General features: G+C 38.5%; 9 protein-coding genes, 1 long non-coding RNA gene and 1 pseudogene across 13 annotated transcripts; 3 read left to right on the forward strand and 8 right to left on the reverse strand.

Annotated features, from left to right (window-relative positions):
• LOC120294403 overlaps window positions 1–12,141 on the forward strand; it is a 12,273-nt pseudogene extending 132 nt beyond the window's left edge.
• A 31-nt stretch (window positions 12,142–12,172) lies between these two features.
• On the reverse strand, window positions 12,173–14,660 carry LOC104451767 (probable amino acid permease 7). Its single transcript, XM_010066360.3, is given in 8 exon segments — window positions 12,173–12,896; window positions 13,009–13,236; window positions 13,364–13,497; window positions 13,761–13,975; window positions 14,073–14,166; window positions 14,260–14,298; window positions 14,301–14,492; window positions 14,591–14,660. Coding segments are annotated over 8 exon segments (1,380 nt in total). The 3' UTR covers window positions 12,173–12,488.
• Window positions 14,661–33,217: 18,557 nt separating this feature from the next.
• Window positions 33,218–37,300, reverse strand: LOC104449082 (probable amino acid permease 7). Of its 2 annotated transcripts, none has more exons than XM_039314845.1 (7): window positions 37,028–37,300; window positions 36,072–36,308; window positions 35,494–35,587; window positions 34,754–34,968; window positions 34,510–34,643; window positions 34,188–34,415; window positions 33,218–33,723 (listed from the first exon to the last, which is right to left on the reverse strand). In XM_039314845.1, the coding sequence occupies exons 1-7, from the start codon at window positions 37,113–37,115 to the stop codon at window positions 33,544–33,546; spliced, it is 1,176 nt and encodes a 391-aa protein (XP_039170779.1). In that variant the 5' UTR covers window positions 37,116–37,300; the 3' UTR covers window positions 33,218–33,543. The 2 variants fall into 2 exon arrangements, with proteins under 2 accessions (XP_039170779.1, XP_039170778.1); XM_039314844.1 differs by having other exon boundaries at window positions 33,218–33,830; window positions 37,028–37,296.
• Window positions 37,301–38,285: 985 nt separating this feature from the next.
• Window positions 38,286–42,438, reverse strand: LOC104449083 (probable amino acid permease 7). The gene is made up of 7 exons (XM_010063102.3): window positions 42,100–42,438; window positions 41,040–41,276; window positions 40,743–40,836; window positions 39,506–39,720; window positions 39,280–39,413; window positions 38,954–39,181; window positions 38,286–38,842 (listed from the first exon to the last, which is right to left on the reverse strand). Exons 1-7 carry the CDS (start codon window positions 42,185–42,187, stop codon window positions 38,441–38,443), a joined length of 1,398 nt encoding a protein of 465 aa, XP_010061404.1. The 5' UTR covers window positions 42,188–42,438; the 3' UTR covers window positions 38,286–38,440.
• Window positions 42,439–47,277: 4,839 nt separating this feature from the next.
• LOC104449084 (vacuolar cation/proton exchanger 5-like) lies at window positions 47,278–54,076 on the reverse strand. 3 transcript variants are annotated; one of them, XM_039315479.1, is made up of 13 exons: window positions 53,896–54,076; window positions 52,738–52,890; window positions 52,289–52,546; window positions 52,137–52,204; window positions 52,024–52,052; window positions 51,263–51,459; window positions 50,957–51,169; window positions 50,268–50,405; window positions 49,639–49,755; window positions 49,510–49,563; window positions 48,333–48,449; window positions 48,055–48,148; window positions 47,278–47,932 (listed from the first exon to the last, which is right to left on the reverse strand). In XM_039315479.1, exons 2-13 carry the CDS (start codon window positions 52,777–52,779, stop codon window positions 47,919–47,921), a joined length of 1,341 nt encoding a protein of 446 aa, XP_039171413.1. In that variant the 5' UTR covers window positions 52,780–52,890; window positions 53,896–54,076; the 3' UTR covers window positions 47,278–47,918. The 3 variants fall into 3 exon arrangements, with proteins under 3 accessions (XP_039171413.1, XP_010061405.2, XP_010061406.2); XM_010063103.3 differs by lacking the exon at window positions 53,896–54,076 and adding an exon at window positions 53,501–53,878; XM_010063104.3 differs by lacking the exon at window positions 53,896–54,076 and adding an exon at window positions 53,501–53,878 and having other exon boundaries at window positions 52,289–52,562.
• Window positions 54,077–55,365: 1,289 nt separating this feature from the next.
• On the reverse strand, window positions 55,366–58,892 carry LOC104449086 (cytochrome c oxidase assembly protein COX15). Its single transcript, XM_010063105.3, has 7 exons — window positions 58,610–58,892; window positions 57,713–58,011; window positions 57,117–57,342; window positions 56,795–57,040; window positions 56,566–56,676; window positions 55,935–56,066; window positions 55,366–55,785 (listed from the first exon to the last, which is right to left on the reverse strand). Exons 1-7 carry the CDS (start codon window positions 58,787–58,789, stop codon window positions 55,609–55,611), a joined length of 1,371 nt encoding a protein of 456 aa, XP_010061407.2. The 5' UTR covers window positions 58,790–58,892; the 3' UTR covers window positions 55,366–55,608.
• Window positions 58,893–81,191: 22,299 nt separating this feature from the next.
• LOC104449087 (chaperone protein dnaJ 11, chloroplastic) lies at window positions 81,192–81,868 on the forward strand. The gene has a single exon (XM_010063106.3). It carries the CDS (start codon window positions 81,249–81,251, stop codon window positions 81,720–81,722), a length of 474 nt encoding a protein of 157 aa, XP_010061408.2. The 5' UTR covers window positions 81,192–81,248; the 3' UTR covers window positions 81,723–81,868.
• Window positions 81,869–84,292: 2,424 nt separating this feature from the next.
• LOC104449088 (enhancer of mRNA-decapping protein 4) lies at window positions 84,293–95,832 on the reverse strand. Its single transcript, XM_010063108.3, has 12 exons — window positions 94,772–95,832; window positions 94,076–94,125; window positions 93,850–94,003; window positions 93,490–93,708; window positions 91,397–91,525; window positions 89,456–91,081; window positions 88,181–88,540; window positions 87,972–88,091; window positions 87,352–87,522; window positions 85,735–85,896; window positions 85,085–85,210; window positions 84,293–84,807 (listed from the first exon to the last, which is right to left on the reverse strand). The coding sequence occupies exons 1-12, from the start codon at window positions 95,135–95,137 to the stop codon at window positions 84,499–84,501; spliced, it is 3,792 nt and encodes a 1,263-aa protein (XP_010061410.2). The 5' UTR covers window positions 95,138–95,832; the 3' UTR covers window positions 84,293–84,498.
• A 20,243-nt stretch (window positions 95,833–116,075) lies between these two features.
• LOC104449089 lies at window positions 116,076–116,675 on the forward strand. Its single transcript, XR_726484.2, has 2 exons — window positions 116,076–116,199; window positions 116,301–116,675. It is a non-coding gene; the product is annotated as an uncharacterized LOC104449089 (long non-coding RNA).
• Window positions 116,676–117,104: 429 nt separating this feature from the next.
• On the reverse strand, window positions 117,105–119,970 carry LOC104449090 (BTB/POZ domain-containing protein At1g55760). Its single transcript, XM_010063109.3, has 4 exons — window positions 119,361–119,970; window positions 118,783–118,931; window positions 118,096–118,214; window positions 117,105–117,980 (listed from the first exon to the last, which is right to left on the reverse strand). Exons 1-4 carry the CDS (start codon window positions 119,477–119,479, stop codon window positions 117,378–117,380), a joined length of 990 nt encoding a protein of 329 aa, XP_010061411.2. The 5' UTR covers window positions 119,480–119,970; the 3' UTR covers window positions 117,105–117,377.
• An 8,898-nt stretch (window positions 119,971–128,868) lies between these two features.
• On the reverse strand, window positions 128,869–129,318 carry LOC104451768 (uncharacterized protein At4g26485). Its single transcript, XM_039314467.1, has 2 exons — window positions 129,158–129,318; window positions 128,869–129,088 (listed from the first exon to the last, which is right to left on the reverse strand). Exons 1-2 carry the CDS (start codon window positions 129,316–129,318, stop codon window positions 128,869–128,871), a joined length of 381 nt encoding a protein of 126 aa, XP_039170401.1.
• Between the last annotated feature and the right edge of the window lie 14,861 nt (window positions 129,319–144,179).

The following is a 144,179-nucleotide window of genomic DNA, read 5'->3' on the forward strand; positions in this document are numbered from 1 at the left end:
TACAAGGTTTTTATTCCCAAACAAGACGACTACACCTGCAAGGGCTATTGCAAAGGCAATTGTAAGTTAGTATTCCCTGCAATGCATGATTTTCCTCGAGTTCGTATACGCATGTCCAGTTTTTAATGCATTGACTGTTACTGCCATTACAGGTCTATTCATTAAAACCAGGAAGTTCTGCCCAAGAGCACTTAGAGAAATTGATCAACCTCTTAGAACAGTTGGTCTTCTGGGGCTTATACTCCTCTATTGTTCTTTCTGTGTGTGGTAAAATTTATTTGAAATTCTTCTCATTTTAAATATACAGGTATTACCATCCATCTAATGGGGGTCGTTGGACTTATTCACTGGAACGCTTCTTGTTCTATATGGTTATTACATTCCAGAAGCGCTTGCATTGTGAACAACAGTAAGGTTTCAAATTTCAATGCTTAAACTTAGAGTGTGTTTTCCTCCTCTGCAAGGTCTGTATAGTTCTACGTGATCATGGTACAGGAACTTGGACGATAAGGAGCAGCTGAACTGGCCCTAGGGAAGGCAGAGAGGAAGTCTTTTTGTCAGTGCAATGCTGAGATTAGTTGATCGTGGCCAATACAGCAAGAGTGAGCACCTATCTGAGACAGTTGCTGCAGCGACTTCCATCTTGTCTTATGTGGAACCTTCTCTGGTCCTTCCATTTTTAGCTTCTCATATGGCATTGGAGACGGTTAGTATTTTTCTTTTGGTGGTCCAATGTTTACATTAGACTTGATGGTGTTCTTTGACAGAATTTTGGTTGGTGGCTGGGATCTTTTGGTACATCTTTGCTTATTTATTTTTTGCTGTTTCATCCCATTAACTTCGCTTTATCCTCTTTTGTCTAGTTAGATGACTGCAACACACCAGCTGAAATCTGCTGTGACATCAATTGCATATGCTGGACGGGTTCTGTTTCTCACTTCTATCGTCCTCTACTGTAAACATGGATGACAATAGCAGTGAGGAGTTCTTTATTGATCTTTTGGTGGAGTCATTGTCTAATGCATTACTTGGTATGGATGCAAATGATCCTCCCAAAACTTTGGCAAGCATGCAATTGATCGGTTCCATTTTTTCCAATGTAAGCTCCAAGTTCTAATTACTATAATCAAGTTTAGCTTATATCACCTACAGTCTAACCAGAACTTGACATCTTTCTGTATTAATAGATGGCTACTCTGGAAGATAATAATGATGGGTTTTCATTTACGCCAAGGATCGGCATTTCAGAGTGGCTAGATGAATTTTTAATTCGCCTTTTCTCATTACTTCTACACTTGGAGCCAAGTAGTGTTTGTAAGTAGTGGTTCTTTTGTGGTGTCCTTTTTGTTATCTAGCCTTATATTCAGTTTGTTAGGCACATAGTCGGTACCTTCTGATTTGACATTACTACTTTGTTATTGGCTTCCCAGAAATGAAGGACTTCATTCTTCAGCAACGTCAGGTACTTTTCTGGGTTGAGGATGGTCCTACCTACTATTGCATGCTCGAAGTATTGATGGGGAGATTGTCGAAATCACTGTATAACCAGGTTCAGTCATCAGATTTATGCTTAATTTGTTTACAAGTGATCAGAAATTTAGAGATATCACCTTGAACTTGTCCTCCATTGTTTGACAGGCTTTAAAAAGATCTCCAAGTTTGTCAAAACAAATATACTTCCTGGGGCAATTGCAGAGGTTGGAATGCTTTGTTGTGCATTTGTCCATGCTAACCCAGAAGAGGCAGCTGTTCACCTTGTGGAACCAATTTTATCGTCTCTCATATCCTCCTTGGAAGGAGCTCCCAACACAGGTTATGGAGGAACTAGAACTTTTCATGCTTCTGCAAAGAAGGTTGTTGACCCCTTCTAACTGCTACCTTTGAATTCCTGATCAAGCTTTGTCCAAATTTCATCTTGAGTGCACCTTGTCCTTTCTCCAGGAAAAGCCTACTTCTTTCTCCAGCGCTTGAAGCAGCAATTGATTATCAGCTAAAGATATTGTCCGTTGCCATAAATTATGGGGGATCTTCACTCTCCGTTACAAGGATCAATTCAAAGAAGCTATACTTTCTGCATTTGATTCACCATCTTGGAAGGTCCTATTCCTGAGTTATATGTAATGTAGAGATATGTCTTGCCATTGTAATAGTCAAGTGTTTAAGGCATATACTAGCTTTTCCTATGCAAGCAGTACTTGTGTCTGACTTTCAGTGAAATGATAGGTTAATGGAGCGGGTGATCATGTACTACGATCTCTCTTCTGGAAGCCTGATTTCATACTATCCGGTTGATCAGTACAAGTATGGTATCTTGATCCTGTGGGATATAGGCTTGATTTATTCCTTCTACTTATTCTTATCTGTCTAGGTAATTTCTGTTAAATCTGAAGTGTATTCTGGTTTCTAGGTGTACTTTGCTCCATCCTGATTCTACTGTCTTAGAGAAATGGATCAGCACAAAGGATTATCCTGGTGATGAAACATTAATCGCTCCAAAGTGGCATATTCCATCTGATGAAGAAGTTCAATTTGCAAATGAACTTTGAACATTCATTTTCAATCAGCTTTAGACGATCTTTTGAAGATATGCCAAACTAAGATACATTCTGACCCAGGTAATAGTTCTTTTGGTTTTCTGTGGAAATCTTATCCTTCTATAGGAGTAGAGAATTCCCAGCTTGGAAGAACTTCACTTGATTATAATGACGTTGAAATTAGAGAATATGACTTGAGGTCAACTTATCTTGATTTTGCCAAATCATTTGTCAATTTGTTGGCTAATGCTAATCGAAAAAGCAAAAGTGAATCCCTGCATATTTAACTGGGATATATACATATTGTTATATACTTTCATTGTGTCTAATGCACTTTCACTTTTCTGCCAGGGGACGAGAAAGAGCACTTAAAAGTGACTCTGTTGCGTATAGATTCGTCATTGCAAGGTGTTGCGTCATGTTTGCCTGATTTCAGCCCATCCTCCAGGAATGGGATGATCAAAGATCCAGGTCATGTGCCATTCTTGATAGCTGGAGCAACTGGTTCGACTGTTGGCAGCAGGGTACTTCCCGTGAGAAAGCTGCAGGGGGTCATGCATACTGTGTGCAAGTAATGTTTTAATTGCGGTTGGAAATAGGGAGTCTATGCCAATATTAACTATGCATAACTTGCTCATAGTTTCTAAACTTCTGCAGATACTTACTGGAGAAAAAATCAGACGACAGTATTCTTCTGGTACTCGTGATACGTATAATGGATGCTTTAGAAACTATGGTAAGAGAAGCTGAAAATAGAATTCTAAATCATACTGAGGCAGGATAGCTGCTCATAGATTCCCTCTGTTTGGTTCTCTTCCCAATGCTATTGCTTTTGAGTGTGTTCTATCCAGGGAGTATGGAGTATGAGGAGTGGTCAAATCACCGACAGGCTTGGAAATTGGAAACTGCTGGCATAATTGAACCTTCAGTGAATTTTATTGTGTCATCTCATTCTCAAGGGAAGAGAAGGTGAAATTTTTTTCTTCCTATCCCAAATTATCGTTATGATTTTTTGATACAGGGAATTTAGAAGCCTTTCCTTTTTTATTTTCTCCTTTTGCTCCGAATGCTGATTCTATTTGTTTAATTCAGGCCAAGGTGGGCACATATTGACAAAGCATATCTGCACAGTACATGGAGAACATCCCAGTCGTCTTACCATCTCTTTCGTACAAGTGGAAGTTTCTCCCATCAGATCATTTGCTCATTTTGAGTGATGATCTTCTGGATCTTTCTCTGCATAGTTATGAAACTGTTCGAGCGTGAGTTGGCATTGCTTTTCAGTCTTTTTTATAAGATTGTGCTACGTCCATTCTGTGGTTATAATTAAGCTATTTCAACTTACTTTTGATAGACTGATGCACAAACATACTAGTCATTCCTCACGAAGTTTTATTTGATTCATTTTGATGGAATGGATCACCATCATTGCCCTTCATCGGCAAACCACTTCCATCCCCTTTTGCTGAGGTCATCTGTATGAGTGGGCAAAAGGTGGTGTCATGACATAACTCATAAGCAAAGGCATATATTTCTCCAAAATAGTTCTACTGAAGTTGTTTTGGGAGTGGCAATGCAACAAATAAGCAAAACTATGCCGTAACTATGGTGGTATCTGTTATGTATCTATCAATAGATCTTCTGCATGAGCTTGTCAGATATTTGGATGTACACGGATGCCAATTAAGCCTGAAATACCCGAATCAGTCTCTGCTTGTGTCGAGCATGGAGGAAAATTTTGGGCCAAAATATAAAACTAGTTGAAAATTCTGAATTATTCAATTACTCATCCATGTATGCATTTCAATTAGTTTAGAAACCTGATGTTTGGGGAACTGAGGACAGCGGGCATGGGGAGGTTAGACATTGGTGGTACTCTGCATAGATGTTAGGGAAACCACAGGATGACATGCTTATTTTATTATTTGGCATCCTCCGTGGACACGTTATTGTTCTTATCTTTTCTTTTTATGATTTAGATCAATGTCTAATCTATTTAATTTAAACTGTGGTCTTCATCAGACTTGCTGGAAGGTCGTTATTAAAGATGATAAAGAAATGGCCATCTTTGATCTCAAAGTGCGTTCTTTCTCTAGCTGAGAACTTACAGAACCCCAGTGCACCAGAATATGCAGTTTTGGGTTCTTGTGCAATTCTTGCTTCACAAACTGTTCTCAAGCACTTGACCATGGTAAGGAATTTCTCAAAAAGAATTTAGAGCAGATTAGGAAAGGTCAAACTGATGGCTCTATAACTACCATATTTCAGGACCCCAAGTCATGTTCTGTGTTTCTATTGGAGTTCTTTCAAGGTGAGCATTTATCTTAATTTGTGGGAAAATTAACTTAATTTAAGTGCTCAATTTAAGTGCTCTTTGTTTGAAGATAGTATTGTAACATCACTACTTGATAGTCATCACTTATGTTCCTGTTTCCTCTTGAAGCTCCCATCATGAATCTCTAAAAGCTCAAAAGCGATCAATGAGGTAATTTGTTTCCCTTATCTTGTCTCCATCTAGTATTGGAGGAAATCTAAGTCCAGATTTTGACTTCTGCCAGCTTTTTGTCAAATACAATATCCACTTTGGGGGCTTGTCTAGAAACTTCTTCAAAACATCAGATGATCATGCAGATACGCCAGACTTCTTTTGCACTTGGTTTCTCAGATTAGTTCAATGGGTTTTGATTCAATGGGCATGCATTGGCGGTAAATGATTTCTGCTCTCTGATGTTAGAGTTAGGCTTTCTCAGACTTTGCATCTGTTTGTCTAGCCGTCAACTATTGGCAACTTTTTTGGCTGGCTCTTTATCATGAATTTAGATGTTGAATTAAGCATGATTATGTTTATTAAAGTCATTTCATACTGGAGTTGGATGAGATTGCTGGGGAATGAGGCGAATACTCTTCATGTACTTTATGCAGGTACAATTTAATGGCTAATCGAGTTCTCTTGCTGTTGGCTATGGCATCTAGAAATGACCCACGTTTTTCTTCCAAGATTCTGAGTGAAACTGCCGGTCAGTGTACATTCTTTTTGGTATTATCTTCCTGGCGTTCTTTGTTTTCTGTTGCAATTTCGTCTAGTTTGTTGTTTTGACTTAAAAGGAAACCTTTCAGTTTCCTACCAAAATATAGTATATTACTCAAATTCTAGAAAGATGTGAAGTTACATGTCAACATTTGTGCATTTTGAAAGATTGCGGTGCTTGAGATTAAAAAGAAAAAGTCAAGGAACGGGTGCTGCAGGATTTGAAAAGCAAACAGTAAAAAGTAATAGCTACTCTAGGCACAAGTTGAAATCTGAATTTCAGATTAGTCAATATCAGAGCTTTTGCACGTGCTGTTTAGTTGGCCGGAGCGCCATGGTTGTAAGAGAATTGGATCAGTCAGGTTGAACATTATTTGACATAAATGCCATTTCAGGTCACTTTTGAAGAACTTGAAAAGTCAGCTTCCTCAGACCAGAATTCTAGCAATCTCGGCTCTGAATATACTACTGAAAGAATCGCCTTATAAACTGTCAGTCGATGAAGGTACAGGAGTCCACAAGGAAATGCAAGGAAATACTAAATCATCTCTTGAAGAAGCGTTAACTCAAATATTCCAGGAAGAGGGTTTTTTTCATGAAACATTCAGCAGTCTTTCCAATGTTCACATCATAACTGACACAGAAAGCGCATCTTCTGGCGGAAAACAGGGAAATGCATCTTTGCAGAGCGTAGCAGACAAATCAATCACCCGTTTTTATTTTGACTTTTCATCTTCGTGGCCTCGGACCCCTAGTTGGATTTCCTTACTTGGAAGTGATACCTTTTACTCAAACTTTGCGAGGATATTTAAGCGACTGGTACAAGAATGTGGCTTGCCTGTTTTATTAGCACTGAGGAGTAGCTGGAGGAATTTGCAAATGCAAAAGAGAGGTCTAAGCAATGTGTTGCTGCAGAAGCATTAGCAGGGATCCTGCACTCTGATGTTGATGGCCTTGTTGAAGCATGGGACAGCTGGATGATGGTTCAGTTGCAGAGTGTCATCCTATCACAATCTGTTGAATCTGTACCTGAGTGGGCAGCTTGTATACGCTATGCAGTTACAGGAAAAGGAAAATATGGAACAAGACTTCCGTCCTCAGAGAAAGAATTCTAGATTGTTTGGTTAAACCTTTGCCTCTAAAACACGACAACTACAGTAGTTGCTAAGCGCTATGCATTCCGCTGCAGCTCTAATAGAGTTGTCCCCTCAGAAAATGCCAGTTTCCGAAGTGCATCTTCACAGTTGCCTGTTAAAAGAATTGCTGGATAATATGTGCCATTCCTCTGCACAGGTAAGAGTGCCTCTTGACTCCCAGTGGCATTTGCCTCTGTTGTCTTCAGTGTAAAATGGTGAAAATAATGACACTCAACCATAAGGATTCAACCTTATGGTGAATCGACGTAGAATGGTGGCAAGACTGAATAACCATGCTGAGCTGTGACACATTTCTGCGTTATTGTAGTTGTTTTATGCATGCTCCTTCCCAATGTGTAGATGCAGCTTCTTCTCTTCTTGCAGCTATTAATCTTGGTGTATTTAACATCAATATATGTGGATTCCAGCAAAGCTATCTCTGGACTTCATCATTGTATATGTTTCATTTGTCTTGTTTCTGAATGAGAAATTTAAAACCTTGCTGCTGTTAGGCGATCTTGTACTTTCCCACAGTATCTCCATCCTGCCATGAAGTTTGCAATGATTCTCTGGTCTGCTGCATTTTTTTGTGTGGCAGGTAAGGAATCTATAGGGGTCACTCTTCAGTGTTGTGCTCCAACTTTCAGCTGTACAGATCACTTTGTGAAGATCATTCACATGAAGGAGAAATCAGTGATGCACATGACCAAATTTGGGTTGAATCTCTCACTAGACAAGCATCTGAAATGGTCATACGGATTCAATCTTTCTGGCCAGTCTGACATCTTGGGGAGCTCTAGCACTACAAGTCAGGAAGATGGTTGTGGAAATAACTTGCAAGATGTCAAGTGGATGGAAACGGTACTCCTCAAAAATAATTATACTATTTTCTGCTCGACTGATTTTTTTTTATTTTTTAACATGGATTTTTTTTTTTGGTATGCAGTTATTCCACTTCATAATATCATCTTTTGAAGTCTGGAAGATCTTCTTATTTGCTTGATGTACTGGTGGGGTTTCTTCATCCTGTAATTTCCTTGCAGGTAAAGTCTATGGAAATATGAACTTAATGTCACAATTCATTCCATTCTGCTTTCTTATCTCTCTGGCCTGATTGTGAAGAAACTGCACTTTTCAATTAAGAGCTGGTTGGTTAATAGATGATCAGCTTTGGTACTCTGGCATTGTGTTTATTCCAATGCTTATTTGGGGCATCTGCTCATTTGATGCTTAGAGCTACGTTATATGACTTTTCTAGGAAACATCACATAAAGATCTGTCAACACTGGCAAAGGCAGCTTTTGAATTGTTGAAATGGAGGATTTTCTGGAAGCCCTATCTGCAGAAGGTGGTGGACGTAATTCTTCTTCAGTCAATGATCCTAACTGGCGGACAAGATCTGCTACTTTAACGTATCTTAGAACGCTCATGTACAGGTATTGCATTTTATGAAAGGCTCTTATGCGTTGGTGGCAATTGAAATAAATTATTCTAATGAGTCATCTATGTTTTAGTAAATTACATTGTTGAGCTGATTGTGTTCAACTTTTTGTTTGTTGTCGTATCTTTCTATGATGCCTTAGGAGGATACGTAATGCATTTGATAAGACACTGTTTTCTTAAACCGATGTTTGTACTCATGAATTGTTCTCGTGCTAGGCACACTTTTATTCTCTCTTTTACAGAGAAAAAGCAAATCTGGGAAACAGTGGGGCGACTTCTTGTAGACAATCAAGTTGAGGTGAGTTTCTTGATGATTTAGGTTTTGCTAGTTATTGATGTCTAGTAGCTTTTAGTCAGTAATAACGGAAAGCTCTCATCTAAGTTCGCTTTCTGTTGCAACATAGGACCAAATCCATTGGTAAGATTGATCTTGTGAATTGATTATAATTTTCCTGGCAATGAGTTTAATGCTGAGCAGTATTGTAGCAATTTTTTTTTTTGGCCACAAACTAGTACAGTGGCATTAAGTGGTGTCACGGTGATTGATCATAGTGTTTTTTCTTTGTTTTTTTGTGGACTGTCTTCTAAAATGACGTTATTATCCTAAAAATCCATGTGGTGCAGGTAAGAGAGCATGCCGCTGCAGTGTTAGCAGGCTTGATGAAGGGAGGGGATGAAGATTTAGCGAGTAACTTCCGCACTCGTGCTCTTGCAGGGGCAAATGATGTCTTGAAAAAGAAAAGGAGAAGGTTATTATTTTCTTAGCCATTGACTTTAAGTTAGCTGATTTCTATTGTGATACTTTTTGCGATCATTTCTTCATCTTTGTGCCAGTTAAATATTAACTCTCATAGGACACCCTAAATCTGTCTTTCTGCCAGTCATATGTTAACTTAATACGACACTCTTAAACTTGTACCAGAAAGAATATTTTCTCTTGCTGCGGGTAGCTTTGCATTTTTTGTCACCGTAGGCTCTATCACATAAGTTATATCTTGAGAAGTTTATAATTCTTATTGAAGTTAAGATATTTCTGAATCTCTTCATCAATATAACCTTGGCAGTCCTAACAGATAGATAACATGTTTTGCTGAATTATCAATCAGCAGAAGTGCACTATGCACTGGGCCCAACTATGCATTTTTTTTTCTGTGATCAATGCAGTGGGAGAAAGAATGCTTTCATATACCCTATAGAGGCATGTTTTCCTTTTCATTAGTCATTTTAAGCTCATCATCTGCGGTGAGGGACGGATCTAGAAATATTGGGATGAACAGTTTCTTAACTTAGGGTTTGTTTGTTTGTTTTTATGCAAATGATTTCCATGAAAAGGCTTTCCAAACTTTCATGAAAACGCTTCCAACTTTCATGTGTAAGGTTTTCCAATCAACGGAAAACACACTTTACGGTTTAGGAAAACAGCCGTAGATAAAATTGAGGAAAGTGATTTCTCCATCCTACAAAGATGAAATACTTTTCCCAAGCTCCTTTTTCTCACACACTCATACAGAATGGAGAACCATTCTCACGTGAAGTTTTATGAGCACCAAGAGATTAAAGCTTGTTATTTATTTGTATTTCCTATTATTTCGGCATCTTTTTTCAGGTTTCTTTATTTGGATAAAACGGATTACAATTGATACTTTACATAAGGGTAATATCTTAGACAGAGATTCGGATATCATCTTAGTGTCTTTTATTAGGAACAAAATATAATTATATAATTTTTGAATGTGAGATTTAAATATTGAAATTTTTTTCCTTTGCACCAACAAACTACTGAAGACTAATCGCATTCCTTGAAATAATGATCACCGAAAGAATTTTTCTCCATTAAGAATTTTTTTTGTGAAACAAGTACCCCGAAGAGTAAATCAAACTGGATCAAATTCCACCTTTTGTTTTGTTTATATTACTATGCTAAAATGTTAGATGAGAAGAGTACTAAAGTACATTCTGTTTGTGTGCTGCAACTGAATGTTTATAATTGTATGACTATCTAGCAAGTCCTCTTCTTAACTGCAATGAAAAGATGGACATCAATAAGGACTTTTTTTGGGTTGAAATCGGATAAGGACTTAGACAACATATTTTCTTTAAAGGAAAATATGGGTCATATTAAGACATCTCTGAAAAACGTGAAACTTTACGATCAGTTCCTTGAAGTTCAGTTGGGACTATTGTCCCCACTTTTTTATATGTTTATATATACAGTCACAAGGTTCTATAAACTTTAGATGTTGGACAAATCTTCACTTTTGTTGTTCAAGATATATTGTTTCTGTTTGTTTATGTTTTGCTTCTAATTGCTTTAGAAAAAAGATGAGATTAAAATAAAATCCTTTTCTAGTTTCAAATATATTGATTCTTCGGTTACATGTTCTGTGCATTTCCTATCTGATGAATTTCTTCTTCTCTTCTCCTAATCAGAAATATAAACTCTGGTCAATCTATTGCTTCGGTGCATGGCGCTGTACTTGCTCTAGCTGCTTCTGTGTTATCAGTCCCTTATGATATGCCAAGGTGGGTTTCCCTTAGATCAAGCGTCTCTTATTCTCTTTCTATTATTTTGTCCAAATCTGTTTTATTCACAGTCAGGACAATGATGAGATGGCCCAATGAGCCGTGAACGTATATCTAGGACTTGTTTGCATAGTGCCTAGATGACATATCCTTCATTGGCCAACTTCCACTTTCTTTCCAGGAGATGATTTAGTGTCAAATGAGGCAACACAGATTGCTGTTTTCCCTTGAAATGCTACCTTGAATTTCAAACATTTTCAGTTTGTCTAAGAGTACAGAAACGACTCAACTTTTTCCTATGCTCTCAAATTCTATTTCAGTAGTACAACTTTATGAGCCGCTACAGATCTTTTCGCAAGAATCTCTGTGGATCTGAGATGGAATAGTAATTTTTAGCCGGCTTGTAGTTTTGGGATATTTTCATTTGCTGTCTGTGACAGCTACATTTCCCATTTTCATGGCAAACAGAAGAAGAGTGGGTTTCCTGACAGAAACATCTGCGTTTGCTTGCACCTATTTGTAAATTGTGAGAGATGATTGAGCCTGATTTTGAAATTTTTATTTTCTGGACATTTCCATGTTGAGTTTTTTTTTTTTTAAATAACTCTGAATATTTGTAATAATGCCATTTCCCTTCTGTATTGGTGACTTTCACATTGCTCTCTTTAAGGGAAGGGACCATGTCGAACTAAGCTGGATATCTTGATTACCGTATGTTTCACTAGCATATTTCCTATGCGATGATTCTATCTCTTGACAACAATTTTGTTTTCTTTGGTTATTCTGTAGTTGGCTACCTGAGCATGTTACGTTACTGTCGCGATTCGCTGGGGAGCCATCTCCTGTGAAATCTACCGTGACAAAAGCTGTTGCCGAGTTTAGACGGACTCATGCAGACACATGGACTCTTCAGAAAGAGTCGTTCACAGAAGAGCAACTCGAGGTGGATATGCTATAAAATTTTATTTCTCTTCTTCTCAGACTCTTTCAAAATGAACTCGTGTGCTCAAATTTCTCGCATTTCACCTTCACTTGCAGGTCCTGGCCGACACCTCCTCCTCGTCATCCTATTTTGCTTGACCGACGTTACTTTCCCATTGGCATTAGACAGTACACAAAACAACAGGATGAAGAATAACAGCATAGGAGCTCAGCCTCATTTGTGTATAAGTTTGCTTTAGATGTCATGTAATGATCTGCAGACATGTACTCATTTTTTTCTTACTCCCTCTTGTAGTGCAGTAGTTCATTACTGCCGTTGAGTGTAGGTGGCTTTTCCCTTCCTGTCCTGTCTTCTTGTTTAAACTCTATACTACCATTGCATCCATTGGAGCATCAAATTCAGATTGTAAAATGCCAAATAGATGCATCTATCTTGATGCCCTTCCTGCTCCCTGCCTCTTCTGGCTTATGGGAGGGCTGCTCGTCCCGTCATGTTTGTATGAATGCTTCGGATGTGCCAATCAAATTACTACAACCGCTTGTTAAGCCGAGTTTCGATAGAAATTTCGAGGCAGATGGAGATTGCGGTTCGCATTGTGCTTTTGTGGGCAAAAGGATAAAGGATCTTGGTGCTTTCAGAAGAGCAGCTCTCCAAGGGCTGGGACAATCTTCTGAACACCGGCGACGAAGCAAAAGCCTTCGCTGGGAAATTGGCTTAAAGTATTTCACACACTTAAAAGCATTACGAGCGGAAAAATTTGAAAATTACGGAACTCGAAATTTTTTTGCGAACCGGCAGAAAAGGTGAGGTCAAAATGGATCAATCAACCTACAACAGGTGAACAAAATGCAGTCCTTCACTGGACGGAGGTAACATCATGTCTATTTATGCCCTAACTTTGCACTAACTAGATTTTGAACGGACCCTAATAATCCCACGACGGTCACCAGAAAACAGGTGGAGCTGAATATCCTGAGGACGATCCATTTCCGCGTCCAAGGCTCGATGTTCTTCTGCCGGGAGTACATTTCCACCGGAAAGTATATCGCCAGGGGCCAGAAGTTCAACGCCCCCAGCACTCCCAGGACTGAGTTGAAGTAAGGGAAGATGAGCGCGATCCCGACCGTGGATATCACGTATGCTGAACGGAAGCACAGCCTGAAGAGATTAACCTGAAGATCCGGCAACAGCGGGATGCTTATTCTGTAGAACCTGTTCACGAAGTCACTGGCCAGGAACTTCGTCCTGAACCATTTCTCCAGGGTCGCAAAGATCGGCTGGCTGTATAGCTGCAAAAATTATGTACACATCAAAAGAGAGGTAAGCAATGCCCAAATAACATAAACGAGGACAGTTTGCGATTTTCGTAAAGTCATTAGAAGTCGTGAGTTCAGTACATACCTGGAAGCCTCCCAAGAGATGGAGGATAATGCAAGCGTTGGCGAAATCAATGAGGGCGTGCGGGTGGAAGGACTCGAAACCCATCAAGAGGCTGCCCGGAGTGACGTCACCGAAGGCTGCATATCCGAAACAACCACAGCATAGGTAGAAGAAGGTGGTGATTATGATGGCTATCACGGAGGCCTTCTTCATCGTCTTGTTCTCTGCTGGGGGAGACTTCAGAGTGTCCTTTCATTCAGCAAAGGCAAAATTAGGTTTATTCACTCAAGCCTGTTATAGCACAAGCACAGCTGAGCTCCTCAACTAGTACTTCAATTGTGAAAATGGCACAATTGAGAAAAATGATGATGGGCACCTGTATCTCCAGAAGAACGAGCGAGTACGGGTACGCGAAAGCAATGTCGCCCATTGCTTGGAATGCAAGCCACGTCTTCTTGGCAGGATTGGCAGCTGGGACTCCGCCGATGCTTCCTAGGATTTTCCCATTTTCTGAAGCAGCGACGCGAGTTAGACAAGTAAAACAGCTCACGATCTAACAGTTCCTCCTTTGATCTGCTCAGTCTCCAGACAGAATAGAACCTCAAGAGTACAGAAATTTAATAGCTTTTCTTTCATATTGTCATCTTAACACTAGAATCTTCAAAACGGACCGAATGAAAAGGAAGTGAGGAACTGATATAGATTGCTTTGCGAGTAGAGGTTAAACTCTGCTGCAATTGAAGAATTATCAAAGTGAATTTCCCGGAGAGTACCTGCTACTTTCGCGACACCTAGTCCAAATCCTATGAAAGAGTAGCAGAAGGACATCATCGCAGCAAGAACCGAGAGCCAGACTATGTTATGAAAGTCACGGATCTGCGACATCATGATTTGAGTAACTCCAAATATCACCATATAAACCTCCTGGCCGTACTCGCATGATCCCTCTTGCCCGTCTTTGTGGTGACAGGCTGATTTATGAATGGATCTACAGATTACGACCGCACAGCATATTTTTTTCCAGTCAAAATAGGCCGACAACGCATTTAGTTACATCAAACCAATATTCTTGGATAAACGTTTACCTCATACTGGTAGCCGTAGTTATCACATAAGCAATACCTGTACCATACATGCTCAGATACTGAAGCAAACGACAACACCACATCTGCGTTCTACCTGAAATGGGAAAGCCACTTGTGGATATTTCACAATCTGCGGAAGGGAATTTCTGAGATCTTCTCAGGATAAGAATAGGTCCATTGTAGTTACCTAGATTCACTCTGACAGCGTCCCTGTAAGAGTATTTCAGGTGCCTGTTACAGGGTCTGGAGACCTGTAACAGTCGGACAGCAGAGAAGCGGAAACATAGGTGACGGCTGCTAAACAAAGCAAATAAACCGGGCCCGCTATCCATCCCAGTTGCGCGATACTCCACGCTAAGGACAGAACTCCCGATCCAATGACTGCGGTGAGGATATGAGCGATGCAGCTACTTACGGTACCTACATTTAAGCATTTTGGTACAAAGAAGTTAAAACTGAGGAAGAATCACTAAGGTTCACTCTGCTCGGCAAAATCAATATTCCTTGAAATATCTCACCTGTCCTCTTCGGTTGCTTGTCATCGTCAAACAGGCCCTCAGGAAGTGTGGAACTATCTTTGGCAACCATTGTTTCATCCAAATCGACGATAAAATTGATACTTGATCACCTGTATGCGCATGACAAGTTCAACTATGGTGTTACGTGTGGATCATATGCACCTAAGCCTACGTTTGTTTCAAAGGACTCAACACAAGCTGCAACACTCGATGCTCCTTCACATACAGCGAAATTCTATATGATCACTTCCAACATGATAAGATCTTAAGCTTTCAAAGAGTTAGCTCAGCTCCAAACTGTGGCAATTCCTGATGCGAAACTAGAACACGACACGGCACAAGTAATTCAAAACTGGCAGAAATCTAAACATTTTCACCATTGCTTAAAAAGAAAAGGATGCCGTGTCTTGGTAGTGACTTGATACGAATATGATGACATGATATGCATCCCCGTCACCATTATAATGTGTGTTAAACAACACGCCCTAAGTGACTCGGGAAGGTTATTCATCAGTCACCCCAGTGTCACCGAAGTAAAGAACGAACCGATCGTACCTTAATGATCTTGCTGATCGAAGAGCCTGAAGAAGGATGGACTGCTGGAAACGGAAATCTGCCATATACTAGGAAACCACCTGAACGAGGCCTCATAAATCCCCAGCGCCCGCAAAATTCCAGTATTTGCCTCCTCAAGAACAGTCGCAGACTCCGCAACAGATTGTACCCAAAACTTAACCGAATTCCACTGCTTTTCCCGCTTCAGGAAAAGTTGCTTTTAACGCAAGAAATCGCAGTGCAAGCACACCCAACTATCAGATCCGATGGATCTTGATGCTTTCAAGAGGAAAGAGGCTTCACCCTTTGAAATGTTCTTGAATATTTTCGGTGTTTGCGCTCCTGGAAGCAGATCAACTCTTCAGTGAAATTTGACAGGTAAAGAAAGACGCTGGGAGGTTTTTAAAGCCAAGAATGGCAACCCAATCAACCGCAGGAATTTATGGGCAGTTATTGTTTGTTTTGACAAATTTCATAAACCATAGGGACTTTCACGATCTTTTTTCGGGAACAAAAGATCCCGAATCATCTGTTCCTCGAGGCTTAAAAACAAAAAATCATAAATTTGATATGTGGCCTTTTTTTCCTCCAAGCACAAGGTTTGGATTATTCTAAACCTTGCATTACCGGTACGAGTGGCTTTCTTGCAGAAATGATGGTATTTTTTGGAATAATTACTTGCCAAATATATCTTTTAGTGCCAATAATACTAATTACTTTTGTAACGGCAATTGGAATCGTATTAACTCCTATTTATTTATTTGTGATCTATGTAACGTCAAATGCTCTATGGATACGTGTTATTTAATGTTCCAAACTCTTTTATTTATTTATTTATTTATTATGGGCTGCGAAAGTTATTTGTTTTTATCTCGCCACCTTCATTGAGATCAACCAAGTTGGCTCTCCTAAGCCATACCAACCATAACTTAATATTCAATTTAAATATGCAATTTGGCTTTTTTATTGAGCTGCCATTAACACGCGAGGGATGATTATCCAAATGCGCAAAAAAATAAAATAAAACTCAATAATCAGAGCAATTAATAAATTGCATAAAATTTAAAATAACCTAGATGCCCTAAGCCGAAGCAAAGCGTATTACTATCCATCGTCATGAGATTTCTACAATCTATGACTATTAGAAAATATGCAGACAAAATGCATAATGTCATGCATAATTGTGCATGAATGAATGATGAACTAATATGCAATCTACACTTCTTTTTTTTTTTTGTTATATTCCTCATGTAATCAACATGAATAATTTAAGAAACCATATGAATGAATGGTAAGATTCAATGTGACAGAAATTGGCCTACATGTGCCAATTAACTTATTAAATTAATTGCATGGCATGGCTACTCGACATTCATAATGAGTCCTAAACTAAATATCATGATGTCAGATATACGTGAATTCCAAATGTTATCTATATGATGTACTAATTAAAATTAATCCTAAATGTCATGTAATGTGCAGTTGGAAATTAATTCTACTAATTAATGCAAAATACCTGAGATTCTCTAATTCAATTCTTCAATAGCTAGTACTTCATGATCTTTCAAATTTGAGGAACATTACGGTGAATGACTCATTGTTTTGCTTTGAGAGAATTGATATAGTTTTATGTCCATCCTTGTTTAAACTTCCCTTTAGCAGGAAGAACGCTAGCAATTTAAGATCCATCCATAGCTAATAATCATAGTGATTTACATGAGTGTGGCAAGACAATGCCATCAAACAAAAGCATTTGAATATTTTGCAACGTCATGTAGTCTTTTCCTATAACTTTTACTTCTTATTCATCTTGTATGTTGTAATAGGAAATAAATACCAGAGGTTATGTACTAAGCTGGGCTTTCCCATATATTTCTTTGCCTGTAGAATCTATTTGATAGTTATTGGTCATTGTACGAGACTGTTGACATCGGATGTTTACCAATAATTTTAAAATACATTTTTTTTTTTTTTTTTTTTTTGGAAAATTAATGACTAGAGAATGTAGGAGGGCTAGTCCAAGTCTGGCCCTCTCACGCAACCTCACTCTCATTTCCCAGCTCGTTCTCTTTTCTCTCACAGCCCTTGCCCCTTTCCAGCCCATTCTCCTCTTTCTTGGCCCAGCCTTTTCTACCCTTCAGCCAACCATGCTCCTCACGCGCTCGCTCCAGCACGTGGGAAAATGGGCAAAGCGTGCGAGATCAACACGAGAGCTTCTGAATGGGGCTGACGAGGGCGGATTCCCTCTCCAATCAATTCCCCACTCGACGGATTTGTGCGTTGGAGTGAGCGAAGAGGGAGAGGAACGGATTTTGTCTGGACATAGACATTGCGTGAGGGGGTGACATATATTAGGGAGGGATCTAATTGTGGACTATATTAATTGATATTATAATTTACCGTTTAACGCTTATCGCTTTTTTTTACGAAGTTTGGTCTAAGGTGAGATGTGGTTTTAATTAGTCTAATACTAGCTGGAAATGGGGCCAAACAGTCCTGGTCCATAATGAGAGGGGACGGCTGAAACTCTATAAATACCAAGTCTCTCCTCTAACCTTAATTCTCACATGTATCCTCACCTAAGTGGCGTTTACCTAACGCTACATGTGAGAGGACCACCTCATTGAGCCAGTGATACGGAAGGCAATAGATGAGAATGACTTACGCGTGGAACATTGTGTTTCTACTTCCGCTTCAAGAACAATGGATTCCAAAATAGGTGCGTTAATCTTTCTACTCAATTATGCATGTTCTTGTTCTAGTTATGGAGATTTTGGGATTACGCAATTTGCGTTTAACATGTGGTATCAGACCTTCCATAACCCTAGAACAAAGGATTTTGCCCTAATTTGAGATTTTTGAGATTTTTTGTTCAATAAAAATTAAATTAAATTATATATTCGGATTGGGCTCGACGAGACGAAGAAATCCATAGGCGGCGCATCGCCGGAGGAGGCCGCATGCGCCCCCATGCGCGGCCACGCGTTGCCCACTCAGGCAACGCGTGCGGGCGCGTGGAGGCTCCAATTCGCGCATGGCCGACGGCGTTGGACTCGTATGATTATTCCCTACATCATGGTGTATTTATTTTGCACGTTTGATGATTTTATGATGTAAAAATACATGCAAAGCCCTAAATACGTGAATTTTTAGTATATTTTTGCGTATTTTTCTTGTATTCTCTGTGTTTTTGAAAATACATGTGTTAATAGTTACCGATATATTATCACATAAAAATTATAAAGTGTGATTCATTAATAAAAATTAAAATTTATTGTATTTTATTAATGAATAAGGTAGTGTAATTAGCATAGCATGTGATTTGAGTGATATGATGCTCCTATCACTAAAGTTAAATCACATGTATATGGTGTATGTGAGATGTAAAGATTATATCCCTAGTATGAGAGAATTTCAAGGATTCAATTGAGTTGCGACCGCCAAAGTGGTACACTTGATTGGGTTTGAGAAATTTCGATTTTGTATATTGATTGGGATGTCTCCTGGTCTAATGCATAGTTATACTCCCAAAGGAAGTGATTGTGTATTAGTTCATGGAGTGATACATGATAGTGTGGTGGAGGAGTGACCAATCCTAATGGTTCATATGCTCAAAGGTGATGAATTTACGAAAATTGGAATATATTCTCATAACACTTATCATGTGGGGAGTGTACAATTGCATGTCATGTATTCTGCCCAAAGGTGATTATGTGATTTTGCATGTAACTCTCTGGATGTGTACTTGTACGTCAAGTTACACAATGCTCACATGATGCTAATTATATATACTGCTTATTTTTCAGTCACCTTTTCTGTAAATGGTAACTCCGTCATCATTGAAGTTCTTGCTAGTTCGAATTTTAAGAGATAGAGAGAGGATTTTATGTTTGTTATGGAGATGGCAGATGTTCATATAGCTCTTACTACTGATCGGTCGGCAGATTTAACTACCGAGAGTACAGAGGCTCAAAAAGCAAATTTTGCTGCATGGGAAAAGAGCAATAGAATTTGCTTGCTGTCCATGAAGCGTTCCATTCAGGAACACTTGAAAAGTGGTTTGCCTACAGACTGCAATGCTAGGCAGATGATGGAAGCTTTGATGGCTAAAAATCATGTCTCACCTAATACTGAGATATGAACACACATGCAAATACTTTTTTACTATGACGTATGATGGTTCTAGTGGAGTTAGAGATTATGTTATGAGGATGGTTGATTTACAGACAAAGCTTCATGCTCTCAATGTTGAAATTCCTACTGCTTGCATTGTCCATCAAGCTCTAAATACTCTTCCTCCTGATTTTGGGATTATCAAGATCAATTATAGTTCCCAAGATGAAACCTGGTCTGTTAATGACCCGATTGCAAGGTTGGTGGCAAAGGAAGAGAAATTGAAGAAAGATAAAGAACATATTGCTCTTTATGCTTCTAGTTCTGCTAGTGACAAGGGTAAGAAGTTGAAGAACTATACCCACAAAGGCAATTCAGAAGTTGCCGGTCCTTCCAACAACAAAGGAAATTCTGAAGATGCAAGTCCTTCTAACACTCTGGGTCCTAAAAATGCATTCACCAAGAAGGATGGTGTTCTTTGTTACTTTTGTAGGGAGAGAGGACACGTGAAGAAACGTTAAGGCAAGTTTAAGGCTTGGTTGTCTAAGAGAAATAAGAGAGAGCCTAAAGGTAATGATTCTTTGGCATTTGTTTATGAATCCAATCTATCTCAAGTTCCGACCACCCCGGTGGCTAGATAGTAGTGCAACTAATCATGTTGCATTTACCATTTAGGGGTTCATAAACCGAAGGACGCCAAATCAGGATGAATCAAAGCTCACTGTTGGAAATAGCGTTGGAGTTGATGTTGAGTTCGTGGGAGATGTTATTTTGATTTTAGATTCTGGTTTTCGGGTGGTGTTAAGAAACACTTTTTACATACATTCTTTTAGGCAGAATTTAGTTTCTGTGTCTTGTTTGGACATGCGTGGATACTCTTTGAAATAAAGAGTAATATACTATTTCCATGTTTTATGATTCAAATAAGATTGTGTGTTGCAATTTATCCGATGGATTATATCGATTGAGCTTATCTCCCAACGACATATACGTTGCTTATTCCGCTGAAAATGTTGTTTCCAAAAGGCCTCTACTTAAGGAACAGTCTTATACATTACGTCATAAATGTCTTGGTCACATCTCTAAAGATAGAGTAGAAAGGCTTATAAAGGCTGATATCTTGCCTACTCTTAAAGATGATCAAGAGACTTGCGTAGACTGTTGTAGAGGTAAGATGACTAAGATAAAGAAGAAATCTGTTGTACGAAATTCAGACTTGTTAGAGGTTATTCACACTGATATTAGTTGATCATACACGGCTACTTTGTGCAGAAATTTTTATTTCATCACATTTATTGACGATTATTCCCAATATGGATACTTATACTTGATTAAAGAAAAGTCCGAGTCTCTTGATAAATTCAAGATTTTTCGGACTGAAGTGGAAATATAGTTGAGAAAAGTTATTAAGATTGTCAGATCTGATCGTGGTGGTGAGTATTTTGGTAAGCACGGTGATGCTGGCCAACTTAAAGGGCGGTTTGCTAAATACTTAGAGGATTCTGAGATAATAGGTCAGGGCTTACTATGCCCGAAGTCCCGAACAAAATGGTGTAGCTGAAAGGCGGAATCGTACTCTTATGGACATAATGAGAAGTATGATTAGTAGGACCAATTTACCTAATTTTCTGTGGGGAGAAGCTTTGAAAACAGCTCTTTATATTCTAAATCGCGTTCCTACTAAAGCGGTTCCATTGACTCTTTTTGAGTTGTGGACTGGACGTAAACCTAACTTGAATCATCTTAAAGTTTAGGGATGTCCAGCAAAAGTGAAGTTATATAATCCAACATTGAGTAAGCTGGATTCCAAAACTACTCGGTGTTACTTCGTGTCTTACCTGCATCATTCAAAGGGGGTATCGATTTTATAACCCTAATGGAGGAATAAGAATTGTGGAATCTCGTATCACAAAATTTCCGGAATTTGATGTAGCTAAAAAGGGTAATCAAGCCACAAGCTATCGAAGATGATAGTATGGTGGGGATTATCGGATCCCCTGTCTCATCCTATGCAGACAATTATGGAGCTTCTTACGCCACAAACTGAGCCTGTTGTGGCACATGATCCTATTGTTGAGATAGTCCCTAATGAAATTCCTCAAACCCCTCAAATTCAGAATGAGGCTAAAGTACCTCCACTCAGAAGATCAACTAGAGAAAGACGTTCAGCTATACCACCAAACTATCTAGTCTACCTGGGAGAGCATGATTATGATATAGGCTGTGTTGTTGATCCCGTGACTTATACTGATACCATCTCATGTCCTCAATTAGATTTGTGGTTAGATACGATGAAAGATGAGATGCAATCTATGAAACATAATGGTGTTTGGGAGCTTGTTGAATTGCCTGAAGGTTGTAAACCTATTGGTTGCAAATGGGTATTCAAGACTAAAAGGGATTCCAAATGAAAGATTGAAAAGTTTAAAGCCGATCGGTAGCTAAGGGTTTCACTCAAAGAGAAGGAATAGATTATGAAGCAACATTTTCTTCAGTTTCTTTTAAAGATTCCTTTAGAGTGATCTTGGCATTGGTAACTTATTACGATATGGAGTTACACCAGATGAATGTTAAGACTACTTTTCTAAATGGAGACCTTGATGATGAGGTTTATATGGTGCAGCCTGAAGGTTTTGTAGTAGATGACTCAAGTAAGCTTGTTTGTAGATTGAAAAAGTCTATTTATGGCCTTAAGCAAACTTCTAGACAGCGGTATTTCAAGTTTCATATTGTTGTTACTTCATTCGGATTTATTGAGAATAAAGTAGATCAGTGTATATACACCAAGGTCAGTGGGAGGAAATATATTTTTCTCATATTTTATGTAGATGATATCTTGCTTGCTAGTAGTGACATTGGTTTGCTACATGAGACAAACTGGATGTTATTGAAAATTTTTGATATGAAAGACCTTGGTGAGGCGTCTTTTGTCCTTGGCATTGAGATCCATAGGGATCGCTCACGCCGTTCATTGGGTTTATCTCAAATGGCATATATTGATCGCGTTTTAGAAAGATTCAATATGCAGGATTGCAAACCAAGAATTGCTCATGTTGTTAAGGGTGATAAATTGAGTCTTTCACAATGCCCTAATTTAGATTTTGAGAAAACTCAAATGAAGGATGTACCTTATGCTAGTGTGCTTGGAAGCATCATGTATGCTTAAGTTTGCACTAGGCCAGATATTGCTTTTGCAACAGGGTTTCTAGGCAGATATCAGTCAAATCCAGGACATAATCACTGGGTTGTTGCCACGAAGGTTTTAAGGTACTTAAAGAGAACAAAAGATTATATACTGATGTATAGACATGTTCCAAACTTGCAACTAGCAGGCTATTCAGATGCAGATTTTGCTGGTTGTCAAGATGATAAGAAGTCAACGACAGGATACATATTTATGTTGGCAGGAGGTGCAATATCATGGAAGAGCGAAAACAGAAATCCATATCTTCTTCTACCATGCAAGGAGTTTGTAGCATGTTTTTCAACCGCTACTCAAGCTATTTGGCTCCAAACCTCATTAGGGAGTTATCAATATTTTGATTTTGTGGATAGACCCATACAGCTATATTGTGACAATAAATCTGCAGTGTTGTTTATTAATAACAATATAAGTCTCAAGGGTCTAAACACATGGAGGTTAAGTTTTTGACTATAAAGGAATCAAAGCGTACGGTGACGCTTGCAGATTATATTCCTACAGATGATATGATTGCAGATCCACTAACTAAAGGCCTATGCCCATGTGTTTTTATCGACATGTCATTAGTATAGCCTAGAGCATCTTGGGATGCTGTTATTTAGTGAGCTGTGTTTTTATTTTTCCTTGAATAAAGTTTACATCTGTTTTGTTACAATTTAGTAACACTTTGATATATATATGTCAATTTTTGCATTCAATAAAATATTTTTGAATGGATTGTTATTATATTGAATATATATATATATATATATATATATATATATATATATATATATATATATATATTGTTGAAAGTCTCAAAGATATTGCTTAAACCTTGAGTGAAGGCTAGGGGCATCCGGGCATCCGATTATTAGCCTTGTGCATATGTTTTGTGATACATAAAGAAAGGTTAACCGTAAGGACAATACATATGTCGGTTCATTGGAACCATAAAGCATTCTCTAGTTGCACAAGTTTTTCTGACGTCTAAAGTTAAGAGAATGGTGACTGACAAATGGGATCTCTCTATGAGAGATGTTATTTATTTACCACACTACCATATTGAATCCATATCAATAAAGTTGAGAACATTCGTGACCATGGAAGGCTCTGTGTGTATACATGCAGTTACCGTCATGATTCAGTGTTTAAGATTTTATGGGATATGATTGACTATTAAGAATTATCTCTGGAATATGCGCACATACAAGTATTTATTTCAATTAATATGGTCCAAGTGGGAGAATGTAAGAGTTTTTCTAATTATGGACTACATTAATTGATATTGTAATTTACCGTTTAACGTTTACCGTTTTACGGGGTTTGGTCTAAGGTGAGATAGAACGTTTCTTAATTAGTCTAATATGAGCTGGCTAGTGTGGGCCGAGTTGAGCCTGGCCCGTAATGAGAGGGACTGGCTGGAAACTTTATAAATAGTACTTAAGTCTCTCCTCTAACCATAATTTTCACATGTATCCTCACCTAATGGGCATTTACCTAACGCTACACGTGAAGGGGCCGCCTCATTGAGCCAGTGATACAGAGGGTAATAGAGGAGAAGGACTTGCGCGTGGAACATTGTGTTTCCGCTTCCGCTTCAAGAATAATGGATTCCAAAACAGGTGCGTTAATCTTTTTACTCAATTATGCATGTTCTTATTCTAGTTATGGAGATCTTGGGGTTACGCAATTTGCGTCTAACATGGAACAAGTGATGCGAGAGCATCCAACATAGCTCCATCGACCAACTCAAAACATTGATACTTATCCAAGCCAAGAAAGAAATTAGGCATTATATGCTTCGATGGATCATTTTGAATAAATAATATCGATTACTTATTGTGGTATGTCGATAACTATCGATAGAAGACCATTTTCTGGTTAAGGGAGAAGCACAATTTTTGGAAGACTAAAGGTTCAAGAATGCGGAAGACTAAAGATTCAAGAATGCAAGTTCCCATGCTAATAAATGCATTTTTTTAAGTTCCTAAGTGTCTTTATTGTTATGTAGTTTTCAAGAGTCAAAGATTTAAGTTCCTAGGTCATTAAAGCCTTTTTTTTTTTAAATTTCTTAAGGCTAAAATCCTCCTATAAATAGGGGGAAACTATTCAATGTATGGACATACGAATTTGATGAATGGAAATTATGAGAATTCCTCTGTTTGAATGAACTTTTTCGGAGAGTGGATAACTTCTTTCGGTCTCTTTATTCTTAGAGTGTAGATCATTCCTTGGTGGTGAGCCAAGAAGCCATTTTATCCTTGGCTAATGGAATCATTAAGCCTTGGTAGTGAGCTTCTCCTATCCCGAAGTCTTTTATCATTGACTAGTGGAAGCTTTAGGCTTTGGTGGTGAACTTCGTAGATCTCGATCCTCTTCTTTAGTCGGTGACGTGGCCTTTATACCTTGGGAAGAGATTGTTCTATCTTTTCTTATTCCCCTTTGTTTCTTCCCCGTATACACTACTCCATACACTTAACCAGAAAAATCTCAACAGAAAAATTTCCGTTCTGGAATCACTCACCCCATCACGCATCAACAAGGAAGGAAATTCACAGGCGCTCAAGCCCACTCTCTCGACTCAACTACGCCTGACCACCATCGCCCAATGGCCATTGCCCAGCATCCTTAGGATCTCGCTCTCCTAGCGCCACATTTCCAGTGAGTTTTTTTCTATTTTTGGTTCAAGCCCTCTTTGCCTTGAGGATCCCGGCTAAGCAACATTAAGGCGACCGGCCATAGCATGATTTACTTTGGACTCGCCTTCTAGTTGTTCTGCGATAGAGGTCGTATAGACCAGTCGGTCTTCCAATCGAGGAGGGGAGAGATTTTTCGTCTCCGTGGTACGACGACTTTGGCTGCTAGTGAATGTCAAGCGTCGCCAAAGTTTTGAGCGTGTCGGGCCAAGGGTGATGACGCCAATCACCCTTAGTCGACACCGCCTGTGGTTTGGCTGGCTTGGCCCGGTTGGACAAATGTCTAGCCTCGATAGATTGGCTGTTTGAAGACATAGATTGGTCGGGCTTTTGAGTTAGGCTAGGTCTGGACAAAATAGGATTGAATTAGATAGTTTGGGCTTTAATAGATTGGGCTGGACGAATGAGGCTTTGGACTTGGGTCAGTTGAACTAGAATTATGGGCTTAGGTTTAGTTTTGGGATCAGCATGAATGGGCTTTGATTGGATTGGACTCACACATTAGCCCAGTCTGAGTTTAGGACCTGGTCGGTAAAACTCGGATCCGGTCCTCACTCGGAACGGGTTGAGGCCCAACCTGGGTCCTTTTATTTAAAAGAAATAAATATAATAGTTTTATAATAAAACATATATTTTATTAAAAATTATAAAAATATTTTTTTAAAATTCGAAAATAGAAAATAGAAATTGGGCTAGTAAAATTCCATTTCTTATCTTTTAGTGTAATAAGTGCCCTTGCTTGTTTGCACGTTGGTTGTTCGGTATATCTAAATTGCATGTTTAATTTGATTTTGCATGTGGATGATTAGACGCACATTAGAGCCCCGATGCATGTCTTTTGGCAGGTAATTTAGAAAGGTAGTTAGAGCTTAATTAGGGATCGGTAATGTTAGCCTTTGTAAATGCAAATTGGGGTTAATGATTGTTAACCATAATTAATTATTCCCTCGTTGATTACGAGGTGGCTTGGGAAAATCGGAAGGCATGTTTCACTTCAAAGCCAATCCAGAGGCAACTAGTGATCGAATGAACTTTGCTAATCGTTTGTTTTGATTGATGGCATGTTGATCGATGGCGAATGAATGATTGAGATTGAAGGCCATAGTCCCCGGTGTCTATGGCAGTTTAATTAGTTTATATTAGCTTAGACTAGCCTAGTATATCTTAGTTTAGAATAGTTAGACTAGCTTGTCATAACTTTAGGCCTTAATTATAATGGGTGCTAAACAATAAAATCAAATAGACTTATAATCGCTTCTAGCATAATCGTTGGTTAAGCTTACATTAGTCTAATTATGAATCAAAGTTAGTAGAATTAGGCTCCCCCTAGTCTAGCTCAAATGTTGAGATTAATTCTAAATGTCAAGCTCATAGGGATTGCTGTCCTGGGGCTTATAACATGGCCATGTGTATTTTTTGCCTAACTCGTATTGAGTTCTCACTCCATACTGTTACCTAGCTGCTTTTAATACTCGGGTGTTTACTCCTGGCACTATTTTTCAGTAAATTGAATGTTAATTGCTTTCCTAAAATAGGTTAAGGTTAGCTTAGCAAAAAATGAAAACCTACAAAAACGTTGCATGATCACCTAACGGCTTTGATACCTTAGGATCATTATTTGTAATGAGGATTAATGAAAACAATAGCATTGTCTTGCCACACTTAAGTAGACCACCATCATTCGTAAATATATCTTAGATTGATTGCTTTCTTCCTGCTAAAGGGAAGTTTAAACAAAGATTATGAAGCTATCTCAACTCTCTTTAGGAATCCGAGGTAACGTTCTTCAATTTGAGAAGATCATGAAATGCTGGCTATTTATAACTTTGAAATGTTCTCGAGTCCAAGCAAGGATACTTGAATACAATAATGATCTCCTCAATTTCGTAGCACTCTTCAACACTCAAACGCTATCTTCATTAGCTTAGGGCAATTGTACGTGGTTAACTAGTCATTTGACCTAAACTTCCACAAGCATAGGACCTTGTCATGTTTAGAGCTTTCTAATCATCTAAATTACTTAAGGTCAATCGCAGATATCGGACTTTTAGGAAGAAAATATCATGGCTATCCATTGGATAGAATTCTTGAAAATTCACTATTCATTTTTTTTTTTAAATTTGAACAGCATTTTGGAAACAACCGGTTTACAAGTTTCCCGTAGATACAAAAATCGAGTAAATAGGATGTAGGATAGAAAGCTATCCTTGTAAGATTCACAGCATTCAAATAATCTATATTATTTAGCTCAATTATGGTGATTAGATTTTCAATGAAGAAAATACACGGTTGTTCGTTTGGTCTGATTATTAGAAATTCGTGATCCAACGCTTTTTTTTGAAGATTGAATTGCATTTCATAACAATTGGGTAATGAGATTTTCATCGATGTAAAAATCGAGTCAATGGGAATATTGAACAAAAAAGATATGCCCGGCTAAAGTTTTCCCAAATTTAGGTAAGAAAAGATAATATGATTTTTCATAACTTTACCAAATTAGATGATGTAAAATAATTGATCTTGTAAGGTTTAGAGCTTTTTAATCATCTAGATTACCTTAGGTCCAATCATGGCATTCGGTTTTTTAACGAAGAAAAATCATGACCATTAATACGGTCCGATTCTTGGATATTTGCAATCTCGACCCTTTTTTTTTTCAACCGAATAGCTTTTTTTTAAATAATTGGGTCGGACTTTTCATAAATACAAAAGTTGAGTCATTTAGACGTTGGACGGAAAAGTTATGACCAATCAAAATTTTGACAAATTTAGGTAAAATACACAAATATCATTTTTTTTTTTTATATTTTTACCAATTAGATGATTTTCATCTCTTTACAACGAACAATAGCCATCTAGATTGTACATGCAAAGAAATAAAAGGGAAAGCTCAGCTTAAAATGTGACCTCTAGTATTTTTTTCAATCGCAGCAAATAAGATGAATAAGAAGCAAAGAGTTATAGTGAAAAACTAAGCGAAGTTGCAAAATATTATAAGCCATCGTTCGATGGCATTGACTTGCCTCACCAATGTAGACCATCATGATTATTCACCATCAATGGATTTTAGATTGATAGTGCTCTTCCTGCTAAAGGGAAGTTTCAACAAGGGTAAATATGAAGCTACCACAACTCTCCTCAAAGAAGAGCAAATCAACGAGTCATCCAACGTAATGTTCCTTAATTTCAAATGATCGTGAATTATTAGCTTTTTAAATCTTCAAAATGTTCTCAAGGATTTTCGGATAGGAACATGATCTTGATTTAGTGGTAATTTTCAACACTATAATGTCAAAATTAGAGTAGTTGCTCCATAAAATCATTGGAAAATATCTTCATTAACATAGGGCAATTGCACAAGGTAAATTAGTCATTTGACCTAAACTATCCACGGACATAGGATTTTGTCAAGTTTAAAGTACAGGTGACTGATTCTAGGTTTCATCTAAAACCTACCATGTTGAAACCAATTCCCTAGTTTTTGGAACGTGGAGCCTACCGTGGAACTTGAAACCTACCTTATCAATCAATTCCAAGGTCAATACGGGAATCGGCCTATTTCTTTTCTTTTTTCTCTTTTTTGGTTTCTTCTTCTTCTCCTCTTTCTCCTCCTTTCCTTCTCCTTCTCATTCCGCTTCTCCTTCTTCTTTTCATTTTTAGTTTAGCAAAATGAAAGTGAACGCAATAACAATTGCCAAAATTGACAAGTGAAAAATGTTTTTCATGAATTTGGTCATGCACTCAACACATATTAACCAAACAAGAAAAAGACCTTGTTGCTGGCATTAGAAGAGTAGAGACAGATGCTAGAGAACTAGCCTCTCAATTTATGGAGAATTGGCGTTATCATAGGCAAGTTTGTCTCAAACTCTCTCTAGTAGAGTTTTAGGACAAAATGATATGCCATCACAATTGGAAGTTTTCGCACTTCGCAAATATATAAAACAAGTTACGCATATAATGTGGACAACATTGCTTCATGGAACATTATAAGATGTTTGTGTTGTATTGCCTTTGTACTGTCTAGATGTAAAAATGTAGAAGTGCAAATGTTGCCGAATCTAGTAACAACGTGACACACCTATCCTGGGACATGTTTTGTTAGGTCCAATTCCCAGTTCAATAATTCGATTTTTGGTTCAGTTCTTACCAAGACTTGGGAAACAAACCATGTAAAATCAGTTCTACTTTTTTTTAGAACCGATACCATCGAAACGTGGAACCAAACTAGTTCCTATGACCAGTTTGGTTCAATTCCTAGTTCTACCCTAAACTATGCTCACCTTACATATCATGGAATTAGACATGCATCAATTCAAAATGTTATCTATATGGCATACTAATTAAAATTAATCCTAAATGACATGTGAATCACTAAACGACATGCGTTGTGTAGTTTAAAAGTAATTCTATTAATTAATGAAATGTATATGAGACTCTCTAATTAGATTTTTTTTTGTGTTCTTTTTCTTTGTTAATTAACAAAAGATCAAATTGACCCTAGGATTCTACATATTAAATGAACATGCATTCTAAATCCTATATGCAAAATGACATATACATATTTTATATTTTCTATCCCATCTTCAACTTCCTCAGTTCTATGTTGTGATAACCAATCCACTATGCATATCGCTTCAAAACCAATTTTTTATGAACACACGAAGCATATTAAAGTAGATTGCCATTTTGTGTGAGAAAGATTCAAAACAAGGACATAACACTTCAATACACATGGACCGAAGACCAACTTATTAATATTTTTACTAAGTCATTACGGAGTAGTAGAGTGACTACTTTATGTAACAAGTTGGGACTATTTAATATTTATGCCCCAACTTGAGGGGAAGTGTTTAAGAGTAATTTTGGGTACGTTTGGTAACCATTCTGTTTCGGAAATAATTTTTTATCAATAATGATTCTTTTGTATTTTATTTTCGAAACAATTTCTAAACATTTTAAGGTGTAACAATTTCTAAATAATTTTAAAATGTTTGGTAACTGTCCAAAATTTATATTCTCCAAATAGAATTGTGTTTGGTAACGTTTTCAAAATTTTAATCAAAACCATTTTTTTAATTTTTAAATAATTTTTTTCTTTTTTTTTCTTTTTTCTTCTTTTCTTTTTTTGGTTTCCTTCTCTTCTTCTTCAAGCTTTGGTCAACCGCCAACCTCGGGATGACCGGCAACCAGCCAAATGAGGGCCAACTACCTCTCCAGAGCATCATCGACCTCGTTGCCAAGCCTCATGGCATCTAGGCAAATCCAGCCAAGCCTCAGCCAGCCAGGCAAGGCTCGCTAGTGGCTAGGCGAGCCTCACCCGCTGCGAGGCTTGCCAATGGGCAAGGGAGGCTCATGCGAGGACCTCGGTGAGGCCGAGTCTCGCTGGTGACCAAGTGAGCCTCAACTGAGCGTCATCTTGGGGGAAGGCTACTTAGCCACTAGCCAAGCTTGACCTCGCCGGTGGCTAGGTGAGTCTTCGACAATCTCGATAGACCTCACCCAACCGACTGCCGGTGACCGATGGATGCTGGCGGCGGTGGTGGAAGAAGAAGTGAGAAGAAAGAAGAACTAGAAGAAAAGAAGAAGTGAAAAGAGAAAAATAATTTGGATTGGCTTGATTCTGAAATTATTCCCGATGACAAAGAATCAATTTTTTTTTACTTCTCGATTCTACTCCAAATCTATTCATAGGAACAAAAAATTTACCAAACAAATTTTTGTTCCAAATCTACTCTTGAAAATAAAAGAATAGAAATTTTTACTATTTGGCAAGTTACCTAATGTGCCCTTAGTCTTCTTCATTGTTAGTGAGCTCTAATGCTCACGGTATATATTGATATAATCTGTAATTTCTTCTCTCTCGTTCACAAGAATATAACATCTTACTCAAAGTTATTGCTATAAATATTATTTTGATCCGTACAAGATTTATTTAAGTTAATCACTTATAAAAACATACATATAATAAACCACGAATAACACAATGAGACGATACTAAGGACTTGACCTTTACACCAAAGGTTCGTCGCCCTAATATGCCTCGACTAATGCAAAAGGATAATTAAAGCATAATTAGATAATCTAAGGCTTCGTTATTACGCGTAATTAAAACCACATGTTAAAACGAATATATCAAATGAGACTGCACGGACCTTGACTCACTAAGGATATCAGGCAAACTAAAGCACGTGAAGGAGGAGCGGCCGCGACTTGCAGGGACTAGCGGTGACCGCGAAATGGACCACAAGAATTCAGCAACCTTAATGAGGGACCATGGCGAGAACTAGGAGGAATCTTCGACTTGTAAAAGCCAACGGCACGGGCTGTTGGCGTGTTGGAGGGTTGGTGAACATGGAGGAGCAGCGCCGGGGAATGGGCCTTGCTTGGTGAGGCTGCTTGTGGAGAAGCCTACATGATGAGATGACGATCGGAAAAGTGCTGAGGCTCACACCGAATGTCAGGTACGAGGGGCTGCAAGACTGTCACCGAATTGGACTGAGATTGTGGAAGCGGCAAAAGCTGAACGGCAACGGGCAAAGCATGACTGGAGAATGCAGGAAGTCTCCGGAGTTGTCGGAATGAAGTGCAGGAGCGGGCGTCGGTGTTGTCGAACCGGCGTACAGGGAAACCCCGAGATTGACCAGAAGTGACGCAACAGCAGCAGCGCATGGGCATGTCAGAAACTCACCAGAAACCTGGAAAGACACCAAAGGCACACAGAATACAACGGGGAAATTCGTCGAAGCTGGACTGCTTCGTGCTGCTGAGGAAGGGAATTGACGAAGGCAGGGAGGTGCGGACAATGGTTCCTGGGGTCGTCAGAGACGCACGAAGGAGGACGCGCAAGACAAGGAACGCGGCGAGGGCTGCTCTTCCTTCGTGAGCGTCTCTTTACGTGCGTTCTCTCCCCTTCCATCGCGGAAGTGTTTCTCTATTCATAGGCGTCTGGACTCTTGAAGATGAGATGATGATCGTCACTTCAAAAACCAACGAGATATGAGGTGAGAGGATTGAATTTGTTGAACGTGGATCATAGAAAATTGAAATCGATCCTCGTGTATACGACCAGACATCTAAGAGCCCCAGTCCTATGTGCGCTTATCCATGGTAACATCCTGGAGAAACCACGCAATCGGCAGGTGCGATTCAAATATGGATTATGCTAATGATACTTTTGTTTAGAGGTTGTGGTTGATTCCTAATTTTTATGCGATGAATAGCTTAATGGAATAATAAGAATTTAGGCATTGACACTCTAGAACAAACCCATGTCAATTGCAGAAACTCATGGATCTTATGCAGCCTTTTGCGAGAAGAAAAAAATAAAGATATCAGTATATTTGAAGCCCTAAAACTTGTCAAAAAAAATTGAGTCTTAAAATTTTCAAAAAGCCTAATCAAGTCATAAAATTTGTCATAAAAGTATAATCAAATACTAAAACTTCCAAAAAATACAATCAAATCTTAAAACTTCCAAAAGGTGTCATCAAAAAATTTGATTTGATCAATTTGATAAGTTTTAAGAATTGATTACTTTTTAAAAGTCTTAGAATTTAATTGTATATTCATAACAAGTTTTAAAACTTAATTATACTTTTTAAAATTTAATGACTTAATTGCATTTGGTAACAAATTTTAAGATTTTCCATACACTTATCTCAAAAATAAATTTCCAAAAACTTGGTAGCTCTTAGATTGTGTTTGACTACCAAATCAAGTTTGGATTTTGGTGTGGAGTTCGATCTTACAGCGATCGTTCCGCCGACCTCAGACGAGAAAGAGCAGATTTTTATTTTCTATATTCGAATTATTATCACTTGGATATGGGATTTTTCCTTCGGAACACAAAGAAACAGATGAAGTGATTTTGAAGAAAATTCCCTCACATGTCCCATTTCATCCGACGGTAGCGAGATACTGAATCCCAACCAGGAAAATTATCAAACCTATTCGAATCCCGGGAAGTAATTAAACCCTTTGAAGAGCATGATTATCTTTCCATAGTTCATATGTATTTTAGCAAAAATTATAATAGGAAAAACTTCCAATTACCTAAATAGAAAAAGGACTCAGAAGTATTAAAAAATTGTCTTCTTCCCACTCCACTTTTTTAATGAATAATGTACAATGAGTAACTTCCAGAACTTCATCACATGACATCACCAAAAAGGATAAAAATACAGGGAAAAAAAATTATTATAAGAGGAATCTCTCACTAGTAAGGAAGTGTTTCTTTAATGATGCTATGCCTGTCCATCATACGCAACCGCATTTACATTAATTTCTCATCTGAACTTCTGGCACTGGTCAGTTCTTCAAGCGACCCAATGAATCCCACAACCGTGACCAACAAACAAAGACCACTAAATGTCCTATAGCAAATCCATTCCCTTGACCATGCCCTAATCTTCTTTTGCTTCAAGTACATTTCCACTGGGAAATATACTGCCAGAGGCCAAAAGTTCAATGCCCCCAGCACTCCCAACACGGAATTGAAGTAAGGGAAGGACATTGCAAGTGCGGTCGTAGATACGACGTACATCGTCCGGAACACCACCCGGAAGGGATTCAACTGAAATGTGCTGAACAAGGGAATCTTGAATGAGATGTGATTGTTCAGAAATCCACTGTCGGTGAATCTATATGCGAACCATCTCTCTGCTGTCGCAAAAACGGGCTGACTAAAGATCTGACGAAGGAAAAAGAAGCTCCATGAAAACAATGTTATCGTAGGTGGTCTAACGTCTCATGACCCTTATCTAATTAAGGTATCAGAGCTGAAGCAACAAAACCAACTACAGCCTGAAATTATCTAATTAAGACAACTGGTATTTTGCTATAGCAAAGTGCGGAAGCTATCATTTACGACATGAATTTGTTCATAGAAAAGGCAGTGTGTCAACTCAGACATGCACGAAAATATTTGTGTTCTCGAGTAGTGAAAAGTTTTTCACAGCAGGACTAATTTAAACGCAATTGCACGATTCTTGCAGGTGAAGCAAAGCATTAGGAGATGAAAGAGTAGTTGTACATCCTTCAATAGTACCTGATACGCTCCCACCAAATGAAGCACAATGCAAGCATTAGCGAGGTCCACGAGCCAGTGTGGCTCATAGAATCCGAATCCAGTGAGTAGATTGCCTGGTGTACTATCACCAAACGCTGCATATCCAAAGCAACCGCAGCAGAGGTAAAAGAAGGTGGTGATGACAATCGCTTTCAAGGAGGCCGCCTTCATCGTCTGGTTTTCTGGGGGAGAGGACTTCAAGGTATCCTGCATTTGACCATTTCAGAAGTCTACACTAGTCTCGGAGCTGGTAAAACACCTTATTCAAAAGCCGATCCTGTACCATTTCAATAGAGTCTACCTGTATCTCAAGAACAATTAAGGTATAAGGATAGGCAAAAGCAACGTCTGCAAGTGCTTCAAAGGCTAACCATAACTTCTTGAGATTACTTGAAGCTGGGACTCCCGAGATAGATCCCTTAATGGTTCCATTTTCTGCAGCAATGAAAGTGAGTCAATCCAAACTTTTCGCACATTCTAGCAACAAGCTAAAAGCTTGAAGCCTTTCTAAATTTAAGACACATTGTATTCTCTTTTGATTATACCTATTACTTTTAGAAAGCCGAGACCAGACCCAATTAAAGCATAGGAGAAGGACATGACAGCCGCGAAAATTGAGAGCCACTCGATACTGCGGAAATCTGGAATCTGTGACAATAGTATCTCAACTAGACCAAATAGGAGCATATAGAAACTATCCCCGTACTGGCATGGAGCATTGTACCCTCCTTGATGATGACAATTTGATCTTAGGATTGCCCTACATCAATAAAAGATCCTCATCAACCTAGAACCAAACAGTTTCCAGAGTTATAGTAAATAGGTGATAGAAGACATGTTAACGCAGGAATTTGCAACTTATGGTGCTCTTGGACAATTGTCTGCGAGTTGAGTATACATGAAGGCCCATTAAAGACATATTAAATTATCTGTTATATGTCACCTTGGTGAAAATTTACTCTTCTAACAAGTCCATAAAGGTGAAGAAAAGGGCGACAACAAATTAACAACAGAGAGTTGTAGTTCCATGCTAACTCATCAGAGGACCATTTTAGTGTTTGACATAAGCTAGCCTACAAAAGTAGCAAAGAAATTCCATGAAGAATGGTATTGTCCCGTTTCTGTCTCCTCCTTTTTACCACCTGGTAAATCATGAAATTGCAAATAGAGCTTAATCTTTGAGTCTAAATTTACAGTTCCGAAATAAATGTTAGCACATATCAGAATAGGAAAGTCAGGAAAAGCATTGAAAAGTGTTTGAAAATTCATAGTATGAGCAGTTCACCTGACACTGGCTGTAGCTGTTATGGTATAAGCAATCCCGGTCCCAAATAAGCTTTCCTGTGCAAACACTCCGCAAATGCGTTGCTGCTTCTCTCCTGAAATATCACCGCCTCTGTCATAGTCATCCCTTGCTAAAGCAATGTAATGTTCCTTTTCCGATCATAATCAAGCATCAAAGTGTGAAAACTCGAGATGGCTTACCATTTTTTTTCCTTAACCCTGCCTCTTTTTTTCGTATGAATTATGAATATCTTGCATGTTTCATCATGTGCAAAACAGAGCCTGAAACTCCATTCCTAGGATACAATCGTCCTTATGCAAAGAGGCAAGAGCCTCGGGCCTTTTGTTGATGCTGCTGTCGTGATTTATTAGAGAAACATACTCCATGCATAGATTGTTCTTAAAGAGCAGCTCATTATAGACATATTCTATGTCCTCAAGGCTACATAAAATACAGCTAGAATTGTCTGCCTATATATGATGACTTACAGATTCTGTTAATATTCACAGTAGGGCAATGATTCACTGTTGCATCTTGTTATCTTATCAGTGACTCACTAGGGGAAATGGACAGTGTACCTAAGTAGAACTTGACAGCCTCCATGAAAGATCGGTTTCTGGTGGTTCCATATTCTGGATCAGGGTACCGGTAGCAGTCACAAAGAACAAATGTAGAGACACCAGAAATTCCTGCAAAGCATATTATGCACACAGGACCGAGAATCCATCCTAATTGAGCCACACTCCATGCAAGAGAAAGCACTCCTGCTCCGATCACTCCCGTTATAATATGCGCCACTGCGGTCCACTGTGTCCCTTCATAGGCAAATAACTTTTAGGCATTTAAGTAGTAACATCACAAAGCATAAACTAATTGCATTAGTAAAGCCCCTCCATTTGATTTCGTTGCAAGTTCTCTACAACCGCAACAAGTACTTGGAAACTCAAACGGTAAGCACTAAGCAGAATAATTATTTGTACTATTTGAATGAGCATTCAGCTAGCATTAAATCCTAGTGCCAGATACTCAGGACCGTACGATGAGAACCATGATTGGCGAATATCAGAAGTGTCCATATATAAATTGCATCTTTATGGCAATTAAACATACAGAATAATAAATTGGGGTCACGCCTCAAAAGGCCTGTTGTCCATAAGACTATAGTGTATAAGTTCCAACTCTGAAGTTTACCAACAGCAAGAGAAGTTGTTCTGGCTCTGAGGGAAAAGAAAAAAAAAACGTTCTCCCTTGATCAACCACAGAACAAGGATCATAACAAGAAACAGGTTCCAGAAACTTTTGCTTCTTCATTTTACTCTCTAATCACAAGAAATCCACAGTCTGAACAGACAGAAGACCTGCTTCATCTCGATGCATGCAAGCAATTCAAAAAAGACGACATAAAACAGGACATGATTATGGTCCAGGACAATCGCTCAAGTCTTCTCAAGACATGTTTCAAGTAATGGATTCAGATTTTCCAAGAAAGTCTCGACTAATAATGAGATGAAGATGGGGTGGTGTTAATTTTTACCAGTTCTTTTGGGAGGAGCCTGTTGTGATGCACCGGCTGAAGAAATGCTTTTGAGCAGTGGTGACTGTTGATCATCTTCTTCACCCATCTCTCCCTCCCTCACTCTCTCTCTCTCTCTCTCTCTCTCTCTCTCTCTCGCCTACCCAACTAGAAACATAAAAAACAGGAAAGAGAAAAGCACTTCTTTTGCGTTACAATCTATCCAAAGGATTTTTAAAACGGACAAGCAAAGCCTTCCCTTTGTTGCTTTCTTCTATTTTCAGACAGGAGGACTTGACTCTCAGTTCGCCTGCACATTCTTTACAGTTCAGCCCACGAGTGCTTTGTACTCCCACCAGAGATACCGCTGCATTCAAGGGACAAAAACAATAAAATCATAAAAATAACTTCTTCTTTTTTAATGAAAGTATTTGAAAGTTTTTTTTTTTTTTTTTAATATTATGATAGGATAGCTCTTTCTTCTTTTCTTTTGCAATGGAACGGAAAGTGAAGCATCAATAATGGTTATTAGTAGGAAACTCCAACTTTCGGCACAGCGAGAAAGGCTAAATTTCATCTAAGATTAATAAATTTATATATCATGAATGATCTTTTAATAAGGCATCCAAAAATAGAAAATAATAGATGCGTAAAAAATTCACTTTTTATCTATTTTGTCTTAAAATTGTGGATGTTTTGAGTTAAGTTATTCTAATATGTATCTATTTAGATTGATAATTTATATAGGAGTGCTGCTAATAACTCACTTTTTATGAAAAAAAATTGTTTGTTTGTATTATAAGTTTGGAAATACACATATGACTTTATAGATATTATGATTAATATAAGGCCAATTAACACACTTTTGGCAAGAGTACAATTACTATAGAATTGACTTTGTCAATTGAATTAAAAGTTTAGTAACGCGTGAATACAAGATGATATTAAATTAAAATTATCTTTCAAAGCCAAGTTATATTCTTATAAGATACATTGTAATTATTATCGTCTAGTTACCATCTTCTCGAAGGAACGAAAATTTTCATTCTTCCTCACAAAAGAACGACGTGACAATGGTAAAACATTTTTACTGGTTCACGTACTTAACCATGACCGCATGTCATGAAGTTAAATGTCAAATTAGGAAATTCACTTTTTTTTTACTTTTCTTCTTCGTACGACATTTTTCTCTTCTTTTGCGTGTGTTTGAATGTTAGGCCAAATGTCAAATCTCACGATGTGTTGGAGGTTTTCCCAACGACAAGCTAACAAAGAGTAATACCTCGGAAACTACGACAGAGAAGATTTCTTTCTGTTTATATATCAATATAGTATCAGCAACTTGCAAAAAGTCTCCTTCCATCTCCAAAAAAGAATTAAAAAAAGGGGGGGGGAGGATAAAATAGAAAGAAATGAGGCTGGAGTAGTAGGTTCTCAGCTGAGCTCGTCAATCACGAGCTCTCCAACCGACCCGATGAATCCCACTATGGTGATCAACAGACAAAACATGCTGAACGACCTGTAGAAAATCCACTCCCTCGACCATTTCCTGATCTTCTTCTGCTTGAAGTACATCTCCACGGGCAAGTATATCCCCAGGGGCCAGAAGTTGAGCGCCCCCAGCACCCCCAGGACCGAGTTGAAGTAAGGGAAGAGCACCGCGAGCGCGGTCGTAGACACCACGTACAACGTCCTGAAGACCAGCCTGAAGAGGTTCAGCTGGAGCTCTGGCAGTAGGGGGAGCTTGCACGAGTAGTAATTGTTCACGAACCCGCTGTTGGGGAATTTGTACGCGAACCATCTCTCCCCCATCGCGAAGACAGGCTGGCTGAAGATCTGATCAAGGAAAGTGCCCACGGAAATGGCGGGTTATTATAAATGCAAGAACGTGATGCTAATAGGTGAATTGGACATGGACAATAGTTACAACCCATCCTTCCAAGTTACCTGATATCCTCCAACCAGATGAAGCACAATGCAAGCATTGGCAAGGTCAACGAGCCAGTATGGCTCGTAGAACCCGAATCCAGTTAATAGATTGCCTGGGGTGCTGTCGCCGAATGCTGCATATCCAAAGCATCCGCAGCATAAGTAAAAGGCGGTGGTTATGACGATCGCATACATCGAGGCCTTCTTCATCGTCTGATTTTCTGGGGGAGGGGACTTCAAGGTGTCCTTCAAATACGAACCATCACGCATTCTACTTCAGTCATTAAGCTACTGCCTTATTAAACATTAACTCAATCCCGAGCGCTAGGAAGAGAAAGCTGTACCTGTATCTCGAAGACAATAATAGAATAAGGGTACGCAAAGGCAATGTCTCCGAGTGCTTCAAAGGCTAACAATAACTTGTCAAGAATGCTCGAAGCTGAGACTCCTGTGATCGTTCCCTTGATTGTTCCATTTTCTGTAGCCATGGAAGCAAGTTAGCAATTGTGAATCACAATCAAACGGTGTCTTGATTTCAAGTTCGATTCTTAAACAAAGCACCTTACCTACCTATTACTTTTGCCAAGCCAAGTCCAAGCCCGATCGAGGAGTAGGAGAAAGACATGACTGCTGCAACAACTGAAAGCCAAGCCATGTTGTGGAAATCTGGAATCTGTGACATTACTATCTGAACTAAACCAAATAGAAGCATGTAGACACTATCTCCGTAAACGCACGGAGCATCATGACCTTCCCGGTGATAACAGTTGGACTTCAGGATTGCCCTGCGCCATTTAAATGGAAGAAACAATTATCCTGAATCTGAACTCTGAAGTCAATTTACCAAAGTAAACAGTACTTAGAAACTAGACATGTTAAAAGCACGAAGATGTCACTCATGCTTCTCCCTGGAAGTGTCGTGGAAATTGAAAATGCATGAAGGACGATAAACACGTGATATGTGACTTCACGCTTCTGCCTAGCTCTGGAAATAGAGTACGCATGAGAACCGCATCCATTTTTACCCTAGCCATCCCCTGAAATATCATGATGGTACATGAAGTCCCCAACAAACACCAACTGCTAACTTAGCTTTATAACAAAAGAAAGCGTATAGGAGACTGGAAAGCTGCAAATGCTTTACTGATTTTGAATTCAAAAATTGTTAAGGAGTTCGCCAAGTCAAGTCCTCATGAGTTACCTAAGCTGTAGTTAGCTTTTGTCAGGGAACAAGATAATTGTCAAGCGGCTCAAACTTGGTCCTAGGAGAAGTTCATGAAACTAATTGAGTACACATCCTTATGTCACGTAGATTACAGATTCAGTACATGCTCAGGGTCGGTCCTATGGTTTATATTATCGAACTTGACATTAAACAGAGGAACTGATACTGGAAAACATTTCCATCTGCCTACTATATCGTAAGATTACTAGTACATGCAGCTTTCCAGGTGATTTTACAAGTATACGCCTCAATTTGCAATGACTATTGTACATCCTGTCAATAAAAAAAGTTTTGGACTTCTAATGTAAGTCAACAGTAGGTTGAGGGAAAGGTGATTATTACAGGACAACAGAGGCCAGTCTCCCCAACTTCATCTCAAGAATCACTGTGTGTGTATGACATAATTTGGTCCAGATAAAGTCCACGATTAGCTAAGAAACTCCGTGAGGATCCTGATTTTACTTTTCTTTTCTCTCCTTCTCTATTCCTAGTTCAAAGCAATAAATTTTTCAAAGAACACCAAGCTAGTGCACAAGGACAGGGAAATATCAAAAAACAAAAGTTCGAAGATAATATGAGCACCTTACACTGGCAGCAGCTGTTATTGTATAAGCGATCCCACATCCGTATAAGCTTTCCGTCGCAAACACTGTACATATCCACTGCTGCTTCTCTCCTGAAAAATCATCACCGGTGTTGTCATGTCCTTTTAAAATATCGTGAAATTCTCATACTTTCCTTCTTCTTCATTTTTCCTTCTCATATTTTGCCAGGAATTTTGATTAACGAGTTCAGTCGATATCCACCTTGAAACATCAACGCTTTCACATGACATCTTTTACAAGCAACTATCACTCAATGTTGGGATTCTGTACTCACCTAAATAAAGCTTCACAGCTTGCATGTAAGATCGATTTCTGATGGTTCCGTGTTCTGGGTCAGGGTACTTGTAGCAATCACACAGAAGAAATGTGGAAACCACAGTAATGGCTGCAAAGATTAATATGCAAATGGGACCAAGAACCCAACCAAGTTGAGCCGTGCTCCAAGCCAGAGAAAGCACTCCTGCCCCAATTACTCCGGTTATAATATGCGCCACCGCAGTCCATTGTGTCCCTTCAAAGAACAATAACCAAGAATTGTGCAGGCTTGTTAACAGTGTTGGGGCGTAAACTATCCATAATGGATCCCTCAATTATACAAAATTGAATCAGCAGACGGCCTCGTTATTTATATTTGAATCGGATTTTTGGTTAGCTTGATGTCCTCCTTTGCGACGTATCTCGTCAGGAAATCTTTGATAACCACTGACTAAGAAGATAGGAGGACGTAGTGAGGCTCTGCAAATCCTAGACTAAATCGGGGCATTAGAGCTATAACCATTGAAGCTCATATATTTCAAACTCTAAGATGGCACTTGCAACTTCAAAGGAAATTAGAGTACAACTTCAATTTCTCAACAGTTGACAATGCTCAACCACAGAACAAGATTAGAAAATGCAACTTGTACAAGCATTTGCTTCATTCTGTTCTCAGATCATTTAGCCACCATAAACATTGGAAAAGTCAGCATTCTCGAGAACAGTAATGTCCTACGCTAAGTGGGGTTTGGGGCGTTGGAGCAATAAACATTGAGGCCCAAATCTTGCAAAATCAAATGTTGGCAAAATTGCAACTTCACAGGATTCCAGATTTCAAGTGCAACTAGTACCCTTTTGTCAATCACAGACCCGGATTACAAAAAAAAGCAACTTGCACGAGCATTTGCTTCATTAAGTGCTCTGATCAATACGATAACCAAAAAACATGGAAACAGACAGCATTAGAACAGGACATGACATGGAATCCTCCCAAGAATCCTACAGACATCTTCTCTAGTTGACAGGTTCAGCTTTCACAAGAACAACGTGAAAACCAAGGAGCCAATGGGGGAACTCACCAGTCCTTTTGAGAGGCGCTTCTTCTGATGCACTGTGCGAGGAGACGCTCTCGAGAAGTGGCGACTGTGGATCGTCTCCTTCGCCCATCACTCTTTCCAACACCAGAAAAAGAAAAAAGACAAAGAAATACGAAATTTCCTCCTCCTTTTGTTTCTTAATGAGAGCCTGTTTAGCAAAGCATAATCAAAGCATGGGTTTATAGCTGTCCCTCTTTTCTGTGTCAGCGAATAAATCGACAAGCAATTTATACCCAGTTCTAGATTGTTGATCGTCCTTTCCACGCAACCAGAAAAACAGATGGCTACGCTAGAAGTGGAAGCATCGCTCACTAGCCCAAAGAGAAGCAAAACGGAAACTCCATTTGACGGGGACGGTTGAACGTTTGGTGCAGCACTCAAACGACGGTTGAAGCAGCGTCGTTTTTCTGGGTATACTAAATTTTAGGATAGAATAAGTTCTCCTTAATCTTGTGTAGATAGGCTTTTTCCCATAAATGGTCTCCAAATTTTGGTTTAAATACCCAATGTAATCCATGAACTTTTAATTTGTTCAATGTGATTATTGAATTTTAACCTGATGTATAATGTGATTCCTAAAATCTTAATTTGTTTAATGTGGACCTCAAATTGTTTGGTATATGTTCAATTTAATCCCTAAACTATATAAAAGTATTTAATGTTGTCTTTGTTCTTGAATTAATAAAAGGACAATATAGTTCAAAACTACATTGGACATATGCCAAAAATCAATTGACAAATTAAAAAATAAGGGACTACACCACATATTTAACTAAAGTTTAGGAACCATATTGAACAAATTAAAAATTCAAGAAGCATGCTATACATTCGGCCAAAATTCAAATACCATCCGTGTCATTATTCCTTTACTTAATCAAAATTTCACGACACACCTAATTGAACCTTTTTTTAAGGCTTGAAATGCTGCAAGAAACTTTCACAACTTGGTAAGTACCGATGCAAAGGTATGCAAATGACTTCTCCAATTCAAATGGTACCTAAATTTGTTTTCTTTTCCATGACCCTTATAAATATGGATGTTTGATTTTTCTTTCTGACGTGAAATTTGAAATGGGACATTAGTGGAGGGAAGAAAAGTCATCGAAAGTTAATTTGATTAATGAAAGGGACATGCTGCTGCTGCATCTTAGGTGGGATGCTAGAAGATTCTTTGAATAATTGAATCTCAGATCCACCAAATCCCGTAAGATCATCACCATCATCATCATCTTCTTTTATTAACAACAAACGATTTTTCATGGTCATCACGTCAAGGTCGTGAAAAGAAAAGAGTAGAAGCGGCGTTGTTTTCCAAAGAGTCCGTTTCTTACACGATTTGCTCTTCTTAGTTATTTCCTCTTCTTGTTTGAATATGGGGGTCACGTATATTGAATCGAGAGAGTCGTACGGATCCCTCTAAATCCAATGTGAAATTTTCTTATTTTCAGGTTCCATTTTATTTCGCGAAAAATGAACAATCTGAAAATAATTTTTCTTAAAAATAAATCATCCGTATTACTTGAAATGGTTAGTAATTCTTATTCATTCATGTTCATAAATGATACGAGTAATCACATTCTGAAAAAAAGAAAAAAAAAAGACTTTTCAAATTGTTAATTTTTCATAAAATGAATGGAATATTAATTGGTATTTTAAAAATTTTGACTTGATAATCGTGTCAAACATGTTTTGGAGGCGAGATCAGGTTAGTTAGAACCCTTTTTTCTCTTTTTCGCCAAGTGAATTTCAGTCCCATACCATTGCCAAAATTGAAATGACTATTGACAAACGAGGTTTTGCCGTGCGCCGACGAAAATAGTTCAGAAATCAGCAATTTCGGAGGCACAAGTTTCGTGTCCCCATCCAATCCAGAGACGCGCCGCCCGCGGTCCCCCTTGTATTTTTTGTCCAGATCTTCATGGCGCGCCCACCGCTTTCTTTTCCACTGTACGGAAATAGAAACTTGGTCCATCTTCACACCGCCTTGTTTTTTTAAGGAATTTTTTTAACTGTGTTTCTCAATCCTCACCATGAAGAATTGTCAAAAACCCACGATTGTAATTTTGCATTTTGTAACTATACACGAATTGTTTAACTTCAATCTTACAATCATATCAAAGTGAATCCGATTTAACATGCGATGTTACAATGTTAGATATGGATAGGACCATGTAGAAGATACATATAACATGCTAAATATATGAATGTTTGTAAAATATGTGATGAATTAGTGATATATGCACAATATGTAAAGGAAGTATCTTTTCGCACGCCCTACAACTTGAAGTTGGCAGTTTAGTTTAACTTGAGTTTGGAAACAAGTATCAAGTTATTGTCCAAATTTGCAAAGTTTGTGGCTATTGGCACCTGTTTAAAAGTTAGCATTGTCAACACTGACTTTTCCAATAGATAAAGTCGGTACGCAACAACACAATTTGAAAAGCAAGTATTGTCCCAATAAGCTTATCCGATAATATTCTTCGAAAGCCAACGCCGTTGAATCTTGCGTTGGAATAGAAGAAGCTGAAAGAATACTACGTTGTTTGAATTTGCTTAACTTCGATATTACAATTAATAATTATGGCCTATTTATAGGGTTCAAATCAAACCAAAGAAAGTCCAGTCTAATATACCACGCCATGAATCTAGACACAAATTCAACTACATGCAAGATACACATAACATTTTGCATTGTAATACCTCCATAATTTCTAAAAGATATTTTTAACAAAAAGCAACTTTGCTGATGACGCAAAATAAATTCTTCCATAAGCTAGCTAATTAATGAACAAATTCGAAAAAGTGAATATAGGATGGTCTTGACATACAACTCCTATTTTCCATGAGATATTTCAACATTTTTTCCCTATCATTTTCTAACAATTTTATAATCTAAATTTAAAGGTCTTTGCGATTCCTTTTTTTTTTCCCAGTTTAATTAGCTTGTTTATGAGGAAATTTGACCAAACTGGGTATTAAACAAGTAATTTTTTTTTTTTTATGTAAACGTGATTGAAAGTATAATATGATCTTAATACATTTTCTAGGGGATACCAAAAAAGTTCTAAATCTAGTGTGTTTGTACTAATTTAGTTTTAATTTTTTAAAAGTGCCAATTATATTCTAAATATTTTAACGATTTGCCAATTTAGTCCTCATTCTATTGACAATTTGCCAGTTCAATTATTTTTGCTACAAGTCACCGAAGTAATGGTCAATTTGATGCCGATTGTCCTAATGTCTAAAACTAACATGGGTGATTTTTATAATCTTTAAAAAACTTAAGAATTTTTTTCCCAACGGCAAGCAGAGGAAAATAAGGAAGGAAATTAGAAAATTTAAAAAAAAAATTGCAAAAAAAAAAAAAGCATATGTCAAAGCTAGGCACACCACCTAGACGATTGAAGTGAAGATTTCAGGTCAAAAATAGCCATAATGATTTTATTAATAAATTATCATGAGGATTTAGAACTCAATTAGAATAAGTAAAATGTTTGTAATTAATTGACATAAATGGAATAGGTTTAAGACTAAATTTGGTATAATTGATAGTTTTAAGACTCAATTAACACTAGTATAATAGATTTAGTACTTTTTGTATTATTTCTTCCATTTTTCTAGTATGCTGGCAAAAATTAGACAATACTTTTAAACCTTAGAAAAAACACAAACACGCGCGTTACATAAGACACACTCAGATCCTGACCTACCTATCAGTCAAATAAATGCGTCGACCCATTCGAATGCCGCCATACACTACACATGCATACCTACCAAAGTAGACAAAAAAGCAGATGAGTAATAAAAAGATGCAATTTCTCATGTGGCGTATATGCAAAGAGTCCACGAAAGTTTGATGCGGACCACCATGTAAGTCTGAATTAGATTTAACTAATAAAAATCATTCAAATTATTGTGTTTAGCGAATCAGAAAAATAAAAAAGTTGATCAAGAAAAGAAAAGGTATTAGTTCGCCATTTGGGTTATTTTAAAAGGTTTTAATAATTGAAGGAGGAAACAAAAATACTTTTTGTACGTTTATTTCACTGAAAACTTTAGCATAAAGGAAAATATTTTCTACAAAAATTATTTTCAAGAAAAACGGTTAATTTCATTTGTTCAATAATTTAGGAAAAGTGATTTCTTTGTTATCAAGGAAATTTGTTTTCACCCAATCTAAATTTTTTGTCAATGAGAAATGTATATCAAAAAGTCATAAAACAATTACCCATAGAAAGTTTTTATTCAAATGAATGACCATGGTATGTTTGTTTTAGGAAAAATTTCATGATAAAGGACAATTACCCAAGAAAATCATAAACATATTATACGATGGTCAATTTAGTTATAAACATTTTAATTGTACCAATTTAATCATCAATATTTGGATGATTTGTCGATAAAGTTTTTCTAGCCAAAATTGGTTGAAAATCACAAATGGTATACTAAACTTAGTGAGGGCAACAGTTGGCTAGACATCTTGCAAACTAATTATATTGACTTCTACAGCTCGTCTGACATCTAGGCGCGTCACCCATCGCTGGCAAGCGTGGCCTTGCCCATGGTCAACCGCCACAAGGAAAACAAAAAAGAAAGGAAAAGAAAAAAAATTAAAAATAACAATAATAAATTTAGGAAAACACATATATTAAAGATTATAAAACTATAATTTCTTGCATATATTAGCCAAAAGAACTTTATCGACAAATCGTCAAAAACTTAATGACTATATTGAAAAAACTAAAAGGCTTAAGATTAGGCATTGTGCGATAGATTAGGGGCTTGTTTGTAATTCCCTTGACTAAAATACTTCCGAAAAATCATTTTCAAGAATAATATTTTCCTCTTTTCAATTACAAAATTAATTTTTCCCATTTTAAGTACGCATTTTTTTTATCGTAAATGATTTTTTTAAACTGGTTAATTTCAGCAAACAAATGTGAGAAAGTCCAAACAACTAATTCATAAAAAATCTATATACATAAATTAGGTTATAGATCATTATATGCAACAGTATGATCACAAAAGATGCTATCCATTTAATACATGATAAAGAGATAAAATATATGGGATCTTCTGATTTTTTGGTACAACACATATATGGGAATTCATACATCCCACCCAAAAAGAGATTAGAGGATGGTAATTAAGGCAATGATATGGTACCAGCCCAGCAGAAAACACCCAAAGGTTCCAAACTGAGTGTTGCAAATAACATCTGAATTTCATTACAAAGGCAAAATTAAGTTAATGTAAATTACATCAAAATTGACTTATGTTTCTAAGCATTTAAGGCACTCTAATATAGCAACTCTGAGAATTTCTGGTGAACGTCTCAAACCATCACTCCACGGTTGGTATCTTTAAATTCTCTTTGTAACCAAAAGGAAAAGGAAAATAGGAACCTGTACAAAACCAAATCGTACGGAGCCATTCCCTGATTACAGAAACAATAAAAAGAATAGAGATAGAAAAAGAAAAGGAGACCTTTCATGAACTGATTCCATCATTTTGTGATGGGTCTCAACTGCTTTAGTTGCAATCGAGGTTGACTTGTGCATGTGATTGACATCAGACAAGAAGCGAAATAATTCTTGACTTCTTATCATACGATCCTTCTTGATTTTAGATATAAGATGATGGAAATGTGGAACAAAATCCAGCCAAGATGCTCGATCAAATGGACACTACCAAACACGCACCGGCAGGAGCTGGAGATGTGTAACGTCGAATGTGGTGTATGTACATTCAGATTAAAGCGTACGCTTCTGAACATCCAACCACGTAACTTCCCCATGTCTCTACATTTTATCATCTGTAGAAGATAGTAATTCAGGAATGGGAAAAATTTATGATAACAGTAATTTCAGAGCTATCGACTATGACTGTGATTTCAAGCAGGAAAACAAAGTTTTTCCTGGACAGTCAGGTACTAGCCTTTGGGTGGATCAACATGAACAAAGAAACTGGCAGCAACGATCATATAGGAAAGTATTAACATCAACCCTTTGAAGTAATTAGAAGTTCCTTCCTGCAGATTGAGAAAATTTAAGGAAGAAATGTTAAAATAATTAATGTTGAAAATGGAAACATGGCAGAGGAGATGATAAATCCTCAGTCATTTTTGCTGCCATCAGACAGCATGGAGGACAAGCCTTTGAATTATAGATTTATGCCACCATAAAATAAAGAAAGCGAGCTAACGACTCACAAACCTGAAGCAAGAAGGCCACAACTAATACGGTAATGAAAAGAACTGCCGTTTCAAAGAGTTGAAAATTCAAGTCCATAGAGCGCCCCATTATCCATGCAACAACCACACAAAAGGGTATCTGCATTGATGTAAGGTACGAAGATCAAGAGAATTTATGAGAAGGGGACACCACGAAAAGCGAACTAGACTTCAATTATACACAATATACAGAATATGAGCATTCGAGCAAGATTGCCAGTCTTCTTACTTTAATGTAAACTGGAATATACAAAGCTGGTGACACAGAACCTTTTAGTTCCATCTTTTTATGGAGATTGCACACATTAGCAAAGTGGAGCACAAGCATGATAACTAAAAACTTGATCAAAACACAGCTATCACTCTTTTCCCCCATTTCCCTCTACACAATCTTAATCATGGAGCTTCCACCTTGTTCCAACAGGACCCTACTCTGAGACTACGTCTTACTAGATAGAGGGACAAATTGAATAATACTTGAGGTACTCATGAAAGGAACTTTCTATGCAGATATTGTCACACACCATTACACCTCCAGTTCGAGCCCAAAAAAAAAATTGTATGTTTTTCTCTATAAGGAAGCTAAACCCCATGCTTGTCAGGGTTCTAATGGAACTATCATAGCCAAAAATCGGCATCAATGAAGTTAACAACGACAAATCATTCTAGTCATCTGAACATCAATGAAGAAGCCAGCATGCCCAAGACAAGAAATGCATGGTTGGAAAAAAATAAAAAGCCCAATGATGCTTGAAATCATCAGAGTCAATACAGCCCCAAATGAGTCTCTAATTAAAGTTCCCAGTGAAAGACAAGAATGGCAATGATTGACAAGACTATTTAACCAAGAACATATATAGAGAAGTACCATGCTAGAATACTTCTAAGGTATTTTCCATGAAAAGGACAGCAAACAAGACATTTACAACATCTACATAGATTAGGAAAGCATATATTAGCCATCCAAGAAATTTGTACATCTAATTAATTCGTGTATTCAATGTCCAACATTAAATAACTGTTCTTCCATCATCTTCACTAACAAAAAAAACGTGAATGGATTATCAGAAGGTAACATGTAGGTATACATATGACAGGAGGTTCACTTCAGAATCTACAAACTTCTAAGATCAATCAAGTTGCAATGACAAATGACCTACCCCAAACATAGAAATTTGAGTTGACGATCCTATTGCCACTCCCAAAGATATGTCCTGCCAATGAAATCATAAATATTGCAAGGGCAGATAATAATAGAACACCACAAAGTGAACGAGAAAAATGCTTACAAGTTTGTCTTTCATCGCAAACATTATGGCACTCGCATGCTCTGCTGCGTTACCTACAATGGGAAGTAATATCACACTAATAAATGCAATAGGTATGTTCCAGGCTGAGGATGCCCCCTGAAAAACAGTCAAACAACAACGGAACTTTTCAATGATGAACCAAAAATAAATGAGTGTTACCTCATAAACAACAAGAACTTTAACTACATAAGGTGAAGAAAAAGGAAGAGGAACAAGGACACTCGTACTTCAAGAAACACTATTTTAAAGGCCAATATGATTTGAATATAAGCACTTGAAGGATTGAACTGGCATAATAGAGATGAAAAGCGCATTGAATTGCCTTATGTGGAATATGGAATCCTCGTAAGAAAACTTGAACATTTTCTAAATTTTTTAATCTCCCTATACTATCTGACCCAAAACCAAGCCAACTGCCAAAAAGAGCTTTGGACCAGAAAATTACTATGACATCAAAGGTTTTATCAACCACGATTCGGTAATTAACAATTTGCAGTAAATTTTCCGGACATATAAGATAGGCTCTGCAAAAAATGAACATGAAAAACAGAATCCAATGCGAGCAATATCTAATCTGCCAAGAGTGAATAGGGGAAAAAAGTTAATACCTCTATTGCATCAACCAAATAGTCTGATAAAAATGAGATCCAAGCGGTCATTACTGCAAGCCAGATTACAGATTCCCACTTAGTGATCTCTGGTGACTCATCATCATCTTCTGCACTCTCTCCACTTGGACTCCCTTCCTAGTACATACAAACACAGACAAATTTAGCACAAAAGAGTAAATGCATCTAAAGGAAAATTTCAAGAACAACCTCTCAATCAGGTAGAAGGAATATGTTCACAAGCACCAACAAGAGTGGCTTACTAAGAAACCATAACTGAAACAATTTAAATTAAAAAAAATCCTGAACATTTTCGAATTACTCAGAGACCTTAGCTAATACTCAGAATTCTAGAGAGCTACACACAATGTTATTATCCATAAAATGTTAGCAATAGCAAGTGGCAAAAGCTCAGCATTACAAGTTTGATCTAGAAATCTCAGATCCACCATTAGTAAGCCTCCAACACCATAACTGAATAAGGATAGAGGTAGTCAAAGACAAGCACTCACAAGCTCCGATTAGCCAAGTCATATACAATTGGTATAGTCAGATCAAAGCCTTCAAAAGAGAAGTTGCTCTTTCTATGAATGAACCATGAAAACAAACAACAAATTCTACAGCTTGAGGAAGTAAGCTATAATTAAAACAATGAATACAGGTTAAAGAAAAAATTAAATCCAACCAACCTCATTGAGAGGGACATATTGATTTGATTGACTCCTCAACTGATAAAAGAGATAGGCAGCATATGCAATTAGCATGACGCAGCTGCTGAATCTCGAAAGAGCCAGTTCTGACTTCCCAGAGTGCACCTCACTGTGTGTGGAGTGGAGGACAGCAGGAAAAAGTAAACCCATGACAGTCATCAGTAACAGCCCCGAGTTTACAACAGCTGTTGACTGCACACCAAACTTTAACGTGTCAGGAAGAGATACATTGAACAGAGAGTGTATATCAATCGTAATTATGGTGGAAATTAGTAATGTGCTTACCTTGTTAAAAACCTGTTCCTTCTTCATATAAACAAGCCCACCTGAGAAGAATGCACAACCAAGGACAAGCAACATATTTGAGAGGATTGAACCCAACAATGACTGCTGAACCACCCTAATCATTCCGCCTCTCAGTGCATGTATTGATATAATCAATTCAGTTGCATTTCCAAAAGTTGCATTCAACAGACCACCAACTGCACATTTCAAATCAATATGTCAAGCTGTAATCCCCCAGAGAAATATTAAAATATGCATGACCATCTTTTTGCCACTGACCAATAAAGCATTTTACATTTTAAGATTGACAGAAGAAGTAAATTTAACATTGGGCAGTTCTTGAAAAGAGTAAAAGGCTGTCTATTAAAACTTGTGTAATATTTCATACAAATAATTTTACTCCAACAAAGAGATGAGGTTCTCCAGCAAACAACTTCCACGACTTATATTTGACAGGACAAAAACAGGAAACGGTGGAGAGAGCGACTCGGATTTTACAATTACATGCATACGGGTAAGGAGCTATTGTGTGCATTACACGTTTATGAAGTCCTATATAGGCCTACAGGTGTAACAAAATAAAATACCAAAAACCATCTCCTATCAGAAACAGAACGTATCCATGTGAAATTTTTATAAATTAACCCCATCAGCCCTCTAAGTTATAAATACCACATAATTCTTAGAGAAAAAAATGTGAAGGGAGAGAATACTGAATATGGTCGCATCTTATTTACACTTTAATTTTGATTGAATCTCACCTGTAGCACCAGTGTAGAAAGCCAGTTGCCTACATCAAACCAGATATAAACATGAGCCTCAATCAAACTACATGTCCAAAAGATAATCCAGCAGAAGAACTAAGAGGCCTTACTCTGTAGCATAACCTAAACGCTCAGCCAAAGGTGTAATACCCAGTAAACTGAGAAAGAAAACCCACCCCTGCAGTCCAGATACAGAAATTAACAGGGCATTCTCGAATGCACCATGAAATGACAAATATCAATGTAGATGATCATAACTCACATGATGGCCAGTCAAATTATGAACCAAGATGGCTACCGGACCAAATGGCATAAGCAAGTTGAGTTTATTTGAGAAGACAACTATCTTTATACTTCTACATGCACAACTGAACATGTTAACACTTCCAACTTGCGAAGTTCCTGAAAATGGCCCTTCTTCGGCTGCATGAAAAGGACTCATCTTCTGAAAAACTTTTGATGTGCTGGATGCGCTTGTATCCTCAAAATCATGGGTTGATCTCTCCTGAAGTGACCCCATCTGTTACATAAAATTCCTTTCATAGATATCATCAGCCATAGGAATCGGTTTTGAATCTATACACGACATAGACAGAACTAATAGAGAATAGAGAGATCTTAATAAAAGAGGAATTGCATGGAAAGGAAAGTATAGAGCATGACAAGGTCTTCTGATAGAGATGAGCTTGTCTGATATTCGGGAAAACATACTTCGATTTGAGGTCGATCACCGACTTGCAACTTGTGATCCATTTTCTTTTACCAAAGGCGCAACAAGAATCTCCTATCCATAACACTGCGGCAGTGCATTTATGTGCCCCACGCCTTTTGATCGCACTCGAAAGATAGTAAGGCCAACTGAATCTGATGCCACATGAACACCGAAACAAATTAGACGAGCGAGACACTTGCAGGCAGATTTGCTCCCAATTGTAAACAGACGTGTCAGGCATCAACCTCAAACATAATTTCCAAGAGTAACCCATCTCACATCTAATCCGGTTTATCTCAATCTACTCCCCCAAATCACTAATTCCCCATAAGTCGAAAGATGTTAACGTTATGCGCTACGATACAAACGAACCGTTACGAAGATCATAATAAGCCGACTTTCCGAGAACCAATTTGACCTCTTTGCACGACAGCACATCGACCAGGCTTCAATTCGCCATTCAAAATTGCCGACCCAAACAATTCTCGTCCCCGGCATCAAAATTCGACAACATTTCACATGCGAAAGCAATCCGGCGACCGCTCAACCGACGATCTAAACCGACAAAAAAAAAAAAAACACGACTCGCGCTACTGGCGCCACTCGACCCACGATTGATCGAGCCGAACGGATTATGCGCGCAGCAGATACGGAATCACATCCGGATCGCGCGAGAATTCTTCAAAAAACAGAAAAATGGAGAGAGAGAACAAAACGTAAGCCGGCGAGAATAAGACTCGGATCCAGAGAACAGCGCCTGACCTGGGCCCAAGAATCAGGGACGACGACGACGACGACGACGCCGGCGACAGTCGATCGGCTGACACGATCGGAGAAAGGAAGAACGAGACCCCGAGAGAGAGAGAGAGAGAGAGAGAATCCCTTGGGAGAAGGGGAAAACAGAGAGAAGCAGGGGAGGAGGACGAAATAGGGAAGCGAATGGAGCGGCACCCGATTCTCTGCGCTGCTCCTGGCGTCCGAAGAATCCTTTCCAAAAGGAGGCTATCCTATTCTTGGCAGGCGAGGAAAGCGATGAACGAAGACGCCGCAGACGACGAAGAAGAAGCAGAAGAAGAAGAAAATTAATATCATTAATTATTTATTCATTTAAAAAAATGAAGAGAGAAGAGAAAGCGAGCGGAGAAATAAATTACGACCGACGACATGTCGTGCCCTGCCTGTCACTGAAATCTCCTCGCAACTTCGCGCAAGAAATATATGCTCAAAAAAGAAGAACAAAATGGGAAAACATTGAAGGCAGTTTCATAATTAGCGGCAGTTCGCACGCAGATTTCACACGCATTCCATTTCTTCCTTCCTTCTTTTTACCAAATTTTTGCTTTCCCCGATTGATTTCTTAAGATCGGATTTTGTAATTAACTTTATGCAAAATATGCCTCATTATGGAGCTCGCATTAATTAATTAGGATTCCCATGCTTATGTGGCGGGATTTATTTCCCAAAACATGTCCACGGATAAGCATGACGTCGTCATTAGTAGTGGTGGGGGGTGAACATATGAGATGACTTGGTGGCTTACTGGATTTTTGTTGATTCGGCACCTTTTAGGTCATATTTGGGAGCAAGGTGGTTGGGAGGGATTGACAAGGATTTCCACAGGCATTTTCAATCGAATGTTTCTTCATCTCAAAGTATATTATGTAATGTCAATAACTTTTAAGAAAAGAAACAACTCAAACCCGCAACTCCATAACATATTTATTTCAATATTAATTTTTGCCTCACAAAAAAATTACCAAAATCGATACCTCTAGCATGTTTGTTCAAAATCTAATTTTTCGCCTCGATCTACAGATATTGGCATTCCATACATATCTCGTTAAATTGAATACGTGTGTTAATACACACGGCCAGCCACCGCATGACGAATCTACCGTAGGAAATGACGATCCAACATGAAAAAATATATTTTCATGTGTCAGCACATATGTATTTTAAAAGAGAGTCAACTGAGGCATGTGTATCGGTTTTGGATTTTTTTTTCCAAGATAATAGTTAGTTTAGGTTAAAATATATGATGAGACATTAATTTGGAATTTTATGTGAGATGAAATTACTTCGGGGGCAAATGTGTTATTGCATTGATGAGATGATTCAATAAAAGATGACACCACTTTTATTATAGCCTTTTCTTGTCTTTCCTCTTCTGCAATGCCCCTCCTCGCATAATTACCCCTTTCGTTTTTGTCTTTTCGTCATTGATAATCATTTTCATAATCTCTCTCTTCTTTTCTGTTCACTCAATAAAGCATCAACGCGGCAGTACCAAAAGGCGTGGCACATGGCTGGGGACGAGCACACCAAAATGGGCGGGGGTTCCATTTTAGGCCACTTTGAAACATTCTTCGGCTTATCAAATAAAATCAGAGTTCATGGATTAGATCTGAGTATGATATTTTATTGTGAGTAGTGGGGACCAGACATCATGCGCCCTACTTTCATTTTTTCCTTTCCATGGCCGAATTGAAAATTCAAATTTCAAAATCGAGCATCGCAGTCCGTCTTCCATCTTGCATTTCACGTTAACTTGACATAAACATCACCCCTATTTTCCACGCTAAGACTTACCTATCAATTTGGTGTTGAAACGTTAACTCAATTGACTCTTCCACAAATACCTCTCCACTATCGTAGAAATCTATGCAAATGTTAGTCAATCGATACTACGTCAATGAAACGTTCTTTTCTCACATTTCGACTTGTTAGGTTGCGAAGTCGAAAGCGACCCAACGGCGATGGCACTCCGAGGACTAGAACAAGATCATGTTGTTGGTGTAATAGTCGTAACACGATCAGTAAATAATCGCCGCTCTTGAATAAATAGCCTTACAAAAATTGCCAGACTGCGGTCATGTAGTTGTTGGCTTCACGATCTGAGGAAGAGATTTGAGAAGGGACAGCGACGGCTTACGCACCGTGTGATTTAGCAGGAGCATGAGGGTGAGAAGGGTCAGAGCGCCAGCTTGATGTGCAGTGCCTAGCGAGACAGGCACATACGATAGAAGCGTCGATACCCCTAAAGTAACCTGCAGAGAGAAGCAATACTCAGAATCTGCCTTCACAGGACGACGAAGGCCCGCTCTTTCTTGAGAACTTTAACACTAGAGCAAGGAAACATGAGCCGCGAACCGTTTATACCATTCAAAACTGAAATGAGAGAGAGCCAATAAGTCACCTGAAGAGCAGCCATGCCCATAGTACTTCCAATCAAAGATCGAACTGCTGGATGTATGTCTAGCTTTCTGGTTGACCACCAAAGAGCGCTGATTGCGACCAAAGTAGCGGTTGCAAGAATGCGGTGGTCAAGCTGTATGTCAAGGACGGGGGTCGCAGCAATTAAACAGCATGAGCTATAAGAAACTATTCTCAAGTACAAAACTTATGAAGAGAAGACCTCATCGAGCAGAGTTCTTGTGTAAAAATTTCAGCATTACAAATAGTGCATGTAAGCGACAATGGAACAATTATTACACATGGTGCAATACATATATGCCTGTACCGTAAGGCAATTGACACGGCCTTATCATGTGTTGGATAACCTAAGAAGTTTTCTGAAAACTGTTAACCTTTTCGAATGTCATTACTAATGACTTCATTAATTTTGAGATGACTCGGTCTTGCCCAATTTCTATCATGAGTTAAAACATGCCATCTTGGAGGGTTTGCATAGAACAACATAAACCAGTGGGAAAACCCAAATGTACTCCTGCTATTACTTAGAATAAAAATCCGAGAACATCCTATAAACTATTACATATATAAGGAACTTAACTCAAAAAGTGAAGCTGGTGAACAAAAAGAGATACCTGCACTAATGATGTGTTCTCAAAGAAATTGCGCATTAGTGGCTTCATTTCGAAAATATCATCAGGGATCCATGTATCCCCCATCTTTGGAAAAGTATTGAATGCATGTCCCTGATGGTTAAACACATAAGGATAATCTTAATCTTATTGATAGCAGAAAAAGAAACCATAAATCATCTATTTGCATGTTATGGAAGATACGTATTCAAGTAGACAGAAAATTACGTACAGCATCATTTCCTGCGACAAAGGCTCCTGAGATGGCTGTAACACCAACCAGCAAGCTTACAGGAAGGGCAAGTCTCTTAACTTTTGCTGCCCCACGAACCCAAGCTATAGATTCAGCAGGTGGCTCCGGCATAATGACGGAAAGAGCAGTCCAGAAAAGGCCACAGTATATGGCAAAGGCTGACGTCAGGTGAGCCGCAAGACGATATGGACTTACCCTTGGTTGAGCATATTCAGATGGTGGCTCCTAATTAAAATAAAGGAAACTTCTTAATAGGAATGGCATGCTGAGATACAAATAAACAGAGGAGAGTGTTACCTACTTCTAGACCACTTTTGACCATCCACCAGCCAATTAGACCCTGCCCAGCACCAAGAGCGAAAAGACCCGAGAGTTTCAGCCCAAGGCGTAGAGTGATGTATCCCTTTCGAAGGAAGTACGAAAATGGCAAAGCAAACATGATTCCCAGAGCCCTTCCCCACATCCGATGGGCATACTCCATCCAGTAGATAAATTTGAATTCTTCAATACTCATCCCTCTGTTTATACTGCAGGAGATTACATAGGCCGAGCAATGTCAGAAAGAATGGACCATATCTAAATTCAATTTAAACCGAAATACCGGCTCTGTTTTATTTATGCTAGAAATAGACAATGAAGTGTTCCAACAACCGAAGAAGAAATGGAAGTGTTACTTCATAGTATAATACAGCAGCCATTCTCTCCCCACATATACGTAAAACTTAAAAAAACAGCAGTTTACATAGTTAATGATCATAAACTGTGGGCATTAATAGGAAGAACATCATATAAATTAAGACAGCAAATTAGATGTCCTCTTAAGTAATCCATCCATGGTGATATCGTTATTTGCTTTTGAAACTATTAAATGCAATTCACTCCTATGCTTGACCATACCGTTTAAATTCAGGAGACTGCTTGTATTTCTCAAACTCCAGCAGCCAGTCCTCATCAGACAGAGGAGGAAGGCCACCAGTAAATTTCCAATCAGTCATGGATAGACCAGAACGAGTCAAGCGCGTGACACCACCTAGTACCACCATAGTGAACACCCATGCGGCCGACCCAAAAAGCCAGATCCCAACCCACTTTTGAGCTTGAGGCCCTCCAGTCACAAGCAGCTTCAGCCCCTCCTTGGTCTGCAACGGAACGGACGCAGTGGTGGACATGCTCCTCCATAGCGGCAAATGCCTCACCTGTAACAAGAATCAGGATCTTCCCTTTGTACAGATAGAGAGAATCACTCCCAAAACAAAGAAAAAAAACCATCGGATTCCATTCAAGCAAGAAATTTACAAGAATAGAATAGCTCTAATAAGAAATGCAAGTAAATTCTTATATCCCTTTCAATTCCCCTACGCTAGCAAGCATCTAGCTCAACACATGCTCATAGCTCCTTTATAAGCTCACGATTAGCACTGACAAAAGAGCTTCGGTGCAGAATTCAGACGCGCCATTCGCCGAAATATCACCTCCTCCACGTGACCAGGCGTCATATAGCACGACAAGATTTATCGGAATCACCATTTCTCTCGACAACAGAAACGATATGCAGAGCAACATCCGCACGATCGCATTCATCGCGAAACTTGCGAGCAACCATTGACGACGACGACGACGACAGTCGCATCCAAAAACCAGAACAAATTTCACGAACTACTCCGACCGGCGAAGCCCCACTCATCCAAAAGCGACGCCTTCCGGAGCGATAACTCCGACACTTCTCTTCTAATCGGGGAACGAAAGGGGGGAGGCAAAAAAATCGAATTCGAAATGCGGAGCGCTGATTCAAACCTTGGCCGGGAGCGAGCCGAACGGGCGGAGCGAGGTCCTCCCGGCGGTCGAGGCGAACGGCCTGTACGGAGGGCGCTCGGCCGGTGGCCTGGGCGGCGCCGCGGCGTCTCGGCAGAAGCCGCCGTTCGGGGCTCGGCTCCGCTTCAGGAACGACGAGATCGCTCGGCCGCTCCTGAACATGGCTCCTCTCTCCTCTTTCCCTCTCTCAGGCAGCCTCCTCGGTCGTGGCTATGGAGGGTTTAGGGAGGGGATTTCGCATCGGCCGACGAGTCAATCAGCGGCGACGTCGCCTGAGCCCACTGGTTTCTCAATCTCTTGTTACGTAAATGCCCCTGGGTTATCAGGAACGGGCCGGCCCAAAAAGCCCAAGAGGAGCAATTGGGCCGGTACAATTGGGCGCCGGCCAGACCCGGCAATAACGACGTTGTGATCCGATCCGGCAAGAGAGAAACGTATCTTTTCTTCCTTCAGTGTTAAGAAGGATTTTGAATTTGAACGAGTCGTGCATTGTTATCCTTAACAATTAGATTAGTTGGTTCGGTTCTTATACAACGAAGGATAAAAATGAAGCGCTTCAAGGAGGGGAGTCATCCTCATGCTCATCTGGTATGTGATCCTCTTGCTTATGTTTGATAGTTGGCTCTATGTTCTCAACTTTTATGGATCACATAAACGAGTGAAGAATCAGAGAACTAGCTTCACACTCAGAACAAAGCTCGATCAGAAATACTATTGGACAGCACCGGAATCTTAAGATGCGTTTGACAATATTCCTATTCCCAATAACGATTTCGTTGAGAAATAGTTTTTTTTTTTTTTTTAATTCCTATTTCTTGAATGAGTTTCAAAGCATTTGAACATGTGCATAAAATTTATATTCCCAAAATAGAAAAATAATAGAAATGCATTTAATATGAATCTCAATTTTTTTTTAGGCGTAGAGATTTTTTTATTTTTTAAATAATTTTAATAAGATTTTTCTTCTTTTTTTTTTTTGAATTTTTCTCTTTATCTTCTTCTTCCTCATCTTAGCTTGGCTGGTGACCTCGTCAAGGCCTAACAACCAACTAGAGACGAGGTCTGGCAACTGACTAGATAAGGAAGAAAAAAAAAAAGAAAAGAAAATGACATGTTTCAAAAATTGTTTCCAGAAATAAATAAATAAGTTTATTCTATTTCTTGATTATATTATAAACTTATTCCCTAGCCACTGATATATTCCGAGGAATTAGAAAAATTAGTTGTCGCTATCAAATAGATATTTATTTCGAAGAACTAAAGAACGGAAACATCACCAAATAGGACCATAATTGAAAAAGCAAGCTAACTCATGACTAGTGAAAAGTAATCGCGACATGATGATAAGTTGGAAGTGGTGGTGATTGGAGATGGAGCAGCCAAGGAATTAGAGAAATCTAGCAACTTGAAACTCGAAATTCAAGTTACAGAGGTAAGGGGGCTTACATTGGATCATTGGGTTTTGGCTACAGAGGTAATTTCACCAAAATAGAGGTTTTGCCAACCAACAAGTGTTGTTTGTGCCTGTTCTCCAGTGAGACAAGCTACCAAATTGCGCTTTATATTTTAACATGCTGATACCCGCACATCTTGCTCCCTTCAATTTGCATTTGTATATTTATCTTCCACAAAAAGAGGGAATACCATCTAGTTGCCTTACATCCAAAAGGTCTTGAGGTCTGAATGAAATCTGGATGAAGCCTTCTAAGAATTTGTTTGATCCAAAACTCAAACCATACAAGAGAAAAAATTAAGAACTCAAAAGCCTCACTCTTTGTTCTCATTCTTAAAAGCAACTGCCACATAGCTCCTTGAAAGCACTCAAGCCCGATTGAAGAATGTTGCGTCGTTTGACCAAGCGTGTAAGACTTGAGACACCGTAGGGAGAGCCCATGTGTAGGAAAACATGAGATTAAGGGTGTGTTTGGTAACTATTTAATTATCGGGAGTAATTTCTTATTAGAAATGATTTTTTTTATTGTAATTTCAATAACAATTTCAAGCATTTAAAGATGTTTAGTAACCACCCAAAATATATATTTTTGGAATAGAATTGCATTTGACATCATCCTTAAAAATTTTAATACAAATAATTTTTCCTTTAATTTTTAATAATTTTATTAGTTTTTCCGCTTTTTTTCTTTTTTCTTCTTTTCTTTTATTTCTCTTCTTCTTTAAACTTTGGCCAATCACCAACCTTGGGATGATCTATGACTAGCCAGGTAGGGTCAATGACCTCACCGAACATTGTCGACCCTCGGTGAGGCTTGATTGAGCCTTGGTTGGGTGAGCTCAATCTCACCAAATCCAGGCGAGGTCGAGCCTCCCCTAGCCAAGCAAGGTTCGATGTGGCTAGGTGAGCCTTTGACGAGCTCGTCGAACCTCGCTCTGGCCTGATGAGCCTCCAGCGAGTTTGTCGGGCATCGCCCAACCTATTGTCAGTGATCGGCAATGATGGATGATGGTGGCCGACGACGATGACAGTGGTGGTAGAAAAAGAGAGAAGGAAGAAAAGAAAAAAGAAAAATAAATTTGGGTTGGCTTGATTCTGGAATTGTTCTCAGGAATAAAGAATCAACTTTTTTTTACTCATTGATTCTATTTCAAATCTACTTCCAGAAACAAATTTGTTCCTAGGAATAAAAATTTACCAAATGGATTTTTATTCCAAATCTATTTCTAGGAACAAGATAATATAATAAGTTATTATTTGGCAAGTTACCAAACGCGCCCCAAATTTGCAATTTGGTCTACTCAATCTCTATGGACTTGGACCCAAGCCTTGAGGTTTCGGGCCCAACCTTGATAGACTAGGTCTCGAGTAGTTAGGGACCTTGGAACCGCACTTGTTTTCTCAGCTACCGATAAACAAGTCACTGAAGCCCCAAAAATGCATGTCTATTTTGGGGAAAAAAGGGCAAATTTTCCTTACCAAATGGTAGATTATACTTTCAAGGTCTTTCTTAGTTTTCAGTCAAACACTAAAAAGCATAGTCATTTTACTTGAAAAATGGCCGTGAAATAAACAAAACCTACAAATACCTGAAATTGTGAAAAAAACAAACAGTTTTTTGGGAAACCCTCATTAAAAATATAGTAGGAACCCCTTCTCCATAATAATATATTGTCCCTCATCTTTGTTTGGAATCAACCCCTTAGTTATAGTAACGGATTTAATTTAACATTTAGTTCGTGGATGTGGGCAGACACTCTGCAATTTTAACTTTATTAATTGAGTCGTTATTTTGATGAGGTTAGTCGATTTAGATTGTATTTATTTATCAAGTTTCTCATTTGGAAAAGAAAGAATTGCCCCTTCAATTGAGTTACAAAAGGGCAGATGAATATCACGTAAACAGCATTACAATTATATGTGGGCGTACGGGTACTCGATTTGAGTAATTGATGCTACCGAGAATACTTTTCCAATAACTAATGTGAATTATTAAAAAAAAAAATGCCCTAATTTTTCTTATCACCATTTGTTTTGTGGAAAATGTATCATTTTAAAAAATATTTTTAGCCATTTAAGAGAATAATGATATTTTCTGATATTTAGCTTCAACCTGAATTTTATTTTTATCATTTCATAAGGAAAATCTGATGAAAAAATTATTTAAAAAATAGTATTTTTAATTTTTTTAACTTTTATATATTATTTTTTTCATTTTCCTTTTCTCTTTCTCTTTCTCTCTCTCTCTCTCTCTTTTTCCCCTTTTTCTCTTCCCTTCCGCAATCCTTACCCAGATTTGGGAAACCCTCATTAAGTCATGGGCATATTTCAGCCACCCTTGCCGCCCCTACAGGGAAGAAGACGGAACACCCCAGCGAGCTCATTCCAAACCCGCCCAAGTATCTCTCGCAAAATCCTCTCTCAACTCGCCCTCTCTTTTTTTTAACCTTTCTCTAGTTACCTTTTTATCTTTACTTTTGATCTTCCTTTTATTCTTTTAGTCCACGTCAACAACTATTTGAGGCGACAGCACATATGTAACGCTGATACAATATACCATGCAAGCACTCGACAAGCACCGCTGCATCAGCATTTTCGTCCAGGCATCCAATGGAACCATTAACGTTGAACAAATCAACAAAATTCAAAGACCCAATTGCGCAAAAAATTAAAAGAAGTCTAAATAAGTAATATTACACAATTCGAAAATGTTCAAGGCTCCTTGTGCCGTTATTCCTTCTTTTTATTTATGCAATCTTGATCGCTAATGTGTCACACTTGTTACCCTAAGCATCTGGTACGAACACAGCAGCAAGACCAAACATCTATTGTTGGTGTCACAATTATATGTTGGTAAGCACTTGCTACGAACACAACAACAGGGCCAAACATCTATTTATTTTCACGACATCACACAAAACCAAGAATTTCTATTGAGCACGAAATTGCCCTAAACCCAATGGGCCCCAAATTCATAATTAGTCCTTTTCTTTTGCCATTCCCATTGTCCCTAGTGTCTCATTGCCATCACATCCATTAATCTTGAAAGCTCATTCTTTTATTAAAAATAATCGCTTGTATCGTTTACAAAGATAAACAAATGAAAAACGTCATTATCTTCTAAAAAATATTTAGATATAAATTATTGTTGATATTATAATATAAAAAAATTAGTTTAATTAATTATTTTAAGCAATATAAGTGATTTTTTTTTTTTTCAGTTCAAATCATTCATTTTGAAAATATATTTGCCCAACTAGGTAAGAGCTAACTCGCTTGCGTGGAATTGAGTAAAATTATTGAAGAAGATGAATAGAACTTAGACACAAAGGGATTGGCAGTGCAAAGACCTAGACCAACTGTTTGATTTGATTGATTTGTGTGTTTCATCGGACAATAAACTGTGGGTGATATAAGCAAACCAACGGATTCTACCACCCACAGCATGTCCCTCTCCCTAATTTTCAATGATCTGTTTTAATTACGTGTGAAAATCCAATTTCTAATGACATTCCACGATGGACCTACTTAAGCACCTTTCGCTCTACTTCATACTAAATTAGCAAACTCATTTTAAGAAAATATATGAAATTTTCGGATCTAACTTCTTCCACACATCTAAGTTGACAAGACACATCTAATTGAATTTCTATTAGGTGCTTTGCATTTGATCTCAATACGTCTCTGCTTTTAAATCTTAAGATGTCTTGCATATAGTCCTATCTTAACTTCAAACTATCAACGGCTGAGATATATTGAGAGGAGCAAGTGACTATTTTCTTTCTAAAGTGGTACCAGATTAAGCATGCCTTTGACGGAATTAATGATTAAACAAGGGTTAAGATTTCAAAGATCCAAGACTCAGGACCTCAATTGCGAATAAAAACGTTTTTATTTTTCTTTGCATATCCCAAAAATGGTTGCTTTAGATTTTGCTTTTCCAAGTTCTCAATTCATCTTGATACAATTTGGTGGGCTCCCCAGAAGTTGGGTGGAGAGCAAACAAAAATTGATCATTGACATCGACTGTACCCATTTGAGGACAGTCCATGTACATATACGTGGATTGCACTCTACCCAATTATGCATTTTTTGTGTCTATTTAATTTATAATATCAAGAAAGTTATTCCATCGCATGGACCCATGAGTACCCATCGGATAAATTATTTTACACTGCAAAAGAAAAAGGAAAAAAAAAACAAGAAGATGGGTCCAACAGTCTTCTGCTGGTCTCTCCCTTAGAAAATACCTCCTGTATTCAAGGCAGTTGATTGGGGATAATACTATATTTCCCCCTATAACATAATAAATTTAACATAAGTAAGTGGGCACTTAAGTTATTAGACAGATAAGCAATCATTGTCATTCCATGCAACTACATTGGCTCCTAAAATATAATATACATTTCACCGTTTGTTGCGTCCTAATTTTCAGATAAATGGTTATGCATTTGATTTCAAATAGATATCATATTTAAGATACCTCGAGTTCGATTTATTACATTTATTTCACCATTTTTACTAAGTTTTCTCTCATTGGGTGGGATCTATTTTCATAATTTATTTACTAACACACATTGAATTCCCATGTGTACATAAAGTTAACATTCTCATAAAAGTCGCATTGAGGCATAAGATTTATTATGCGCTGCCCTTTAATTGCTTAAATTTTTATAACAAAATTCACTCAACTCTCCATATACTCTGGAGCAAGAATTTTCTCATACAAGAGAGGAAACCTTGAAAAGAAAAATCTCATTGAGGAAAAAAATTGAAAAAGAGCAATAGGGAATAATGCATTCATTTTAACTAATGAAGTTAGCCATTGAAGCTGATAATTACTATGTTGGAATATTCATCCGAACGCGACTTACAAATGAAAAGGAGTCAATCGCCATGATTACTCTAGCTAATTTAATAGTCACTATGCTCATCATGATTATTCAATATAACCATGGACAACTTTGTGGGGCAGCAAATCTCCCATTTCCTAGTCAAATAAAAAAAAATGGTGTAGGGGAAAAAAGCAGTCTCATAATGATATAATAATAGAAAACAATTTTACTTCTTTGTTATTACATGATGAAAAAGAACTCAAAAGTGTCACTCGCTCAACATTGAAATTGGGGATAATTATCCAAAAAATCTTAAACCTATTATATGGAAGTCAATTCAATCCTAAACACTTCGATTGTAGTAATTTAGTCCTAAGTTTTTTCACATAAATCTTTTTTTGTGGCGATTTAATCATAAACCTCTTGAATTTGTCAATCTAATTCTAAACCTATTATTTGAATTTTTGGTCGTCGAAAGATTTAAGACTAAATTGATGCAATGAAAATATTTAAGAATAAATCAGTAAATCATCAAAAAGTTTAGTTTTAAATTGATACAATTAAAAAGTTTAAAATTGAATTAATATCAATACAATAAATATATGATTTTTATTAATAATTTTCTAGCCAAATGGGACTTTGCTCAAGCATAAGTCTTCTAGAAGCCATCCCACGTGGCGATCCTCCTCCACACATGAAGCTCATCAACTTCATCCTGAGAAAAAGACATAAAAGACAGCACTAATTCCGAACAGCCTTGGGGGCTTCTAGATGCCTTGGAGACATGGATAGAGCGCCTAGTGTACGATTTGAGCGGATTGAATGTCCAAACCCGTTCACAGTATTTCACATGGTGTCTCTTGTTGTGTCGATGCGCTCGACGTATACACATCATTTATAATAAAAATTTTGATATAAAATAATATTAATTAATATTATAATTATTGTTTTATAGGATTGATTTAATAAAGTGAGATATAAAATTTCTTAATGATATAATACGAGATTGACTAATACTAAACGAATTGAGTCTGGCCCATAATGCGATGACTTGATTGGAAATTTTACTAATAGTACTAAAATCTCTCATTTAACCCAACGCATAAATAACCTCACATAAGAAACGTTTACTAAACACTAAGAGTGAGAAACAATTTCATTAAGCCAATAATACATAAGGTAATAGAGGAGAAGTTGTTGAGTTTAGATTATCGTTATTCCGCATTAAGAATGATAGATTCCAAATCAAGTACATAAATCTCTCTACTTGATTATATGTGTTCTTGTTTCTAGCTATAAAGATCTTAGGATGCGCTTTCGCTACTTAAATCATTGCATTATAAACACTCTCATTGATCTTCCATTGACTACAATGATTTTAATAACATTAGGTTTACATGAGCTAGCACTACACATCTTCTCTAAATTTTTCTAGACCTTGCACTATGCACACTGTCACATTGAAACTATTCTAGACAATTACGTGCCCAAGAGTTTACAAATGGTCAAAATTTTGTTTTGAGGAGCTTGGTTGGCCTTGCGCAGAAGAAAGCATGATGAAAGCCCATAGCTTGTGCCGATGAACATAATTATATTGGAGAGAGCTCATTCTATACTCTCCAATGCCAAGTTAAATGAAGATTTTCCAACTGAAGCAGCAAATGCCACTTGCTGGTTAGTGAATAGATCACTTTCACCAACAATTGATTACAAAACTCCCGAGGAAACATGATTAGGTAAGCTTGCTTATTACACCTAACTAAGAGTATTCGATTGTCCCTTGTGCTAGTGAGAGTGATGACACATTAGAAATGGGGGTAAGGAAATGTATGTTCCTAGGGTACACACATGGAGGGAAGGAATATAGGTTTGTGGTTAACTGAGGAAGGTTCGTTTAGGTTTATATTTAGTGGAGAGACTACCTTTAACGAATTTGCTCATTTTCAACGTTGATTTTTGTGGTAATTTTTTTTGCTTGCATCGGACTTGAATAGTAAGATTAATCACAACAATAACAATGGAAGTAATGAAATTAACTAACGAAATTAACCATTGCCATCTAGCTAATAAGAGCCGATCGAAATAAAGTCTTTGTCATTTAGGCTCCGTTCGTTTCACGGAAAATATCATGTTTCCGGAAAACATTTTCCTGGAAGTTATTTTCCAGGAAAATGACTCTATTTTCCGATGTTCGGTCAAAATCTAAAATTTGAGTGGAAAATATTTTCCACTGTTCGTTAGCTCAAACATTTTCCTGAAAAAAATTATCAAAAATTGAATTTTAATATTTTTAATTGACAGAAAAATTTATTTATTTTATTTATATTTTTTAAAATGATTTTTTAATTATTTATATTTTTAAAATAGAAATTTTTATTATTTTTTTCCTTCCTCCTTCCTCCTCCTTCTTCCTCCCGATTCCTCCCGAGCGACTTCGTCCGCCGTCTCCTCCTTCCTCCTCCTTCTTCCTCCTCGTTCCGCCGCCGCCTCCTTCCCCGCCCGACGATGGCCGCCCAATGGCCGACCAAGACCCGGTGGCCACTCCGGCGAGCTCAAGGCTCGGCCAATCTCACCCGAGCTCGCCGGATCGCGACAGAGCTCGAGCTCGCCCGGATCCGGCGAGCCGCGAGCTCCGCCGCCGATCCGGCGAGCTCGAGGCTCGGCCGATCTCACCCGAGCTCGCCGGATCTGTGACGATCTCCCCGCGAGCCTCCCGCGCCACCGCGGAGCTCCCTCTTGAGCCGGATCCTCCCGAGCGGCTTCGAGCCGCCGGAAGCGGAGCGCGGCGGTGGCGGCGCGCCCGGCGAGTAGGTGGGCGGGAGCGGCCGGAGGGCGGAGGCCGGTCTCGGAGAAGGACGTCGTTGAAGCCGACTTCGCAAAGAAGGAGAGCAAGAGAGAGAGAGAACAAGAACCGAAGGAAGAGAAGAGGCGAGGCTTGGAAAATGTTTTCCTCTTTTGAAAAGAGGAAAACATTTTCAAAAAGAGGAAAACATTTTCCAAGCTGCAAAGAAGGAATTTTCCGGTCAATGGAAAATGTTTTCCGTTGACCGTGATTTTCCGCTCACCCGAACACTGGAAAATCCGGAAAATATTTTCCTGGAAGTTATTTTCCGCGAAACGAACGGAGCATTAGAGTTTCTTAATGTTATCTTTTTGAGCTGGGCGAAGAAATTAAAAAGGCTATTTTTGTCGGGGGGAAAATCCAACACATCATTCAATGAACCCTTTTCCATTCCAATTCCCACCGAAGCCACAGCTCACGGAATCATTCCAGTCACCGGCTCTCATAATGCACGTCGGTCCATAAAAATAAATAATAAAAAAAGAAGAAGAAAGAGAGCAAATACGAAGGAGTTAATTCAAAAGAAAAAAAAAATCGAATTTGGTACGTCTATATACATCTACTTTGATTTGATTTTTGTATCACAAAAATTATAAAACAGGACACCCTTGCTATGTACCAATACCAATCTTCCCATTGCCTAAAAATCCCAAATCCATATACTCGCACTAAATTTACATTTAAACTAAATTTATTTATTACAAGACATTCCAAATCATTAAAATATTAGATTGTGAGAAATCTGCTAAAATGCGATGAATTTTGGCCAAAAGTTTCCTCAAGTGCCGAGAGTTGAACAAAATTCTTAGTCTTTTGTAAATACGAAATCTAGCTTGGGTTAACCGTGCAATACAAAGAACCTTTTTCTTCCTAATATTTTAACATTTAGTAACTGATGAATAAAATAAAAATATTGCACTCGTCAAATAAAAAAGTCATGAGTAAAATTTAATTCTTCTTGAGACTTGTTTAGAAAATGCTGTGAGGACTGAACAAATGACCATTCATGATTCGATAATTAAATTTATTACATATCCATTTGAAGCTAGAAGAATGATATGGTAAAACTTTGCTCAGAACGATGTGACAGAAAATAATGTTCGATAAGAAAGACAAACATTTAGTTTGAAGTAAAATGTGATATGATATATTCAATTTTCGGTGGCACATAAAATTAATCTAAAATATATATTTAATCCAAAATTTAGTTTGAAGTAAAATGTGATATGAAACAGCAGCTCTCTTTGCGCTCAATAACTAGTTTCGGCCTGCCATGGCCTTATTAGGAGAGCGGCATCAGCTCCCAACTAGTTTTTGCATGGGAGGCCAGCTTCGCCTTCAGAGCTCCTACGTAATATTATCATTCTATCCTAGAACTCCTAGCATCAACTATCCTGATGCTACTCCTATGAACCAGTTGTATTCATCATCTTTGCACCCTCGCTCGTAACTCGATAACCCCAAACTTCACTCCCAAGGGTTCACGGGTACGGGAAAATCACAGATCGTGTCATAACGCTGATACAAGCTACCATGCAAGCACTTGACAAGCAACTGCTGCATCATCATTTCCGTTCAAACATCAAATGGAACTATTAACATTGAACAAATCAACAAAATTCAAAGACCCAATTGCGCAAAAAATTAAAAGAAGTCTAAATAAGTATATTGCACAATTCAAAAATGTTCAGGGTTCCTTGTGCCGTTATTCCCTCTTTTTATTTATGCAATCTTGATTGGCTAATGTGTCACACTTGTTACCCTAAGCACCTGGTACGAACACGACAGCAAGACCGAACATCTATTGTTGGTGTCACAATTATCTGTTGGTAAGTACTTGCTACGAACACGACAACAGGGCCAAACATCTAATCAAGAATTGCTATTGAGCACGAAATGGCCCTAAACCCAATGGGCCCCAAATTCATAATTAGTCTTTTTTTTTTTTTTTTTTTTTTTTTGCCTTTCCCATTGTACATAGTGTCTCATTGCCATCACATCCATTGATCTGGAAAGCTCATTCTTTTATTAAAATATATCGTTTACAAAAATAAATAAATGAAAAGCGTCCTTATCTTCTAAAAAAATATTTAAATATAAATTATTGTTGATATTATAGTAAAAGTTTAGTTTAATTAATTATTTTAATTAATATAAGTGAATTTTTTAAAAAGAATTCAAATAATTCTTTTTGAAAAAGTATTTGCCCAACTACATAAGAGCTAACTCGCTTGCGTGGAATTGAGTGAAATTATTGAAGAAGATGAATAGAACTTAGACACAAAGGGATTGGTAGTGCAAAGACCTAGACTAACTGTTTGATTTGATTGATTTGTGTGTTTCGTCCGACAATAAACTGTGGGTGATATAAGCAAAACCAACCGATTCTACCCACCCACAGCATGTCCCTCTCCCTAATTTTCAATGATCTGTTTTAATTACGTGTGAAAATCCAATTTCTAATAACATTCCACGATGGACCTACTTAAGCACCTTTCGCTCTACTTCATACTAAATTAGCAGACTCATTTAAAGCAAATATATGAAATTTTCGGATTTAACTTCTTCCACACATCTAAGTTGACAAGATGCATCTAATTGAATTTCTATTAGATGCTATGCATTTGATCGTAATACGTCTCTGTTTTTAAATCTTAAGATGTCTTGCATATAGTCCTATCTTAACCTCAAACTATCAACGGCTAAGATATAGTGAGAGGAGCAAGTGACTATTTCCTTTCTAAAGAGGTGTCATAATAAGCATGCCTTTGACGGAATTAATGATTAAATACGGGTTAAGATTTCAAAGATCCAAGACTAGGGACCTCAATTGCGAATAAAAACGTTTTTATTTTTCTTTGCATATCCCAAAAATGGTTGCTTTAGATTTTTCTTTTCCAAGTTCTCCATTCATCTTGATACAATTTGGTGGGCTCCCCAGAAGTTGGGTGGAGAGCAAACAAAAATTGATCATTGACATCGACTGTACCCATTTGAGGACAGTCCATGTACATATACGTGGATTGCACTCCACCCAAATTATGCATTCTTTTTGTCTATTTAATTTATAATATCAAGAAAGTTATTCCATTGCATGGACCCATGAATACCCATCTGATAAATTATTTTACACTGCAAAAGAAAAAAGGAAAAAAACAAGAAGATGGGTCCAATAGTCTTCTGCTGGTCTCTCCCTTAGAAAATATCTCCTGTATTCAAGGCAGTTGATTGGGGATAATATTATATTTCCCCTTATAAAATAATAAATTTAACATAAGTAAGTAGGCACTTAAGTTATTAGACAGATAAGCAATCATTGTCATTCCATGCAACTACATTGGCTCCTAAAATATAATATGCATTTCGCCGTCTATTGCATCTTAATTTTCAGATAAATGGTTATGCATTTGATTTCAAATAGATATCATATTTAAGATACCTCGAGTTTGATTCATTACATTTATTTCACCATTTTTACTAAGTTTTCTCTCATTGGGTGGGATCTATTTCCATAACTTATTTACTAACACACATTGAATTCCCATGTGTACATAAAGTTAACATTCTCATAAAAGTCGCATTGAGGCATAAGATTTATTATGCACTACCCTTTAATTGCTTAAATTTTTATAACAAAATTCACTCAACTCTCCATATACTCTGGAGCAAGAATTTTCTCATACAAGAGAGGAAACCTTGAAAAGAAAAATCTCATTGAGGAAAAAAAATTGAAAAAGAGCAATAGGGAATAATGCATTCATTTTAATTAATGAAGTTAGCCATTAAATCTGATAATTACTATGTTGGAATATTCATCTGAACGCGACTTACAAATGAAAAGGAGTCAATCGCCATGATTACTCTAGCTAATTTAATAGTCACTACGCTCATCATGATTATTCAGTCCAACCATGGACAACTTTGTCGGGGCAGCAAATCTCCCCTTTCCTAGTCAAATAAAAAAAATGGTGTAGGGGAAAAAAGCAGTCTCATAATGATATAATAATAAAAAACAATTTTACTTCTTTGTTATTACATGATGAAAAAGAACTAAAAAGCGTCACTTGCTCAGCACTAAAACTGGGGATAATTATCCAAAAAATCTTAAACCTATTATATGAAAGTCAATTCAATCCTAAATATTTCGATTGTACTAATTTAGTCCTAAATATTTTCACGTAAATATTTTTTTATGGCGATTTAATCATAAACATTTTGGAAATTTGTCGATCTAATCTTAAATCTATTATTTAATTTTTTTGTTATTAAAAAATTTAAGACTAAATTGATACAATGAAAATGTTTACAACTAAATCAATAAATCTTCAAAAAGTTTAGTGTTAAATTTACGTAATCAAAAAATTTAAAATTGAATTGACATATATATAATAAATTTATGAGTTTTGAAATAACTTTCTCGCCAAATGGGATTTGCTCAAGCAGAAGTCTTCTAGAAGCCATTCCACGCGGCGATCTTCCTCCACACATGAAGCTCATCAACTTCATCCTAAGAAAAAGACATAAAAGACAGCATCAATTTCGGACAGCCGTCGGGGCTTCTAGATGCCTTGGAAACATGGACAGAGCGCCTAGTGTACGATTCGAGGGGATTGAATGTCCAAATCCGTTCACCGTATTTCGTATAGTGTTTCTTGTCGTATTGGTGCGCTCGAGACATATACACCATTTATAAACAAAATTTTAATATGAAATACATAAATTAATATTATAATTTATCATTTTATGGGATTGGTCTAATATAGAGAGCTATAAAAATTTTTTTAATTAATATATTATGAGATTAACTAATACAGGTTGAATTGAGTCATGTCCATAATGAGAGGACCCGATTGAAAATTTTATTAATAGTACTAAAATCTCTTATTTAACTCTGATACATAAATAACCTAACATAAGGAGTATTTATTGAACATTAAGGGTAAGGGACGGTTTCATTGAGCCAATAATACAAAAGGTAATAGAGGAAAATTTTTTGAGTTTAGATCTTCGTTATTTCGCATTAAAAATGATAGATTCCAAATCTAGTATGTAAAATTCTCTACTTGATTATATGTGTTCTTATTTCTAGCTATGAAGATCTTAGGATGCGCTTTCGCTACTTAAATCATTGCATTATAAACACTCATTGATCTTCCATTGACTACAATGATTTTAAGAACATTAGGTTTACATGAGCTAGCACTACACATCTTCTCTAAAAAATTTTAGACCATGCACTGTGCACACTGTCACATTTATTCTAGACAATTAACACGTGGCGATCTTCCTCCACACATGAAGCTCATCAACCTCATCCTAAGAAAAAGACTTAAAGACTATTTTCATAATTTATTTACTAACACACATTGAATTCTTATGCGTACATAAAGTTAACATTCTCATAAAAGTCGCATTGAGGCATAAGATTTATTATGTGCTGCCCTTTAATTGCTTAAATTTTTATAACAAAATTCACTCAACTCTCCATGGAGCAAGAATTTTCTCATACAAGAGAGGAAACCCTGAAAAGAAAAATCTCATTGAGGAAAAAAATTTGAAAAACAGCAATAGGGAATAATGCATTCATTTGAACTAACGAAGTTAGCCATTCAATCTGATGATTACTATGTTAGAATATTCATCCGAACGCGACTTATAATTGAAAAGTAGTCAATTGCCATGATTACTCGAGCTAATTTAATATTCACTATGCTCATCGTGATTATTCAATCCAGCCATGGACAACTTTGTGGGGGCAGCAAATCTCCCATTTCCTAGTCATATAAAAAAATGGAGTAGGGAAAAAAGCAATTTCATAATGATATACTAATAGAATTTTTTTTATTTCTTTATTATTACGTGATGAAAAATAACTCAAAAGCATCACTCGCTCAATACTGAATTGAGGAATAATTATCTAAAAAGTTTTAAACCTATTATATGAAAGTCAATTCAGTCCTAAACACTTCGATTGTATTAATTTAGTCATAAATGTTTTCACATGAATCTTTTTTTTTTTGCAGTGATTTAATCATAAACCTCTTGAATTTGTCAATCTAATTCTAAACCTATTATTTGAATTTTTGGTCGTTATAAGATTTAAGACTAAATTGATACAATGAAAATTTTTAAGATTAAATCGTCAAAAAGTTTAGTTTTAAATTAATGCAATTAGCAAGTTTTTAAAATTAAATTAATATCAATACAATAAATATTTGATTTTTAAAATAATTTTCTAGCCAAATGGGACTTTGCTCAAGCAGAAGTCTTCTAGAAACCATCCCACGCGGCGGTCATCCTCCACACATGAAGCTCATCAAGTCCATCCTAAGAAAAAGACATAAAGACGGCATTAATTTCGGACAGTCGTGGGGGCTTCTAGATGCCTTGGAAACATGGATAGAGCGCCTAGTGTACGATTTGAGCGGATTGAATATCCAAACCCGTTCACAGTATTTCATATGGTGTTTCTTGTTGTGTCGATGCGCTCGAGGTATACACATCATTTATAATAAAAATTTTAATATGAGATAATATTAATTAATATTATAATTTATCGAGATTGGTCTAATATAGGGAGTTATAATTTTTTTAATTAATATAATACGAGATTGACTAATGCGAGCCGAATTGAGTTCGGTCCATAATGAGAGGACCCGATTGTAAATTTTATTAATAATACTAAAATCTCTCTTTTAACTTTGATACATAAATAACCTCACATAAGGAGCATTTACTGAATGTTAAGGGTAGGGGACGATTTCATTGAGCCAATAATATAAAAGGTAATAGAGAAAAAAAATTGAGTTTGGATCTTCATTATTTCGCATTAAAAATGATAGATTCCAAATTAAGTACATAAATTTCTCACTTGATTATATGTGTTCTTATTTCTAGCTACGAAAATCTTAAGATGCCCTTTCACTGCTTACACCATTGCATTATAAACACTCTCGTTGATCTTCCGTTGACTCCAATGATTTTAAGAACATTGGGCTTGCATGAGCTAGCACTACACATCTTCTCTAAATTTTTTCTAGACCTTGCGCTGTGTGCACTGTCACATTGAAACTCTTCTAGACAATCACGTGCCCGAGTTTACAAATGGTCAAAATTTTGTTTTGAGGAGCTTGGTTGGTCTTGCGCAGAAGAAAGCACAGTGATAGCCCATATACCTCGTGCTGATGAACACAATTATATTGGAAAGATCTCATTCTACATTCTCCAATGTTGGGTTAAATGAATATTTTCCAACTGAAGTAATGAATGCCGCTTGCTGGTTAGTGAATCGATCACTTTCACCAACAATTGATTACAAAATTTCCAAGGAAACACGATTAGATATGCTTGCTTATTACACCTAACTAAGAGTATTCGGTTGTCCCTTGTGCTAGTGAGAGTGATGACACATTAGAAATGGGTACACACATGGAGGGAAATAATATAGGTTTGTGGTTAACTGAGAAAGGTTCATTTGGGTTTATATTTAGTGGAGAGACTACCTTTAACGAATTTGCTCATTTTCAACGTTGATTTTTGTGGTGATTTCTTTTTGCTCGCATCAGACTTGAATAGTAAGATTAATCAGTTTCCGTTTTATTTCACAACAATAACAATGGAAGTAATGAAATTAACTAACGAAATTAACCATTGCCATCAAGCTAGGTGCATAAAATCAATCCTTAATTTTTTTTTCTCTTTAATTTAAGTGGATTTTGCTGCAACATGGTATTGTCGAGGGAACTTTCCATCCTTTCACATTGTAATTATGCAATCCACTTCAGTGATAAAGTATATCCGGATTAGCGTGTTCATAGGGAAAAAAGGGAGAATTTTTTTTTTTTTTTTTTTAATGTAAATGGAGCATCTATAGCTTAATAAGAGTTATAACAGTATTTGAATCATTTGACCTTTTGTCAGTTAAAAACTTCAGAAAAGTCAAGTGTTATTATCCCAAAACTTCTTTCCATCAATTTCTTTTTTCTATTTCAATAATCAGAAGTAAGTGTAATTGGATAAATACAACTCTCGAAATTTCACTAGAGGACAACTCGTAAATGAAAAAGAGTCAATCACGGCGGCCACTACTAACTCTCTTGATAGATATACATGAGCATGCTAGCTAATTCATTTGTCAAGAACAACTTGATTGTCAAAGCCCACCAAAGACGCATCATTGAATTTTGTCGGGGGATGTTTCCCTATTTCATAGTCTATAAAGCGCATAAAAGCAGGGGGCAGAAAAGAAAAAAGAGCCATTGACGCCATCCTCATAGTGATCTACTAATAGAAAGCAAATTCTCTTTTTCATCGCTCACTCAATGGTTGTGATTTGGATGGGTTGTCCTATTGTGAAGGCAGAAGATGGAATCCACTGAGAAGGAAGTCTTCTAGAAACCTTTCCACGCGGCAAATTCTCTACGCATGAAGCTAGAGACATATTATCGTCCTCATAAAAATTTTAAAAAAATTACATAGAAGACAAGGTTAACTTCCTCTCGCTGTCCATTCGGGCAACAGTGGGGGTCTTCTAGATAGATAGTAGATACCTTGGGAACATAAGGTCCCCACAGCTGTACGGATTTGTAAAAATTGTGTTAGAAAGTGCTCGCTCTTTACTCTCCAGTGATGGGTTAGGTAAAGATTTTCGAGTCGAGGTAGAGAAATAGCGCTCGTCGATTAGTGAATAGATCACTATCGTAGCAAATAATTTGGAAAACTCCTAACTGCCGGTTATGTTGAACTTGGAGTGTTTGGTCCACCTACTTTTGTTCTTGTGAGTGATGACCCGCTAGAGATGGGGTTAAGAAAATGCATGCTCCTAAGCTATGCACAAGAAATAAAGGGCTACAGATTGTGATGCATTTGGAAAGATTCTCTCGAGTTTATGTTCAATAAAGAGATTACCTTTCACGAATTTGTTCTGTTTCGAATTTGAAGTAAGGGATTGATTGCAGAGAAATATTTGTCGGTATTCAAAAATAAATGAAACAATGGGAATAATGCATTCATTTTAATTAATGAAATTAGCCATTGCCATCAAGCTAGGTGCCTAAACCAATCCTTAATTTGTTCATTTAAGTGGATTTTGATGCAATATGGTATTATCTAGATAACCCTTTATCATTTTCTATTGCAATTCCAAGTCCGGTTTGATGACAAAGTAAAGTATCACCGAATTAGCTTGTCAAATAAGGGGAGAATGGGGTAAAATTCTTATCCAAATAAAGCATCTACAGCTCAACTAGAGTTATCATGGTGATAGAACGATTTGATTTTTTTTCTTTGATTAAAAACTTCAAATGAGCCACGTGTAATCGGTCCGAAATATCTTTCCATCAAATTTCTTCCTGTCTTATCAAAAGTATACGTAATCAGATGATTGTTACTTTGGAAAATTCACGGGAGAGTGGCTCTTTGACCGCAATACTTTACTCTTAGTGGATATATTTGATAATGCTATTTAAATCCAATTGTCAATAAACATTATAGTTTTTAAAGAGAGAGTGGCTCCCAATGGCTCCACCCTCGTTTGGGAAGCCGAAATCGGAATCTAGGGAAAGAGGAAGTCTTCTAGAACCCTTCCCACGTGAAAATCTCTGTCCCCGTGAATCTACAGACATTAACATCATCATAAATACAAAGAATGACGTGAGCACAACATTAACTTTCATCTCACCGGCATGTTCCGCACCTAATGCCGAAGTTAAGCAGATCGAACGTCCAATAAGCCTTTGCAATATAATCTCTATGATTTATCGAAGGACGTCACGTGATGACATGACATATTTAACTAACTTTAAGTACAAATATTTGCACATATAATCTTATAAGTGGTTGAATTGAGCCCGTGTTGGATCGCTTTTTTAATATATTTAAACATATGATTCTTGACACAAGAGGCAAAACTGATCAACTTATAAAATATGAAGATGTTACTACCGTGGCTGAAACATAATTGCTATTTTGTAGCATAATGAAGCGGTAATACCTTTTTGTTTGATTTAAGTGATGTAATACCTATTACATTGGTATTACACAAGTCTTTATTCATAATATAATAATTTAGCTATGAAAAATAAAATTAAGGACATAACATATGATTATAAGAAAATAAATTCTATATTTAGTAATTGTTACTTGATAGCCATGCATACATATATGTATATCATCAAAATGTTAAAATTTAACATATCAAATTTTGTCTGTCTTTTAATAATTAATTTATGATTATGGTACAATACGTTATTATAAAAAAGGAAATATTATGTATCATATAATTAATAGTATGGTTGAAATAATAAGTACGTCCAAAATTTAGAGATCTGTGCCTAATGGGGAGCCACTAATATTACTCTAATTATAATTTTTGACATGATAAATAATTGAGTATAACTAGGATAACCATTACATTGTATTTACCTATTATCTAATTTTTCACTAGCCGAATAATATGCCATTAAAGCCAAGATAAGCACAATTGACGTGACCATTACATAAGTACTATATATAAATTTATTTATAATTGATGTATTTCGATTATAGCTAATAATCCAGCATTGATAAAGCGAGTGAGGGGAAAAAAGAAGAAGAAGATAATCCGGCATTATATAAGGCTAGGACGACAGGTGGGTGGTCACTGCCTCACATCTCTACCGTTGATTTCCCAAGGACGGGCTTTGGACTGGGGTCTCTGGAACCGAGAAGATGGCGACGCGTGTAGCTCCCGCGGGAGGTGCGTGCGTGCCCCGCATGTCTTCTAGAAGCTTTGGCACGTGCGAGGCTTTGCGTTCCTAAGTTTTCGTGGGATGGAGGGTCAACGCCAACGGGTCACTCGGCCGGACCTTTTTGGTTGCCTGGCCTGCTAAGTTAGGCTGCTTCCACTAATTATTACTGTTCACGTCGTTTTTTAATCTAGCATCCAATCATGCAAGAGATGCAAAAATTCAGTTTAAGACGGAATTTAATAAAATAGAATCTTGGAAAACGATGGGTTGAATTTCTTGATTTTTTTAATACCCGACCCACTTATTATATTCACTAAAAACTTGCCAAATAGGTTTGTCAAACTGAAATTGTAAACAATGATTTATATTTTGCTAATTATGTGGCTGACAAATGTTCAATCTTCTCATTCATTGCGCGATTGCTAAATCAGAACACGAGCATTCAAATGATACTACCATTTTTTATTGTGATATCGACCGCTCAGCTAAGTCTTTGTTTATTTATTTAATGCCTTTAGTAAGTGCTCGATGCAAAGTTGCCCAATGAAAACTCCATTACTAAACTATCTTTGTTTATTCTCGGCTAAGTCTTTGTTTATATATTTATTTATTCTCAACTAATGGACATTTTTGTCCTCTTGTTCTATTTTTTACTAATCCTCGAATCCACTCCGTCTCTTATTTTCGGCAATTTGCTTGAGGTGCAAGTGTCAAATATGCCTTAGAAAGTGCTTGATGCAAAGTCACCAATGAAAACTCCATTACTAAAATATCTTGGAAAAAACACTAATGAAAGATATATCTAATTTTCTTTACCAAAAAAGAAGAAGATATATCTAATTTCTATATATGTTTTAAAAAATTAAATTAAAATTAATTCTATACATTTCAATTGATTTGATTGAGCTTCCAACTTAGTTGAAAAATGCAAATAAATCTTATAATTTATTTTGTGAGAAAAGCACAATTTAAAAATGCCACGCAGTTAAATTTTGAGTACCTTGCAAATTCTATGTATTGATTGTTGAGAGGATTTGATTACACTTATTTGAAAAAAAGTATAAAATTGAATCAAATCAATTGAAAGGGCTAGTTCAAACCACCCCCAAAAAAATTAAAGGATTAGGATTTATTGTAGTATGTGCTTAAAATTAATGACTAAACAGATTATCAATCATGCACAAGTTATTCGTTTCATAAATGGGTTGCCGTTCAATTGATTTTTTTTTTTTTTTTTTACATGACTACGAAACGAGTTGTACTTTGATCGACTTATTAATAGCATAAACTTGAGTCAACACAACATTGGCAAGCTGCCGCCCTATTGCTCGTGTATTAGCATAACCATGTCATGCAGAAGGATTTTGTTAAGAAATACTCAGAGCATTATTCAAGTGATCGAAGGAGGAAACGGAGGCAATTTTCAATTTTATCATCGATTGCAGCCGTGATATGCACGATTAATGTCCTTGGAAAATCGAATAATTCCTCGTTAAGTATGGTTGGGTGGTAGACGGGGCCGCTAGCTAATAAGAGCCGATCGAAATAAAGTCTTTGTCATTTTGAGTTTCTTAATGTTATCTTTTTGAGCTGGGCGAAGAAATTAAAAAGGTTATTTTTGTCGGTGGAAAATCCAACACATCATTCAATGACACCCTTTTCCATTCCAATTCCCACCGAAGCCACAGCTCACAGAATCATTCCAGTCACCGGCTCTCATAATGCACGTCGGTCCATAAAAATAAATAATAAAAGAAGAAGAAGAAAGAGAGCAAACACGGAGGAGTTAATTCAAAAGAAAAAAAAATACAATTTGGTACGTCTATATCACATCTACTTTGATTTGATTTTTGTATCACAAAAATTATAAAACGGGACACCCTTGCTACATGTACCAATACCAATCTTCCCATTGCCTAAAAATCCCAAATTCATATACTCGAGCCAAAATATTAGATTGTGAGAAATCAGCTAAAATGCACTTAATTTTGGCCAAAGAGCTTCCTCAAGTTCCGAGAGTTGAACAAAATTCTTAGTCTTTTGTAAATACGAAATCTAGTTTGGGTAAACCGTGCAATACAAAGAACCTTTTTCTTCATAATATTTAACATTTAGTAACCGATGAATAAAACATAAAAATATTGCACTCATCAAGTAAAAAACTCGTGAGTAAAATTTAATTCTTCTTCAGACTTGTTTAGAAAATGCTATGAGGATTCGAAAAATGACCATTCGTGATTCGATAAATTTATATATTTGAAGCTAGAAGAATGATATGGTAAAACTTTGCTCGGAACTATGTGACAGAAAATAATGTTTAATAAGACAAAGTTTAGTTTGGAGTGGAATGTCATATGATATATTCAGTTTTCCGTGGAACATAAATTAATCTAAAATATATATTTAATATATCGATTCGAGATTTTTCGTAATATGAAAATTAATTTGAAGTAATTACCGCACCAACGTATTAGTCTTAAATTTTTTTGTGATACTGATCCGTTAGGGAAAAATATAAGCACAGATGTTCTAGAAGCTCAATAAAACCGCGCTGCCACGTCATTGCCCGCGAACCTCCCACCCCGCCCCAAACAACGGGCTCCACACACGGATTTTTGGACCCAGCGAAATCCCAGATTTACCCTCCGGATCGAAATTCTTCCGTTCTTATAAAATGCCCTCTCTTTCTCTCTCCTTCCCCATCCACACCCGCGACTCTTCCCAGCATTCCCATTTTGCACCCCGACTCTCCCCCGATTTTCAAATGTCCCTAACCCTAACCCCTCCTCCTCCGTCCCTCGCCTCCCATCGCCGCCGTTGCTCCGCCGCCGCCGCCGCCGGGCCTCCGAGGTCGCGGCTCCGCGTCCGCTGCGTCGCCACCTGCCACGCGCCCCCGTCGCCCGCCGTGGCGCCGTCGATCGCCGGGCTCGAGCCGCGGCGGCGGGAGAGGCTGAGCCTGTACGAGATCCTGCGGGTGCGGGAGGACGCGTCGGCCAGGGAGATCAAGGCCGCGTACCGGTCCCTGGCGAAGGCGTACCACCCGGACGCCGCGGGGGAGACCGACGGCCGGGACTTCATCCAGATCCACAGCGCGTACGAGACGCTCTCCGACCCGGCGGCGAGGGCGGTGTACGACCTGTCGCTCGGGAGCGGCCGGCGGCGGCGGCAGCAGCAGCAGCGCGCGGGCTGGGCCGGGTTTTGCTCGACCCGGCGGTGGGAGACGGACCAGTGCTGGTGAGGCGCATTCCGCGGCACGGGACTCGCGCGTGCCATCGAAACCGAAGGAAGAAAAACGAGAAGATTTTTTGCATTTTCCAGTTTCGTCTTCTTCTTCTTCTGAGCAATGTTCCAGAATCAGAAATGTAAAAAAAAAAAAAAAAAAAATTGTATATAATTAAATCTTCGAGTCATGGATTTTTTTTTTTTTCTGACAGAAGAGACTAGTTTTTTTTTTTTTTTTTTGGCATTTTGTTAGTGTGTAGAGATGGAAATGAAATAGAAAAAATAGTAAATTCTCATGTCATTTCTTTTTATCCTGTCTATGGTTTTTATTATTATTTATATCATTTGGTCGGCCTGTCGGTAATTTTCGGACGATAAAAAATTTCTTTTCTTTTAACGCAATCGACACGGTGTCACTCGGTGCTCCTCGGCTTTTCCGACGATATACACCCGAATATCGCAAGCACGTGGCGGTCGTTAGACACCGGAAGACCAGTCACGTGCCCGGCTAACGGAGGACATTAGTCCGGTCGAATCGCGCCAGCCGTGACGACACGACATGGAAGACAAGTGAAGTGAAGAATGACTAAAAGGAAAAGCGTAATTGATATGACTAAATGAGGTTACTCAAAGAGTTATGTCCAAGGCCCACTTAGCGCCTCTTTTCGGGCGGTATCTTTACTAGTCACATGGGTCTTGTCAATAAATATCTCCCCCGACACTGGCCTAAATATATTTAACAAAGAAGGGTTAATATTATTAAAAAGTTTATTAAAAATCTTAAATTATGTCCATTATGATATGTATAATTCAATTTTTTTTTTTTTTTGACTCGAGGAATCTCGCACCTGGCAATCGGAGATAAATCACTAAGGGCGACACACGCTTGCCACCACACACGCGCCACCGTAAGTCGCCGAAAAAGCTGGCCAAAGCTACTTTCTTTGCGAACTTTGTGTTGCAGGAGCTTCGAATATTAGACCTCTTCGATGGAAGTCTAGCGCCTACTCAGTTGAGCTACCGCTGCGGATTGTATACTTCAATTTTTGTGCGTCATTTAAAAACCCAAATTTACTTATTGTGATTTTTTTGTATGATAAAAAATCTCGAATTTATATCAGCCAGACAATATACACTCGGTGGAAAAGTATCTCCGATTCTCTGTCAGAGAAATGGATGTTTTCCCCTTGGCTTTCAGTCCTTTTCCCTGTGTACTTCAATTAGGGCAAGCTAACTTTACGTGATGTCACAATTCGATTAGAGCGAGCTCGGCCAGCCCAAACCAGCCCATCCTAACATTTCTTTTCTTCACAGATTCATTAATTCACTTTTTCGGGTCTTTTTAGAAAGCCAAAAGTATAAACCAGCTGGCACCTCCTCTTGTAAAAAATTTCTCGCAGATTCCTAAACTCTACCAAAAAACTTCTCCACCACCATTTCAGCCCCTTTTATCAGCCTCAAACGCCCACCGCCTAATGGAGAGTTTTTTGTGACACGGTAGCTAAGTTTAGAGTTTTTTGTGATGTGTTGCGATGAACATAATTTATGGTTCCTACTTCTTGGTGATAAGATATACTAATTTCTAAAAAGATATATTAATTTCTAAAGTACCAACCAACTACACATAAAGCGAGAGAAACGGGGCAACCCGATTAAGAATTTTCCCTAATTGGGTGTATAAATGACGAAACCCTGGGAGCACTCCTTGACAAAGGGAAGGAAGCATGCAATGGGTCTTAATTGTCGGTCGATTAGGAAACTGGTGCTGAATTACCGCGACAGAGATTTGTTTCGTCAACATTGATGGTCGGACGAAACGTACCGGACTTTTTGCTCAAACAAATGCGACTCCGCCAAGATTGGAGTGCGAGAATGCTGGAATTTTACACCATTTAACATCGAGCAAAGACCCACATAGCGACCGAGCGATGTTAATTTAAGGTGACAAGTCTTCATGTTTTCCCCGGGAGTTGCACGGCGGACGTCAGTCAAAGTGCCGTGCAAATTGGGAAAATAGAGAAGTCTGGTCCGGATCTTATGGCGCATGAATCTGCCATAGTTGCCTTTTGCCCCTCCCCACATCATAACTTGCGGATGGATTACTTCACTCCGATAATAGTAAAATCAAAATATCCGACTGTTTTAAGTAGAACTGTTTTCGAAAATTTATTTTCAAACTTTCCTGTGTTTGGATGAAAGGAAATAATTGATTTGTATAAAATATTTTCCATAAACTGAAAACAACAAGACTAGATTTGGAAAAATCGACTTCCCCTTTTGATAGGAAGGAAATTACTTTCTTCAAATCATTAAATAAATGAAAACCGACCATTTTTTCCTTAAAAACGATTTCCATTAAAGACCATTTTCCTCAGATTTTCTGTAAAACAAATGCATCTTAAATTTAAAAAGAATATGCAAAGAAACATAGATAATGGGAACGCCCCACGTAACAGATACATTACCTGCCGAGAGCGAAGAAAAGCTCGTCTGTCGGCTTTAACCGATCCCTGTACTCTGTAATAGCCTAAACTACCGAGAGAACGGACGAGCAGGAAGATAAGTAGGTGAGTGAAGAAGCAAGCATCTGCAAACAATCATGGATTCTTTCTATACTCTCTTTGTGACGTTGGAGTCGAATCCTATCTTCACAGTGTCGACAGCTACGGGAACTTTACAGCCCTAGAAAACTCCAAATGAAACTCCCTAAAGATCTGTACAGATTCGACTAAAATTACTATGGGCCTAATTTTCACTTTGCCCTAGTACAACACTTTTCACAGGTGTCATTGTCATTTAGACGTCATCAGCATGGAGTTAATGACATGCATGAGAAGGCGTATACTAGATAGCTCGGGGCTGGCATTGGTTGGCAGAGTACGTTGATGGCTCAGTATTTGGTAAACTTGCTCGAAGATGGGCCGCACATGCACCGCGATTACTGGGTCCGATGGGTTAATGGCACTGGCCACATCGGTCATCCATGACAGCTTCCGAGGCGTGTCTTTGTTGATGTCGCAGGCCAACTGCTGCAAGAGGGACAGTAGAACTCCCTGGCTTAATGGGAGAGGGGTGATTGTCAATATCCTATGTAGATCAACCTGTCAAAAGGAAAAAAAAGGTTAAAGTTCAGCATCTCTCACAGAATCCAATCTATCTGGCATGTCAGCCAACTGCAAATGCAGATGATCTGCCTCACAAAGCCATGAACAAACAAAAGCAAAATTTATCAGGATCATTTGGAATTTTCATCGTAGTAAAAACAAATCACAAGTTATAAACAGTCCTTATGCCCCCAGGTTCATTCAAGTTAATCGGCAAGACAAGAAAATCTTGAAATAGATGCGACATTCTACACCACGTTCAACAACTGAATACCTGAAAACATAACCAAGATACAATGAACAAATCACTTCTTTGCAGGGCCAAGGTGAAAGCTTCCTCATATTTGTGTTCAGAGATCAATCGTGACAGTTCTTTGGTTAGATCAAATGGCTTGTCAACCTGTTACAGAGATGACATATCAGTTCTCCACAAAGTACAAAAAAGAGAGGAGGAGGAGGAAAAAAAAGGGGTGGGGGGGACTAAGAAGTAGTGACATCATATTTTGGTCTTCCGAGCAGGCTCAGAGAAAAAAAGAGGGGGGTGTCCAAGCAGGCTCAATAATTCAGATACTTTGAGTGTTGAATTAAACAGTACATTGAAACTGGGCATTCAAGGCACCGGCTACACTGACATTCCATTATGCATGCAATAGATGATTGACAGGACAATTCCTAAAGAAAAGCCACATGCAAGGCAGATGAAGCATCTTATTTTCTTCAAATTGGAGACTCATAGTAAAGAGGTTCATGCACAGAAGTACAGAATATGAGGCACAACCACACAGAGTTATGTTCAGCTTATAATGTGGAAAACATTTATGTAATTCCTCCTCAAATGCCAGACAATCTTGAAACTTGCATAGAAAACATGACACATCTCTGTAATGCCAAGCGGCGGCAAGAATTTCATACAAGAAGTCAAACCTTTTCCTGTAGAACACCCAATGGCCCATTGCTTAATTCTGTAACCAACGGGTTTACTGGTGCGTTAGCTCCAGCTACAGCGAGAGCTAAAAGCTTCCGTTGAGTTTCAGCCAAATCTCCACTCAAGGTCCGTGTCATTGACGACGCTGAATTAACAGCATCCTGCAAAATCATATGAAAATTAATATTATTCTAGAACATCGGAGAATTCAAAAAATATTTGAAACCAATATAATAAGAAAAGCATTAATATCTCCTCATCTTATGATAAGCAAGAACAGAACAATCATTAGTAAGGCACCGGGGTGTATGAACTGATTGAAAAAAATCAAAGAACACAATCCCATCTAGTGTCTGGTATTAAAAACTAAGGGCGTGTTTGATCTTAAGGTTGGATAAAATCAAACATATCACAACTGGTGTTTGGTGGCACACCATGGGTTAGATAAAGTATCCAGACTGTAGGTATGGGATTGTACTTGCCATCCTGAGACAAGAACTTAATTTAAAAGGGAAAAACTAAAAAGAATGAAGCACGAACAGTTTGCAAGATCAGGTAGTTGCCTAATCTCTCTCTCCCTTTCTCTGAGCATCAAGATAGTTGCCTAATCTACTCCCTCCCTCCCTCCCCACCTCCATCTCCCTCTCTCTCTCTCATGGCCAAGAGGACTGAAGTTACACTTGTTCTCCATCAAGATCCAAAACTGCAGGTGGGGGATGGTGTGACCACGACAACAAAGATGGTTGCAAAGTTATAGACCTTGGGCAGATGATCTCCCAAGATTGGAGTTATTTATTTGATTTTAAAGTTTTTATCCAATTGTATTCTAGTCCCAACCAAATACCCTAAACAATAGGACATTTCTAATTTTACCCTTTTATCCAGTGTTTCCCTGAACAATGACAGTATATGTGAAATACAGGGAATTCATCATTCAATCCAATTGTATCCCAAAATCTGACTGTCTCTAGACAAACAAAATCAGCCTGCAGAAAACAAGGTAGCATAATGTCTATTAATTTGTAGGGACAATGAAGCTTTCTTGCCATCTCATACTTTTGAAGCCCATATTCAGCATTTTCTCAAATAAGAAGATATTTATCCAAGTACCAAGCAAGAGCTGACTCTGTAAATCAATTAGATACTAAGACAGAATATGAATAAGGCATCAAGGAAATCTGGAACCCAGTTGAGAATTGCTTTCTTGGAGCACTTGGTAAGATTAATGTGCCACCAAGTCTAGGTATAATTTGATCTTTAATGCAGTTTATGAGAAATCAATGCCAGATGTTGCTGCAAAATCTTTGGAGATGATCTCACAGGACACTGCTACACCATATGTTGCACTACTTTAATTAGCTTCACACAATCCCAAAGAGTATACAAGCTTTCAGAAATTTCCAAACACATATTCTTCACTCACTTATTATCTGTATCAGTCCTGAATCTGGTTGCAGCCAGATTCCCAATCCCCAACCTTCTGATGATCTTAATAATGTCATTTAGCACAGAAAGTTTGCATATCACAGGCAATGAACTGCCAAGACATGATAATGTTCGAAGTAGTTAAGACGGTAATGATAACCATAGTTAAAGTTGTAAAGCAGAATACACACCCTTAAAGCAAGTGCCAATGGAGAATGAACAGATTCTAAATGCTGCTGAGCTGCAGTAGTGTGTTCGGTGATTCCTTTCTGGAAAGTAGAATCTACTTGCTCAAACACAGCTTTACATGACATCTCAAAAGCAGGGATCACTGAAGCTTCCAAAGTAGACTTTAATGCATCCTGCATGACATTTATCATTTCAAGCAATTATATAGGAATCTCAAGACACATAAATGCAAACTAAAGTGCAAAATGTACGAACATCACAATAAGTAGAAGCAAAAGGAAAAAGAGCTTGAAGAAAGGAGTGACATGAGCTAAAGGCCAAAAATTTCTTACAAATAGAAGCTACAAAAAGACCATGCTGATGAAAACGAAAATGGTTTCTCAGAAGCAAAGAGAACAAAAATCAAGCATTCATAAAATGAGCAGGCACAAGTATTCATTTAAGAAAAAGAAGTTGCAAAACTCCTGTGCTTTCAATTAGTGCACAAACACACACTAAAGACTCATTCACTTTGGCTAATTAGAGCGCAGTAAAGTTACAATCATCTTCTTTAATAGGCTTAAATCTTGCATACATTAGTGAATTTTCCCTATAAAGACAATTTGGTCAATCTTATACTAACCTGAATAGCTTGCCTGCCAGAAGTTTGGAACTGTGCCACGATTTGTCGGGTGACTGTGGCTTCAAGTTTTGAATTAACTGATTTCTCCAGTTGACTAACAGCTTTATCACCAACTCCTTTCTGGATGATAAGAGATAGAAGAATCAAAATAAGAAATAGATGAATCAAATAAAGGAGATTTCCCTGCAAAGAGAGAAATAGTATTTAACCTGAAATGAATCCGCAATAGCTGAAGATACTGTCTTCTCAACAGCTGGCATGATGGCACGAACTACAGATTGTTGAACAGTAGTCAATTCCTTTTTCACAATTTTATCCAGAATGGCTGGCATATCCCTGTTCATCAAGTTATTAAGCAAATTTGTTATTTGCTGCATACGGTCCTGCACCATTTTCTCATTTTTGAAACTCTCTTCCTGAAACCGAGCCCAAAAGGCGTCATTATTAGCCTTGACAGTTTTCTCCATGGAACGCCCTAGGGAAGCCTCCAGTCTTCTGCCTTCTTTAGTGATTGGCACATTAACAGTAGCAGTCATCTGCTTCTTCATTTCTTTTTGCATGTTCATCAGCTACAGCAGGATGATCATATCAAAGATTTAGAATTAGTACAATAATCTTCTCCAGGACTTCTCACTACAGAATAAATTAAAAAAAATACTAAAAACAAACCTCACTTTTAACCTAATGACTGCTTATACACCTCTATTTTTGCAAATAACATTCACATACCTCTAAGCAAAAACCCCACAATGAAAAGACCACATTGCCTCTCCTTGAAAACTCATTTTAAAATCTTGCATGGGGTTTTGTGGTTTTTTCTTTCAGTTGGTTTTGAGTGTTTTGGGTGGGTGGGTGTGATAATTTAGGATTTGGGGAGGGGCATTTATGGAATGAAAATATCACATTTTCATAACTATGGTCACTGGCTATTTGATGTGAATGTGCAAATTGGTCTCCAAAGGTAAAACTCATATTTTCAAAAGTTGAGGTATGCAAGTGGTCATCTGATGAGAGGTGAGGTATATTTTTGGTAGTTTTCCTTTAATTAACCATTTAAGTATGTCAAGCATCTAAGTGAAAAGAATGCATTCCAAAAGGTTCACTTGCTCCTATCCAAAACAATTCACCATTCAAATCTTATTTTTTCCTCTTTAAAACAGATCAGATTTGGGACCTAACACATTTGACAAACACAAGCTACAAAAAAGCTTCCAAAGTACATAGCTAAATTGGCACATATTGACTGGACGTCTATGATGAAAACCAAAGAATATTTACAAAACCTCTAATCATCCCAAAAGCAGCACAAGGTTCAATGGAAAACTCAAACATATAGCAAAAAGACTATGTAAACCCTCAGATGCAAGCCAAGATCCTAAAGCAGTGAAAATATCAACGTCAGAAAAGAAATATGGTAAAGAAAAAACAGTAATTTTGCTCACAAGCCTATGAATGTTCCCTAGTCCAATTGGTTTTGCATTTACCTGATTAAGTTTCTCTTGCATTGCCACAATGTGAGGAAAAGCAGCTTCCATTGATGGAAGACTTGAACTTGTGACAGCTTCATTGTAAGAATCTGTTGAATTAGAAGCACTGGGGGATGATGAAGATGGACCTGAAACTTGGGAATTTCTCCCCTTCTGCTTTTTACTTTTCCCATTTGATATTGGGCCTGGCAAGACTGTTGCAGCCATACCTGGCTCCGAAACCTTTTCACATACATATTTTGATAAGTCATGGATTTCTTCCACGTCACCAGAAGGGGATTGGCCAGGTGGCTCCATCAATCTACTACCGGCAACTGGATTAGCTTCTGCCAAGCTTTCTGATAAGTCACGGGATTCCCTGGCCACCTCCATTCCAAGATCTGAAATTTGAGAAGTAAAAATTCTCTCTCTACTCTCTGCAACAAAATCCTGAGTTCGTTCCTCACGAGAAAATTCATCTTCCTGTTTAAATCCTGTATCTGCTACAACTTTGATTTCTTCTGGTGTATTACCTGCTTCACTATTAACAACCACATCCGGAGTATTTGCCTCTTCCTCACTCTTGCCACCGAGAAAACTAGTTTCAGAGGATGAAATAGCCCTTAATATTTCAGAGGGAGTAATTAAGTGAGTAGGATGTTTGAACACAACAGGATGGTTAAGCAAACTGGATGCATTATCTTGTACAACTCTCTTTTCATCATTCCTCGACTCATCCTTCGTCAAAGCCGCATCCGACGTCTGTGCAGGGACACTTTCCACTTGCCTATCTACAGAAGAATTCATGACTTGTTCGTTGCCAGTGTGATTACTAAAAGGAAGACCAGAATCAGAACCACCCGATGGACTTCTAAAACCAGAAAGTTTAAGAGACAACCTAGGACTTAAAGGAAGAGGAGGGGCAGCTGCAACGACATGAATATCAGATTGACTAGTTGAAGGTGCCACATTAATGGTTCGAGAATCTTCATCCAAGGATGTAACTGCTTGTGGAGCAGTCATCTCAACAGAAGCAGAGCTTATCGGAAACCTGATAGCCTCTGTAATGTCAGGGCTGCTTGTTCTCCCGGTTATTTTAGGTGCTGAAGCAGCTGATGGAAATTCAGTAGGTTTTATTTCGGAAGCATCTGCAGCTGTTGGTCCTTCAACATTCATCACATCACAAGACAGATCAGGATCAGACTTCTCTAATCCCACCTTCTCCAAAAGTGGTGGTAGGCACAAATATAAGTCCAAGGCATACTGCTGAATAGCTTGTGTCTGGACACAGTAAACCTGAATTACCTGTTCCCCATATGCTGATACATCACTTACCCCAGTAAAACTCAGAATGGGCATTGTGACAGTAAACTCTGCCAAATAGTCCATGCAAGTACTTGTTGGATTGGGACCATATTCTAAGTGCACAGCATAGATAGCATTCTTCTTAGCATTTGCAAGCAAAAGAAGACCAGCTTGAGGCAATACAAGAACTTGATTGAAGAATGCTTTCTGAACATGCGGTTCAGATGAACTCCTGAGGTCCAACGTCTGCATGCACTTCCATTTTTCATCATCACCTGGCAAAAGCCAACCTTCTTCACTTGCTGAAGCCCAAACCTTGAGTTCACGATTTAATGGACCCTAGAAACAGGTGCAACAATGTCAAACAAATAAGCACAAAATGATCCACTTACATGCTGTCTGTGATCATAAGTGTCAGCACTCCAACTTGTCTGTGTTGGAAAATTGTAAGGCAACAATCTAAATAATCAACATCCCGTGCAGACATACAATAATACAGGTTACATATCAATAATAACGTCATCCATAAAACAGATTAGCTTACGAGCTACATGTGGAATCCCAATTGCCGATTGCTATGTACTGGTGCCGGCAAAGATTTGATGGACAATAACAAACAAATCAAGAAAGGAAAGAAGGTCATTGAGCTTGTACCGCTGTTATAAGTATTATATGGTCTGGCCGATGGGGAGAAGTCACAAATGCAGCTGAACTAACAGGTTGGCCATCATATGGTCTCAGAACAGCAAGTGGCAATGTTTTACGATCTTCCCAAATCTTTATCTGTCACACGACACAGGCTTTCAGTCAAAACAAGTTTAAAGGCTAGGGAATATAATTGACTATTATCATCATCATACTTTAGCAATAACCAAAGAATATGGTGACACATTATCATGATCGTAGGCATGCATAAAATTCAGTGTAATGGGGGCCGATGCATAAAACAGGGGAGCAGAGAACAATGTCAAAAGATTCCACCAAAAGGAAAATTTTAAGGATGATGCATGAAATAGGGAAGCAGAGCACAATATAGTAAGAGGACTCATAAAAACCACTCTACTTTGGGTAATAAGGCCTAGTTGTTATTGTTGCTATGCATGGACAATGGAAGCAAGGCAGAAAGTAATTAAACTAAGTTGGCCACAGCACCATTGGAGAAGTTACTCATTCAACTTCCACCATCACAAGAACATCTCAAAATGTATAGGTTTAAATCACATGAAAAGAGACTTTAGACCCAAACTAAGGTCTGAATAAATGCTAATGTACTCTCCTTCCTGCACAAGTTGAACGGTCTTCATGACCAGCCACAGTAAATGTAGGGTGCAACTTTGAGGAGCAACCCGAGAATGCACATTTCTTCTTTTTCTATGAAACAAAGCCAGAAATAACTGCCAGGTTGGATGTTATAAAATTTCTACAGAGCTCAAGTACGATATGGTAAAGAGTTCTCCAGCCATTGCTTCCAACAATACTCTGACATGTACGCATGAAATGATTATCAGCTTTGAGCCACATAGTTTGAAGATTACTGAGAAAGATCTAAAAGTAAGACTGCAAAGGTTGATTTTGTGAAGTTAATGGAAAGCAGAACAATGTCCACTATGACATTTTTAATTAATGTTGTAGACTTTATATGTGCCAAAAGCTGCAGGAACTAGAAAGTGAAAGCAAATAACCATGATTTTCAATGACACAAAGGAAATTCTTCTCAAGGAACCCGATAATTGACCTAGATTGCCATCTCTGCAATAAAGTTTTCAGATGTGCAACGTAACTAGAAAGTGCACCAGTTTTTCTAGGCCCTTAGGGTGACATACTACTACAAACATGACATACAGCATAATAATTCCATTGATCTATTCCATTCAAATAAAACCAACAGGATATTCAAATCTGCAACGTGAGCACATTCACTTAAGCTAGCATTAGCCTTTACCTATCTACAAAAATAAAACGAGATAATAACAATGGAAGTCTTCCAACTGTGTCTATCCATCACTTTAGTCCTAAAACTTGTTGCCATTCTTCTAATTAGTCCTTTCATTAACTCCGTCACCTTTCACTAGACAGAAAAATCCAAGCTGGCCTTTTCTATCATTATCTCTTTATCCAAGTGGCTGTTATGTGAGAGATGGAGCTTGTTAAAGTCTAAAACAGTGTTGTTTTCATTTTTAAAATTAAAAAAATGAACTGATAATAACAAATATTTAAAAATTAAAAAGGCCAAAGAGGGGGGGTTTGTGTGAGAGAAACAAAAAGAGGGCAGCCGCCGGCCCTCGTTGGGGTGATGATGGCAAGGGGCCCCCACCTATTGGTGGCAAGACAGCCGTGGTGTCCATGCGAGGGCACATACCCTGTGGCAAGGTAGGCGACAAAGGCAGGCAGTGGTGCTGCCCCTCTTCTTGCCCCCTCAGCCCAATCTCTATCAGAATTTTCGCCCCTTTTCTCTAATTTGTCTTTTTGAAAAAGGTGACGAGAGTTAACAAAAGGAAAAATACGAAGGACGTTGAAAAGTTCAGGAGTTAATTGACTCAAAAAAGAGTCCTTGGACTAAAGCGACGATCGACACAAGTTTTCAGACTTTCACTATCATTATCCCAAATAAAACACATAAAGAACTCTTTCAGATCTAGCAGTCGAAAGCAGTGACCCAGGTATAGCTGGTTTGCCATCTGTTAACTGCAAGCCAAAATGCTTAATCAACAAAAACCTGTACAAGATGACACACGCAAAGGCCATACCGTGCCATCAACGGAAGAGGAAGCCAAACGGGAGGTCATCCACTGGCACATTGACAAATCAGTCACTTCTCCATCATGTTTTCCAACAAACTGAACCCCTTCAATAAGACTATCAATCGGACACATGAGAGGTTCCTCTGCTGAATAAAGTTCACCCTTCCCCACTTTAGTCGTATCAATTCTCAAAACATGTTCTCCTATTCCAACCACCAGAATTTCCTGAATAATTTCAAGATAATTCACAAAAGTCAAAAGATTTAAAACTTGACTAGACGACCAAAAAGTCAGAGAGGGAGAAACTGCATAAGGAAAGCAGACCATACTCCAACAATGTAATTAAGTACATGAACAATGAAACACCTGTTTGTGACAATGCCAACAAACGCGTGGATGGGCAGACTCCAATCCCGTTAGTTGAATGGCAACGACAATGTTTCCAATAATCTGTTGCTTATTATCTTCCTCTACGCTTTCAGAGACTTTCCACACATAAATCCTTCCATCTGTGCTTGCACTGTAAAAAAGTATGACCTATGAGGCAAAGGAATGATAAGAACAAGCTTAAAGAAGTGAAGTGGAAAATTACCTGGCTAAAAGGTGAACATCCTCAGCAAAGAAAACCATGTCTGTGATCCTCTGAGAGAAGCAAACATTACTTAGATGAACAGAAAGGTCCAGAAAAGACAGTGATCACAAGTGAAACACTTCTCATCAAGTCTGTCTCTCTCCGAAGAAATAAATTAAACAGCAGAAAACAGAATCCCCAAAATTATATATCACATCACTTCAAGTCCACGACAAGAGAGATGCAATCACATAGTGAAGTACCGAATCAAAGAGAGGAACCTTGAGTACATCAAAGCAATGCCAGGACTATGTCCTATATGAACATATTGAACAGTCAGCATCTCATGCAATGTAGGAACCCCTCCCAATTAAATCTAAAGTCAAATGTTACTTCTTCCCACGCAATAGTGGCATGCTGGTCAATGAAGACATATCCACCTTCGAATTACTAAAGCCAACAAAGCCAATTTATTATCTAGTTTTACCAGAAAATGAGCTCGAGTTAGAAAAATGATCTATCTTAGCGCATTATCATTTCGTAACTGCGAAGAATTTAACTTACTATCATACTGGCAATATGCAAGCTCGACCTTAAATCTCAAGCGGAACGCCAACTATCAAACTTCATATAATACCCTCGCAAAGCTAGTCTACTGGAATCGAATGCCCAAAGAAATCATTCCTCAACATATATTTTCAAATTTGATGAACCGACCTGCGTGTGACCCCGGAGCAAAGACCGAGACGCGGTATTAATATTAAGCACCCTGATGTTCCCTTGCTTCAAACCATAGCATATGTACGACTGGTTCACCGCGATCTGGCGCCCCAACACGAGCTGGGGGTCGGACGCGTACTTCGTGATGGGCGTGACCTCGAGCTGCGGCTGCGCCTCGCCGGCCAGCCTAACATCCACGTCGTACACCACGGAATCCCCCACCAAATGCCGCCCCCTCGGGACCTTGCTGCTCGGCATCCGAGCCGGCATCGCCGGGGCGGAGCCGGCGCCGGAGCTCGGCGCGGGGAGCTCGGACGGGGCCAGAGGCGGCTGGGGCTGGGGGAGGGAGCTCAGCAGGGCCATGAGGTGGGCTCCGGCGTTAGGGCTGGGGGGCTGGAGGAGCGGGGTGGGGTAGGAGAGGGAGCGCTGCGAGAGGAGGTGGTCCTGGGGGCGAAGGGGGGTGTGGGCGGGGGAGTAATTAAAGTGGCCGTGGCCGGGCGCGTGGCCGGGGCCGACGGCGGGGGAGGGTAGGAGGAGGAGGAGGAGGGGGCGGGGGAGAGTAAGGAATGTGGGATTGGGGCTGCGACGGGGAGGCGGGCGGCATGAAGAATTTGGCCATGTCGAAGGGGGAGGCGGAGGGGACGGCTGGTTAGGGTTTCCCGGGAAGCCATGGGGAGAGGCCGAGGCCGAGGCGCGGCTCCGATCGGGCGAGGATCGCGACGGGGGGGATTGGGCCGCGACGGCCGATCTCCGCCGTCGATGGAGGAGGATCGAGAGGTGCAGAGTCTAGAGAGAGAGAGAGAGAGAGTTGTGTAGTGGAGATTGCAGAGACGGGGGAGGAGGAAGGAGGAGCAGGAAGACGGGATTTGTCTTTTTGTTTTGGTGGGAGGAGGAAGACGGGACTTAACTTGGCGAAAAAGGATTTGCTTTTTAGCCTTTGCTCCGGCTCGGTCGCCGTTAGCCTTTTTTCTCCGCCTTTTCTTCAGGTGGATTTGTCGAATCGCCGGCGGGGTCGCTCCGTTCTCCGGTTCGGGTCCGCCCGATCTCTACATAGCACGAGCTTTTTGGAGATCCTTAGAAGTTAAGTCACTGATTAATGTTATTTTGGCCTTGGATTTTAGCCTCACCGAAAAGGAAGAGAGTTTGAGCTTTTACGAGACCTTTGTTATCTGTCCGTCTGTGTGCCGGGATGGCGGGCTCCATGGATGCTTTTACTAATTTTGCGTGTCGTTGCATGCGTGTCCTGCATCCTCAGTTTTCCTTGTATCTCTTTTTTTTTTTTCCTCAAGAGGAAGAAATGCCTTCTAGTCGGTGATGACTAGATCTGGATGAGAACCGACATGAAACCTTTTAGGGACTTTCTTAGGTCCACGAAATCCTTATATGTTAAGTTACTGATTATGTTATTTGGGCTTCGGGTATCAGTACTTTTTACTTCATCTATCCTTGGAAAACTAAATACGATAACCCTTTTCGAAATAATCATAATTTGTTTTTATCTGATAATGAAATTAGATTCATTCAAAGTGCATTGAATCATGTTCGATCCATGAAGATTTATTTGTTTGCGATGAATTGCATCTCGTAAATTCATGTGGTCAACTTGTCAAAGATATATTCTCACATATCACATGAAATTCCGATTACAAATATCCACGAAAATGTGGATAAATTTGAAAATCGGGAGAAAAGGAGAAAGCATAACAATATTTTATTAGATCATATTGATTAGGATGGTGATATTTTTCCACTTAAGGCAGATCAAAAAGCAAAAATCTCGGCATAATTCATTACGAAGGTGGATGGCTTTTGGTGGCGCATGTTGTAATTATAGGCTGTTAAAGGCTCAACATTAGTCACGTGCTTAGGTCACGTGCTGAAGCTTTAATGGGCCCGTTGATATATGCTCTAATGGAAGCCTTAAAGAACGTTAATGGATGCGTGTCTTCAATTCACGGGCGACAGTTATGTCTTTTCAGATCTTTTTTGCAACAGTTTATTTGTTTTTATAAAATCATGAATTACTATAATTATGATTATTATTATTGGCTCAATTAATGTGAATAGTATTGACATGACTCTTTAGTTCATGCTCTTATAGTTTTTTTGCAACTGTTTCCCTTATTTATAAATAGATGTGCCTCCTTAGTTTTTAAAAAAAAAATAACAAAAATTCCTCAAATTCATTTAGTTTTCTCTATGGTCATTATCATAGTGTGCCATTTTTAAAAAGTATTCGAGAAAGTCTTATTTGTATAATAATGATACAAACAAGTTCAAGCCGTTATACATTGAGAAGCATGGTTCGCGAAGTTGTTTTTCACCATCGGGTATGAAGTAATCACCTTAAGAAGATTTGCTTAGCTATACTTCATCTCCTGTTTATTTGTTATCACTTTCTTAGAATTATTATTGCTCTGGTCACAACAAACAGTGTTGTGTATTTTCTGCAATACATAATCAATTTTTTCAATAATCTTAAGGCGACTAGTTTTATTGTTTATTGGTTTTATTAGAAAATCAAGATGGCTAATGACAATCAAGTACCTAAGATGTTCAAATCTTTCTAGAGACGTTTCTATGGTCTTTTCAATTGGTGAGGTTCAAACCTCCTAGCCTGGTGTTGCGGCAACAAATACTGCAAGCCATCAAGTTAAAACCATCTATGGCGGTACAAGTACAAGTCACTTGACTAATATACACCATATTGTTTTTCAAAACAATGCATGCCAAATGCCATATGCCTCAATTTCTGGAGGGATGGTTTAGTAGACTTTGCCTAATTCAGTAGTACCAACTCCAGTAACTCCTAATGAGAAACTAGAAAAATTCACCAGTGTGGGCTTTAAGTAGTGGCAACGGAAGATGTTCTTCTATCTAATCATGTTGAATCTAATTAAGTATTTATCGGAGTTGTGCCCAATAATTAGCTATATGAGCAAGATGTCATGATGCTCAGGGCATTAGAGGCTTGGAAGCACAAGGACTTCATATGACAAAACTATATCCTAATTATTTAGTAAATTCCTTGTATTATGTTTATTGTAACATTGAAATTATTAAACAATTATGGGAGACTTAGAAAAGAAATACAAAACTAAGGACACAAGCACTGCAAAATTCGTGGTTGCCAAATTCCCAGACTTTAAGAATGTGGATTCTAAATCTATCACGAACTAGGTCCAAGAATTGCAAACAATTCTAAACGACATCTTTGCTGAGAAAATGTTACTTAAAGAATCATTCCAAGTGACAGCTATTAGTGTGAAAGCTGCATTTGAGTTGGTTAGACTTCAAAAATTATTTGAAGCATAAACGAAAATAGATGAGCCTTAGAGATCTCATTCTATGCCTCATAATCAAGAAGAATAACAGGAGGAATGCAAATCCTTCTATGGAACTAAAGGCCAACACTATTGTGTTTTCTAATTCCAAGCAAGATAGGAAGAGGAAGAAGTCTTTTCAAGGAAAATGCAAGCAGAAGGAAAAATCCCGAAAATTTCAAAGGACATATTGTTTGCAACAAGCCTGACCATCGGATTAAGGATTGCAAGAAATGCTTGAACAAAGGCAAGGGTAGTAGTGCAACCAAGCAGCTAAATCTGATAGAGTAGGAAAGTGATGAGAGACTGACTGCCAGGGTAGTGTCTAAGGTATCCTTAATATCAAATGATACCAATTGGTGATTGGATACAGGAATCACAAATCACAATTGTATGGATAAATACCTATTCTCATCTTATTAGAAAGCTAAGAAAGAGGAGATGTTTTATATGGCTAACTCTACATTAGCCAAAATTGATGGGAGATGAAATGTGATCTTGAAATTCACCTTCGGCAAGGAAATCACCTTACTAAATGTGTTCCATGTATTGGAGATCCAAAAGAATCTAAATTCTGGTCCCACACTTATTAAGAAGGGTTTTAAAATTGTATTGGAATCGGACAAGTTCAATCTTTCCAATGTGGGATATATGTGAGGAAAAGATACTTGTGTAATGACCTATTTAAATCAACGTGACCGTCATTGATGTAAACTCGAAATTCTTGTACAAAAAAACTACTAATAAAGAGAAGTCTTTAGTTTACATTGTTATGTCTTTTTATTTATAGCATGATAGATTAGGACATATGAATTATGATATAATGAAGAAGATAGAAAACTTGGGGCTAATTCAAGATTTGAACTCATTATAAGTGTGAGACATGCGTTGGTACTAAATTTGTTAAGAAATCTTTCAAATATGTTGAAATAGGGGTGAGCATGGTTCCAAAGTAGAACCTAGAACCTGAGAATTGGATCGGTGGGAACTTGTAGGTTCTAGGTTCCAGGTTTCAAGGTATGCAGGGTAGATTCCAGGTTCCAAAAAATGAGAAACCTATTTTAATGGGTAGGTTCTAGGTTCTTAGTTGGAGGAACCCGAAACTTTTAACCTGCGACTTGGAACAAGTTTTAATATTTTTCTTGATCCATGTCTCTATGCAATCTTCCGATATTTCATGTTGTTTGATGATGGGTGTATAATCTGAAAGCACTAGTATGAATTTCCATTTTATGGCTAAGGTTTTTACTTTATTAATGTTCATATTTTTCGTGTATTTAAATATAAGTTATGATTAGTGAATTGTAATCGTTCATATAATAATATAAGTGAAACCTTGGTATACCTTGGAACCTATGATAAGATTGATTTTAAGTTCTAAGATATGTAATGTAAGTTTCAAGCTCCAAAAAAATTAAGGAACCTATTCCAATAGGTAGGTTCCAAATTCTAGGTAAAACTTGTACGGAACTTAAATTTGCTCATTCCTACTTTTATATAGGCCTTGTTTGGTTCAGCATTTGGGAAAAGCCTTTAGCCAAATGCAAAGGCCTTTAGCTCAAAGAGCTTTGAGGAAATGTAAGACTGTTTGGTAAATTATAACTGAAAAGTGCTTTAGGGAAATGCAAGACTGTTTAGTAAACATATATTTGAAAAGCCTTTTGGTGTGACTAGATTAAGTTTTTTAGTTTTAGTATTTTTAAAATTGCAAAAAAGAAACAATGACTATATAACATTTTACATTTTCATGTTGAGAGTAATGTAAAAGATACATATTAGTAAATTTATTTAAAAATTATATAAAAAGAATTTGATTATAGATTAGATGCAAAGCTCAACTTTTGGCCTAGGGTTCTTTTAGATTCATTTTCAACTTTGAATATTTTTTTTTAATTATGGTAGTATTAATCATCTTTGTTAATTAATGATCATTCTAGTGTATTGATAAAAAGTTGGGCTATCAATTGTTATAAGATAAAAATGATATAGAAAAAAAAGGTGAACTAATTCGGTGGATGGTGAAGCAACCGATTGTGGATGCTAATTTTTTTGAGTAAGCACCGCATATAAAAAGGGAGGTCCTCATTAAGAAAAATAAAACAAAGTTCATCTCATACAAATTTGACTAGAATGAGTCATTTCATAATAGTAAACATGGTCATATATGTTTGGAAAAAAGAAATACGTTATACTTAGTATTACAAATCTCTATGACTTTGTAAACTTATGGCTATTTCATCACGTAAACGTGCCATGTCCGGAGATGCATACGAATTCGAAGCACCCACCCATTCATTTGCATTGTCATGATCAACTGAATATTCATAATTGAGATTCAATTCTGCTTGTTCAAAATCTGTATCGGTCACGTTATTTCTCCGTATATAATTGTGCAAAGTTATTGCCGCTACGACAATTTGCACTTGCTTTTCATATGGATAACTTAGTATATAAGTTAAAATCCCCCACTTTTGTTTTAATACACCAAAGGCTCGCTTAATTGTCGAGCGTAAAGAGAAATGTGCATAGTTGAACACTTCTCGATATCCCGTAGGTGAATGACCTTCTTGAAACTCTAGCAAATGGTATTTAACTTCTTTATATGACCCCAAATAAACAGTCCAATTGGATATCCAGCATCTACTAAGTAATATTTACCTATATAAATATATTGTAAATTTAATCAATATATGCCAATTAGATATATGGATGTATCTAAATCATTGAATAACATACCTAGAGGAGGATGGGGAAAATATGTGTCACGTATTCTAATAGCTTCATAAAAAATATGGATATCATGAATTTGTCCCTCTCAACAGGCCTAAATGTAGACAAATTCCATATTAAAATTACATATGGCTAACACGTTTTGAGTTGTTGTTCATTTTCGACTAATAAAACGAATTTGATCATACGTAGGTACAACCGCTGGAATATGTGTACCATCAATAGCTCCAGTGCAATCCTTAAAATATGAATAAAATCGTCAATCTTTCTTGATCTTCTTTAGAACTTTTCTATATTGTGGATCGGTTGATTGGATTAAATCTTTTCCTATATCACATATTTGATCTAAAATTAAGCTGAAGTGCCTACTTATGGTTTCCCCGGAGTGTTGAAAATGCTATTGTGCTAATCTATTGCCTATACCGATCATTTCTCTGACGTGTTACTAAATCATGCATTAAATTATTAAATACAATCTTATACATTTTAAATATATTGTAGCACCTTATAGGATTAGCATCTTCGCCGATAAACTCTTTTAACCATTCATAACCTGTATATGTTGATGTCATGCAAGGTTGTTTGCAAATGTTGGTTGCTTGATAAAGAATTGCAGCTTGAGTGACTGAGACGAGATCCCATACTTCATTTTCCTCTTTCTCATGATTTTCCCTTATATGTGAATCATCCATAACTACTTCAAGAAATAAAATATAAAAAGAAATAATGTATTAACCATCGCATATATGCAAACTATCACATTAAGAGAACACGAAATGAAAACAATTTTAACATCAAACATTAATTGAAATTAGATTCACAAGGACTGCAAATAAAGATTCATAGATAGAAACAAAGTGGAATGACTAAGCTTCAAACATGAAAACAATAAGATGCTAACATCTTATCTATGAAGACTTGATTATCTTCTCAACTCATATTTGGGATATTTTAATTTCTTTGCATAATTCTTTAAGCTCATGAAAACTTGTCTATTGTCTATCTTTTCCTTTAAATGAGAAATTGCAAAAAAGTACAAGTTTTCGTTTTCCACAATCCCAGATATAGAATCGAATATCTCTATGAGGTCCTCATAAGGATCGACTAAACTGGTTGTTTTGAATGCAGTACTGGTAGTGCACCTACTCTCAACAACTGTAAACAGTCTATTAATTTGTGTTTCAAGCTCCTCTCTTGTACTCAATTTCTTATATTTCTTTCATTGAGTTTGCATCTTTGAAGTATGGGTGGCTCTCTTATGAGTTTGAGTTCCAGTTGGTTTAACAACGGTTTCATCCACATGATCTTCCAAGTTTTCATCAGTAGACCCTATAACATCATCGATACCGGGTTGTGTGGTCTCCACATCATTATGAACACATAAACCTTGTGCAAGATTCCATATGATTCCTCCAGTAGCAACTATATATCTAAACATCATATCTAAATTTACTTCAAGATCAAGTTGTATGCCTTTTATCCTAAAAGCCTTAAACTTCGATTAGCATGTTATAATGAAGTATTTGCATAAGTTATATCATTAAAGATGATCTTAACATGAAAGTAAAAAAGAAGAAGAAGAGGAAAACCCGAATTTACTCTCTCACCATTCGTCATTCACATCAATGGTTTTCTTCCTTAAATCACATCCTAGTCCAGTTTCATTGTAAGGCAATGACCTCAATCTTTTTCATTTTTCTTTGAGGTTATTCCACTTACTCTTTATTTTTTGTTTATCATACATTTTGCCTGTTAGTTCCTCAAACTTACTAATTATGACTGTCCATCTATCTCTTTTGTTGTTTGTAGGACAATTGCATTTTCAATTTGTTCGATACACAACTTACAAAAGGTTTCACCCACCCCATGGTGGCTGAGTTGGTGGAATCACACGTTGGCCACACGCAAGGCCGGGGTTCAATTCTCTAACTCGTCATGATGCGTGACTAAAGTGAGGAGCCGTGGGAGGTAGGTCATTGTGCTAGCACCCCCCGTGGTTTACGCGTAGCTGCTGTCGGTCGCGAGGCGGTTCCACGGTCATAAAAAAAAAAAAAAAAAACTTACAAAAGGTTTCTACATCTTCCGAGCTCTAAAATGCATTTTTCTTTAATGAACTCATCTACTAGTAAAGTGACATGAACAAATTTAAAAGACACAAATAAATAAGATCAACCATGAACCAGTCCAAATGAAGAATATAAACAAACGAGTATAAACAAGTGTAAACCGTCAATTCACATTTGACAATTTGAGAATAGCACACAATTTTTATCTTCCAACAATTCTCCTAAAAAACAAATTGCTAGATTTCTGACTTTTTATAAGTTAAAAACCCACTCAGGCCCTTTCTTATTAAAAAAATTAGAAGATATTCACTTAAAGTAAAGAAAATTAACATTAAGAAAAAATAAGGACACGCAAAAACATTATACTTGCATAAAAATCCTTAATTACAATTGGCTTTTGGCAATAATATTAGGTCGTCTAAATAATGAAAAAAACTATAGGGCAAGTGAGTGCCTTGTTTTGGTCGGGTTCACAAAGTTGAAGGATTAATACACAAGGATGGGGAAGGTGTGAAAGAGTTGTTTCTTGCTATACGGGCCATTTGGGACTGGCAGCCCACTACTACGATCGTTGTAATGGCTAATAGAAATGTGATACTTTCTCCATTGTTGAATTTCAATGACGGGATATAGTCAACACGCAGGGGGCGAGACTAATCGTGGTAACGACGAATCTTGCGGACAAACTTGACCGGGCGCTCATTAGGAGAGAGATGATGGACAAGAACATCGAGTTGTCCTATTGTTGTTTGTACCAACTCTCAAGGTAATAACTCAGAAGCTATTGTCAGGTGAACGAACATCAAAAGCAGTAAAGACACAAGATTCCAGATCCTACAACACGGAAACTACAGGAAAGGCTCCAATGGTTGATCCGACCCATATAACCACACAACACACTGCATAACAAGAGGAAGGAAAAGAGGCCAAACTAGCAGATTCAATCACTGAAACAAAAAAACACCACAAACAAATGATCGGAACAAACGAAGAAGACCGAGATAATAGGCAGATCTATTTACCATCCAGCGATGAAAAGGAAGTAAAGAGGGAGGAAGAGAGAGAAAGGGGCAAAAGAACACTTCAAGTGCCTTAACTTTGCACAAAGGGACACTTAAGTGCCATAATTTACGAAAGGTACACTTAAGTGCCAAAATTGGAGTAAAATGGATCACTTGAGTGCCAATCCTACCAAAATCTGCAAAAATGCGACGTGTCAATTTTCCTACAAGTAAGTGCGAAACGGCGTCGTTTTAATGCTTTGATGTGGCCAAAAATTTAATAAAAATTAATTTAAAACTAAATTTATTTAAATATTTATAAATATTAAAAATTTAAATTTTTAAATTTTTAAAATTTCAAAAATTTCAAAAACTAAAAATATTTAAAAATTTAAAAAAATTTTAAAATTTTAAAATTTAAAAAAATTTAGAAAATTTTGTAAAAATTCTATAAAATTTTATAAAATTCTATAAAAATTTATAAAATTCTATAAAAATTTATAAAATTCTATAAAAATTTATAAAATTCTATAAAAATTGATAAAATATTTAAAAATTAAAAAGAAATTAAAAAGAAATTAAAAGTTAAAAAAATAAAAAAAAAAATTCAAAATTTTTTAGAAAATTTAAAAAAATTTTAAAAATTTTAGAAAATTAATTAATTTTAATTTAAAAATAAATTTATTTAAAAATTTTAAAAATAAAATTTTAAAAATTAAAAACATTTGCAAAATTAAAAAAGTTACAAAAAAATAATTTAAAAAAAGAAGAAAAGGGTGCCGATTGAGGGCTGAAATTTTTTGTAAATTTTGTAAATTTTTGTAAATTTCGTAAGTTTTTTAAATTTTTTGTAACTTTCTAAAATTGTTTGTAAATTTTTTGAATTTTTTGTAAATTTTTGAATTTTTTGTAAATTTTGTAAATTTTATGTAAATTTTGTAAATTTTATGTAAATTTTGTAAATTTTTTGTAACTTTCTAAAAATTTTTGCAAATTTTTAAAATTTTTAAAATTTTAATTATTTTTTCTAAATTTTTTAAATTTTATGTAAATTTTGTAATTTTTTTGTAATTTTTTGTAATTTTTTTGTAACTTTCTAATTTTTTTGTAAATTTTGTAAATTTTTTAGTAATTTTTTAATTTTTTTTTTGTAAATTTGTAAATTTTTTGTAATTTTGTAATTCTTTTTTTTTTTAATGTTTAAAGTTTCTAAATTTTTTAAAAATGTTTTAAATAAATTTATTTTTAAATAAATTTATTTTAAATTTAATTTAAATAATTTTTATATTATTATAAAATTCGAATGATGTCAAACGACGTCGTTTTGGCCGACCGAGCCGACTCGCTCTCCGGGGCGAGACACATCGGCGAGAAATATTAATATTTTAATGCCACGTATGATTCCGGCCAACTTCAGGAGATGGCACTTAGGTGTCCCACTTTTCTTAAAATATGGCACTTAAGTGTACCTTTCGTAAGTTATGGCACTTAAGTGTCCCTTTGGCCAAAGTTATGGCACTCCAGGGGTCCGCACGTCGAGAGAAAGGCATACTAAGTAGAGGAGAGAGGAGAGAGAAAGAGGCGGCGAGAGTGGAGGCGATGCTGTGAGCCACAGGGTGGATATCGGCAAGAGCGGATGTGCCATGAGACGAAGAAGAGAGCCGTCGCGTGATGGAGTTGCCGCAAAACAAAGGAAAGTGTTGAGAGAGTTAGGGTTTTGTGTCATATTGGGTAAAATTGGACTTTAATAAAATTTTGAGGGTAAAATAGGCAATCGGCAAAAATTCATTAATAAGAGAACCAACATCTTGAAAATGCTAAATGCCCAAAGCAAGTCTCCACCTGTTTTGGGTTTCAGCATTTCAAAGGTTAACATTTGGCCAATGACACCTCCAAATGCTGAATCAAACACCTAAAAATTTTCCCAATGGACTTTCGGGACTCAAAGCTCCTTGGGAATGCTGAACCAAACGAGGCCTTAGTTGAATTTCTTGCCAAGAATTCATTTTTTTATGTTGATAGTTTTGTTCATTTTGTATTCTCTTTGATGAATGTCAAGTTTGTTTATAATTATTGCGTTCATTTTCATTTTGTTTAATTAAGATTGAAAAAAAAAAAAATTAGACCTTAGAACCCATGATACGGTAGATTCTAGGTTCCAAGTTCTAACGGGTAGGTTTCAGATTCCAAAAAATTAGAAACCTATACCTGATGGTAGATTCCAGGTTCTAGGCAAAACTTGGAACCGCTTACCCTTATGTTGAAAGAACGAGTGAATTTTTTGTGGTTTAAAGTTTGTAGAAAATAGAAAGTAGAGGTGGAAAAAAAAAATTCATCACTTTTTGTGGATGAATGTACTCAATGTTGCTTAGAGAGAGAGAGAGAGAGAGAGAGAGAGGCTTGAGTACTAGAGGTTATAGAGACAAGGGAAGAAAAAGAAAAAAGACGAACTTGGGGAAAAAGGAGTTGCTTTGCTCCACTAGGTCATCGTTTGCTTTTTCACCTTTTTTTCCGGTGGATTTGTTGAATCACCAACGATTTATGCTTCCGACCTAACCTTATATAGAACGAGCTTTTTGGAGGGCTTGTGCAGTCCGTTCGTTTGCTTTGTAGGGATGCTGGGCTTCATAGATACATTCTTTATTTTTACTTGTCAGTACTTGCACCCCCAATTTTCCATGTATCTTTTTTCTTCCCCAAAAGGAGGGAATAGTCTTTAGTCATTTTTTTTTATCCCGGTGATCATGAGGTCAGGATGAAAACCAAGATGAAACTTAGAGACTTGCTTAGTTCGGGAGATCCTTAAACGTTAAGTCATCGATTATGTTATTTTAGCTTTGGGTATTAGTACTTATTACTACATCCATCCCTTGAAAACTAAATACAATAACCCTTTTTCAAATGGCCTTAATTTATTTTGTCTGATAATGAAATTAGATTTATTCAACATTTCCAATCATGTTTGAAACATGAAAGTTCATTTATTTGCTACGAATTACATATCGTGTATTCATGTGCTCAATTTGTCAAAAGATATGCTCTCACGTATTGCATGAAATTTCGATTACCAATATTCATAGAAACAACAAATGAACTCCCTTTTCATGAGATTTGTCCATTATGGGAAATCGATTATAGTGAAATGGGGACAAATTTGGAAGTAGTGTGAAAAAGAGAAAGTATAAATTTTGGTCGGATAAAAATATTTTATTAGATCATATAGATTACCACAATAATATTTTTTCCACTTAAGGCATATCAAAAAGTACAAATCACATTAAGAAGACAGATTGCTTTTGGTGGCAAAATCAGTCAAGATTTAATTCGTTTTAAAACATCCAAATGAGTGACTTAGGGCGAGTTTGGTAACGCTTATGTTCTTGAAAATAATGTCTAATCATAAATGATTCTTGTTGAGAAATATGGTGAGTAATAAGGGTAAAATAGTAACTTAGTTACGAGTAGGGTTAAGCGCGCGCGCGCACACACATATATATTTGTAGCTCTTTTCATTTTAGATTATCAGAAAACAATTATCTCTATACATGGTATCGGAGCCACACAAAAAAAAAAAAAAAAACCCTAGCAACCAGATTACTGGAGACTACTATTCCGTCACTGGAAAAGGCCGTGCCTTCGGCCGGTGACACAGTTCCGTCATCGGAAAAGGCCACGTCTCCAGCCAGCAACCCACGACATTGATCAACAACCCCAGTTGTCATCGTTCGAATCCTGCGTGCAGCGACCCACAACGCTGACCCCGCTGCCGTCATGCAAGTCCTTGATGAGATCTTGGTTCGCCTTCTTCTCCTTGGTTGATCGTATCCTCTTCTCCACTTTCTCGTCGTTCATGCCTCGCTGGATAGACGAATATCCGATCTGGAGAAGTTGAAGCAAGCCAATGTTTTTCGATCATGTGGAAGCATCTTTCTGATTAAGTGTAGATTATCTGACGAGATGGGCCGAATTTCATGATGCAAAGAGTGCTAAAATTTCAGCCTCTCTTGTTTGCTTTTTGAATCCCACATCCTTCCTCTTTTTCTGTGCATGTATTGTATCGATTTGGATTGGAATTTGCCTTATTATGGGAAAAGTAGATTTTGACATGAGTTACTGCTTTTTTGGTGTCTTGCATCGTAATGAGGCCCGTGGTGCTTTTACTTGATTGACACGAGTTGTTGACTTTGGTGCTGGCTATGGGGTGCTGGAAAGGCTCCTAGAAACGGCGTATGATGGGATATTTTCTGGTGGTGGATGGTAACCTACTTTATTATTTGTACTGCACAAAATTTTAGAAGTGGTTATTACAGATGATAGAGTTGTTGTTCCGCACTTGAAAGTGATTTGCATTGAATCAATAGGGATATTGAGAATAAGTATACTGGTGCTTTGGTAATTCGATTGAAGCCTTTTTATTTGGAATTTTTTTGTGTATTTGATTGAATTATTGGAATTAAGTATTGGCAACTGTGAAGTTCATTTCTTGGGCTCAATCATTCTTTATTCACTAATGGCGACCAATGGATCGACTTATGGATCTCCTTTTGGTCATTTTCAATTAACATCTCTCAAGTTAGATGGAACTAATTATCCATCTTGGTCTAAAGCGGTCAAGGTCTATCTTACTGCCACAAGACAACTGGACTATCTCACGTTTACAATACCGTTTGACATGAGTAAAGCTGCCGATTATATTGTAGAAGATGCGATGATTCGGACCTTATTGTGGAATAGCATGGACTCTAAGGTTAGTCCTCACTTTATTCAATGTGACTCCACTAAAGCGGTTTGGGATAAGTGTGCATTACTCTATTCGGGGCAAAATAATATGATGCGAGTTTGTGACACGTGGGAAAAGTTATTTGATATTCAACGTGGAGATCAATCATTGTCAGATCATTATGCTCGGTTCACCACTCTCTGTCAACGATGGGATACTTATCTTCCTGCCTCGAATGATCCAAATGTTTTGGCTAAACGCCAAGAGGATTTGAGAGTAATATTATATCTCAAGTCATTGGGGCCTGAGTATTCATCTCTTCGTCAGCATATTACAACTCATAGTTCTCTTCCCATAGTAGATGAAGTCTTCTCCCAGGCTCTCCGTTTTACAATTCCTGAGAAGAGTCCTTCCACGCCGGTAGTGGAGATTAGTGCTATGCTTTCTCGTGGTTCTAGTGGATGTGGAGCTTGAGGTCGTGGACACAGTGTTGTTCATGGTGGAAGTCGTGGAGGTTGAGGATTCTCTTGGTCCTCCCTCAATGACTCCACCAAGTTCAACTCAAGTTCTTAAGACAGGTGATTTAGTTACATTAACACGTGCTGAGTATGATACATTGGTTCGCTCCCAACAAGTGATAGGATCTTCAGCTCCTACTGCTACTTTGGCACAAACCTCTAAAGGTAGTTCATCATGTTTGTTGTCTGCATCATCTAATTCCTGGGTTATAGACTCTGGAGCTACCAATCACATGACTGGTAACTCTAACTTACTATCTTCTTTTCACTATACATCTCCTTCATTATCGAATTAAGTTACATTAGCAAATGGTTCACAGTCTCAAGTTACTGGTATGGGAGTTATTCATTTGAATCCCTCTCTTTCTTTATCATCTGTCTTTCACCTATCAAAATCTCCTTATAATTTGATTTCTGTTAGCTCGTTGACCAAAGCACTAAATTGTCCCTGACCTTTTACTCTTCTCATTGTGTTTTTCAGGATCTAAGGACTGGACAGATGATTGGTGGGGGACATGAATCCAATGGCTTGTACTACCTTGATAAGAAGGTGTTAGCTGCTATAGCTGTGAAACAAACATCCACTGATGTATAGCGGATGCATTGTCGTGCTGGTCATCCACCACCAAACCTACTTTGATGTTTATTTTCCGAGTCTAAGTTTGTGAGTTCCTTTCAGTGTGAAGCTTGTTAGTTTGGTAAACATCATAGAGCTTCTTTTCCTTCCCGTATTCAGAATCGTGTGTCTAGTCCATTTGAGTTGGTTCACTCAGATGTATGGGGTCCATGTCGTGTGTTTGATGTCTCTGGATTTAGATATTTTGTTACATTCATGGATGATTTTTCCCGAATGACTTGATTATTCTTAATAAAAGATCGTACAGAGATTTTCCATTGTTTTCAATTGTTCTATTTCGAAGTGTTGAATCAATATAATATTTCTGTCAAACATTTATGGTTAGATAATGCTAGAGAATACCTTGCTACAACTTCTAGTTTCTAGCCCTTTCTGGCTCATGGTATTATTCATCAGACGTCCTGCTCATACACTCCATAACAAAATGGCGTAGATGAACATAAAAATCGCCATCTTCTTGATGTTGCCCGCTGCCTCATGTTTCATATGCATCTACCTAAACATTTTTGGGGCCATGCTGTTCTTACGGCATGTTATTTAATCAATAGGCTTCCAACTTCTGTCCTTTAAGGGAAAACACCATTCTCAATTTTACATCCAAATCGTCCTCTCTTTTCCTTATCTCTTCGAGTCTTCGGGTGTATTTGTTTTGTACATAATCTTACTCCAGGTCTTGATAAACTGAATCCTCGTGCTGAAAAATATGTCTTTGCGGGATACTCTTGAACTTAGAAGGGATACAAATGTTACATTCCTACTCGTTGTCATATGTTCGTGGCTACAGATGTAACGTTCTTTGAAGATCAGTCATATTTTTCCTCTTAGAATGTTCCACATACACCTGGTGATAGTGATGATTGTGTACTACCAATGCTTCCACTGCCTATCATATCTCCAGCTACCTCTAGAAAATTTCAGTTTGTTGACCACACTTATCATTGACAAAGTACAGTTCCAACTATGACGATATAGCCTTCATCAGCACCCGATTCATCTATTCCCCCATTAGTTGTAGTGCCAGCCTCTGATCCTAATCCGCCCATTGCTTCTCGAAAAGGTACACGTTCTATGTTGGTCGTCCTGTTGATCGTTATTCTAGTCTTTCTGAGTGTGTTAGTACGCATCATCCTATTTCAAATTGTTTGTCCTATGATCGTTTATCTCCTACCTTCTCTGCCTTTGTCTCGTCGTTGTCTTCTATTTCTGTGCCTAGCAGTGTTGCTGATGCTCTTGCTCATCTGGGTTGGTGTCGTGCCATGGAAGATGAAATGCAGGCACTAATTCAGAACAAAACTTAGCAGCTTACTTCCTTACCTACTAATAAGCAACCTGTTGGCTGTCGTTGGGTTTTCACTGTTAAAGTTCACCCGGATGGTACTAGGCACGATTAGTTGCGAAGGGGTATACTCAAACTTATCGTGTCGACTATAATGACACCTTCTCTCCCGTTGCCAAAATTCCCTTTGTCCATGTCTTCATTTCATTGGCTGTGCAATTTGGCTGGATCCTTCATCAATTGGATGTCAAAAATGCATTTTTACATGGTGATCTGGCTGAGGAATTCTACATGGAGCAACCTGCTGGGTTTATTGCTCAGGGGGAGAATGTGGTATGTCGTTTACACAAAGCTTTGTATGGACTTAAACAATCTCCTCGTGCTTGGTTTGGTAGATTTAGTGATGCAGTTATCAAATTTGGATTAAATCGATGTTAGGTAGATCATTCAGTTTTCAGCTCTATGTCTTCAACTGGTTGTATCATTCTAGTTGTATATGTGGATGATATCATCATTATTGGCAGTGATTCAGGTGGTATTAAAAAACTTACGCAATTTTTACATAAAGAATTCAGTACTAAAAATTTGGGACATCTTTGATACTTTCTTGGTATTAAAGTATCCTATTCACATGCTGGTATCATATTATCGCAATGGAAGTATGTACTGAACATCCTTGGTGAGGTTGGATTTCTTGGAGTAAAGCCAGTCGATACCCCTATGGATCCCAATATGAAACTTGATGCAGAACATGGAGAATTACTACATGATCAAGCAAAGTATCGAAGATTAGTTGGTAAGTTAAACTATCTTAGTATTACAAGACCTGATATATCATTCGCGGTTAGTGTAGTGAGTTAGTTCATGAGTTCTCCCCGTACCACTCATTGGGATGCTGTACTTCGGATCATCAAATATTTGAAGGGAGCCCCAGGTAAAGGACTATAGTTCAAGAATTATGGCCATCTAAACACCGAAGGCTTTTCTGATGTCGATTGGGCTGGATGTCCCATGGATAGGAGATCTACTTCAGGCTATTGTGTGTTTCTTGGGGGTAATTTAGTTGTATGGAAAAGTAAGAAACAACATGTAGTTTCCTAATCAAGCGCTGAAGCTGAATATCATGCTATGGCACATGTGACAAGTGAATTACTATGGTTGAGAATGTTACTATTAGAGATTGGAATGTCACCGTCAAATCTATCAGTGTTGTATTGTGATAATCAATCCACTATTCATATTGCATCTAATCCAGTCATCCACAAGCGAACTAAGCACATTGAGGTTGATTGTCATTTTGTGCGAGAAAAAGTTCAGAAATGTGACGTTATTCTTCAACACACAAAGTCGGAGGATCAACTTGCAGATATTTTTACGAAATCTCTACGGGGGAATAGAGTGAGCATATTATGTAACAAGTTGGGATTATTTGATATCTATATCCCAACTTGAGGGAGAGTGTTGAGAAATATTGTGAGTAATAAAGGTAAAATTGTAACTTAGTTACGAGTAGGGTTAAGCACGCACGCACACACACACACACATATATTTGTAACCCTTTTCATTTTAGATTATTAGAAAACAATTATCTCTTTACAATTCTTTTTTATTCTGTTTCTGAGAATAATTTTGAAGCATTTTAAACCTTTGGGCCCTATTTGGTAACGTTTCTATTCCTCCCAATTTATGTTCTTTTGTTTCCTGGAACAAAAAAAGAACATAAATTCGTTTGGTAACGTTAATTGATTTTTTTATTTCTCAGAATAGAAAATGACTAGGGAATAGATTTAGAACAGAAACAAGAAATAAAAAAAAAAAGTAGTTTTTTGTTCACGGGAACAATTTTTATAAATAAGTTATTTTTTTTTCTTTTCTTCTTCCTTGCTGCCCCTTCCCTTCTCCATTGCCCCTGCTGTCCAGCCACCGCTGCTGGCCGGCCGTCGTCGTTGGTCGGCTACCGCTGCTCACCACCCGCCGCCTGCAGCCCGACAGTCGACAGCCGATCGCCTCCCACCGCCCACCCACCGATCGACCGCCGGCTAGCCACTATTGCCACCATTGTTGCCCACCACAACCCACCACCGATGACCATTAAGGCCACCGCTTGCCGGCTAGTTGATAGTCGGCCGTTGTCACCACCGTCGGCCACCGTCATTGCCAGCTGCCCCACCCACCACCAATGACGGTTGATGCCATCGCCCGTCGGCTAGCCAACCAACTAATCGGCGCCAACGACCGTCACCTTCGCCCGTCAATGACCGATGTTGTCGCCGACTGTCGTTGCTAGCCACTGATGACCATTAACAATGGACTGTCGACCGTGGCTGGCGGCGACAATCAACGACGGCAACGGTCGGCGGCGGTCGACGATAGTGGTGGTCGGCAGTTGGCGACGACAGTTGGTAGTGGCGGCGATAAAAAAGAATAAGAAAAAATTTAAAAGAAATTATACATTGTGGATCATATCAAACACATTTCTATTATTTTTTCATTCTAAGAATATAAATTTTCTGCAGTTACCAGACATGTTCTTTTTTGAGGAATTGTTCTCGGAAATAGAAATAGAAAAAAATTATTTCTGAAAAGAAATTATTTCCTGGAACAGAAGCGTTACCAAAACAGCAGACCCTTAGTAACTTCCAAAATTTCAATTTCCGAAATAGAATTGGGTTTGGCACCATCATCAAAATTTCTATTTTAAGTCTTTTTTTTTTTTTAAAAAAAATTAGATAATTTTATTATTTTTTTCCTTTTTTTTTTTCCCTTTCTTTCTCCCCTTCTCCTTCTTCAAGGTGGCCACTTGCCAGCCTTAGGATGACTAGCGAATAGCCAAACGAGAGTTAGCAACCTCATCGGAATGTCGCCAGCTCTCGGCGAGGCTGTGACTCATCGGTTGAGCCTTAGTTGGGCGAGCGGCCTCACCTAGCAGCCGGCGGGGCTCAACCTCACCAGGCCACCACGAGGTTAGCCTTGCCTTGTCCATGCGAGGTTGAGCCTCGGCGGTGGCTGGGCTTGCTCAGTTAGGCGAGCCTTTGGCGACCGACGGCGGCGGGCGGCGAATGGTGGATGGCGATGGGCGGCGGTGGCAACGACAGTTGAAGAAGAAGAAAGAAGGAAGAAGAATAAGAAAAAAGAAAAGAAAAGATAGAAAATAGGTGCTTGATTTTAGAATTGTTCTAAGGAACAAAGAACCAATTTTTTTATTACTTCTCGATTCTATTCCAAACATAATTCCGAGAACAAAAAAATAGAAATTTATTCTCGGAAACAAATGTTTTACCAAACACATTTTTATTCCAAATCTATTCTTGGGAACAAAAGAATAGAATTTTTCACCGTTTGACAAGTTATAGCACGTTTGGTAACGCTTACATTTCTAGGAATAATTTTTAATCGAAATGATTCTTTTTTGTTTTGTTCCCGAAAATAATTTCTAAGCATTTTAAGTCGTTTTGTAACTCGTCCAAATTTCTAATTCTGGAATAGAATTACGTTTGGTCTTGTGCTCAAAATTCTACTATAAATCATTATATTTTAATTTTTAAATAATTTTATTAATTTTTTCCTCTTTTTTTCCCTTGTTTCTTCTTTTCTTTTTTTCCTTTCTTTCCCCTATTCTTCTTCTTCAAGTGGTCGGTCGACTTGTTGCCGACCTTGGGATGATCGGCAACCGGCCAGATGAGGGCCCGCGACCTCACTGAAGCGTCGCCAGCCTTCGACGAGGCCGGCCCTCATCGGCCGAGCCTTGATGGGGCTCGACCAAGCTGGTGGCTAGGCTTGCCTTCAGCGACCGGCGGTGGTGGGCGATGGACGGCAACCGCGATGATGGTAGATGATGAAGAAGAAGGAATAAGAACAAGAAAAAAAAAAGAGAAAATAGAGACTTGATTCTAGAATTGTTCCCAGAGACAAGAATGAACTTTTTTTCTTATTCTTGATTCTATTTCAAATCTATTTCCTAACAAAAAAATAGAAATTTATTCCTGAAAACAAAAATTTTATTAAACGCATTTTTTTTCCAAATCTACTCCCGGGAATAAAAGAACAAAAATAAACACTATTTGGCACGTTGCCAAACAGCCCCTTAACAAACAGGCTCTTAACGTCTATATGAGCATTGACCATGCACGCCAAAAATGATAAAAAAAAAAGAGTGTAATTTTCAATTTTAAATTCACAAATGGAGAGATAATATTTATTGACTGTCCTATATATTTTCTATTGGGAAGTGAAGAAAAGATTGATAGGCGGTACCAAATCTACCTACTCTAAAAAGAAAAGACAAAAAATAAAGAGAAAACTAAAATACGGTGAAATTTTCTCAAACGTTAACTCAGCAGTCGACATCCATTTTGATTTCATTTTGATTGAAGAGTAGGAGTGCAATCGAAAGAGAGTCAAGCAACTCACGAATAGCTCTGCCCTAACTAGCAAAGTACCCCCAACTCTGTTGATTTCAAATAACTCAAGTACTCGTCTGAGTTAGGTTGAGCAAGAACCTAGAAACATTGGATAAGAGTAGCTCAGGAACCTAATCAAACATTTCACATTATCATATACATGTTATAAATATGAAAAGATAATTAATTCTTTCTGATTATGGCTTATTATATGAAATCGTCAAAAAATTTAAGACTAATAAATTTTCAAAAATTTAGGTTTAAATTGGCAAATTGTCAAAATATTTAGAACTAAATTGATAAATCGTCAAAATGTTTAAAATTAAATTGACACAATTAAATAATTAATATGAAATTAGCGTAATTAAAAGGTTTGGGATTGAATTAAGACCTTTTTTTTTAAATTTTTTTTACGTTACTCGAATCCCACAAAGCCCTAGTTTTTACAAGCTGCTGGTATTTTAATTGTTTGGGTCTTTGGGCCTAATGGACTTGGGCGGGCAGGGGGACCTGGTCGGGCCATGAACGGGGGCCTAACTTACAAATGGGCCGCGCCGATTTTTCTCAACGGTCTTCACCGAAATGAACGAGCGGGGCCGGGGGGGAATGAAACAAGAAGATGCCGGTAATATTCCCTTGCGAATTCTCTCACACCAAGCGTCATTTCCACACCCTTAAAAAAACCTCAAAGAAACGCTCGAAAATGGAAGCAGAATCCTCAGTCAAGTTCGACCCGCAGATCCTGTTGTCGAAAGTGAGCTTCTCTTTTTGGCCTTAATTTCTGCAAATTTTGTAGCTTCCCATGTCGTCGATCTTGTCTCGACTGATGTTAGTGTTGTCTAAATTCATTGGCAGATCGAGCCGCTGACGATGTTGGATCTGTGCGATCGGTGGTCTCCGATGGACAGGCGACCGGAGAATTAGAAATGACTGACCCGGCTTCTCGGTGTCGTGCGATGGATAGTTACCTCGGGACGTGAATGTTCGAAGATGGGTCTCGTTCGAGTCGCTCCACTGCGATCCAGGAATCGGAGGGGTCGGACTGTGGCTTCCATCGCCAATGCTGAACCTAAGGACTGCAGAGATGCGACTCCGAGCTTCGGCATTTTCAACACTCGAGCTGAGAAGTCTTGAGTAAAATGTAGTATCAATTTTTCCCGAAAATCTGATCTGCAAATATCTGCAAATATTGTCATCCGAAGAAGTATCAAGGGTGGTTGGTTCGATCTATAGCAGGCTGGCAGCAATAGAGCGGTCGCTTTCGGCGGTCCCTAGTCGACTACTGCCACTGTACAGTTCCCCCTCGAAGTAGATTTCGCACCGACTTATCATCCTCAACGACTCGGCTGTTTTTCCTTTTGCACCTTCACACAATGAGGTCAGTTCATGAGATCCTTTAGTCTAACCATTTCAGCTTGTTGCTCGCTCCATCCCTTCATTGCTGATCTTACCAGCACGACTCTGCCAGGAATGGCTTTTGTCATTCGTTCTCCAGGTGGAAAGTTGTCATTCGTTCGGCGTTGTTCCATCTCATTTCTGACTGGCATCTTTTAGTTCCTTGTTTTGCAATCGCGGAAACAAGAGCACGGACTTGTGCCGTGAATCCATAGGCGCTGAGTTCTTTCCGGCGGGAGAAATTAGTGGAGCATGTACGTCATAGATAAAACGGCCAAATGTCGAGACTTTTCACTCTTGAATAAATTATCATTACATCATAATGAAATCAGTTCTCTTAACAAATATCAATCAGCTTGAATCACAACCAATTTATGTACAGCTGGACAATCAAAAGAATGACCTTCAATAGCATTGTATTAAGGAACTACAGCTAGAAGCCCACTTTGCAGGACTAGGACAGTATAACTGAGATCGATTGACGCGCTATGCTTTCTTCTTCTCGTTTTCCCTTTCGTGTCTTGTCGTGTAGAATCCTCAGAAACCCCTCCATGCATTGAGAATCTCTTGAAAGATCTCCGCCACGAGGTCCCTGTCAGCGGATTGAATGAAGGCGTTCAAATCATCTCTGATGTCGAATATCTTACCAAACTTCACAAGATACAGCAGGCAGCTGGTCTTCAGTTTGTGTAACTGATAAAGATGCGCGTTCTCAAGCCGCTCAAGGACGTTCTGGGAGTCTATGTCTTCCAGGAGGCTCTCGTGGCATGCCTCCCTCAAGTCGGCTACATCATACTTATCTGCTGCCCGAAGGAGTGCGAGCCGGTGCTCGAGAAAATCGCTTTGCTTAATATTGCCATAGATGTAATGAAGGAAAGTCTCGCAGGCCTCGATCGACATGTCTGAAATGTTTATGGTGGAAAGCTCTTTCTCTTTCAGGTCATGCGCGAACATGCCGCGGAAGACCGGGGATCTCGAGGAAAGCACAGCAAGGTGGGCTCCGATGCTCCCGTTGCAAGCATTGATAATGATGTCCGTGTGGATGCCTTCCTTTAACATTCGACCGAGGGTCGAAAGCGCTGTCAGATTCGATAGCTTGTGCGTGAACCCTTCAGCCCAAATGGAGCAAGGTTCTACACCCTGCACGATGTCGAGGTCAAGCGTGAGTGTGTCGAATGTGCAGATATGCGTATGATCTGAATTTTGATTGGCCCTCATGTCATAAAAGGAAAAAAGAAGGGAAAGGAACATATACCTCCGGGGACTTGATCTTGAGATCGAGGAACTCGACATCAATAATGAACTTTCCGGTTAGTGGGACCTCGATCGCCCAAATGAAATCGTCGTTATTCTTGAGCTGCTTATCTGTTATTTCTGCAGTTGTGCACACGACGGAAGGGAAATAGAAACCAAAATCAAGATCAGCATGACATTGGACTTGTCGAGACTGTCACAGTTAGATGGAAAACCATAAGGGTTTTTACTAGCATAAACCCTTTGTTCCAAGGAGAGTGTGTGTGCTAGTTGGTCTAAGCAAACTCCTAGGTTTCCTCAAAACAAAACAAAACAAATTGCTGCAATGGATTCAAGGGACATGGGAAGGACAATGTTGCTAAAAGAAGGGAGAGGATGGTCTCTGAGAGATTCTAGGTGGGGCCCAATTTCTTATCCCTTTCAGCTTTAGCAACCCACCGACCCATGCCTACCCATATCCACATTAAAAAAACTGAAACATCGGTGAAAGACAAACGAAAGAACTGAATTTCTTGGTGATCTCCATTTCAAAAGGAGCTCACATTCCAATCCCCCCAGCAATTTTTCTGGAATTTGATGTGTTGAGTTTCCGATTGACAAAGGGAATTTGTGACCCATTTTCGAATTCGACAAATCAAAGCTCAAGAGTCGACACCGCAATTAAATCAGAGATAAGATCAAGAAATACCAGGGTGTGTCAAAGTCTTGCGACCGCCGCCGGCGGAACAAACCACGCGAACGATGAAGGATGCGATCGGGGGATTATCTCTTGTCACGGCCGAGATCTCCGGGTACAATTTAACATACAAAATCCGGTTCTTCTCCAGGGATAGATGCCTTCGATCCCCAACAGAACAAAAGTCAGAACTCTATCGTCTTTCTTTTTTTAGTACCATATGAATAAGTACAATATCTTTCTTTACCAAAAAAAAAATAATAATAAGTACAATATCTACCCTAGCAACAGAGACGGAGTACAGTAGCAGAGCAGAGCATGAAGGACAACGCAGAGCTCATTCATTTCTCCCTGTTCTTCACCCCAAAAATATCCTCTCCCTCAAATGGAAAATCGTAACTTTCACACAAAGACTAACCCAATTATCTCTATGGGTCAAGGATAATCAAATCATCAATCACCCATAATCTGAAACAATCAGAATCGACCCTGTGCAAGACAAGAAACAGAGTGTCCTGTAGATAGAGAGAGAGAAACAAGAACAAAACAGAGATATCAGGAAAGTGAAGCTCGGGGTCAATCCGACTCACCAATTCCAGAGACCGATCTTGAAAGGATCGGACTTGCGGTAGGTGCAGGAGGCGAGGTTGTCGATCCTCCATTGGGCGAGGCGGGGCGTGGTGTCGACTCGGTAGGCGGAATCGCTCATCCTAGCGTTGGCGAACGCGAGGGCCGTCGTGATCTCATGGAAGCAGTCGAAGATTCCTCCTCCGCCCAGTGACTCCCCGTGCTTTCCCAGGTTTGCGGCTCCTCTCGTCCCCGTCGCTCTCGCCTCTCCCTCCTCCCTCCTTCCTCATGCACGAAGACGCCGTCGTGGGTGCTCTTCCTCCGGCTCTCTCTCTCTCTCTCTCCTTCCTCGGCCTCTCTCCCGACACTCTGCTGCGACTGGACTGTTCCCGAATGCCTCCCTTCAAGATGACTGATAAAGAAAGAAACCCACCCAGCAAAAGAACAAGGGCTTCCTTTTCGATGGTTTCGGGCACGCAAGGATTTTGTTCCTGCCTTACGCCATTGATGGTGAGACCGAGACCTTTCTGTCTCAGCCCGGAGAGAGGGAGATGGAGAGGCAGAGGATGGTTGGTTGTTGGCTTCCAGTGCACTTCAGCAGAAGGAGGAGGAGGAGGAGGAGGAGGAGGGAGGAGAGTACGTGGGGATTATTTATTGGGGAATGGGGGCTCCTCTTGGTTTGTTCTTTGTCCATAACTTCTTTGTTTTCTTAAATGTGTATTTGTGGAATTACGTGCGTATGGGGGCTCTATGCACATAGATTTGGTTGGAGGAGTAAAGTATATGTTTTCTTGCCTGATTTTTTGTGCTTCCAAGCAAAGCATCCTTGGGAAAGACCCAGAATTTTATCCACAGAAGGCAAGGGCAAAGTATCTTATGTGAAATTCTATCTAAAGTCATGCTTTTGGTTGATTAAATTCATTTTATAGAAGAATCACGCATCCCATCGAAAACCTAGCTTACGGAATTGATTCGAGGCAAGTATCCGGGATGATCTCTAATAGGCTAAAAATATACCCTGAACATGATCTTCCAAATTATTCCTTCAAACTCATTGTTATCAGTCAAATTTCTCACTGTAGAGTCACTCTCTCACGGTTAGGATTTTGGATTATAAGTCGAGAGAATTCAATCTCTCATTTTAGTAGGGGTGTGGGATTTCATGGGATGTCATGTTACTGACAAGACAACTTCTATAAGTAAATAATGCTTGAAGATAGAAATCATTTGTGTGGTGGACAAATCCTAAAGAGGGAGAAGAAGATTGCAAGAGCAGGACAAGTTATGATTAAAGATGATGACTAAACTTTTGATAAGAAGAGAATGACTGGTCGATCTCGGTGATCGTCAATTTTAGTACATAATCTTATGGCAAAGGAACCTAAGTTGGAAGTCGACTCATATGCAACATCAACAGCAATTTTCCACTACATACTTCCCCACATACTGGTCAACTTGAAGGTGACCGTGGACTAGTTGGTAGAAACCTCTGGGTAGGTTCAACCATCATCGTTTCTTTCATAGTACACGTGAATTTAGGTATGGTCGTCGTGCTTTGTATATAGACCGGCATATATATATATATATATGTGTGTATGTATGTTTTGCATCATTTTCTACATGAAGGGATATTTGCTTTAGTTTTGGTTTTAAATATATAATTCTCTTCTCGAGCTAGATTCTTGCAATTTGCTATATGCATTAAAAAAGTGGACTTAACTTTGTGGACCAAAAGACTTGACAATTCATTGTTTAAGTTACTAATCAGAATATGGCATGCACTATTAGAGATATTTAGACAATTCATTTTTAGTTAAATCAGATATTGCACTATTTCTGACATATTTAGTAAAGATTTGGTATTTTTGACAATGCTCAAGATTTACAAAAAATAATAATAATAAATCATCAAAAAGTTATAAACCTATTATATTATTTCAGTCATAAACTTTTTTTTAACCAACCAAGTCCTAAACTATTTATATTTATGACAATTCAGTCTATTTAGTCAATTTTGACTAGAAATTGCTAAAATGGATATGGCCGTTTTCATGTGGCGTACCGACATTGATGCAAATAAATTTTAATAATATTTTAATATTTTTTGAATATTTTATTTATTTTTTTCTTTCTTTATTCTTCTTTCTTCCTCTAGCCGGTCGCTGATCAAAGACCGACCAAAGAAGAGGGCGAATGAGGTCGACCTCACTAACCTCTAACAAAGCTCACCATTGTCAACCACTAACGAATGGCTGGTGAGGTAAGCCTCACCTAGCCATTGCGAGGCTTACAAGCCTCAATGACAATCTTTCTCTATCTCTTCAATCTCTGCATCGATAGTCTTGCCCTTGTCTTCTAGATCTTTGGCTTTGGTTGACAGAGGCTCTAGGTTTGCTCTACTTCCATTGGAGCTTCAAAGGGATCAAGGATTTGAGCCAAATCTAGGAATTGGGCACTCGCAACTCCAGTTTTCTTTGCTGAAATCGTCTGAGTCAAGTAATTCATAGAGCTTTACAAAGACGAGAGATTGACAGAAGACCTATAAGCCTTGACGGTGACGATGGGGGAACGTTTGGATTCTCCATTGTTGAAGGTGGCGTTCTCCCATATTTGAAGCTGAGGTACGTTGAACACATCTAGATACTCAGGACCACCCATCTTTTAAGTACTTGCCGTGGCCAATGGTTTAGAAAGGTCAACCTTGTTGGTTCTTGCCATTGGCTAGTCATTGATTTGGCAATTGGCTATGGGATAAGGGAAGAAAAAAAGAAAGAAAGAGAAATAAAATAAAATAAAATGAAAAAGAAAATAAAAATATATTCAAAAAAATATTAAAATATCATTAAAATTTTTACACATCAACAACGGTCATGCCATGTGAATGATTGCGTTTATATTAGTGATTTTCAGTTAAAATTAATTAAATAAACGGAATTGTTACAGATGTAAAATGTTTATAACTCCATTGACAAAAAAAAGATTAATGAAGATTTTTTTGATAATTCTCCTCAAGATTTTCTTATTCCCTTTTTTTCATTATAATAAATGAATAATCTTAACTTGACTTTTACTTTCTCCTTGATTGAAATCATTGTACCACCTTGTGTAATAATCACCAATCTTTGACCCATATCGATGAATATTATAAGATAAGATGCAAAGTTAACACTGTTTATAAACCGTAGTGATGAAATCATGAAATCTAGAAAGGGAGGGGGGTGTTTGAAACGCAAGTTAGAGTAGGAGCACTGATGGGGAATGATAGAATCTCGGTGGATTCTTTTGCTTCATCGCTCGATTAAATAATAATAATAGTAATTAAGAGAGCACCGAAGAATGAGATAATGTCCATGGATTGATGATTGTACATATGTCGACAAGAAAGGTATCTATTGGTGGGGCTTAACAAAAAAATAGAATCCAATTTTCAAGGGATGCCCCATTCTGCAAGAAAGCCCCCCCTACCCTCCTTTCATCTTCTCTTTGGCGCGAGATAGAGACACCTCGGAGGATCCGGGCCGTCGACGACGCGGCGGCTGCGACAGATGGGCCTAATGATAGCGGTTGTACTATATAACAAAAAGTAGAGCAAGGGGCTTCGATCGCTTCCTTTGACAAAACCAAGGGAGTGCTGTATCTTCTTCTCTTGAAAAGGTTAGGGTTTGTGCTGATTTTAGGTTCGTGGAAAGGAGGAACGGTCAGTCGGATTTGTCAAGCAGGCAAGTTTGATTTTTATGGTCATGCCGCTCCTCGGCAGGTACATGTTAGCCGCCTAACAAGAGATTAATTTTAGGGTTCACTGAAAGGGAAGAGATATTGTTCTGGATGAACTAGGATTTCTGAAAATTTCATTTACTCATGAGTGTAGTTTAACATCGATTGAGACTTCATGAAGTTGATCAATATAATGTTTGAGCTTTTATATATGGATCTTGTTGGTGAGTACCCGACAATTGTTAGTCATGTTCAATAAAGAATATAATAAGTTGGGGTGACGAAATAACTCTTTCTTTATTTGTATATTTGTCGACAATCTCTTTGAGATATAAATCCATACTAGTGTACATATTCCAACCGGGAGCACTCTTTTACAATTAAGATTCAGAAGACCCTCATCAACATTTTAAAGAAGGATTAGCTAAGGTGTTTAATTAGACTCAATACCAAATTACATCTCCGCAAACATGGTCATGACTTTCAAGATTGAGTCTTAACGAACAACTTTTTTCGATCTACTAATAGGACTCTTTTTTCATAGTAATTAATTACCTAATAAAGATTAATCAGGTACTCAAAGACACAAAAAGATACAAATAATTTGTTTATACCCAAAAACGGATTTGATTATTTGCCATGTTATTTCACTCGATTGTGGTGGTGGTGGGGGAACATGAGAGTATTGGGATCTGATGTGATTAATTGGGTGCTTTAAAAATCAGGCAAGATTGCTAGATATGCTAGAATGGATACTATTTGTTTCTTTTTTGAGTATGGCTCTTTAATAAAGCTTGACAAATCCCTAAAGACACATTCAAATTAATCATTTCTTGCTTTACGTATGTTTCATATTCTTCCGAATGGCCTACCCCACTTTATACAAGCAAGGCTCACGTAAGATGGGAGAAACACATCCACATCCGATCAGATAAAGTACTTTTTGCTCAATGATTTTACCATAAAAAAAAAAGTCGCGGCCCAACACATTGTTAACCATTCGGCACCAAGGAAGAATGTCAGCTAATCCATACATGATGCAATATCATTGGTCAGTTAACTCCATCTCGATTGGCCATATCAAACTATGCGGTCGCGATAGTGGCCTATGCGCATTTGATTCAAAGCGGAACCACTAAATTCGAGGTTCTCTTAGGTGCATGTGGGCGTATAAACTAATGCTAAGATCTTCTGCTTAGTTACGCATGATGTCACCGTGTGCACCAAAACGTTGTCGTCAAGCTCATAATTGTCTCCCTCAGAGTTAAAAAAAGGACCAGAACAACGCATCTTACTCCCATTCTTCTTAGAAAGAGAGGAAAAAAAAATCAATGGACTGGTCATCTGCCATTAGTGAAATGAGGGCGACATTTGGATTTAAAGAAAGAGAAGGCAAAGAGACAAATGTCATCGGCCCCTTTCTTCACCTGTTTTGTTGGTTGCCTGTTTTTCAAAGCGTGTGTAAGAACGGTGGTTGGGGGTTGAATTGTCCCCATGAGCCAGGCAGGACACTTGGCCGCAGCCCATACACACCCATCTCGTCGCAATTAATTAGGCTTCGAGGTAACTATCTGGATCGACCTTTCATGTATCGAAATTGAAGTTCATCGTTCAATCTCGACACGACGAGACGTGAGGTTGTCAGAAGAAACCTGCGCTTGACGCCGCATGACACGGCTCGACTCAAGCCCCGACACGTGTTTATCCGTTCTCGATTGAAAATACAGGCTAATCAATCATATCGAGATACCCTTATAAAAAATGGACCGTTCAATGTTGAGATTAGTGTAAATTAGCCTTTGATTTCTTAGCCATCGAAGTCACACCCGGCACTTGATGCGGTGAAAGGGGACATAAATCAGCAAGAAAACCTGCCAAAAAAACAGTTAACCGCTGGAGACTTTTAGGACGACATCATATAGAGTTGTTGCAACCACGCACGCAAACAGGCAATAAACTTCACCGATCAAATACACTTTGCGTGAATTGTTAGTACTTCTAATTAATTATGTGTTTATTCCATCGTTGATTGCTTGCTGTCTTCCAATTAATCATACTTAATTATGACTTGAACATGACCCGTAGAAAAAGGGTCTTGTTCTTTATATCCCAACGTTCTATTCTAGTATTAGAATAAGTTTTTTTCTTTTTATTTGTTAACACGGGGCTTAAGAAGAATCGAGTGATTATAATAAGCTCACGGTAGTTTGTTTGTGAAACATATGTGAGTCTAGGGCACATACTCAAGTATGCCTGGCGCTTATGGATGGAGAGAAGTGTGCACACTCGTAAATACTAATCAAGTCAACAGTTTGGAAGGCTCTTAAAATTTTTTAAGGGGAATCGAGTGCACGTGAGTCTAGGGCATCACGATCCTTGATATCGGCGATTCTCCTGTGAGGCCCATAGATCCGACAGCCCTGGCACATTGAGTTTACATAAAGGCCCACGTGTAGTGCATATGATTTATTCAGGTTCCTTATGGGCTAGTTCTAGCCTAGAGACTAATAGTGATTCACCGTAGTTTGTTCCTCAGATGGAGGAAGTCTTGGAGGGCGTTGATCACCAAAGTAAAAACAGACCATGTTGACTTTTCAAAATTCGAGTTCTGTATGTTTAACGAAAAATAAATAATTTTAAAATTATTTTTCTAAAAATAATCACCCGTATCATTTTAAATAGTTGGTCAATAAAAAAATTTTTTATATCTAAACATTTAATAAACGATGAAAATGTTTTTTCTTCACTCATTTTGGTAAACAATATGAACTATCGTATTTAATAAAATATTTTTTAAATTATTGATTTTTGCAAAATAATAAGAGCCTAAAATAAATATGAGTTCTTTCGAAATTCTGCTCTCACGCCATGCCACGCAGGAATGTACATCACGATGCACAAAGGAGGCACATGGTAGCCAGATCACACGCATTTGGCAATTCTCCGAGTGGCTGCTTCAACACATATTGCCTGGGTAAGTGGTGCATCGAGTCCTATAAATTCGACTATCGCTCATTGTGTTTTGCACCGAACTCTCTTTCCCACTCACTAGCCTCTTTTTAAGTGACCACTTACTTGACCAAAAAGCTAGGACCATCCTTATGGCCGACGCCAATGAAATTGCTCTTGGTGTTGATGAAGACGATGTAGCTGTCGTGGAGGAGTTCACGACCAGTGGCGCAATATATTCGGGGTCCAATACAGGGATCATTACGATCCACCATAAAAGGAGCCATTACAAAGAGTGCAGGCAAGGTTATTTTCATTGACGCCAACAGCATTTTTATTGAAGCTGGCCATCTGGAGGTCCTAGCTTTTTCGTGAACAATCAATCGAGGGCATAGAGATTTTATATACTCTTGCTAAATAAAAGAGCAAAATGAAATTCCTTGCCTTAGGAGGAGTCTAAAAATACATCACTAAAAGACGTGGATTCATTTCTCTAGTAATCGTCAAAATAGGGTGGTAAAATCCTATCAGAATAAGAGATAAAGCTTGTTTCGAGTTAATATTTTCTAATGTCCATTTGTCTTGAGATTCTTAGTTCACTTAAATAGGAGGTGGTGGTGTTGTTCATACTAATAGAAGGCTAACATATTGCCCGTTTGTGATAATTTAGAAAGAAAGAAAGCTCCTTAAAATATACATTGATTTAATTGAAAAAGTATTTCAAAATCTTTTATGCAAAGAAGTTCTAAACTTATTACAATTGTGTTAATTCAGTTCTAAATATTTTGTTTTTACCAATTGGTCATAAACGTCTTGCACTTGTGTCAATTCAATCTATTTGGCTAATTTTGCTCTTAAGTTGCTAACATAGACACTAATTATTTTACGTGGCATGGATGATACTAACATGAACATGTAAGCAATATTTTAACAATTATTTGATTTATTTGATTTTGTTTTATTTTTATTTTTTCCCTTCCCTTCTTCCTTTAGTCGGTCACTAGACCTTGGTGATCAACCAGAGGTGAAGCTCGGTGAGGTTGAGCCTTGCCATTGCTAAGCTAGTGAAGTTGAGCTTGCCAGTGGCCAATGAGGGCAAGCCTTACCATGGTTGGGCAAGGCTGACCTCGCCTAGTGATAACAAGGTCAAGCCTCACTAATGATCAGTGAGGTTGACCTTGCTAGCCCTCACCTCTAATCGGTTGTTGGGGTCTGGTGATCAATTAGATGAAGAAGACAAGAAAAACAAAGAAAGAGAAAGAAAGAAAATTTAATAAAATAATAAATATTATTAAAAACATGCCTACATTAGTATTGACTATATTACGTAGGATGACAGGTGTCATGTTAGCGATTTTGACTAAATTGACCGAATGGATTGAATTGACACAAATATAAATGTTTATGATTCAATTAACAAAAAAATAAAAAAAATGTTTAGAATTGAATTGACTTAATTGTAATATGTTTAATAATTTTTTGGTAATTTTCCTAATTAATTGGATATGCTTGACAAGAAACGATGAAACGATTCAGCGGAGAGAGGGAATTTGGTGACGTATTTTGGAAGTCTTATGCAAAAGTTGAGAAACTCTAATTCACATAATTATTATAAAGAATTATTATCACGCGTCAGGTTATTTATTCCCCCCCCAAACACCCCCGAGCACGCCTATATTGAGCGTAATTTGAAGGATGCTTGTCTTTCCTGAAACTATTCTAGTCATATTACAAAGGATTTTTCTTGTACATACATTTGCTAAGCCAATTCTAATTATTTCAATGGATGAAAACTATGACTCAAAATTAGTAATATAAGATAATATAATATAATATAATATAATATAACTCCCAAAAGATTCCATAAGTCTTCACATAAGCACATTGCACGAAACAAAGTTATAGAATGAATTCTTAATGAACCGAAGAAAGATTTGTAATTACATCATCATACAAACGTAATATTGATGAGCTAAAAAGACACGTAAAACGTAAATTAAATGTGTAGCCATATAAAATTAGAAACGAATATAAAATTCATACTATATATTACACGCATGCCTATATTAATCGTCACCAAGCTGCCTTCTACATAAGATTACAAGGTAAAGGAGTGTTACAATTAAAAAGAATCACCCGCGCCAAAACTTTATCAAAACCCTCATCTTTTTCCCCTTTATAAATCAAACCTTTTCCTTCCTAATCTGAAAAATAATGTAGAAACAGTGTCGACATCGCCATGTCTCCAAATATACATAAATTCATGGTAGGAACATGGAGGACGTAAATCCAGTCACTTAGCGAATAGCACCAGATCGGGCTTTGCAATTGGATCGCCTACGTTCCATGGTCCGTCGCCTTTCTTGCCCGTCCCTTCTCAGCCCAAAAGCGATAAGTCAAATATAACATCCATAAAAGACATATACGATAGATCTTGAGTGAAATGATCCAAACATCCAATAGAAAGTACCATGGAGAACCTATAAGTATTTATGTAAAAATTCTAATTAGGGAACAAAATTAAAAAAGAATATGAAGATGAACTCGAGAAAAATAAAAGCTCTAATGGTTTTTTTTTTTTTTTTTAATTTTAATTTTTATCTACAATGGGTATTTGTTAGATACCGGGGCTTCGGGCTCGAAGCGGCCACGTTTTGGCAAGCGAGGGTACAAGCGCAAGAGATATGCAAGGTGTGACGAGAGATAGAGAAGGCAAGCAATTGAAAAACCAAAAACACATACACTTAACACTAGAATCCTGCATCTTCATTTGAATAAAATTACTAAAATTCGAGATGGGAATCGTGGTCAATCTCGAAGTGCAAACTTGTAATCGGAGCATTGACCGATCGGAAACTTTTGATCGCATCATGACCCATCTCCCCTCTTATTGACATAACCGGAATAGTCCGATTCCGAGAACTTTGCCTTCTCAACCAAACGCAGCTTTTCGTCTTCCTCGGGCAGCTTCTCTATCTCCCACTTGCTGAAGGGATAGGCCGTCTTGTGCGTCGCGTGAATCTGGCCATTTCTGGTCAGCATCGACCTTGCGCTCTTCAAGAACGCTCTCACCAGTTCTTGGTGTCGCCTGAAGAAAAATCCACAGCTACATCATCCATCAGGAGACGTTATGGAAGGGGTAAGTTGAGAGATCTACTGAATTTGGGAGTTCGAATGGTCGTGACCCTTGTAACCGGTGTGCTGGAAATTGAAGACGATCCGGTCGAAAGATTTGTGCCTGAGGTCGGGGTGTTCAGTCATGTTATGGGCGTCAACTTCGTGCAAAATGGTGCCGCCAAGTCCCTCCTGAATCTCCATGTTGGCGCTCGCTCTTTTGTACAACCACTTTGACGACACTTTACTGGGTCGGTTCACTTGCAAAACGAACGCGAGAAAACAATCAGTTGGAGAAAAAAAAAGGTGAATGTACAACATGGAATGTATGGCGTATATATGTCCCTTGGGAGTCGACAGAGGTGGCGACGATGTTAACGGCGGAGCCAAATGCTTGGGCCAAGCAAGCAGCGAAGGAGAAATCTCCCTCGCCGACCAGCAATATCTTGTGTAAATTGCTATAGTGCTTGATGCTCCTCTTCTTCTTCTTCACGTGCATCTCCATTGTTACGTAATAAGTTCGCCCTCACCATTTATCAAATTACATCCAATTGCGATCTCCTTGAAATTGAACCACCCAACAGTCGTGCATGCAAGAAATGAAGCTCGTGCATCTATATAGCGCTTTGACAACCCTCTCTCTCTCTCCATAACAGTTGATTTCATCTTCCAAGATCATCATTTTCCAAGAGCAACAGACATGATGCACGAACGACCTTTGACGTTCCTCTCGTCATCATCCTCTCACAGGCTTTGAAGTACGTGCAGGAGAGGAATCAATGGGACCGATCCAATGAAAGCGGCCAGAAGATGAAAAGGTGTATAATCAGAGTCTAAGTACAGAACTATAGCTCGTGGTCAACTCTATCAGTCAATTGTTTTATGGCGTTTCTCATAATCGTGTCCACAAATTGCCCGTCAGTCTCTATTTCAAAGAGGTTATTGATGAGCTATACTACTCTCCCATGCTAAGAACTAAGAAGACTCCAGAATTTGCTTCGATGCTTCTTCATAAATAAAGTAGCCGAGGAAGAAAAAACACAACAGAGCATTAACCCCATGTACGCTCACGAGTAAATTATAGAGAGTGCTCATGAACTTTGCAATTTACTTGTGAAGGACCGCAATCCTTTTGAAAAGCACTTTGAACTTGGAAAGAGCTCTCTTGATGATCACATGATGGTGCATATAATAGGCGGGTTCGGAGCATGATGAAATGCCTCGTGGACTGGATATTGTGGAAACGGAACATAATTGGACGGAAATGAGTACCGCTGTGCCCGTTCATGGTGCTGCTGCTCATGATCATCGCATGAATAATAGCTGGTACCTCGCTGAGTGATTGCTCCATTGCTCAATCCCTGCATGCTCACTATGACAGCAATATGAAATTTCCTTCTAAGCGATCGAGTCAGTTTGGCTGGGTTGACACCATCTCTGTACACGACAAGCTGGTCCCTGTCCGGCCCTCCTATCGCCACGGAAATGACATTTCCTAGATATCCACCACAAACAGACACCCAAAATTCAAGAAAATAAATCAAATTGAAATAATGTGCTACATGTGTACGGCTCAAATTAGCAAGTAAAGAACTGGAATGAAATCTGAGAAAATGAAAATATTGAAAAGAGATCAAGACCCAATCGTATATATTTTCTTTACTTTCTTTTTTTCCAGAAGAAAATAAAATTAGTAATAACTGACCATCTGCTTCCGTAGCAATCCTCATGGTCTTCGATCTGCATTTGTCGCATCGTATTGCCATCTGTATAGTCATCTCCAGCTGTACCATGAAACCACCACAACAGTTAGGCCCAAATAACTTTAAACTTTTCTCATTACGTACTGTCTTTTTGGGCGAAATGGATGTTGGAGAAGAGGTTTACGAGTGTATCTATGAAGAAGTCGAGTGTGTCTGGTTTTGAAGAAATAAGATGGGACTTCGTATATATATGATGCAATCCGATGAAGAATACAATACAGCACACGCCTTCTTGCACTTTCACTCCAGACATGAAATACGCGCTCCTCTACATGACTTAAATCATTGACATATTTCCCAGATCTGGTTAGCTATTATTTAGGGTTTAAGCAGCGGTTTTAGTGACAAAGTCAACCTTATTATAATACACGAACACTGTATATAAACTATACATGTCTCTTGGTCTGGACGTTAATTTGGTACGTACTCGGCAGCATTTCAATCTACTGAAATATCTTGAATGTCGATTCTCTCTGTTCTATCTTCCCAAGATTTCCTCATCTATTTTCTCTCACTGATCCAAAAGAGAAGTCTCACCTTCCCTGAAAGCTCCTTTCTTCCTCTCCTTTCCTTTTCTAGTCAACGCAATGGATTCATCTTAGACTCGTGCAAATTACCTTATAAAAGGAGCAACCAATAATTTGAAGTACTGCAGTATGCAGTAGGTATACAGTAGCATACGTTTGAAGCTCTATATACAGAACACAAACGCCACCAATATAGAACCACTCAACCATGAATACATAGCAATTGCGAACCAATGAACAAGCCCAAAACACCAAAGCCCTTCATCTTCTTGTAGGGATCATTGTTGGTCGTTATTGATTTGGTGAAGCCCATGAAGTAGGCAGGCCAAACTTGCAAGCCAAGCATTCCCCGACAGGGAAGCTCTCTCGCACCTCCTCCCTCAACCTGTCTTATTGCAATACCCTAAGTAGTCCCACTCTGTGAACTGTGCCTTCTCAACCGAGCGCAATCCTGGTTCCTCAGCCAGCTTCTCTAATTCCCGCTTGTCGAATGGATGAGCCATCTTTTGGGTCAAATGAACCTTGCCGTCCTTCGTTAGCTTCGGCTTGGTGCACTTCAGAAACCCTCTCACCAGTTCCTGGTGGCGCCTGAAATATTAACACTTCATTGCATTAATTTATTTATATGATCTACAACTTAGTATGGACTAATGAAGGTTGGTCCAAAATCGTCTTGCTTGATTAACTCCATACTTGAACATAGAACATTGCATGCTTACTTTCTTGGAAGTTTGTTTGTAACACAAACAAAGTGTGCTTTTACTTGTCCCACATAGAAAAGTTGGGAGGAGATGAGCTAGTTAATAAGTCTAAGACTTCTCTAGTTTGTTTAAAGAAAATGTTGGGTTTGGGTTCAGACCCTACTATACCCGTGCGAGATTATTAGGTGCATTTAGCACTTTATTTTTATTTTATTTCGTATGGTTGTCTTATTAACCATCATTTGGAAAATATGAAAAATAGAAATTTTATATATTAAAAAATTATTTTATTTATTATTCCATATGTCTTTTCAAGACAATGTTTGAAAATTATACTCGTTCAGTTTGCAATATTTCCCAAAGGGTTGCATTTGTTCATTTTGTAATTTCTTCCGAATGGATACCTTTGTTCAATTTGCAATTTCTCTCGAAGAGATGCCTTTGTTTAGTTTGCAACTTTTCGCAAAGAGTTGCCTATATCCTTGTGATATATATATCAAATTTCTTACTATACACCTTAACAAAGGAACATAGCAATTTCAAGAAAGAGAATTCCCTAGACTGACGCTAGTGATGAATATTGGGCAGCTATCTTGTTTGAAGAAATTGATAGAAAGAGACATCTGTGTGCTTACAAAAGTGGAAAATTTTTCCAGGCTGAAATGCATTATCATTCTACTTTAAAAGAAATCTTGGCAGTGAAAATTGGAATAAAAAAATTCGAATTTCATCTTATCGACCATCACTTCCTAATAGAATTGGACATTGTTGACGCCTAAAATTAGTTAGGTTTTATTTAGCTTTATTTAACTTTATTTTATTTTATCTTTTTCGGATAATAAATAAACAAATAACGAAAGAAAAAACAGAAAAAACAGAAAAAAAAAGAAAAAGCAGCCCCCGCATGGGCCTTCGGCCCATCATCGCCTCAAGCCCGGCCCCTCCGCATCGTCTTCTTCCTCGCGCCACTAAAGAGCACGCGCAGGCAGGTGCGGCGCCGGAGAAGCATGAGCGGACGGTGGTCGCGTGCGGAGCAGAGGGGTAGGTGGCGTCGACGGGACGTGACCGGAGGCAGCGATGATGGCGGATGGTACGGTGGTCCAACCGGTGGGTCGAAGCCTCGCCGACCGGCCGCTCTCGTGCCTATAAATAGAAGGGAGCCACCGTCGACGAAGGGACACACGGACGCCGAGAAGGATCAAAGGCTGCGCAGATCCTCGAAACCTCCCACCGAGAGACTTCGACGGGGGCCAAGGACAAGCGGCCGAGATCCGAGAACTCGCGGCCGAGACGAGGGGAGAGATCCGAGTGGGTGGAGGCCTGAGCACCGAGATCCCGGAGAGAGAGAGACGAGAGCTAGATCGGAGTCGCGAGGCCTTGGACACCCCACTGAGAGACTTCCTGGGGCCGAGGGTTTCACGGCCTCGGAGATCCGAGCCTCGCCGGAGGGGAGAGTAGAGAGAGAGACGGGGAGGGGAAGGAATTCGCGTGGGTCTCGCCGTCGCCGCCTCCTTGCCCTCGTCGCGCCGGTCACCGAGCGGTATTGCGCTGTCCCCGTCGCCGTCGCCATCCCCCTCTTTGCATAGCCATGGTCCATCTCCGCCGTCGCCGTTGTCTCCGCCGTCGTCGTCACCGGAGCTCCTCGGCGCCGCGACCGCAAACCCTAGGGTTTGCGATTTTTCGGGCCTGGGTCAGCGGATCTGCACCGGAAAATCGGGTAGGGTTCGCGATTTCGTGGGCGGCGGGAGTCGGGTCGGGTGTTGGGTCGGATCCGGGTAGAGTTTACGGGAGTCGGGTCGCGGAGCGGGTCTGTCGGGCCGGGTTTCGTCGGGCCGGGTGTCCATAAACACCCGGCCACGACGCCGTTTCATTAAATAAAAAAAGAAGAGAAAAAGCCGAAAAATCCGAGTCGGGCTCGCAACGCGGCCCGTCCGCGTTGGGTCGCCGGCCCGGCCGGACCCAACCCGCGGATCCGACCGGGCCGGTTTTGTTTTATTATTTTAATATAAAATAGTATTCTAATAAATAATAAATAAATAATTTATTTTCAAAAAAAAAAATAAAAAATGTTTTAATTTCCAGAAAATAAAAAAATATTTTAAAAATGTTGAAAAATGTTTTATTTTCTAAAAAAATCGAGAAAAATCAAAAATAATTTATCTTCCAAAAATATTTTGAAAAATATTAAAAAATATTTTATTTTCCGAAAAATAAAAAAAATAAAAATATTCCATATTTTCCAAAAAATGCCAAAAATTCAGAAAAAGGCCAAAAAGACTTGTATTTTTCCAAAAGAGTACCCAAAAAACCCCAAAAAATCCCCTTTGTGTCCAAAAATTAGAAAATGACTCAAAAATGTTTTTCTCCCAAAAATGCATGGAAAATCCCTCGAACATCCAAAAACCTCGGGGTTTAAACAAGATTAGGTACCGAAAGGGCATTAGTGATTAACTAGTGTAATTAAGTCCCCGATCCTAATTTCTCTGGTTGCGCAGGAGTGAATATTTCTCCCGATACTTCACTTGGGTTTCTAATCAACCCACCCCAAATCGATTAGTGGCGACTCCATTTTAAAAATTGAATTACGGGTTAAAAACTTGAACCATTAAGTCGTGAATTGGTGGACTTGGGAGAGTCTCGGGCTTAATAAATTCAGCCGTGCCATTAGCCTCCTTACGCGCTCGTACCCGATTGCGGGCGCCGAAAAAAGAGGTCGCGATAGCTTTGGCGACTCCGGGGGACATTGAGGACTTAGGCCATTTTATCTTTGTTTAAATGCCTTGCTGACTTGGTTTTTTTTCTTTTGTGCAGGGTAATAGCTTAAAGTTCTATTCTGTTAAATAAAATGTTTTGCGATTATAAACTGCTGTGTATCCTTAAATGTTTTAGCACTGCACATGACACACACAACCCGGCCGCCGGACCTGGGCCGCCATAGGATTTCTAGGATGGTCTTAAGAAAGATACGACCTCGAACGCGAGACTGCGATATAGAGGTTGCCTTTCTTTTCCCCGAATTTCTTAGCCGAGGTTAAGGGGGTATGCTGCTAACGCGAGATCTGCGACGGGCGGATACCTTTTAATTTCATCAAGCCTTCGAGTTAGAAATCGAGCCGCACGTCCCATGCGCATGTCTTTGTGCTTGCCATTTTTCTTTAAAAGCAAAGTGATTTCTTTACTTTTACTTAGTCTTTTATTTTGGCCCATGGCAATTTAGGATAAGCTTTTCAAGTCCCGGTTTATATGCGATGGGAAAAGACGATATCCAGTTCATTCCTGCTCCCAAGGCGGAGCTCTTCAGATGGTGGGGTCAATTAGATCAGTTTGCCCAAGAGCGCGTGAAGGCCAAAGTCGGTCATCTCCTATCGTTGATTCAAATCACTTTGTTCGTCCCGAAGTCATACAGGCCATGGCACATTTACGGTGCTTGAAGAAGACTACTTTTATGTTTGGTGGGTTTGAGCTAACCCCAACTCTGGAAGAATACAGCATCATCACTGGAATGCCTCTTGAGAAAAAGCTTGTTAAGCCATCGACAGGCTTCCTCCTGTGGCAAGGGTTAGCGCGACTTTTAGGAACTGAAATCCATGTCACGAGACAAATTCTTGAAGGCAACCATAATACCTGCCCACTAGAATTCATGAATGCATGTTTTCAAAATCAGCCTATGACCCAAAAAGCGAGATTTTCCTCCCGGGCTTTTTGGGTTCATCATTTTCCCCCATCAAAGAAATGTCATAAGTCCTAAGATGGCATGGATAGTTGATCAAATCTTGAGGGGGCAAAATTATGTCAATATGATTTTAACTGAAACATTCTTGTCATTTAATCGTTTTAAAGACAACACGGAGAAAATCATGCGAGCCTCTCCTGAAATTTTACAAGTCTGGTTCTTTTCTCACCTAAGCGAATTCCAAGGCTTCATGCGATCATCTGGAATGAATGACTTCGAAAATCCATTACAAAAATTTATGGTTTTAGGACCATACATTCCCAATCAAAGCTGTTTAAATTGGGAAATTTCCTAAGAGACCCGGCTCTTGAGGCATTCCAATGGTGTGTTGGTTGGTTCTATGAAAAGAGAGCTCGCTTTGCTTTCAAGCGCCGCCATCCAATTCATTTGCTCGGCCTCACCGGTGCTTTTCCTATTTCCCACAATGGGTGGCACGACAAGTGGGAGCCCTTCGGGAGATCCCGCCATCTTTCAAGAAGAGGACCCCTCCACTTCTCTTCACTCATCAAAATTTTGAATACATGGTTGACATTTATGAAGAAGCATGGAACAAGTGCCATCGTAAAAGGATCGTGGTACCAAGGGCTTGAGGGAGAAGAAAAAAGCCCACCACGCCTCCATGTCTTACATCCACAACCATTGTATCCCGACAAGATGGAAGCCATCAGTCCCTCACTCAATCAGCGAGAGCAGCCAACACGAGCAAGCAGAGCTCATGGAGAGGGATTTGGGAATGGACTGGATGCACACCTCAAAGCCAGTTCAAGGAAGCAGGCGTTCTCGCAAGAACAAGACTCCCCGTCGCATATAAATTGGCAATCATGTGCCCCTTAGTGTAAATAGTGTGAAAGTTCTGTCTCATTGTTTAGGGACTCTTGTTTAATATCTAGTATTTCATCCTGTCTTTTCAATTTCAAGTTCTAGATGTTAGGAGTTGGCAGTCTATAAATCCTCTTTTGATAAATAAAAAAGCAGTTAGACCATTGCCATGGGTCAATCTTTGTTTACTTTCGTGCTCATTCATTGTTTCGCAACGAACAGTAACTATGAATCGCCACCACCAATCGCTCGCGAATGGCCTCATACAATTGGGCCCGATCAGAATGATGTATAAAATCGCCTCATTAACATTGAAGACGGCGTAGGACAGATGTCCATTGTCCTTCAATAACTCTCGAGACAAATGAAATCTACTCAAGCTGAGCCCAATTCTATAGTTGCCTCAAACACCGTTATGACACCCGTAAATTTGCTAGAAAATAGCCAGTACCATAGACAGTTTGAAAGGATCATGAAAAAGTTAAGCCAGCTGCAGGAGCAAAATCCCATGGACCTATCCAATTACGCCGGCATTGAGATCCCTGAAAAACTCAAAGCACCTGAATGCGAAAGGTATGCTGATACCTCCCGCCCAAGACCTACTTGCGGTGCCTACTGGTTCGAAGGATGATTCAATCGTACCAATCGAGCTTGACTGGCCCTGCCTTGCGATGGTATATTGTCAGGAAGATTAGTCCCCTTAAAACCTGGATGGAACTAATTCATGTTTTTCACCAAGAATATGATATTGACATCAACCCTGACATAGCCTTGCCTTACGAAAAACTGATGATTGCGGAGCACGAGGAACCGTTAGTCGCTGAGATAAGAGAAGATCATGTTAATGAAGCCTTGCATGATAAATGGGCAGCTGAACAACACCTGTTATTCTTGGAAAATTTCCCACTAGGAAAGGCAAGGAGCCTTTGTACGAGATCAAAGACAAAGAGCCTGTTCAAGACCGGGCACGACGGACGACTCCCAAGCTTACTCCAAGAGCTAGGGTCCAAAGAATACCAACCCCTATCAACTTGGGAAGTGAATCGGATAGTGAAACTCCAATGTTTCTCACTTCCTTTGTGAGAATCGAGCTGGCAAAACGAAGGGCCTTACTCAAAAGGTCCGGACCGAAGCCAAGAAAAGAAAGCCTAAGCAAATCAATGCAGGCGTACGTCGACGAGCCACCACACCTAAGCTTCGAGCATTCCCAAGAATACAGCTTTGAAGACTTCCCGGCCCTAGAATACAATCCTAAGGACTTCCCGAGCGTTATTTCGACAATGAAACGACGATTCATCGTATAATCTTGTTTCCTACTCTCATCCGGGATGAAGGCCCGTCGAAGAGGAAGCATACGTCTTTATCCGCTACGATCCTAACGAAGTACTAAGCTCGTCACCTGACCATGAGGATAGCTTAAATGCCTCATCCTCCTTCGGTAATTTTGACCTGGAAGAAAGCAATGTGGTAATCTCGATAGAGTCCAGCTTCCCTGAAATAGAAAAATTCACCACCGCAACAGATATGCAGTGGGAAAACCATTGGCCTAACCAAGATACATCAAGCCCGTCTTGCCCTCGTAGGATCATGAACCCCATAGAAATGTGGATACCCAATCTCCGCAAGTATAATGGCACAGCTTGTCCCGTGGCCCACTTGCAGTATCTCCATGCGGAAATGAGTCGGTACTATGGTCCGATGTCGTTCACAACTCAGGCATTCCAAGAAACTCTTACGGGTGCATTGCAATGGTTTATCACAGCAAACATTTATCTTCTAAAGGATTGGAATGAGCTGACTTCCACATTCTTGCATCGTACTAAAGCCGATCGGAATCAACGCCTTGTGAGAGCTTGGCTCACTTCACAAGAAAACCAATGGAAGATTTCCGAGCATACGCGAGGGGAGGTGGAGGGCTTTCATGATGCAAACCCACCCTCAACCGGGCTGAAGAGGAGTTAATGAAGCAGTTCATAGAAGTTTTGTCCTGCAAGTAGTGCTGTTGGTTGCATGGGTTACACTTCCGTAACTTCAACGAGGTAGTCATTGCATGCGAATACTTCGAGTCTACTGAAGGCGAGGAATTCAAAGACGCTTAGCTTCAAGACCAGCACTATCAAAGCGCTCCTTTACACAGGGGTTTTCATGAGTTTTATTTGTTTTTATAATTTCATGTTTCTCATTTTGTCTAGTGTGCTATTGTTGTATTTTCCATCCAAGTATTCTATTGTACAGTTATAATATTTTGTTTTAAGAGCATGAGGCGGTACTCCAAACCAGCCCGGTGATGCTATCCAACCATGAAAAAAAAATATATCATCCAAGGAGAATACTGAGGGCTGGGCTTCCTCATACTTTTTCTCCCCCGAATACATATTTTGAAAACAAAAAACACTTCATCACCAAAATCTTTCAAAAAAGATGATAAATTTAATCATGTTTGTCTTTCTGACTCACTCACTTCATGTCTTAGAAGATCATTCCCGTCCCCTCTGACTTAGTGTGACAGGGGGTATTTGAAGCAAGCACATTATGTGAACTCACCGAATTCAATGACACCCTCCCAAGAAAGCAGGGGCAAACAGAAATGATCATCACGTTTCAAAATGGTAAGTCCTATTCCCTGAACATAATGTCGAAAATGACATCCTCTCTCTTCCATCTACAGGAAACGAAGGATGGGATGTAATAGGCACAGGGCATATTATCAAACTTGAAGCATGCATAGCATGATAGCTCAAGGCAGGATGTCCCGAGTTCATTGACAGACTTCCGGCTTCAACGAGCCAAGAAGCACAAAGAAGGATTTGCTTCTCTTCCTTTAAAGTGATTACGTCAACGGGAGAAAATCTAGACAGTCAAAGCGATCTATAGCCCCACACCCTGGACAATGATGTTGGAATCTAGAAACTTCACTCTAGACGCGTATTCTTCCGAGGAGTAATTGCCATCAAAAAGCTTGAGACTTTTGATCTCAGATTCCATAGAAGCTTGAGGTACATGACTTTGCCCAATGATGCTATAGTTAAAGACGAAAGAGAAATTCCACGAAGGAAGGCGTTGAAGATGAATCAACGACCATCAATCACGCATACATGGTCACAAGTGAGGAAGGCCAATCGAAAGAAATGTCAAACTATGCCAAGACGAAAAGGCATCATCGACATTCAAATATCCAGACTTTGGAGAAGAGTAATTTGGTATCGTTTCCAATACTCCTCCCAAAGATTCGAACTCACTTTTGACATATTTTCCCTTTTGACGAAGCATTGGGATTCAAGAACCAAACTTGATGGTTAGGTTTGGCAAATCAATATTGGCCAAGTTGGTACATGAAAAGACTCGCAACGAATTCACCCGACTTCGTGTAAAAGGACGTGTCATCCATACGCCAATTTAGAGAATAATTGACTTAACAAAGCAAGGGACATAGGAATTCGTGTCCCCATCTCACTTCGAGTTCACCCAATCATCTGCAAACCAGTGAAGGGATCACTTGACTGTCAAAAACAAGGATCACAAATCAATGAGAGGCATGACAAACTCTCCTAAACGAAATGGTGTCCTGAGTAATTGCTAGAGCAAATGACAGAGATCCTTCAGGCCTCAACTCACATTTGATTTCGGCCAGACTAATTGATCTACTTGTACATCTTCTCTTCTGCAGGGGCAAAAGCAGAAAGGCCCGGCAAATCCATGATCAGATCCCCAACCCTAGCTGATCCTTATTATGTCATGTCCCTACTTAATAGGGACAACCATTGACGTCCATTTGCAAATAACCCTTTTGATGTTCAAAATTTAACATATTTGGAAACACCATTATGTTAACTCCTAAAGCTGTCAACAAGGTCTTTTCGAGTCAAAACCATTCACTTGTTTTGAAGAGTTCGAACTCCATCATATTCGAAATGTTGCATGTCATTTCCGGATGAATTCTACATGATGATTTTGTCTGTCTAAATCACCGATTCCATTGAGAATTATTAGAATAGACAGCTAAGTGAATAATACAAGATTAATTGAGCATGTTTGGATGAGGCGCGTCGAACAATGAAAGGCAAGCTATATCCTATACACAGTCCCCTATCTATACACTTGTGAGATGAGTGCAGAAGATTCCATGACTGCAGGATAAAGAGTTCTCTCGCGAATGGTACGATAACCAAAACAGTGAGAGGCATTCCATCGCTCACCCCATTGAGCCCCATACATTGGTGAAGCTTCTCTCATACCCCCATCAAGAACCACCCCACACCGGCGGATCGGAGACAAAGCAGCATCACAAGGTGAGAAGAGAGATAGAAATTTTCTTGCTCGCACTTGCATCAATCTTCAAGTGTCCTTATTGCATATGAATGCTCACGTTAATTTAAGTGCCCTAGAGTCATGAAGAGCAATTCTTTCTTTACGCACTTGTATTCATTATACAACCCAAGTGAGTTTGTAATTTTACCCTCACATCAAAACAAAGCAGAAGTTATTATAGCCTGAGCGCCAGTTGAAGATGAAGACTCAAGAGTCTAATAACGGTGCTTCGATTAAGCTTGCCAAGATCAGCTCTCAAGCAACAAGAATGAAAAAAAATAAGGGCATGAAAAAGCAGCGTGCCTAGTAAAAGCAAGGCCAATGCCCTTCAGTAAAAAAATACAGCAAAGAAAAAGTTGTTGTTGTGGTCCACAGAACCTCCATATGACAAGAAAGACTAGTGACAAATGCCGAGACAGTCACCAACTCTCACCCTCTTCATGTGAGCCAAGTCTACGTCACATTCCCATTGTAAAAGTCTCTTCAGACTAGGGGCACTTCAATTAACGTGGGATTTCATATGTTTATAAGCATCGCTCGAAGAAGTACGAGCAAGACTATTCTATCTCTTTTTGTAGGACTCTTGACTTGCAAACACTGGAGATGATCGTGCGGCACTTCGTTCATGAGCCTTGACCTCGACGGTCCCATTCGATGAGCTATTGACCAAGTCTTCATCACAATTTCAACAAAGACCTCTCACATTGGTAAAGTCGTATCATTTGCGAGAATACTCAAACCCCCCGCATGACATGATGACAATGAGATAGTGTGGTCCTTATGAATCCTGCATCAATGGTCGGGATAGCCTTTTCCATGAGTGAGCGGAAAGTCCTTTCAGACTGAAAGTCCCTCATCTGGCATGCTTAAGACATCTACATTCTAAATAAAGGTTGTCTTTCAAAATCTTCCCCGGTGGAAATCAGATGATGCAAAATTGACAAAATTATCATGCATGAATCTCATTTGAACTCATAAATTTACATCATATACAATCATGTGTGCATACTTGTGTGCAAATAGCATACATACTCTCGGAAGCAGATATTGCCGGGTAAGCATATCCCTATCCACATTTGTCTTAAGGTACCTACCACTTTGTCTAGGTACTCTCTTCTTGACACTCGACTGTTCGAGTTGTCCCCAGTATTGATACTTGTGGTGACCAAGTATCCCTTTATCGTTGAATACCGCTGCTTGTCTAGGTATCTCCATTGTTTTTTAGTACCGGCCACCGTTCGGGTACTCTCTTCTTGACACTCGACACAGTTCGAGTTGTCCCCAGTATTGATACTTGTGGCCCACCAAGTATCCTTTATCGTTGAATACCTGCTGCTATCTAGGTATCTCCATTGTTTTTAATACCGGCCACCGTTCGGATACTCCATTTTCCTGACACTCGACCTGTTCGAGTTGTCCCCAAAGTATTGATACTTGTGACTGATCAAGTATCCCTTTATCGTTGAATACCTACTGCTGTCAGAATATCCCCGCATCGTCAAATACCCACTGTTGTTCGGGTACTTCCTTTTCATGACACTCAACCTGCCCGAGTTGTCCCCAAATAATATAGCAAATGCTTCAAGCATTCCATTGCTTTGCTTGGCACCGCCGCCAGTATGCTTTCTTACACTTGGACTTCTTTGGGTGGTCCCGTTTGTATCATTAAATACTTGTGCTCATCCAAGTATTCCAACTTTGTACACTGTGGCTATCCAGTGTTCCACCCCTTTAAGTGCTGCGGCCATCCGGGTAAGCCTTGTGCTACATTCAAGTTACCGAGGTGAGAAACCTTCACGAATATCCCAGTGCGTCCTCGATATTCCCTTTACCGGAGGTGAGAGACCTTCACGAATATCTCAGGTACGCCCTCGATATTCCCAATTACCAGGAGGTGAGAGACCTTCATGAATATGCGGGGCATGTCCTCGATATTCCAATTACTAGGAGGTGAGAGACCTTCATGAATATCCAAGGTACGTCCTCGATATTCCAACTACCAGGAGGTGAGAGACCTTCACAAATATCCAAGGTACGTCCTCGATATTCCCCTTTACCAGGAGGTGAGAGACCTTCATGAATATGCGAGGCACGCCGTCGATATTTCCAATTACTAGGAGGTGAGAGACCTTCACGAATATCTCAGGTACGCCCTCGATATTCCCATTTACCGGAGGTGAGAGACCTTCATGAATATGCGAGGCACGTCCTAAATATTCCCAATTACCGGGAGGTGAGAGGCCTTCATGAATATCCAAGGTACATCCTCGATATTCCCATTTACCAGGAGGTGAGAGACCTTCATGAATATGCGAGGCACGCCCTCGATATTCCCAATTACCAGGAGGTGAGAGATCTTCACGAATATCTCAGGTACGCCCTCGATATTCCCATTTACCAGGAGGTGAGAGACCTTCATGAATATGCGAGGCACGTCCTCAATATTCCCAATTACCAGGAGGTGAGAGACCTTCATGAGTATCCAAGGTACGTCCTCGATATTCCCTTTACCGGGAGGTGAGAGACCTTCATGAATATCCCAGTACGCCCTCGATATTCCCAATTACCAGGAGGTGAGAGACCTTCATGAATATCCAAGGTACGTCCTCGATATTCCCACTACCAGGAGGTACCCCTCCGATGCTTGTGATCATCATTTCTCCCATCCACTATTATAATTATAGTTATAATTATGGTTAATGGATCAACAAAAGCCAATAAATTAAGATACGTCTTTTCTGTTCACGTATCTCTTTTGGATTCATGAATTTCCTAAACTTTTATGTTCAGATATCTATTGAATTCATGAATTTCCTAGATTCATGTATCTTTTAGTTCATGTATTTATAGAATTCACAAATCTCTTGAATTCATGTATCTCTTGATTCATGAATTTCGTGGATATATGCGTCTATTTAATTCATGCATCTCTTCTATACATGAACTAAAAATCTCTATAAATAGATGGGAGCATAAAGCTTCATTACGGTTTTTCGATTTTGGTTTTTCTGACTCGATTCCAAAAAGGCTTTGATATACTTTTCTACTCTTTTGATTTTTCTGAGTGTGCTGGTTCAATTGAACGGTTCGACTGAGTCCTATTTGTATAGTGCTAATCCAAACATGTTCGAGGTGTTGTATCTTAGGAGGCATAGTTCGTGAATCTGCGGAGCACCATTAGTAGGAACTAATCACCTTAAAGAGATTCGGATAT

The sequence above is a fragment of the Eucalyptus grandis genome, chromosome 6 (assembly GCF_016545825.1).
Source record: "Eucalyptus grandis isolate ANBG69807.140 chromosome 6, ASM1654582v1, whole genome shotgun sequence".
Lineage (NCBI taxonomy): Eukaryota > Viridiplantae > Streptophyta > Magnoliopsida > Myrtales > Myrtaceae > Eucalyptus > Eucalyptus grandis.

Bases quoted from the DNA above. Each gene is read 5' to 3' on its own strand.
- LOC104449082 (XM_039314844.1), bottom strand. From the start codon at position 37,115: ATGGGTGAAGAAGATGATCAACAGTCACCACTGCTCAAAAGCATTTCT. The intron at 36,309-37,027 runs GTAAAAATTAAC...TTGCCTATGAAG, and splicing joins GGCTCCTCCCAAAAGAACTG to GGACACAGTGGACCGCAGTG. The intron at 34,644-34,753 runs GTATAATCAAAA...TCATTGCTGCAG, and splicing joins CGGCTTTCTAAAAGTAATAG to AAAATGGAACCATTAAGGGA.
- LOC104449083 (XM_010063102.3), bottom strand. From the start codon at position 42,187: ATGGGCGAAGGAGACGATCCACAGTCGCCACTTCTCGAGAGCGTCTCC. The intron at 39,414-39,505 runs GTAGGTAAGGTG...CCATGGCTACAG, and splicing joins TGGCTTGGCAAAAGTAATAG to AAAATGGAACAATCAAGGGA. The intron at 38,843-38,953 runs GTAACTTGGAAG...TTCCTTGATCAG, and splicing joins ATCTGGTTGGAGGATATCAG to ATCTTCAGCCAGCCTGTCTT.
- LOC104449084 (XM_039315479.1), bottom strand. From the start codon at position 52,779: ATGGATCACAAGTTGCAAGTCGGTGATCGACCTCAAATCGAA. The intron at 52,547-52,737 runs GTATGTTTTCCC...TTTATGTAACAG, and splicing joins GTGATCGACCTCAAATCGAA to ATGGGGTCACTTCAGGAGAG. The intron at 50,406-50,956 runs GTTGGTTGGATT...TGTATGTACTAG, and splicing joins AATATGTCCCTCTCAATGAG to GAAGGGAGTCCAAGTGGAGA.
- LOC104449086 (XM_010063105.3), bottom strand. From the start codon at position 58,789: ATGTTCAGGAGCGGCCGAGCGATCTCGTCGTTCCTGAAGCGGAGCCGA. The intron at 56,677-56,794 runs GTACGTAATTTT...TTTAACCATCAG, and splicing joins TTGTCGCAGGAAATGATGCT to GGACATGCATTCAATACTTT. The intron at 55,786-55,934 runs GTGACTTATTGG...TTCTCTCTGCAG, and splicing joins TGGGCATGGCTGCTCTTCAG to GTTACTTTAGGGGTATCGAC.
- LOC104449087 (XM_010063106.3), top strand. From the start codon at position 81,249: ATGTCCCTAACCCTAACCCCTCCTCCTCCGTCCCTCGCCTCCCATCGC.
- LOC104449088 (XM_010063108.3), bottom strand. From the start codon at position 95,137: ATGGCCCTGCTGAGCTCCCTCCCCCAGCCCCAGCCGCCTCTGGCCCCG. The intron at 88,541-89,455 runs GTAAATGCAAAA...ATCCTGCTGTAG, and splicing joins TGCAAGAGAAACTTAATCAG to CTGATGAACATGCAAAAAGA. The intron at 87,523-87,971 runs GTTAGTATAAGA...AATGTCATGCAG, and splicing joins CTGGCAGGCAAGCTATTCAG to GATGCATTAAAGTCTACTTT.
- LOC104449090 (XM_010063109.3), bottom strand. From the start codon at position 119,479: ATGAGCGATTCCGCCTACCGAGTCGACACCACGCCCCGCCTCGCCCAA. The intron at 118,215-118,782 runs GTATTTCTTGAT...GCACAACTGCAG, and splicing joins CAAGACTTTGACACACCCTG to AAATAACAGATAAGCAGCTC. The intron at 117,981-118,095 runs GTATATGTTCCT...GACATCGTGCAG, and splicing joins TCAAGATCAAGTCCCCGGAG to GGTGTAGAACCTTGCTCCAT.
- LOC104451768 (XM_039314467.1), bottom strand. From the start codon at position 129,318: ATGGAGATTCAGGAGGGACTTGGCGGCACCATTTTGCACGAAGTTGAC. The intron at 129,089-129,157 runs GTAGATCTCTCA...ATTTTTCTTCAG, and splicing joins CATTCGAACTCCCAAATTCA to GCGACACCAAGAACTGGTGA.